We start from the raw sequence: 144,179 nt of genomic DNA, 5'->3' as shown, positions 1-144,179 counted from the left end.
GGAGGGCAGCAACCGGGGTTCTGTGGCAGCTGAGCATGTGGACAAGGAAAGAGACACGTAGGACATGATTACACCGATACTTCAGGTATAGAGAAAGTAAAGTTTACTAAAGCAAAGTCACACAGTACATAAACAAAACATGACGATGTCAGGCTCCCGATTCCACACCTCAGAAGGGTAGCACCCAGTGGACCCCAAGGCACCAACGGATCACCGAGGCACAGATAGGCGGGACATCAGGACCCAGGCAGGACATCAGGGTACATGAGGACATCAGGGTACAGGCAAGACATCAGGATACAGACAGGACATCTGGACACAGGAAAGACATCAGGACACAGGCAGGACATCAGGGAACAGACAGGATATCAGGACATCAGGGTCCATGAGGTCATCAAGACACAGGCAGGACATCAGGGCACAGATAGGACATCTGGACCCAGGGTCATCGGCAGACATCAGACAGGAGTCGTTCAGTTCCGGACATCTGACACGACCTACAGGCACCATGAGAGACATCAGGCTCCAAGCTCCAGACAGCGGTCATCAGGTTCCAGACTGCGGTCGTCAGGCTCCGGGCATCGGACCTAGGAAGGAACTCAAGCGTGATGGTGCAAACACCGCCGTACTGGACATGCGCCAGATGGGGTTAACACCGCATGGTAGTCAGAGCACAGAGTAGTAGATGCTCAGCAGAAACACCGGTTTCAAGAGACTCAAAGTCACTGATGAGGTTTAACAATGATAAATGTAAGGTTATACACATGGGAAGAGGGAATCAATATCACCATTACACACTGAACGGGAAACCACTGGGTAAATCTGACAGGGAGAAGGACTTGGGGATCCTAGTTAATGATAAACTTACCTGGAGCAGCCAGTGCCAGGCAGCAGCTGCCAAGGCAAACAGGATCATGGGGTGCATTAAAAGAGGTCTGGATACACATGATGAGAGCATTATACTGCCTCTGTACAAATCCCTAGTTAGACCGCACATGGAGTACTGTGTCCAGTTTTGGGCACCGGTGCTCAGGAAGGATATAATGGAACTAGAGAGAGTACAAAGGAGGGCAACAAAATTAATAAAGGGGATGGGAGAACTACAATACCCAGATAGATTAGCGAAATTAGGATTATTTAGTCTAGAAAAAAGACGACTGAGGGGCGATCTAATAACCATGTATAAGTATATAAGGGGACAATACAAATATCTCGCTGAGGATCTGTTTATACCAAGGAAGGTGACGGGCACAAGGGGGCATTCTTTGCGTCTGGAGGAGAGAAGGTTTTTCCACCAACATAGAAGAGGATTCTTTACTGTTAGGGCAGTGAGAATCTGGAATTGCTTGCCTGAGGAGGTGGTGATGGCGAACTCAGTCGAGGGGTTCAAGAGAGGCCTGGATGTCTTCCTGGAGCAGAACAATATTGTATCATACAATTATTAGGTTCTGTAGAAGGACGTAGATCTGGGTATTTATTATGATGGAATATAGGCTGAACTGGATGGACAAATGTCTTTTTTCGGCCTTACTAACTATGTTACTATGTTACTATGTTACTGCGAGTGAGGCTCCAGATGCAGAGGGATTCCAGGAACATAATCACAGCAGACACAGTTCAGACAGGATCAGGTACAGGATCAAGGATTCGGGCCTGGATATACCACCTCCAGGACAGGCGACAGAACAGGACAAAACAGGAATCAAGGCAAGGACTTTGGTACCAAAACATAGACAGGAGAGGTGCAGGAACACATACATAGCAAAGTTCAAGAGCTTTGTGAGTAGCTCGGGCCCCTCCCATAGGGCAGGGGAGCTTTATATATGAGCTGCCCCTCAGCAATTGGCTGGGGACAGCATTTGAAGTACACACCCTAACCCTGATAAAAGCAGGGGAGGTGTGGCTGCGCACGCCCTAAGCACACAGAAACCATTACAGCACACACAGTGCAGGATCTGAGGCTCAGGGCACCTGGCTGAGACTGCATGCACTGAGCCACGTGGAAAGTCATGCACCAGCCGCAAATGACCTCACAACCCGCGGACAGCTTCACAGCAGCAACCATGGACCGCACATGAGGAAGGTATGCAGCAGTGCAAATACCTAAATACCCATGTACGACTGCGCAGCAGAGCAGGGAACTGAGAAGGCTCCATTAAGGTAACAGCCAACAGTATCCCAGCTCAAATTAGGGGAAAAAGAGTAAAGGGTTAAAGCAAACTTATGCATTGTCATGCCGAAAACCAGAAACAGATAGAACGGCATGACAGTATCAACAGACAACCCTGGCACAATAACACCACTAAAAAGCTCCGGCAAGTGTTTAGGGTTGCAGAGTGGCGTTGGAAGAAAACACATTCGGAAGATGACTTCACTGCATTCAAACAGGCAACACTTGCTTTCAAATCTGCTCTCACCTCTGCTAAACAGGCCTACTTCACAATCCTTGTATCTTCCCTATCCTACAACCCCAAACAGTTATTCAAAACTTTTAACTCCCTCCTCCGCCCCCCACTGCCCCCTCCAACCTCCCACATCTCTGCTGAGGACTTTGCCACACACTTTAAAAATAAGGTCGACCTAAACTAGGCAGTTCTTCATTGTTCAACCACAACAACCCCTTTGTATACCAGACCAATGCCCAAACCCCATTACCTCCCTATCCAACATCACTGAAGGTGAGCTTAATTGTCTCCTCTCCAAATCGCACCTCACCACCTGTGTGCTTGACCCCATCCCACCTCCTCCCCAACCTCACTGCCACTCTTATCCCATCCCTAACCCACCTCTTCAACCTATCACTAACTTCTGGTATCTTCCCTTCTGCTTTCAAACATGCCACAATCACGCCTATCCTTAAAAAGCCAACCCTCGATCAAACTGCTATGTCCAGCTATCGCCCAATATCGCTGCTCCCATTCGCTTCCAAACTCCTGGAGCAGTACGTCCACGCTGAACTTTTCTCCCAACTCTCATCTAGCTTGCTCTTTGACAATCTACAATCTGGTTTCTGCCCCCATTACTCAACTGAGACAGCCCTGACCCAAATTACTAACGACCTACTTACAGCCAAAGCTAACGGACAATACTCTATACTCCTCCTAGAGCTGTCCTCTGCTTTTGACACAGCTGACCACTGCTTCCTACTTCAGATCCTCTCCTTTGGCATCAGAGACCTCGCCCTATCCTGGATCTCCTTATACCTTTCCAGCCACACATTCAGCATCTCCCACACTACCTCCTCATCCCACCCTCTCTCTGTTGGAGTCTCCCAAGGCTCTGTTCTAGGAACATGCTCTTCTCAATCTATACACTTGGCCTGGGACAACCCATAAAGTCCCATGGATTCCAGTACCACCTTTATATTGATGACACTCAGATCTACCTCTCTGGCCCAGACGTCAATTCTGCTGTCCAGAATCCCGGAGTGTCTATCAGCCATATCCTCCTTCTCCTCTGGCTTCCTCAAACTCAATGTGGACAAAGCTAAACTCATCATCTTTCCTCAATCTCATAGATCTTCCTTACCTGACCTATCGCAATTAACGACATCACGCTTTCCCCCGTACCGGAAGTCCGCCTCCTCAGAGTAACCCTTGACTCTGCCCTGTCCTTAAAAAACGCTCATCCAAACTCTTTCCCCCTCTTGTCACCTCCAACTCAAAAATATCTCCAGAATCCATCCTTTCCTCAACCTTCAATCTTCTAAAATGCTTGTGCATGCCCTCATCACGTCCCACCTCGACTACTGCAACATCCTTTTCTGTGGCCTCCCTGCAAACACCCGTGCATGTCTCCAGTCCATCCATAACTCTGCTGCCCGACTAATTAATCTCCTCGCTACTCCTCTGCTTCTCCCCTCTGCAAATCTCTTCCCTGGCTCATATTCCCTCAGCGTATCCTGTTCAAATTGTACTAATGCTGACCTACAAAGCCATCCATAACCTGTCTCCACATTCACTCCTCACCCAACCGCCTCCAAGACTTCTCCCGAATATCCCCTATCCTCCGGAATTCTTTGCCCTAGCATGTCCGACTATCAACCACATTCGGATCCTTCAGATGGAAACTGAAAACCCACCTCTTCAGGAAAGCTTACAGCCTGCACTGACCCTGCTGCCTCCTCACCAGTACCGGAGCTACCACCTCACCAATGCCGGAGCTGCTGCAACCCTCAACCTATTGTCTTCTTCTCCACCACCCTGTGTAATGTAAGCTCGCAGGGGCAGGGTCCTCGCCCCTCTGTATCAGTCTGTAATTGTTAGTTTGCTTACTGTAAGTGATATCTGTAATTTGTATGTAACCTCCTTCTCGTGTACAGCACCATGGAATCAATGGTGCTATATAAAAAATAATAATAATAATGAACACCGTAAAAAAAAAATAAACGAGGCAAAAAACAATGCTTTATCATCATACCACTGAACAAAAATTGGATTAACACGCGATCAGAAAGATGGATATAAATAAACATGGTACCGCTGAAAACGACATCTTGTCCGGCAAAAAATGAGCCACCATACATCGTCATCAGCAAAAAAATTAAAAAGTTATAGCTCTCAGAATAAATCGATGCAAAAACTATTATTTTTTTATGTAAAATAGTTTTTATTGTATAAAAGCATTGGGATTAGGGTTAGGGGTGTGTCAGGGTTAGTGGTGTGGTTAGGGTTGGGATTAGGGTTATGTTTTAGGGTTGTTGTTAGGGGTGTGTTGGGTTTATGGGTGTGTTCAGGTTAGGGGTGGGGATTAGGGTTAGGGGTGTGGTTATGATTAGGGTTGGGCTTAGGTTTAGTGGTGTTTTAGGGATGGAGGTAGAATTGGGAGGTTTCCACTGTTTAGACACATCAGGGGCTCTCCAAATGCGACAAAGTAAAATGGTGCTCCTTCCCTTCCGAGCTCTGCCGTGCACCCAAACAGAGGTTTACCCCCACATATGGGGTATCAGCGTACTCGGGACAAATTGGACAACAACTTTTGCGGTCCGATGTTTCCTGTTACCCTTGGAAAAATACAAAATTGGGGGCTAAAAAAAATAATTTTGTGTACAAAAAAAAAAAATGATTTATTTAAACGGCTCTGCGTTATAAACTTTAGTGAAACACTTGGGGGTTCAAAGTTCTCACAACACATCTAGATAAGTTCCTTGGGGGTCTAGTTTCCAATATGGGGTCACTTGTGGGGTTTTCTACTGTTTAGGTACCTCAGGGGCCCTGCAAGCGCATTGTGATGCCCTCAGACCATTCCATCAACGTCTGCATTCGAAAACGGCACTCCTTCCCTTCCAAGCTCTGCCATGCACCCACACGGTGGTTCCCCCCCCCCCATATGGGGTATCAATGTACTCAGGACAAATTGTACAACAACTTTTTGTGTCCGATTTCTCCAGTTACCTTTGGGGGAAAAAAATTGGCAAAAATATCATTTTTGTTAAAAAATATGATTTTTTTATTTTTACGGCTCTACATTATAAACTTCTGTGAAGCACTTGTGGATTCAAAGTACTCACCACACATCTATATAAGTTCCTTAGGGGGTCTACGATCCAAAATGGTGTGACTTGTGGGGGGTTTCCACTGTTTAGGTACATCAGGGGCTCTCCAAAGGCGACATGGTGTCCTATCTCAATTCCAGCCAATTTTGCATTGAAAAGTCAAACGTGCTCTTTCCCTTCTGAGCTCTGCCATGTCCCCAAACAGTGGTTTACCCCCACATATGGGGTATTGGTGTACTCAGAACAAATTGTACAACAACTTTTGGCATCCAATTTCTCTTGTTACCCTTGGTAAAATAAAACAGATTGGATTTGAAATAATTTTTTTGTGAAAAAAAGTTAAAAGTTCATTTTTTTTAACCCCTTAGTGACAGAGCCAATTTGGTACTTAATGACCAGGCCAATTTTTGCAATTCTGACCACTGTCACTTTATGAGGTTATAACTCTGGAACGCTTCAACGGATCCCGCTGATTCTGAGATTGTTTTTTCGTGACATATTGTACTTCATGTTAGTGGTAACATTTCTTCGATATTACTTGCGATTATTTATGAAAAAACGGAAATATGGCGAAAATTTTTAAAATTTTGCAATTTTCAAACTTTGTATTTTTATGCCCTTAAATCAGAGAGATATGTCATGAAAAATAGTTAATAATTAACATTTCCCACATGTCTACTTTACATCAGCACAATTTTGGAAACAAAACTTTTTTTTGTTAGGGAGTTATAAGGGTTAAAAGTTGACCAGCAATTTCTCATTTTTACAACACCATTTTTTTTTAGGGACCACATCACATTTGAAGTCACTTTGAGGGGTCTATATGATAGAAAATAATGAAGTGTGACACCATTCTAAAAACGACACCCCTCAAGGTTCTCAAAACCACATTCAAGAAGTTTATTAACCCTTTATGTGCTTCACAGGAACTGAAACAATGTGGAAGGAAAAAATGAACATTTAACTTTTTTTTGCAAACATCTTAATTCAGAACCATTTTTTTTATTTTCACAAGTGTAAAAACAGAAATGTAACCATAAATGTTGTTATGCAATTTCTCCTGAATACGCCAATACCCCATATGTGGGGGTAAACCACTGTTAGGGCGCACCGCAGAACTTAGAAGTGAAGGAGCGCCGTTTGACTTTTTCAATGCAGAATTGGCTGGAATTGAGATCGGACACCATGTCACATTTAGAGAGCCCCTGATGTACCTAAACAGTGGAAACTCCCCACAAGTGACACCATTTTGGAAACTATACCCCTTAAGGAACTTATCTAGATGTGTGGTGAGCACTTTGAACCCCCAAGTGCTTCACAGAAGTTTATAACGTAGAGCCGTGAAAATAAAAAATCGCTTTTGTTTACACAAAAATGATTTTTCGCCCACAAATTCTTATTTTCACAAGGGTAACAGGAGAAATTAGACCACAAAAGTTGTTGTGCGATTTCTCCTGAATACGTCGATACCCCATATGTGAGGGTAAACCACTGTTTGGGCGCACCGCAGAGCTTGGAAGTGAAGGAGCGCCGTTTTACTTTTTCAATGTTGAATTGGCTGGAATTGAGATTGGACGCCATGTCGCGTTTGGAGAGCCCCTGATGTGCCTAAACAGTGGAAACCCCCCACAAGTGACCCCATTTTGGAAACTAGACCCCCCATGGAACTTATCTAGATGTGTGGTGAGAACCTTGAATGCCCAAGTGCTTCACAGAAGTTTAGAATGCAGAGTCGTGAAAATAAAAAATATTTTTTTTTCCACAAAAAAGATATTGTAGCCCCCAAGTTTTTATTTTCACAAGGGTAACAGGAGAAATTGGACTGCAATAGTTGTTGTCCAATTTATCCCGAGTACGCTGATGCGCCATATGTGGGGGTAAACCACTGTTTGGGCGCACGGCAGAGCTCGGAAGGGAAGGAGCGCCTTTTTGGAATGCAGACTTTGATAGAATGGTCTGTGGGCATTATGTTGCGATTGCAGAGCCCCTGATGTACCTAAACTGTAGTAACCCCCCACAAGTGACCCCATTTTGGAAACTAGACCCCCCAAGGAACTTATCTAGATGTGTGGTGAGAACTTTGAATGCCCAAGTGCTTCACAGAAGTTTAGAATGCAGAGTCGTGAAAATAAAAAATATTTTTTTTTTTCACAAAAAAGATTTTGTAGCCCCCAAGTTTTTATTTTCACAAGGGTAACAAGAGAAATTGGACGCCAGAAGTTGTTGTCCAATTTATCCCGAGTACGCTGATGCCCCATATGTGGGGGTAACCCACTGTTTGGGCGCACGGCAGAGCTCAGAAGGAAGGGAGCACCATTTGACTTTTTGAGCGCAAAATTGGCTGTCGTGTTTGGAGACCCCCTGATGTACCTAAACAGTGGAAACCCCCCAATTCTAGCTCCAACCCTAACCCCAACACACCCCTAACCCTAATCCCAACCTGATCCGTAATCCTAATCACTAACCCTAACCATAATCACAACCCTTACCCCAAAACAACCCTAATGTCAACCCTAACCATAACCCTAATCAAAACCCTAAATCCAACACACCCCTAATCCTAATCTCAACCCTAATGCCAACCCTAACCCTAATACCAACCCTAATCCAAACCCTAACCCTAATCCCAGTTCTAACCCTAACTTTAGCCCCAACCCTAGCCCTAACTTTAACCCTAGCCCTAGGGCTACTTTCACACTTGCGTCGTTTGGCATTCCGTCGCAATCCGTCGTTTTGGACAAGAAACGGATCCTGCAAATGTGCCCGCAGGATGCGTTTTTTTGCCCATAGACTTGTATTGCCGACGGATCGTGACGGATGGCCACACGTCGCGTCCGTCGTGCACTGGATCAGTTGTGTTTTGGCGGAGCGTCGGCACAAAAAAACGTTCAATGAAACGTTTTTTTGTACGTCGCATCCGCCATTTCTGACCGCGCATGCGTGGCCGTAACTCCGCCCCCTCCTCCCCAGGACATAGATTGGGCAGCGGATGTGTTGAAAAACTACAGCTGCTGCCCACGTTGTGCACAATTTTCACAACGTGGGCAGCAGCTGTAGCAATTTTCACAACGTGTGTCGGTATGTCGGGCCGACGCATTGTGACGGCCCCGTACCGACGTAAGTGTGAAAGAAGCCTAACCCTAAGTTTAGCCCCAACCCTAACCCTAAATTTAGCCCCAACCCTAAATTTAGCCCCAACCCTAGCCCTAACCCTACCCCTAACCCTACCCCTAACCCTAATTTTAGCCCCAACTGCTGTTCTCCTGCCGGCCGGCAGATGGAGACAGATGGCGGGCGCACTGGGCATGCGTCCGCCATGTTCTGCTGCCGGCGGCCAGGAGGAGCAGCAAGAGGATCCAGGGACCTAGGTGAGTATGCTAGGGTCCCCGAATCCCCCTATTTCTCTGTCCTCTGATGTGCGATCACATCAGAGGACAGAGAATTACACTTTACTTTTTTTTTTTTTTTTTGCGGTCGCCGGTAAACAGTTAATTACCGGCGATCGCAAAACAGGGGTCGGTAATACCGACCCCGATCATGCTCTTTGGGGTCTCGGCTACCCCCGGCAGCCGAGACCCCAAAGATTCTCCCGGTGCCAGCCGGCGGGCGCACTGCGCATGCGCCTGCCATTTTGAAGATGGCGGCGCCCACCGGGAGACACGAGGAGCATCGGGGGAGCTAGGTGAGTATTGGGGGGCAACCTGGGACCCCTTTTCTCTGTCCTCCGATGTGCGATCACATCGGAGGACAGAGAAATTAAAAAGAGATCGCTTTTTTTTTTTTTTTTTTTGCGATCGCCGGTAAACGGTTAATTACCGGCGATCGCAAATGCGGGGTGGGTTAAAAACCCCCCGAATCATGTTCTCTGGGGTCTCGGCTACCCTCGGCAGCCGAGACCCCGGAGAAAATCGGCCTCTGGGGGGCGCTATGGACTTTTTCCACAGCGCCGTTAATTAACGGCGCTGTGGTTTAAGTACCCTTAGCGGCCGCCGTTAAAAGGCGTATCGGCGGTCGCTAAGGAGTTAAACATTCCAAAAATTCCTGTGGAGCACTTGAAGGGTTAATAAAATTAATGAATGTGGTGTGAGCACCTTGAGAGGTGCAGTTTTTAGAATTGTCACACTTGGGTATTTTGTATCATATAGACCCCTCAAAGTGACTTCAAATGTGATATGGTCCCTAAAAAAAAAAAAGTTGTTGGAAAAATTAGAAATCGCTGGTCAACTTTTAACCCTTATAACTCCCTAACAAAAAAAAATTTGGTTCCAAAACTGTGCTGATGTAAAGTAGACATGTGGGAAATGTTACTTATTAAAGGGACACTGTCACCTGAATTTGGAGGGAACAATCTTCAGCCATGGAGGCGGGGTTTTGGGGTTTTTGATTCACCCTTTCCTTACTCGCTGGCTGCATGCTGGCTGCAATATTGGATTTAAGTTCATTCTCTGTCCTCCGTAGTACATGCCTGCACAAGGCAATCTTGCCTTGCGCAGGTGTGTACTACGGAGGTCAGAGAATGAACTTCAATCCAATATTGCAGCCAGCATGCAGCCAGCGGGTAAGGAAAGGGTGAATCAAAAACCCCAAAACCCCGCCTCCATGGCTGAAGATTGTTCCCTCCAAATTCAGGTGACAGTGTCCTTTTAAGTGTGACATATCTCTGTGATCTAAGGGCATGAAAATTCAAAGTTAGAAAATTGCGAAATTTTCAAAATTTTCACCAGATTTCCATTTTTTTCACAAATAAACTGAGGTAATATCAAATAAATTTTACCACTAACATGAAGTACAATGTGTCACGATAAAACAAAGTCAGAATCACCAGGATCCATGGAAGCGTTACAGAGTTATTACCTCATAAAGGAACAGTGATCAGAATTGTAAAAATTAGCCCAGGTATTAACGTGCAAACCACTCTTGGGGGTAAAGGGGTTAACAGGATGTAGAGCCTTTTTGCCCGAGACAGCCGAAGGTAGATATCTCTGTCCCTGTGGTTAAAAAAATTTTGTGATGAAGATGTAAGGCTGAGCCCCTGGGGGAAAGGATTGGGTAGAGATGTGATAAACTCTCTCACCTCTGAACATAGTTTTTTAGCTATCCTGGCCACCACAGGTAGCATCTAAAAATATTGTTTTCCAGAGGGGGGGCTGTAATGGGCGTAGCTAGATGGAAGCCCCCACATGACTGCGTGGCCGAGAAGGGGGTTTGGAGTTCGTTTGAATATAAACAAGGATCGCAAGGGGATTGGTGGGAATTTTGAGTAGGGGGGTGTTTTTAGTGGAAGAAGGAGGCGGGGGCTGGAAAAAGTGCGGGAAGGATCACTTGTGAGGTGAATCAAGAGGAGAGAAGACGTGTGCAGCTACTCACCATGGCCTCCATAGACAGCCTCGTGGAGCAGCTGCGCAGGGAATTCAGGTCCAGGAGCGATGAATGGCTGGAGGAGCAGCTCACCAGGCTGCTGGGCGACTGCGGGAGCCGGGGCAGCAGGACCAGGAGGACCCGGCCCCCAGAAAGGTTGTCCCCCGAAATAGCACCGCGCGGCAGGCGCAGGCCGCGGAGCCCCTCCGGGGACCCTGCGGGGGCTGCGGGACGCGGCGCGACCATCCAGCCCGCTCCCCCCTCCGGCAGGAATCCACCCGGCGGCTCTGCCGGCGCGAGTCGGCGGCGTGGAGCGGGGACCAGCCAGGCGCGGCCCGATGCCAGGGCCGCAACGGAAGTCAGGGCCGCACCGGAAGTGCGTCCTAGTCCGGGAGCGAGCGGTAGTGCGGCGCCCTCTAGCGGTGCCAGGAGCAGCCGGGCCACAGCGCGGACAGCGGCGGCAGCAGCAGGAGGAGCCGGGAGCGCAGCGACGACAGCGGTGAGGGCCGCACAGGAAGTGCGGCCTAGTCCAGGATCAAGGGGATGTGCGGCGCCCCCCAGCGGCGCCAGGAGCAGCCGGATTACAGCGGCAACAGCAGGAGGAGCCAGGAGTCCAGCGACGCCAGTGGTGATGGGGAGTTCCGGAGCAGCGGTGGCAGCGGCGGGCTCACCTTCCCCAGGTGGGCCTGGCAGAGGCACCGGACGACAGAGCAGGGCGACGGGCAGGCTGGCATCGGCGGTTCAGCTGGGCCCGGGACGCGGTGGTCGTGGGGCAGGTGCCGGGCGGTCAAGTAGGCCAGGAAGCCGAGGTGGATTACAAACAGCCGTCAGGTCAAGATCCGCCAGGAGGTCCAGCGACAGGAGTGTATCGCCAGTCTCGGTCCCCCCTGGTGACGTGGAGGCCAGGGGCGCGGGCCTGGGGCACCTCAGTGGCAGCGACGACCCCGGATCCGGGAGCGAGCATCCAGACGATGGCGAGCAGCAGGATTCCGGAGACGCGGCTGGTGGGGACACAGCACCTGCGCAGCCTCGTGAGTATATGTCTATTCCTATTTCGGTGCCGGGTTCGGCGGGGTTAGCGGAGGGGGTAGGGGAGTCCGGTTCAGGTTTTCCTGGACTTAGAGAGCTTTTGGCGGGTATGTCGCACATTTTGAGGAGATTGGATGCGGGGGCAGCAAGCAGTGTGGGAGGGTCACCCGCTGGGGCTTGGTTGGTAGATTCTGGTAACGTAGCCAGGGGAGGGGTCCCTGGTGTTTTAGTGGGGTCTGGGGCTGCTGCGTCGGATCAGGCAGCTGGGGTGTCAGTCTCGGTTCAAACGGAGACGGGTAAGAAGGATGAGGTGAAGCTGGACGATCGGGCAAAAGGGGAAGTTTATGTGTGCTTTGAGGGTCCCCTCGGTGCCCATCTAAAGAAGGAGGTGAAGGAGAAGATTTGGAAGGACGAATTTGTGGAGATTTTCTCCCTCCTCCCTTTGGAGAAATTTAATTTGGACAAAGGGAAGAAGGATGATAGCAAAAAGGAGGAGGAGGAAAAAAGGCGTTGGCGCTTGATCCCGCAGACGTTTGTAAATTGGCAGCAGGCTTTTGCTATCTTGGCCAGTGTGATAGGAGAAAAATTCCCGGAGAATTGCTCGGGTCTTTTCTGTTATTTTGATTCTATTGGGGAGGCACATCGTACGTATGGAGGCCAGGCTTGGCTGCGGTACGATGAACAATTTAGGCAGCGGAAGGCGGTGAGGCCTGAAATAAAATGGGATCAAAAGGATATTGGATTGTGGCTGAAGGTGATGGCCCCTGTGCGGTACGGGCAGTCCTTTCCAGGGGGTGGGGGGGGGGTAATAGTCAGCAGTCAGGACAAGGGGGTGGAGGAGGACAGGGGTCACAGGGGGCTAAAGAAAAAACGGGCACGTGCTGGCAGTTCAATGACGGCCAGTGCAAGTATGGCAATACCTGTAGGTTTAAGCACGTATGCTCCCATTGTAGCGGAGCCTCACACGGGGCTTCAAAATGTTTCAGAAAAGCAAGGAGCAAGCCAGGGGTGGGTAGCGGTCATGGGGTTGACGCCGGTGAGGCTTCAAAAGATGGCCCCGTATCTAAGTAGATACCCGGACCGGGCGAAGGCGGTGATTATTAGGGATGGTTTTGCTGAAGGTTTTAGGATTCCTCGCCCGAATCATGCGGTCCCTTTTTCGACAAAGAATCTGAGGTCAGCAAGTTTGCATGCGGATGTTGTTTCGTGTAAGTTAGCAAAAGAGGTGGAGTTAGGGAGAATGGCGGGCCCGTTTGGTTCGCTGCCTATGGAAGGGGTGATTGTTTCTCCGTTGGGAGTGGTGCCCAAGAAGGAGCCGAACAAGTTTCGATTAATTCAGCATCTGTCGTACCCAAAAGGTTGTTCTGTTAACGATGGCATTGCGGAGGAATTATGCTCGGTTGTATACACGTCGTTCAATGCGGCAGTGGAGTGGGTTCGTATGTACGGAGCGGGGGCCTTGATGGCAAAGACAGACATCGAGTCTGCCTTTCGGCTTCTGCCGGTGCATCCGGAGAGCATTCCGTTGCTAGGTTGCTTTTGGAACGGAGGTTTTTATTTGGATAGGTGTTTGCCGATGGGCTGTTCGATTTCTTGCTCGTTGTTTGAAACTTTCAGTACCTTTCTGGAATGGGTGGTTAGAGACGTTTCTGATGTTCCTTCGGTCATTCAATACTTGGATGATTTTTTGTTTGTTGGTCCTCCAGACTTGGCGGTGTGCGGCAATTTATTGGCCACCATGGCATGGGTGGCTGGGCATTTCGGGGTCCCTTTGGTGCAGGAGAAAACAGAGGGTCCATGTACGGTTTTAAGTTTTCTCGGGATTCTTATTGATTCTAGTAAGATGGAGTGCAGGTTGCCCGAGGACAAATTGTTGTTGCTGAAGCAGGAGGTATCCAGAATCGGAAAGTTGAGGAAAGTGACGTTGAAGGAGTTGCAGTCGTTGCTAGGTTGCCTGAATTTTGCATGCCGTATCATGCCCATGGGCCGGATTTTCTGCCGAAGGTTGTCCAGGGCTACGGCGGGTGTCCGTGCAGCTCATCATTTCATACGCCTGAGCAGGGAGCACAGGGAGGATCTGTTGGTTTGGCAGCGTTTCTTGGAGAATTGTAATGGCAGGGCGTTGATTCATCAGGAGGATTTGAATGCTTTCGATTGTGAAATTTATACGGACGCAGCAGGGGGAGTCGGTTATGGGGCCTACTGCGGAGGCAAATGGAGTGTGGCCGGAAGAGTGGCGGCAAAACGGGCTTACCAAAAATTTGGCATTGTTGGAGTTGTTCCCAATTGTGGTGGCAGCGTTTATTTGGGGCGACATGTTTAAGGATCGCCGGGTACGGTTTCATTGCGATAACTTGAGTGTCGTGTCAGTTATCAACAGTTTATCTTCTTCTTCTCCCCCCGTTATCAGGTTGGTTAGGGAATTGGTGTTAAGGTGTTTGGAATTGAACTCGTGGATTTCGGCAGTGCACGTTCCAGGTGTCCAAAACACTATAGCAGATGCTTTATCTCGTTTGCAGTGGGATCGATTCCGGGAACTGGCGCCAGATTCGGAACCTACAGGAGCGGAATGTCCTTCGCATCTGTGGCAGATTGTTGTGGACGGGGAGGTCGTTTAATACAGGCCTCATTGTCGAGACGGACGTGGTCGGATTACGAAGTGGCATGGGAGATGTGGGAAGGTTGGTTGGTCCAATGCGGCCCGGTTGAGTCTGACGGAGATAGGACTATGCCTTTGCTGGCATTGATGGGTAAGGCGGCTGAATGGGGATGGTCTGTGTCAAGGTTGAATAAAGTTATTGCGGGTCTGGCTTTTGGTTTTCGTTTGCAAGGTTCAGCTGATGTGACAAAAGATTTTTTGATAAGACAGGCGTTGAAGGGTTTCAGGAAAGGCAATGTGTCTTTTGATAAACGCAGGCCGATTTCTTTTGGAATGCTGGAACGGCTCGGGGAGGCTTTAGACGGTATTTGTAGTTCTCAGTTCGAAGTTTTATTGTTTTGGTTAGCCTTTTCTCTAGCTTTCTTTGGGGCTTTGCGCTTGGGGGAGTTGGTTTCCCCGAATAAAGATAAGGCGGGTGGTCTGTTAGCGGAGGATTTTGACTTTTGGGCAGGGGGCATTGTTTTTTGGATCAGGCGTTCTAAGACTGATCAGCTCGGTAAGGGTAAGCGAGTGGTGCTGGGAAGAGTTGGAGGTAGCGGGATGTGCCCGCAGCACTGTTTGGAGTCTTATTGGCATCTGTGGCCGCTGAGGGCGGGCCCTTTGTTACGACACCAGAACGGGGAATTCTTGTCACGCTTCCAATTCACGGCTCTATTGAAGAGGGGTTTGGGATTGCTGGGTGTTGACCCGAGGAATTTCGGGTCGCACTCATTTCGAATTGGTGCTGCGTCCGAGGCTGATGATCTGGGTTTGGGCTCGGATGTGATTAAGAGAATAGGCAGATGGAGCTCGAATCGTTATCTGTCTTATGTTAGGCATTGAGTCTGGGGTGATGGTGGCAAGATTTGTATTGGTGTTAATCATTGTTATGTTTTTTAGGTCGATCCTCCCTCCTGGCCTGGATTATCGGACATTCATTTGTTTACTGGGGTGCGCTTCGGGCGGATGCCAGGCCAAATGGTAGGCAATTAGGCTTTGCACGGGATTCGGTGGTTATTAGATGGTTGGGCTTTCGGGGTATGTTATGGCGGAGGTTGTTGGCGGAAGTCTCCAATGCCGCCAGACTTGATCGCTCCCCGGACATTTTGGTGGTTCACTTTGGAGGAAATGATTTGGGTATGAGGCCAGTTAGGGAATTGATTAGAGACATACGTTTTGATTTTTTAAGGTTGTGGGTAGCTTTTCCTGGTGTTCTGACCGTTTGGTCGGACATTGTGCCACGGCGTAAGTGGCGGGATGCACGTTCCCATAATGGGATTAATCGAGCCCGGGTAAAACTGAATAGGGTGGTGGCGGGTTTTGTGTCTCGGAACGGGGGTATTGCCGTGAGACATTTGGAGCTGGAGGCTGGGGTTGGCAATTTTTGGAGGAATGATGGAGTGCACCTTAATGATGTTGGTATGGATTTATGGGCGCTCGGGCTACAGGAAGGAGTTGAAAGAGCTTTGGTGGTGGTGGGGCACTCACGAGCCTGAGGTGGTCAGGGCTGTTCGTGTGTGGCGGGGGGTGGGGTTCTTGGAGGTGGTGATGACGTTTTACGGGGTTTGATCTGGCTTTTGTTTACGGGCTCTGGACGGGGAGTTTACCTCGGGAGCTTTGGGGTTTTGGTTTGCCCGAAATGGGTTACATGGTGCCCTTGAGCTGGTGGTTACGGCTGAGGGTAAAGAAGTGTTTGGTTTTTCAAGTTTTGGTGGTGGCTTTATGCCTATTTTTGAGCCATATTTATTACCCCAAGAACCCTCCCCTCAAGGTTTTTTGCATATGGTATATATATGTTGTTATTCATGTTATTGTTTGTTTTAATAAAATGGCCGCTGTGGCCAAATTATCCAAAGAAATTTACGTGTTGTGTGTTAATTTAAGGTTTAACAGAAGGAGGGGAGAATGGTGTACTGGGTACGGGGGGAATTAGGAAGATGGGGTACGGAGAAGACCCAGTTTGGCGATACGCGGTTAAGAGGGGGGCTGTAATGGGCATAGCTAGATGGAAGCCCCCACATGACTGCGTGGCCGAGAAGGGGGTTTGGAGTTCGTTTGAATATAAACAAGGATCGCAAGGGGATTGGTGGGAATTTTGAGTAGGGGGGTGTTTTTAGTGGAAGAAGGAGGCGGGGGCTGGAAAAAGTGCGGGAAGGATCACTTGTGAGGTGAATCAAGAGGAGAGAAGCCCACCCTCCCTCCCATTTTTTCGTATCAGTTCGAGGGAATAGTTTGATGGGGGGATAGCCAGGGAGTTGGGAGTCTGTTGTTTTAGTCAGTAACTTCCAGAGGGGAGTTTTTCGTTAGCATTTTCACAGTGGCGGGTTGGCGGGGGGTGGGGTTCTTGGAGGTGGTGATGACGTTTTACGGGGTTTGATCTGGCTTTTGTTTACGGGCTCTGGACGGGGAGTTTAACTCGGGAGCTTTGGGGTTTTGGTTTGCCCGAAATGGGTTACATGGTGCCCTTGAGCTGGTGGTTACGGCTGAGGGTAAAGAAGTGTTTGGTTTTTCAAGTTTTGGTGGTGGCTTTATGCCTATTTTTGAGCCAGATTTATTACCCCAAGAACCCTCCCCTCAAGGTTTTTTGCATATGGTATATATATGTTGTTATTCATGTTATTGTTTGTTTTAATAAAATGGCCGCTGTGGCCAAATTATCCAAAGAAATTTACGTGTTGTGTGTTAATTTAAGGTTTAACAGAAGGAGGGGAGAATGGTGTACTGGGTACGGGGGGAATTAGGAAGATGGGGTACGGAGAAGACCCAGTTTGGCGATACGCGGTCATGGTCCTCTATTCACTCACGAAGAGTAACCAGTTGACTTTTGGCTGATTACTGGTTTGATAGAATATAGAGATAGAAGATCCTCCATGGTGCTTATCCTGTGTTTTGCCTCTGTCACCTGTTCTTTTTCTTTCTTCTGTTCTTCATAATGTAAGATAGATAAACTTTGAGCTCATCAATTCTAGTTAACGCCATGTGGATTTAATGGATAGTCAGAAGGACTTTTTACATGAGGGCTCGCTCAGTGATTCCGACAGAGTAACCACTGCCATCCCCTCAGTGGAATTGGTTCTGCAATATTCTCCTGCTCTCTTAGATGTGTATAATTAATATGCTGAGAGGTAGTGGTCTGACCAATAGCAGGCATTTTAGGAAAGCACAAAACTAGCAATTCAAAAATGTGGAAAAGAAAAATAACTGTGCTAATAATATGCGGATGCAAATGGAGCACACCAAAGGATTGAAACCACATCTCCCCTTTTACTGGAGGTTGGTCCACAACAAGTGACTGGATCTCAAAGGTTCCTTGAGAGAAAGCCTCACCACTGAATAAACAAATAAAGGCCAAAATGAGGTACTGGTGGAGTGAGGAGAAAGTCCCAAAGGAATTGAGTACATAATGATTCAGACGTAGATATTTAGTCTGAAAAAGACTTGGTTCCATTAAGTTCAACCCTTCTCCACCAGTTACATTCCCTATCACTAGATTGTTTATTACCTACAATGCCATTTGTTGTGAGAAAAGCATCTAGTCCTTTTTTAAATGCTGTTATAGTATCTGCCATTACTACCTCTTGTGGTCGGCATTCCACAGTCTGGCTGCTCTAACTGTAAAGAACCCTTTCTTATTTAGCTGCCAGAATAGTATTTACTCAACACATAAGGAATGCCTCCTGGTCCTTTGTAAGGTCTTTGGAAGGAATAAGTCATGTGCCTTTTGTATTGACCACACATGTATTTATGCATATAAATGAGATCTCCTCTAAGACGTCTTTTTCCTAAATAAGCTACAAGAGAAGCAATAGTGTGCAATAGTCACACCATACACGTACCCTCTGGCTCAAGACAGAATCAGCTGTGGAAGATATCCACTAAATAAAACATAACCTTTAATGAAAAAATGCGCACCCAACAGGACACAAACAATGAATAAAGTGCTCAGGTGAACCAGTGCTCAATATAAAAACAAAATGGTTTGATCTCACCCAAGCTGCCGGACACCGTATACTTCCAAACGACACAAAAGAGATCCAGGGTTTGTAAAGCAGAGACAGGGTTGAGGTTCAAATATCTACCCTAGTCTACCAGAGACTGTGGACACAGGCGGTCGCTTCCAGTTTGGGAGACCTAGCCACTGCAGGCCCCTTACTTTGCACAGACTTTTTCTGACAATTTATGTGCCTGTTGGCACCTCCTTCTATGTGACTCCCCTGATGATGCTCCATGACCGGAGTTGAAACGCGTAGGGAGGAAGAAATTGGACTTTAAAGGATTAAGGACTCTGCCTTCATATACATTGAGTGTGTTGGTCCCCTATAGTGAGGTCCATTTGGGGCCTGTCCTTGTCAGGACAGGAGTTACACATGGGCTACAGGGTAGATATTTGAACCTCAACCCTGTTTCTGCTTTACAAACCCTGGATCTCTTTTGTGTCGTTTGGAAGTATACGGTGTCTGGCAGCTTGGGTGAGATCAAACCATTTTGTTTTTATATTGAGCACTGGTTCACCTGAGCACTTTATTCGTTGTTTGTGTCCTGTTGGGTGTGCATTTTTTAGCATTTTTTCATTAAAGGTTATGTTTTATTTAGTGGATATCCTCCACAGCTGATTCTGTCCTAAATAAGCTAGCCCAACTTTTCCAACATCTCATCATATACGGGAGGCCTTCCATCCCTTGTATTAATCTACAGTAGTCGCCGCCTTTGAACTGACACTAACTTGTGATGTGTATAGGCAAAGTAAAAATAGTAAGTAGAATAATAAGGGCTTGGGGAGGATGATTCCCACAGAGTCGCAGTCAATGTAGCCAATATCACATAGAGCCTGCATAGAGACCAAAGCTGCTCTCTTTCCTTCAAATGATGTGCTGGTGAGATGAAAATGGTGAGACTTGCACGGTATAGGTGTTCTAAGTTTATGAATGTACCTGATGCCTGTACAACACCCTAATGAGTCCTTCCCCAAGAGTCTGATAGTAGGTGTCAATGTTTTCTGCCCATGTACAGTGAAGGAAATAAGTATTTGATCCCTCGCTGATTTTGTAAGTTTGCCCACTGACAAAGACATGAACAGTCTATAATTTTAAGGGTAGGTTAATTTTAACATTGAGAGATAGAATATCAAAAATAAAATCCAGAAAATTACATTGCATAAATTTATTTGCATTTTGCAGTGAGATAAAAGTTTGATCCCCTACAAGCCATTAAGAGTTCTGGCTTCTACAGACCAGTTAGACGCTCCTAATCAACTCGTTACCTGCATTAAAGACAGTTGTCTTAGGCTTCTTTCACACTAGCGTCGGGCCCGGCCCGTCGCAGTGCGTCGGGCCGAGGTTACCGACGCTAGCGTTGCCTCCGCCGCACAACGGGTGCAGCGGATGCTGCTTTTCAGCGCATCCGCTGCCCCATTGTGAGGTGCGGGGAGGTGGGGGAGGAGTTCCGGCCGCGCATGCGCGGTCGGAAAAGACGGTCCGTCGGCTGCAAAAAATGTTACATGGAACGTTTTTTGCGGCCGACGGTCGGCCGAAAAACGGCGCAACCGTCGCGCGACGGTTGCGACGTGTGGCAATCCGTCGCAATGCGTCGCGTAATGTAAGGCTTCTTTCACACTAGCGTCGGGCCCGGCCCGTCGCAGTGCGTCGGGCCGAGGTTACCGACGCTAGCGTTGCCTCCGCCGCACAACGGGTGCAGCGGATGCTGCTTTTCAGCGCATCCGCTGCCCCATTGTGAGGTGCGGGGAGGTGGGGGAGGAGTTCCGGCCGCGCATGCGCGGTCGGAAAAGACGGTCCGTCGGCTGCAAAAAATGTTACATGGAACGTTTTTTGCGGCCGACGGTCGGCCGAAAAACGGCGCAACCGTCGCGCGACGGTTGCGACGTGTGGTAATCCGTCGCAATGCGTCGCGTAATGTTAGTCAATGGAGAAAAAACGCATCCTGCAAACACTTTTGCAGGATGCGTTTTTTCTGCAAAACGACGCATTGTGACGGATTGCAGTTAACGCTAGTGTGAAAGTAGCCTTAGTCAATGGAGAAAAAACGCATCCTGCAAACACTTTTGCAGGATGCGTTTTTTCTGCAAAACGACGCATTGTGACGGATTGCAGTTAACGCTAGTGTGAAAGTAGCCTTACACAGTCACCTTTATAAAAGACTCCTGTCCACAGACTCAATTAATCAGACTCTAACCTCTACAACATGGGCAAGACCAAAGAGCTTTATAAGGATGTCAGGGAGAAGATCATAGACCTGCAGAAAGCTGGAATAGGCTACAAAACCACAAGTAAGTCTCGCCCCCTGAGGAAGCGGTATTTTGAACGCGAAACACTTGTTGCGATACGTAGCAGAGGCAAAGGCAGGACTAACTAACGACATGGGTAATTAATCACTTTTTACTAAACATGACAACATTTTAATGACGGGGTAAGCAGCCAGGCACAGGGAGTATTACTGTGGTGGACTGTTATGACACACTCTACTGTGTATATATGATATACTAGAGTCCATTATAAATTACATGCCCTGTGGCTGCACCCCATATGTGTATATATCCTGTCTTTTTCTTCGGCCTTAGTTGTGCACCTGTGGATTTAACCATCCAGCAACTTAAGAACCATGTACTGTATAGGTTATATATATTCATGATTTTTGTTTATTTGATTTTTTTCTGTATAATATATTTTTGTTAAAATAAAATTTTTAGATGTTTATTGGCCATTTGGACTCAAATTTCTCCTTGTGTAAATAAAACCATAAGTAAGATGCTGGGTAAGAAGGTGACAACTGTTGGTGCAATAGCAAGAAAATGGAAGAAATACAAAATGACTGTCAATTGACATTGATCTGGGGCACCATGTAAAATCTCACCTCGTGGGGTATCCTTGATCATGAGGAAGGTGAGAGATCAGCCTAAAAGTACATGGGGGAACTTAATGATTTCAAGGTAGCTGGGACCACAGTCACCAATAAAACCATTGGTAACACATTACGCCATAAAGGTTTAAAATCCTGCAGTGCCCACAAGGTCCCCCCTGCTCAAGAAGACACATGTGCAGGGCCGTCTGAAGTTTGCGAATGAACATCTGGATGATTCTGTGAGTGATTGGGAGAAGGTGCTGTGATCAAATGAGATAAAAATTGAGCTCTTTGGCATTAACTCAACTCGCCGTACTTGAAGGAAGAGAAATGCTGCCTATGACCCAAAGAACACCGTCCCCACTGTTAAGCATGGAGGTGGAAAAATGTTTTGGGGGTGTTTCTCTGCTAAGGGCACAGGACTACTTCACCGCATCAATGTGAGAATGGATGGAGCCATGTACCATAAAATCCTGAGTGGCAACATCCTTCCCTTCACCAGGACATTAATCCCTTCATGACTGGAGCTTTTTTCAGATTTGTGTTTTCATTTTTCGCTCCCATTCTTTCCAGAGCTATAACTTTTTTATTTTTCCATCAATATGGAACCTCGTAAATATGCGGTTCCGCTCCGTACACCTCGTACACACGCAACTCCGCTCCGTACACCTCGTACACACACGGCTCTGCTCCATACATGTCATACATATGCGGCTCCACTCTGTACACCTCATACACACAGCTCCACTCCGTACACCCTGTACACACGGCTCTGCTCCGCACACCTCATACACGCGGCTCTGCTCCGTACACCTCGTACACACGGCTCTGCTCCGTACACCTTGTACACGCGGCTCTGCTCCGTACACCTCGTACACACGGCTCTGCTCCATACACCTCGTACACACAGCTCTGCTCCATACATGTTATACACACGCGGCTCCACTCTGTACACCTCATACACACGGCTCCACTCCGTACACCCTGTACACAGGGCTCTGCTCCGCACACCTCATACACGCGGCTCTGCTCTGTACACCTCGTACACATGGCTCTGCTCCGTACACCTCATACACACAAGGCTCTGCTCCGTACACCTCATACACACACGGCTCTGCTCCATACACGTTGTACGCACACAGCTCCGCTCCGTACACCTCGTACACTCACGGCTCTGCTCCATACACGTTGTACACACACGGCTCCGCTCCGTACACCTCGTACACACACGGCTCTGCTCCGTACACCTCGTACACACACGGCTCCGCTCCGCACACCTCGTACACACACGGCTCCGCTCCGTACACCTCGTACACACACGGCTCTGCTCCGTACACCTCGTACACACACGGCTCCGCTCCGTACACCTCGTACACACACGGCTCTGCTCCGTACACCTCGTACACACACGGCTCTGCTCCGCACACCTCGTACACACACGGCTCCGCTCCGTACACCTCGTACACACACGGCTCCGCTCCGTACACCTCGTACACACACGGCTCCGCTCCGTACACCTCGTACACACACGGCTCTGCTCCGTACACCTCGTACACACACGGCTCCGCTCCGCACACCTCGTACACACACGGCTCTGCTCCGTACACCTCGTACACACACGGCTCTGCTCCGTACACCTCGTACACACATGGCTCCGCTCCGTACACCTCGTACACACACGGCTCCGCTCCGTACACCTCGTACACACACGGCTCTGCTCCGTACACCTCGTACACACACGGCTCCGCTCCGTACACCTCGTACACACACGGCTCCGCTCCGTACACCTCGTACACACACGGCTCCGCTCCGTACACCTCGTACACACACGGCTCCGCTCCGTACACCTCGTACACACACGGCTCCGCTCCGTACACCTCGTACACACACGGCTCCGCTCCGTACACCTCGTACACACACGGCTCTGCTCCGTACACCTCGTACACACACGGCTCCGCTCCGCACACCTCGTACACACACGGCTCCGCTCCGTACACCTCGTGCACACACGGCTCTGCTACATCCACACTGTAAACCCCTCCTGACCCCACACACAAACTTCCCCTCATCCAGCACCATGACAACCAGCACAGCAGAGACCTGCATACTCTGAGGCCCCTGATCATGTGACCCCTGACTCCTCCCCTCCTGTGACCTCATCACAGGTCCTGTGCACACAGAACAGCCATATATGTGGTGTGCGGCTCTGCAGGTGGAGGTAGGTGCTGGAGATTCCCCATTACTGGGCGGGGGCAGGGGGCAGTAACCCCTCCATTCCCGGAGATAGTGCCCCCAGCTCTGCCATGTGTATATGTACAGTAATAGAACGCTGGCTGTGCTCATGTATACAGGGAGGGCGCTCTGGTTTGGGGACAGATGGTGGAGATTACAGGGAATGGAATTGTCTGGTTTTTCTCTCCATAGAAATCTGGAGAAATGGAGAAACTGTAATTTCCCTAATTTCGGGTGTAATAGTTTAGAATAAAGGGATTTCCCATGAAATGTCTGTGGCGTCGGTTCTGTACTGAGGACACTGATCCTGGAGGAGGAGACTGTGGGGCAGAATATGGAGGAAACACGAGAGTATAAGATACTATTAACTCCTGTGGTATAATTATTTGATATCCTCAAGTCTTTCTCTAGGGGTTCACTGTAAACGCCCCACGTTGCTGAGAGCCCGTCGGCTGGATGTGAATGAACGCCTCTCTCGGTCCTATGACGCCGCGATCCTGTGACTACGTTATATAGATGAAGGAGAGGCCCATCTCCCCACAGTATAGAATGAGAACAGATCTGGAAGTACAAAAGGACGTCTGGTATTGAAATAAAGGGACAGAAAATGAGAAAATATTTCAGATTTTTATGTGTGTAAAGTAAAAACCAAACATCTATGGTTCTGAGTATAACCGATTGGGAGCTGTGGGTCGGCACTAGATATGAGCAAATCTGCTGAAATTTGGATTTGACAGATTCACTTAAATTCAGTTCAGAAATGTAATTCACATCATGTTTATGCAATGTGAATTGTAATTTTTTTATAAAAATCTATATTTAAAATAGTTACCTCACACAACACCAGTCCTGACCACAGCTCCCCACCTAGTCACTCGCTAAATCTTTCCCTTAAGCTGCCATCATCTACTTTTCAGTCTTTATTCTTCATTACCTTGTGATTAGCTTTTACTCAACGGTTTGACCTCATGACATGAGGGGTGAAATCTGCAACCTAGGCGCCGAAAAATTAGGAATAAAGAGAAGAAAATCAGAACCACTACTCACAGATAACCTGGGAGGCTGGGTCCAGGTCAAAAGCCAAGAATCAGTCACTACTCACGGATAAGCCGGGAGGCTGGGTCCAGGTCAAAAGCCAATAAAGTACATCATTGACAGTAGGGTGAGATGAAGGCATAGGCCGGGGTCACACTTGCGAGTGCAATGCGAGAAACTCACATCAATACCCTGCACTGCCACCACCACTTGGGACCGGAGTGTGCGGCTGCATGTATTTCTATGCAGCTGAACGCTCTGGTCACGAGTGCAGGTGGCAATGCCGGGTATTGATGCGAGAGACTCACGCGAGTTTCTCGCATTGCACTCGCAAGTGTGACCCCGGCCTTAGGCAGGAAACAGTCAGAGGTCAATATTCCAAGAAGGTAGCGGATCACTGCAAAAGGACTAGAAAACTGATGGTCAAGACAAATCCTAGGTTTAGCAGTAAAGATCAGAATACCAGACAAGGAACACAGAGTAAGAACACAGCTCATGAGCAAAGCTATAATTGGCAACAATCTAAGGCAGAGAGATGGCTAAATAGTCAAGTAATTACTCTTGACAAAGGACACATGGATGAAGCCCTCGCACACCTTGTTTCTGATTGAACGGCTAAACTGAAGAGAATATGCCCATGACCAGAAGGATTGAATTGAAAAAAAAAATAAAAACAAACTGAATTATAGTAAATTTGAATTTTATGGGGAAACTTGAAGCAAATGTGATTTGGTTACTACTTGTTAGGGCATATTATTATTATTATCATTTATTTATATAGCACCATTAATTCCATGGTGCTGTACATGCGAATATGAGTGTAACGCTGTTGAAGAAAAAAATGTAAATGCATGTCAAATCATTCACCTGTTCGGCACCAACCCCCTTGTGGTCTCTGTCAGTCTCTGTTTACATTGTGTGATCTGTAATTGTCTACAGAGAGCATTAACAACTTCCACACATTATAATATCTCATTTATTTCCCCTTAATATCTAATAATAATAATAATAATTTTTATTTATATAGCGCCAACATATTCCGCAGCACTTTACAAATTATAGAGGGGACTTGTACAGACAATAGACATTACAGCATAACAGAAATACAGTTCAAAACAGATACCAGGAGGAGTGAGGGCCCTGCTCACAAGCTTACAAACTATGGGGAAAAGGGGAGACACGAGAGGTGGATGGTAACAATTGCTTTAGTTATTCGGACCAGCTATAGTGTAAGGCTCAGGTGTTCATGTAAAGCTGCATGAACCAGTTACCTGCCTAAGTATGTAGCAGTACAGACACAGAGGGCTAATACTGCATAAAGTGTATGAGAACATGATGCGAGGAACCTTTTTTTTTTTTTTTTATTATAAATAGGCCACACAGGGATCGTTAGGTTAATGCATTGAGGCGGTAGGCCAGTCTGAACAAATGAGTTTTTAGGGCACGCTTAAAACTGTGGGGATTGGGGATTAATCGTATTAAAGGGAACCTGTCACCCCGTTTTTTGAGATTGAGCTATAAATACTGTTAAATAGGGCCTGCGCTGTGTGTTCCTATAGTGTATGTAGTGTACCCCGATTCCCTATGTATGCTGAGAAATAACTTACCAAAGTCGCCGTTTTCGCCTGTCAATCAGGCTGGTCAGGTCGGGAGGGCGTGGTGACATCGGTGGTTCTTCCTCAGCTTTACGTTGGTGGCGTAGTGGTGTAGTGGTGAAGACACAGCGCGCGATCTGCGCTGTAATCCCTTGCATCGGTGGGGGCGGCCATCTTCCTGGGGCCGCGCGTGCGCAGATCGAGTGCTCTGCTGCACGGGGCTTCAGGAAAATGGCCGCGGGATGCCGCGCGTGCGCATTAGAGATCGCGGCGGCCATTTTCCCAAAGCCGAGTTTGCATCTCGGCTTTGGGAAAATGGCCGCCGCGATCTCTAATGCGCACGCGCGGCATCCCGCGGCCATTTTCCTGAAGCCCCGTGCAGCAGAGCACTCGATCTGCGCACGCGCGGCCCCAGGAAGATGGCCGCCCCCACCGATGCAAGGGATTACAGCGCAGATCGCGCGCTGTGTCTTCACCACTACACCACTACGCCACCAACGTAAAGCTGAGGAAGAACCACCGATGTCACCACGCCCTCCCGACCTGACCAGCCTGATTGACAGGCGAAAACGGCGACTTTGGTAAGTTATTTCTCAGCATACATAGGGAATCGGGGTACACTACATACACTATAGGAACACACAGCGCAGGCCCTATTTAACAGTATTTATAGCTCAATCTCAAAAAACGGGGTGACAGGTTCCCTTTAACCTAGGTAGTGCATTCCAAAGAATCGGCGCAGCACGTGTAAAGTCTTGGAGACGGGAGTGGGAGGTTCTGATTATTGAGGATGCTAACCTGAGGTCATTAGCGGAGCGGAGGGCACGGGTAGGGTGGTAGACTGATACCAGGGAGGAGATGTAGGGTGGTGCTACAGTAGTTGTATTATTACATTACTTTTCTGATGTTACGTCATCATTTTCTTCCCATTCAGGTCCCTACAATATCGGATCCTCTCAGTGTAGATCTTCTATATAAGAGAATTTTCCTGATTGAGCATCACGGATGGATAGTGACAGGAACAAGACGGCGGAGAGGATAATACACCTCACCCTAGAGATCCTCTTCCGGCTTACTGGAGAGGTGAGAGATTCTGATGACGTCACATTTCATAATTCTTATCTAAAGGAATAACAGATGGACAGAACTGGAGAGGTGAGGACTCTGGAAATGTCTGTAGTGAGATTTATTAATGTGTCTCTCCATAACCAGGATTACACAGTAGTGAAGAAGATCTCTAGTGAGCGCTGCCAGACCCCTATGTCTGAGGGATGGGGAAGACCCCTCAGCCCAGTCATAGGGCCTCCACCTCACCCCCTGATACATGAAGACATCAATGACCAGAAGATCCTAGAACTCACCTACAAGATGATTGAGCTGCTGACTGGAGAGGTGACACTGCTGGGAATTCTGGGACATTATACAGTAACGCTATGAAGGGATCAGAGGGATGACAATATTATTGTTTGTGTCAGGTTCCTATAAGGTGTCAGGATGTCGCCGTCTATTTCTCCATGGAGGAGTGGGAGTATTTAGAAGGACACAAAGATCTGTACAAGGACGTCATGATGGAGGTTCCCCAGCCCCTCACTTCAACAGGTAATATAAATGAATAAAAATGCAGGGAATATATATATATATATATATCTATATATATATATATAGATATATATATATATGCAAATAATTATTTCGTTTCCTGTATGTGTTTCTTCCAGTTCTATCCAGTAATAGGACAACACCAGAGAGATGTCCCCATCCTCTTTTTCCACAAGACTGTAAACAAGAAGATCTCGATGTTCCTCAGGATCATCAGGTAGATGGAGTGAAGGTGTCATGAGATATCCTTTATGATGTGCAGATGGCTGTGAAGGTCTTGTGCTCAGTCTTGTTTTATCCACCAGTATTATATGTTTTATACTTGTTTAATGGGAACGGTGGAGATGGCAGGATTAGAGCTGATCATAGATGTGATTTCTCCATCGGTCTGTGACTTTTACAATATTTCTTTCAGGGTGAAGATCTGATTCATATTAACAGTACAGAGACATACGTGAGGGGTGATGAGCGGTGTAAAGAGGAGATTCCTACAGATAACTGCAAAAGTAAGTAATAGCCAGTAAATGCTGGGAAGTCACAGATTCTTCTCAGTCACCAGCTTCTACAATGTTACGTTAACTATTTTACGATTTATGTTGTGTCAATTTTTTAGTGTATGATTCCCCTGTTCCTAGTCCCAGGAAGTCTTGTTTATATCAAAGTTTGTCTTTGAACTAACATTATAATCCATACACATCAGCTTGTGAGATTCACAAATACTTTCACATTTCGATGCGCTCTGTGTCCTTGTTCATTGCTATAGCATTTGCAAGACCTACAAATATTTGAATCCACATGATGCTGGACAAGATTCCTTTTCTTCAGCTGTACATTTCAGACAGGCTGTAAAATGGACATCACCTAAAAGCTTTGAGTCACATGGCTCTTTTTAATTTTCCCTGATTTTTTTTTTTTACCTTTAAACATTAGTAACAAGCACATAAGCACATTGAAACATAAGCCTTTGATGATCCTGACATCAACACAGACATGAAAAACTGCAGAACAGCCTGGTGCGATTTTGCCCTGTGGTCTACTCTTACTTTGTGAGCTGTTGCTTCACAACTGTCTTAATCCATTACTAGATTCATTTTACTACATATTTATCATTGATTATGGAAATGTTTTATATAGAAATGTTATTAAATATCTATATAATTCTAAAGTTATATTGTAACTTGTACATAAATAATTATCTTATTCTTGGCAGATGACTGTATCAGGAGTTCAGGGGGATATCTGATATCTTCAAATTTTGAAGGCAGTGATTCTGGTATAATACAAGATACATATGAAGAGAGAGCCATTATCCCAGATTTACGATCATCCCTTTACAGCAAAGATTTATCTGATCCTTTTGAAATAATCTTATCTTCTGATTCATCAAAGACTGCTAAGCAAAGTAAATGTCCAAGAAGAGTTAAAGATCATCACAGAGCTCACACAGGGGAGAAGCCATATTCACGTCTAGATTGGGAGAAACATTTTAGCACCAAATCAAATTTTGGTAAACCTGAGAGTAGTCAAACAGGAGAGAAGCTTATTTTAGATTCAGAATGTGGGAAACGCTATACTGGTAAATCAGGTCTTGTAACACATAAAAAGAATCATGGAAAACTGAAGCCATTTTCCTGTTCAGAATGTGGGAAATGTTTTAACGATAAATCTCAGCTGCTTAGACATCAGAAAAGTCATACAGGGGAGAAGCCCTTTTCATGTCCACAATGTGGGAAATGTTTTATCCAAAAATCAGACCTTGTTAGACATCACAGGAGTCACACAGGGGAGAGGCCATATTCATGTTCAGAATGTGGGAAATGTTTTACAGAGAAATCACATCTTGTTACACATCAGAGAATTCACTCCGGGGAGAAACCATTTTCATGTTCAGAATGTGGGAAACATTTTGGCGTTAAATCTGTTCTTGTTACACATCAGAAAATGCACACAGGGGAGAAGCCATTCTCATGTTCTATATGTGGAAAGTGTTTTATTACAAAATTACGTCTTGTTAGACATCAAAATACTCACACTGTCGAAAAGCCATTTTCATGTTCAGAATGTGGTAAGTGTTTTATTGAAAAATTACGCCTTGTTAGACATCAGAGAATTCACACTGGGGAGAAGCCATATGTGTGTTTAGAATGTGGAAATTCTTATATTGAGAAGTCAGATCTTGTTAGACATGAAAGAATTCACACTGGGGAGAAACCATTTTCATGTTCAGAATGTGGCAAACATTTTAGTAGTAGATCTGCTTTTGTTACACATCAGAGAATTCACACAGGAGAGAATCCATTTTTATGTTCAGAATGTGGAAAATGTTTTACAGAGAAATTGCGTCTGGTTAGACATCAGAGAATTCACACAAAGGAGAAACCATTTTCAGAATGTGGTGTTCATAGTAGTAAAGTGTAACTATTGTTTCAGGCAGATGCACATCTGTGCTACTGAGCTCTTCTCCATAAAGTTTTATTTTCAACAAGGGTCATCTCCCTCTGTGTAATGAAAACCTGTCTTCATTAAAGGCAGATCTTATCAGTGAATGGAGAGTGAATGATCAGTTCAGTAGAAAGAGGCATTTTCTACAGTAAGATATGCACTTGTGTTGAAAGATATTAGCTTTTGGCTCAAATCCTAACTAAGGGCACATCATTCTTCTCAGGAGTTTATCTGTGCTTTTGTTTCAGATAAAACTAAGATCTGGAGATTTTATCCAAAATTTCAATGTTTTTTGTACCCAGTCACTTAGTTATAACTTTTACCTTGTAAAAGATATTGTGCTCTTTTATGCTGGAGATTTGTGCTAAAATATGATGTAGTTTTAGGTCAAATTTATGCAAAATGTTAGATATTTTTGAAGAGTTCACAAACTTCCAGGCTGCACTGTAGGGGCATGGGACACTGTATGCATATGGGTAAAAAACTGTTTAAGGGACAGGCAACCGTTATTGTAAATGGTACATTATCTAAATGGCATAAAGTCAGCAGTGGGGAACACAGAGATCTGCATTAGGAGCGCTGGGGGCCATAGGGATCAGCCTTAAGCCTGTTTATTTTTAATCTCTTATAATGACCTTGTGGATGGCATTGAAGTAAAGTGTCAGTCTTTGCTCATGATGACCCAAAACTTTATAGGATAATGAAAACTGATTCTGACTGTATAATATTACAAAACCATCTGAATAAGATGTTTGAATGGGCAAACCCATGGCAGGTTTAATATTGATAAAAGTATAGTAATGCATCACGGCCACAGTATTCCTATTGCTGCATATACATTAAATAGAAATATATTGGGTACTATAGAACAGGAGAAGGACTTGGGTGTTCTGACCATGGCTGTGGCGTCGGTAAGCCACAGTTGCGACTCCGACTCCTGGATTTTATCAGGTTCCAACTCCGACTCCTTCATAAATGGCCAATTCGTAACAATAAATTTACTGTTGTCAAATATTAACATCGTGCTTATTCAGTTTCTCACCATCATATAAGTAATCAGACCACTTTAGAGCAAAAACTATATTTATTAGAATACAATTAGAATATAGCAAATAACTTTTCTAAACTCTTGTAAGTAAATATGCAGTAAACACTGTTATGCAGTTAATAAGAAGTACTGAAAGCAGTGGATGAGAAAGACTGCATCCAAACCAATGAACCAGTGCCCAGCTCTTCCAGCCAAACAAAGGAGCAGAGAACTTTGCAGTTCTCTTGCAAGATATTTTGTCAGTGACAAAGTTACTGTGACAATGACAGTAGATACATTTAAAAAAACAGATCATAGAACTTGTTGTAAAGGATAGTGTGCCTATTTCATTATTTTCACGACCAGCTTTTATGTGTCTGAATGGGGAAATGGCAAGCTTGGTGTTTCTATATAGAGAGAGAGTATTAGAAAATTAGTAATCGAAGAAGCTTTTAAACAAAAGGAAGAAGGTGTTGAGGCCGGATATAGTAGTGTTGTGAATGTACTGGATGCAAGAATACGAAATAGAGTGGTATTCCGTGAATGTGAGGTCTCTGTGTACTTTCTGTGAAGAAGGTTTGGCTGTTATTACACTGGTACTGGGTGCCACTGCTAATGGTGGAGATCTAGGTGTGGCTCGTGACCAATTCTCAGAGCTGAGTGTGTCTTTCAAAGTAAGACAGGTTGGGGACCACAGCACTAAGAAGTAATTTTATACTTCATTTGCATAACAGCTCAGTGTAAACAGGGAATTTTGACTCTGCATCTAGTGGTGTCTTTAAAAAAATAAAGACTCATAACTTCGTTATTACTGAACAAAACTCCTCTCTTTGCAATTGAAGCAATACTGAAAACAAGTTGGAAAAGTACACTATTTTCACCATGAAGAGCTGACAGTTTAGACAAGTTGAAAAGTGACCCTAGTGTTCTTGGATGTGACCATTGCAAACAGTGGTCGGTCTCCTGTTGTGAAGATACAGATAAATGAAAACAGAAAATCCACTTTAGAGGATTGAAGAAATCTTCAATCATCATTCCCACCATCGCAGATCATGTGAGGCAGCGATGAGTTAAAAGAAGCCGGCAATTGTCAAACTTGTCATCACACTAACAAACCATGTGACCCAGCCTGAAATTGATAACTAAAACCTGCAATAGGTTGCAGGGGAAAAAGGTATGGACAGTGTAAAAAATGTAATTATAGTTATACAGATCAAAGCCTGGGGACATTGGATCTCTGCTCGCATCCCCTGCTGTTAACAGGTAATTGAAGCAGGTTATCTGATGGAGAGCAGACATGGAGCCTTTATGTAGAGTGATTAACATTATGCAGCTAAGCTTAAAGACGCCGCAGTTATTTCAACGGCAGTTAGTCACGGCAGGAGTCAGGACCCCATACTATGTCGCCGTCTCTTTTGGGTATGTCTGCTGAGTAAGCACTTATTATTATTTGGATCTAGCTTTTCTATTAACCCATCTTAGGGTACCGTCACACAGTGCAATTTTGATCGCTACGACGGCACGATTTGTGACGTTCGAGCGATATAGGTACGATATCGCAGTGTGTGACACGCTCCTGCGATCAGGGACCCCGCTGTGAATCGTACGTCGTAGCACATCGTTTGAAACTTTCTTTCGTCGTCTAGTGTCCCGCTGTGGCGGCATGATCACATGGTGTAACAAAGGTGTGCACGATATACTATACGATGTAAAGGGCGGAGGAGCTGGCTACGTAGGAGCGCTGAATTCTCCACCTCCCGTGTGCTGATTGGGCGGTACAATACTGTGCGCTCATTCGACAAAGGGCTATTGTTCCTAGCGGATAAAACCGGAGCTCTCGAGCGCGCTATTCATTTCTCTCTGTAGCACGTGCTGTAAACAGAACTCCTAAATTCGCTGGATTCCCTGGACTTTTAACTACTAGTCTTTTACCGCAAAAGGTATGTATAACGCTACAGCGTAGCATATGTTGCGCTTCAACGGGGATAAACGCTGGAGTGTGGTCGATTGTTCCTTTGAGTAGGGTAGGCCTGAGAACCTCAGGTACACAGCTGTAGCGTGGCCCAATTAATTAATCCTTTTACAGATCGAGATGGTTGACTGCCCCATTTAATACCAGTAGTAACATATATAGTTATTAGATCAATGGTCAGAACATTGTTTTGTAAGCACGTGTATTTATTGTACGTTTGTTTTCTTTTTAGGAACTATGCTCACTTCCGATGAGAGTTCTGTTGTTGCTGCTGCCCTGGTGTTTGAGGCAGCACGTCTCCAAGAGGAGAGACGTCCTAAACGAAAACGTCGCATGTGGACCCGGAGCTGGCTGCAGAAAAGATCCACATTGTCACACATGGGTCTCATAAGAGAGTTACGTGACAATAACCCTCATGATTTCCGAAACTACCTTCGGATGTCCGAGGAATCCTTCAAAATAATACTGTCTGCTGTTACGCCACTCATACAAAGGCGTGATACGCCGATGCGTGCGGCCGTGCCCGTGGAGGAAAGGTTGGCGGTGACACTGCGGTTCCTGGCAACAGGAAGGTCTCTTCAGGATTTGCAGTTTTCCGCCGCTGTTTCCAGACCTTTCCTGAGCGTTGTGATTCCGGAGACATGCGAGGCCATTGTGCAGAGCTTAAGGCATTATATGGAGGTACTACTATATTTCTTTTGGCTGCTGTGTTATGTCGATATATTATACTAGCTATTGAACCCGTTCTACGCCCTGATGGCGAGCATTTCTATTGGTATATGTTCTACATCCTATCATGTGCTGCTCCCATCCTGCGCCCCCATTCAGACATGTGCTGCTGTGATCCTGCGCCTCCAGTCTGACATGTGCTGCTACCATTTTGCGTCTCCATTCTGATATGTGCTGCTCCAACCCTGCGCCACCCTTCTTTTATTTGCTGCTCCCAACGTAATTTTATTGATTATATAATTTAGATATATTGTTTAGCACCACCTCTGAGTCACCGAAGCCATCTGAAAAAATGGCTGCCTGCATACTCAGGGTTGTTGACTTTGTTATACTAATCCATACTGCGCCTCAATCACTGTAGGATGTCCACATGAGAGTGTATGTGCATAATATATTTGACCTAATTTGTACATGTTTCCTTCTCATCTTGCAGTTTCCCAAGACGGCGGATGACTGGAAGAGGATTGCTTCCGATTTTGATGAGCTGTGGCAGTTTCCAAACTGCGGTGGTGCATTAGATGGAAAGCATGTGCGCATCACGCAACCAGCCAACTCTGGATCCTTTTTTTTCAACTACAAAGGATATTTCAGTGTGATCCTCATGGCCCTTGTCAATGCGAACTATGAGTTTGTCGATGTGGATGTTGGCATGAATGGTCGAGTCTCCGACGGTGGTGTTTTTGAACACACTTCATTTGGGGAAAGCTTGAGGAACAATGAACTGCTGTTGCCACTAAATGAAGACACAAAAGCAAACCTAAATTTTGTCTTCATCGCTGATGAAGCTTTCCCTCTTCATCCACATTTGCTGAAGCCATTTGCACAGAGAACACTCACACCGGAGCGCAGAATCTTTAATTACCGGTTGTCGAGGGCCCGTCGTGTGGTTGAAAATGCCTTTGGGATTATGGCAAATCGGTTTAGAGTGTTCCACACAGCTATCAACTTGAAGCTGCCGTCTATAGACTTTGTGGTTTTGGCATGCTGTGTGCTCCATAATTTCCTGAGACGTCATGATACGAGCTCCTATTCTCCTCCTTCGTTTATTGATGCAGTGGACGCAAGAACCGGAGATATTGTGCCCGGGGAATGGCGTACACAACCGGATAATTTTACAGCTCTTCAAGCACTTGGATCTGGCAGACAGGCAGACGATGCAAGGTACTGTCGCGAAAAATACTGTCAGTACTTTAATGGTTCTGGAGCTGTACCCTGGCAGGACCGCGCCGTATAAAAAAATATTTTTTTTTGCTTTGCTGTCATATAAACCTCTCTAAATAACTTTAAATGTGATGCCTATAAAATGGTGCTGTTAACCCTTATAGCTTGGTACACATTAAAGAAAGAATGCGAAGATTTTTGGTTTTTTTGGTAACAATTTCTTGGTTTTAAATTATTAAACAACAAAATATAACATAAACCCCCCCAAAAAAAAATTATCTCCTTCCACGGCCCAAGAGGTGTTGCAGCGTCACGCCCTGCTGCTCTACTTGAGTCTGGAGGAGCGCTGCTGTCTGCTGCAGGAGCGCTGCTGTCCGCTCCAGGAGCGCTGCTGTCCGCTCCAGGCGCAATTGTCTCGCCAGGAGCTCTCTTACGGTGGGCGGTTCTGTGGATAGAAGAGGTTGGAGAACCAACGTTGATTCCGCTGAAAATACATCTCGACCTCTGGGGCAGGACCAAATTTTGTGTGTTGTAAATTTCTATTTGGTCTGGCACCACAGGGCGATGTAAATTTTATTAAATTTTACAGTTTTAGTTGTCTATTGTGACATCCAGCAGAAAACCACTCGTATTATCTTGATACTTACGGAGAAGGGACGCCGGTTCCTCATTGTCAGAACCAGAGCTGCTAATTTCCCACCCCAGCGATCTGGCCACTGCTGCAGCATCTTAAAGGAAATAATAACAGATCTGGTTAACTATGGAACACGCCGTTGGGAAGCGCTCGCTGTTTTGGTCACTTACGTATGTTATGTTCTGGGGAGAATGCCGCCGACCCGGGGGAGGAAGAGGAGTGTCGGAAGGGAGGTGTTGAGGGTGGTGTAGGGGTGCGAGGCCGTCTGCTGGTGGCGTGGTAGGCCGCTGGGTCATTACTGCGTCTGTAATGTATTCAAATATTTCCGCTACCCTCTTATGTCCCGTATGCAGTTGAAAAACTGTAATCTATGATTGTTAACTTACGTGACGTCATGGACTGTGGGCTCCCGCTGGTGGTGGATGCTGTGGTGCTGCTGGCAATGGCAGGTACCTGTTGCCGCCGCTGTCTCTCTACACATAAAGTTAACAAACGCAATCTTTAAAAACACATGTAGAGTGCTGCAGATCAAAGCTAACAATATACTGAAACATAAAATTTATATCACACTTCACAGGGGTGCGAGGGTGCATGGTCGCAACAGATGGTGGAGGCGTGGTAGGCCGCTGGGTCATTATTGCGTCTGTAATGTCTTCAAATATTTCAGCTACCCTGTTATGTCCCGTGTGATGTTAAAAAAAATGCAATCAATGATTGTGAACTTACGTGATGTCCCGGACTGTGAAGATGGGGTACTGGTGGCAATGGTGGGTCTCACTTGCCGCCGCTGTCTCTCTACACCTAAAGTAAAGAATCACAATGTTTACACACAAATGTTGAGTGCTGCAGATCAAAGCTTACAATATACTCAAACATAAAATAGAGATCACACTTTACAGGGGTGCGATACTCAGACATGTATGTGGGCTCTGGTGTTCAATGGTCTTCCTGTCTTTGGAAAACGTATTATTTCATCAGTAGGCCAACCTCCTCCGTTAATATTTTTGGGAAATTGAGAAACTAAAAATAATGGACATCATAATAATTTCAAGATGGTGGTTGAGATTAGGGAACCCGACAAGTTTTCTCACGGACAACGCATATTCTGCTTGGAAAATAACTAAATTTTACAAAAACGGGGCATGTGTTTTAATGCATTTGAGGTCACGTTGGCGACCATGAGCGCAAGCCTCCCTCCCAAACCCCCCCCCCTCCTGACAGCGTGCATCTCCCAATCCCCCCATACTAGTACTTGCCTCGCCTTGCCTCCGCACGCAACTCAGCAAACATTTGTGGCGTTTTATAGCGGAGGTCAGCCCATTTTTTACGCAGCTGAAGCTGACTGCGGCAGACGCCAAACCTCCTCTCCATCATTCTGGCTATGTGGCCAAGCACTTCCCGCTTGTGGATGTGTGGGTGGGCAGGGCGGCTCTCCAGACCCTCATAATCCAGGGCATCCATCTGTCTAATAAAAAAAAGGAGCTCTGGCTGCCCCAGAGGAGCAGAACGCATTCTCGCCGCCATTTTAGATGGAATGACCCTGAACAGCAACGCCCAGAGGAGGAGCTGTACTCCGCCGTCCTGCCGCCAGATCGGCATCGCAATAGCGTTGCCGTTTATGGACAGCGTCACATTTGTGACGGCTGAGCGGTACGGAATTAACGCACATAGTAAATGCCGTTCGAAGGATGGTTATTTAACGCCGGAGCGTCACGTAATGTACGCTCGTGGTCTATGACGGCGTGATGACGTTACAGCGTTCCGGCGTGCCTGCGCTAGCTTGTTTTGGTTCCCTGACATCTTGATAATGGCTGCCAGTTGCCGTGATCCTCCTATGGGCATCCCAGAGCTCAAGTTCCTTATTGGAACAATGGATCGGATGCAGTACGAGACAACTGGGCTGGTGCTGCACCGCAACCAGCACAAGGATGAAGTTGTCCGTGTGGTGTCTGAGGGCCTCAGGAAGCGGTTTGGGATAACTCGCAGCAAGGCACAGATTATGAAAAAATGGGGCGATCTCAAGTCCAAAAGCCCAGAGCGCCTGCAGGAGCTTCGCAAGGAGATTCGCAGAGGTCAGTACGCAGGTACCCAAAAGTATGTGGCACAGCTATGGGGCAGTTTGAACGTTGCAGAGCCACTATGTGGCACAGCTATGGGACAGTTTGAACGTTGCAGAGCCACTATGTGCCACAGCTTGAACGTTGCAGAGCCACTATGTGGCACAGCTATGGGACAGTTTGAACGTTGCAGAGCCACTATGTGCCACAGCTATGGGGCAGTATGAACGTTGCAGAGCCACTATGCGGCACAGCTATGGGACAGTTTGAACGTTGCAGAGCCACTATGTGCCACAGCTATGGGACAGTATGAACGGTGAAAAGTACTATGTGGCACAGCTAACTGCAGACCTACCTTTTTTTTTTCCTTCACAGAGGCAAAGAGACAGCACCGCCGCCGCCACGAGGCATCCCGCACAGCCTCTTCTGGATCTGTGCCCTCCGGGTCAACTCCTCCAGATCCTAGTAGATTCCCACAATTATGTGATTTGGATTCAGTTGCAGGTCCCCTCTTCCCCCCCCCCTCCCCCGGCAGCCAGTGTTGCCATATATGCTAACAGACCTTTTTTTAAAATTTTTTTTTTTTTTCCTTCACAGAGGCAAAGACACAGCACCACCGCCGCCACGAGGCATCCCGCACAGCCTCTTCTGGATCTGTGCCCTCCGGGTCAACTCCTCCAGATCCTAGTAGGTTCCCACAATTATGTGATTTGGATTCAGTTGCAGGTCCCCTCTTCCCCCCCCCCCCTCCCCCGGCAGCCAGTGTTGCCATATATGCTAACAGACCTTTTTTTTAAAAAAATTTTTTTTTTTTTCCTTCACAGAGGCAAAGACACAGCACCACCGCCGCCACGAGGCATCCCGCACAGCCTCTTCTGGATCTGTGCCCTCCGGGTCAACTCCTCCAGATCCTAGTAGGTTCCCACAATTATGTGATTTGGATTCAGTTGCAGGTCCCCTCTTCCCCCCCCCCCCCTCCCCCGGCAGCCAGTGTTGCCATATATGCTAACAGACCTTTTTTTTTTAATTTTTTTTTTTTTTCCTTCACAGAGGCAAAGACACAGCACCACCGCCGCCACGAGGCATCCCGCACAGCCTCTTCTGGATCTGTGCCCTCCGGGTCAACTCCTCCAGATCCTAGTAGGTTCCCACAATTATGTGATTTGGATTCAGTTGCAGGTCCCCTCTTCCCCCCCCCTCCCCCGGCAGCCAGTGTTGCCATATATGCTAACAGACCTTTTTTTTTTTTTCCCTTCACAGAGGCAAAGAGACAGCGCCGCCGCCGACAGCACGAGGCATTCAACATGGACTCTGATCCCGAAGTGCCCTCCGTGCCTCAACATCCTAGTAGGTTCCCACAATAAAGTTATTTTGATTTTGTGGCAGGCCCACTCTTTCACCCCCAACCCAAACACCACCCCCCCCCCCCCCCCTAAGTCAGTATTGCCTTATATGCTGACTGTTTTTTTTTCTTTTTTCCTTCACAGAAGCAAAGACACATCGGGAGACTACAGTGTTATTAATGTTATGTTTTTTGACCCACAGCTGTCGTCAGTGTGAACAAGGAGGATCTTGAAGCCGGCATAGAAAGGCTTATCCACACTATGGCGCGGATTCAGGAGCAGCACAATGTGGCAATGGAGGAGCTGCAGAAGCTTCGGGACATGTGCCAGCAGTTGGAGGCGGGCCAATAATACATTTTTGGTTGTTACATTGAAAATATTTAGTTAAACTATGATTCCATTTTTTTTGTATTAGTTAACTGTACATGAATTTGTTACGTTAATTTGTGCCCTCATACAGTGCTGTGATCGAGACACACCAATCAAACAGTCGTGATAGAATTTCTAATAGCTTTTATTTGAAACATTATTTTAACAAGACAATAAAATAAAAAGTAATGTAAAAGAAGTTAGGAAATCACAAATTGTGATACGACGATTCTTCCGGCTGATAACTTTGGTGCCTGACGGGCGAAGCCATATGTGAAGGTATTGGCGTGTAGGAGTGGTTAGGGGGTGGCTGGCCGAAGTGGGAAACGGGAACATTGTGTCGCATTGGTGTCTGACACTGTGACCAACCATTGTAATATGAGGGCTCTGTCCGCTGCATTGGCCGGGAATAGACCAAACGAGTGTGCTTGTCCAAATCGCCATCTGTACCCTTGTTTACTGCTTCCAATATTAGACGCTCTGCTAGTGTTCTTTGGCTGTCGTCCATTTTGGCCAGTTTGTCCAAACCCCTGCAACGCAGGGCTAACATTGTTTGTTAACACCTTTTTTGCAAGGCTCAACAGTTCATGTGAAACGTCTGAGGTGGCTTTCCGTTTCCTTGGACCTTGCCTCGATTGAGTCCTGGCAGGTGCCACCTCCACTAAATCTGTTGTCGTGCAGTCCTGTGAACAGTCCAGTGTACTGTCCTGCGCACTGTCATCCTGGGGGAAAAAAAACAAAACAAGTTACGAACCTGGCAACAAAAAGTTTGACCACCATAACCGCATCCAAACTATATATTCGTAGTAGGTAAAAAAAGGTTGTAATATATTTTAAGCTTAGTAATATTCTTTAACCTTCCCATTTATTTAATACTTTTAACTACACTGTTCTGACTGCTAGGGGAACCTGATGAATATTTTATAGTCTAAATAGTCTCAACAAGAGTACATCGGCAGCTTGAAGCGATACTATTTTCTATATTGCTTAGATGGTATGGTTTAGAAATATCGCCATTTCATACATATTATGTTCCCCATATAATACTTTACTGCGACAGGGTTACTTATGTGGACATGTTTTTGTAATAACTTCAAACTGATGTGATAATCAGAAGTATAAAACATAAAATGCAGAGAAAAATTATGTAATTATAGGACACATTGGTGAACTTTCGTCCAAAGAGCTACTTACTTGTTGCCCTTGTGACTCCTGCTCGGCGTGGTTCTCCGAAACAATTTGTTCCACAGGTGCCAACAAGCGAAAACACGTGGAAGTCCGTGGCACCTCTTGGTCCCTCAGAAAATTCAGATGTTCAAAATACCAAAGGTTTGGCACATAAACATCTTCGGTGGAAGCCCCGGACTTTGTAGTGGGAAGAACCTTGTTAAGCTCCTTCCTCCACACCGTGCGGAGCGCCTGAATTTTCTTTTTAATAACCGCTTCGTTTGCTGGCTCTTCTGGTGCATGACGATTGTAAAGCTCAATGAGCTTTAAATAACCCTCCTGCCTCTTTTCCCTGTTACAATACTCTGGAGATTTGATTTTCCAGAGGCAGGGAAAAGACTGGTATATTTCGATGAATTCCCTGATGAATTCCACACGATTTGACATCTGAAAAATAATTATAAAAAAAAAAAAAATTACACGGTTGACAAAGAGTCCTTTAAACAATACTTTTGCCAGTGTGCCAAACGCTTAACAACAACAGCCACACAAAGAGCTCATGCCTACCATCCATTGTTCCATCTGCCACGCCATAGGCCACCATAACCCAAAACAGTGTACCGCCTGCTTCACTACAGCAGCCACACAAATCGCTCATGGTGACCATACATTGTACCATCTGCCACGCTGTAGCTCACCAGACACAACCAGTCACAACCAGTCACAACAGCGTACCATCCGCATCGCTTCAGCGGCGGAACGAAGCGGTCATGCCGACCAAACAGCGTTCCATCTACCACGCTCTAGCCCACCAGTCACAACCAGTCACAACAGCGTACCATCCGCATCGCTTCAGCGGCGGAACGAAGCGGTCATGCCGACCAAACAGCGTTCCATCTACCACGCTCTAGCCCACCAGTCACAACCAGTCACAACAGCGTAACATCCGCATCGCTTGTTTCATCTGCCACGCCATAGGCCACCATAACCCAGAACAGTGTACCGCCCGCTTCCATACAGCAGCCACACAAAGCGCTCATGGTGACCATACATTGTACCATCTGCCACGCTGTAGCTCACCAGACACAACCAGTCACAACAGCGTACCATCCGCATCGCTTCAGCGGCGGAACGAAGCGGTCATGCCGACCAAACAGCGTTCCATCTACCACGCTCTAGCCCACCAGTCACAACCAGTCACAACAGCGTACCATCCGCATCGCTTCAGCGACGGAACGAAGCGCTCATGACGACAGTACATCGTTCCATCCACTATGCCCAAGCGGTGTAACATACCTCGAAGCTGCGGTGCAAAGCGTGGAATATTCTGTGAAATACTGAATCCGATGTCCTAGTCCAACAAGTGTCCAAGTACAAAGTGAAGAAAGGAAATTTTGAAACCGGTGAGGTGGCTTGGAAACAATAGCGCTCAGGTGACAAATTTTCCAACCAATTGTGTGCACAGAACCTGTGGCCTATCAGCACATAGCTAGCAGCTCGACACGCCCCCTAGTGAACAACGTCACGCACAGATTATGCAAAATTTGCTCTGAATCGTCTTGTGTGACACGACCGTACGACTGTCCCATACGACTTCTACATCGCAAATACGTCATGAAATTATCGCTCCAGCGCCGTACATCGTGAAGTGTGACCGCAGTGGAGCGATAATTAAGCGATGATGTAACGTCACAAATCGTGCCGTCGTAGCGATCAAAATTGCACTGTGTGACGGTACCCTTACTCCTTCACCATGTTTACCTATGCCCGTTCAGTGTTTGCTCCACTAATCCTCTCTCTCCTTCGCTATCACAAACCCCAGCACTCTCTAACCTAATAATCATTTCCCCTTCCCTCTTACCTCCCCACCTGTCCTCCCCTGCTGACCTGCTCCTCAACCTCAAATCTGTTCTAATAAAACATAAAACAAGTCGTCCACTCTTTTTCTCCCACCTACTCTCCCTTTCTCTGCTTTTCCTCACTGCTGGAGACATATCTACAAACCCGGGACCACCACAGCTCATACCTCCCACTACCCCCTCCCATTGCTCCCTATCTAATATGAACTACCGCAATCTTTCAAACATAAAACCCGTGCCCCTGATGCCCACCCCCTGCTCCCTCTCTCTGGAGCACTCTGGAATGCCCGCTCAATCTGCAATAAGCTTCACGTGATTCACAACCTTTTTCTCTCGCAATCTTGCCTTCCTTGGCCTCACAGGAACATGGCTAACACCCTCTGACACCGCCTCCCCTGCTGCGCTGTGTTACAGAGGCCTCCACTTCACCCACACCCCTCGACCAGGCAACAAACATGGTTGAGGAGTGGTCTAACTGCACCTTTAACCCAATTCCACCTCTACCCTCCCTTATCCTCCCCTCTTTTGAAGTCCATTCTGTCCGCATCTACTCTCCCTCCAACCTCCAAGTTCCATCATATACCGACCTCCAGGCCCGGCCGTTGCCTTTATTGATCAATTCTCCACCTGGCTTCTTCACTTTCTCTCTGCTGACATTCCCACCATCATCATGGGTGACTTCAACATCCCCATTGATACTCTTCAGTCAACAGGCTCCAAACTTGTCCCTTACCTTATCCTTTGGACTTACTCAGTGGTCCTCCGCAGTCACCCACACAGATGGACATACATTAGACCTGGTATTCACCCGTCTCTGCTCTCTAACTTCACCACCTCCCCTCTCCCTCTATCCGACCACCATCTGCTCACCTTCTCATCCCTGTCCTCCTCACCGGTGATCCATGTCCAGCAAAATGCGCACCCAGGCAGAAACCTTGCACACATAGACACCCACACACTCTCTGACTCTATCCTACCACTGGCATCCATATCTTCACGCCACGTCACAGACAGTGCCACTGCTTTCTACAATGCCACTCTTGCATCAGCTATTGGCACAGTTGCCACTCTCGTCCATGGCAGAGTGTGACGTATCAATAGACAACCCTGGCACAATAACACCACTAAAAAGCTCTGGCAAGTGTCCAGGGTTGCGGAGCGGCGTTGGAAGAAAACACTTGCAAGACGACTTCACTGCATTCAAACATGCAACACTCGATTTTAAATCTGCTCTCACCTCTGCTAAACAAGCCTACTTCACAACCCTTGTGTCTTCCCTATCCTACAACCCCAAACAGTTATTCAAAACCTTTAACTCCCTCCTCTGCCCCCTCCAACCTCCCACATCTCTGCTGAGGACTTTGCCACACACTTTAAAAATAAGATCGACCAGACAAGGCAAGTCTTCATTGCTCAACCACCACAACCCCTTTGTATACCAGACCAATGCCCAAACTCCATAACGTCCCTACCCAACATCGCTGAAGGGGGGCTTAATTGTCTCCTCTCCAAATCGCACCTCACCACCTGTGCGCTCGACCCCATCCCACCTCCTCCCCAACCTCACCACCACACTTATCCCATCGCTAACCCACCTCTTCAACCTATCACTATCTTCTGGCACCTTCCCTTCTGCTTTCAAACATGCCACAATCACGCCTATCCTTAAAAAGCCAACCCTCGATCCAACTGCTATGTCCAGCTATCACCCAATATCACTGCTCCCATTTGCTTCCAAACTCCTGGAGCAGCACGTCCACTCTGAACTTTCCTCCCACCTCTCATCTAACTTGCTCTTTGACAATCTACAATCTGGTTTCCGCCTCCATCACTCAACTGAGACCGCCCTGATGAAAATCACTAACGACCTACTTACCGCCAAAGCTAAAGGACAATACTCTACTCCTTCTAGACCTGTCTTCTGCTTTCGACACAGTTGACCACTGCCTCCTACTACAGATCCTCTCGTCCTTTGGCATCAAAGACCTCGCCCTATCCTGGATCTCCTTGTACCTTTCCAACCGCACATTCAGCATCTCCCACTCCCACACTACCTCCTCATCCCACCCTCTCTCTGTTGGAGTCTCCCAAGGCTCTGCTCTAGGACCCCTACTCTTCTCAATCTATACACTTGGCTTGGGACAACTCATAAAGTCCCATGGATTCCAGTACCACCTCTGTTGTGAATTCTGCTCTTGGGCTCCCTCCGGTGGTTGTTGATGGTAATGCAGTTATTCCTGAGCAGCAGTCTTGGACAGGTGTTTCTGCTAATTGCAATTCGGACTGGGGTATTTAGCTGTGCAGGACTCATTAGTCCTTGCCAGTAGTCAATGTTCCTTTGGAAGTGTTGGTCCTCTGCCTGGCCCTTCCTGCTTGCTGCCAATTCTGCAAAAATAAGTGTTTTCTTCATTTTTTTAGACACTGCTGTGTGTTTATTTTCTGTGCTTATCTTGTTTCTATTTTGTTCCTGCTAGACTGTGCCTGATGTTTTTCTCAGTCTAGTTGGACTCGCTGGAGTCGCAGATATACTCTCCACATCTTTAGTTAGGTGGTGGAGTTTTTGTATTTTTCTGCTGAGGATATTTTGTAGTGTTTTATGCTGACCGCATAGTATCCTGTACTATCCTTTCCTATCTAGGTAGTAGTGGCCTCCTTTGCTTATCCGTTTTCTGTCTACGTGTGTCTTTTCCTCTCCTACTCACAGTCATTATTTGTGGGGGGCTACCTATCCTTTGGGGGTCTACTCTGAGGCAAGAGAGTTTTCCTATTTCCATCTTTAGGGATATTTAGTCCTTAGGCTGTGTCGAGGTATCTAGGTCTGGTTAGGCACACCCCACGGCTACTTCTAGTTGCAGTGATAGGATCAGGGGTTGCGTTCAGTAAAGTTACCACTGCTCCAGCGAAGGTCATTTCATGCTGCTCCAAGGCCACCTGATCATAACAGTACTACTGGCCTGCCATGAGTTAATTGCATCTCAGAAGAAGGGAGGAAAGATCTTGAGCCATTTTTTTTTCTTCAGTCTGTTTTGTCTTATCCTCCCTCTTTATCTCTGGGTGGCTGAAGAGCCTTGTGCTAGCATGAGTGTTCAGGAATTAGCTTCTCGTGTAGACCAGCTTGCTGCTATAGTACAGGGTATTTCTGATTACATTGTTCAGACTCCTGCTTTAGAACCGAAGATACCTACTCCTGATTTGTTTTTTGGTGACAGGTCAAAATTTTTGAGTTTTAAAAACAACTGTAAACTGTTTTTTGCATTGAAACCTCGATCCTCCGGTGATTCCATTCAACAAGTTAAAATCATCATTTCCCTGTTGCGTGGTGATCCACAAGATTGGGCATTTTCCCTGGAATCTGGGGATCCTGCTTTGCTTAATGTAGACTCCTTCTTTCAAGCGTTAGGATTACTGTATGATGAACCTAATTCGGTGGATCAAGCTGAGAAGACCTTGTTGGCCCTGTCTCAGGGTCAAGAGGCGGCAGAATTGTATTGTCAGAAATTCAGAAAATGGTCTGTATTGACTAAATGGAATAATGATGCTTTGGCGGCAATTTTTTAGAAAGGGTCTTTCTGAATCCATTAAAGATGTTATGGTGGGGTTTCCCACACCCTCCAATCTGAGTGATTCTATGTCTCTGGCCATTCAGATTGATTGACGCTTACGGGAGCGCAGAACTGTGCGCGCTATGGCGTTATCCTCAGAGCAAATTCCTGAGCCAATGCAGTGTGATAGGATTCTGTCTAGAATGGAACGACAAGGTTTCAGACGTCAGAATGGGTTGTGTTATTATTGTGGCGACGCTTCTCATGTCATTTCTGTCTGCCCTAAGCGGACCAAGAGGATCGCCAGGTCATTTACCATCAGTACTGTACAACCAAAATTTCTGTTATCTGTGTCCTTGATCTGTTCATTGTCATCATTTTCTGTCATGGCGTTTGTGGATTCAGGCGCCGCCTTGAACTTAATGGAGTTTGAGTTTGCCAGGCGTTGTGGTTTTCACTTGCAGCCTTTGCAGAACCCTATTCCTTTAAGGGGCATTGATGCTACACACTTGGCTAAAAATAAGCCCCAGTTTTGGACACAGGTGACCATGCGCATGGCGCCAGCCCATCAGGAAGATTGTCGATTTCTGGTGTTGCATAATTTGCATGATGCTATCGTGCTGGGTTTTCCATGGTTGCAAGTACATAATCCTGTTTTGGATTGGAAGTCCATGTCTGTGACTAGTTGGGGTTGTCAGGGGGTTCATAATGATGTTCCTCTGATGTCTATCGCCCCTTCTCCCTCTTCTGAAATTCCGGAGTTTTTGTCTGATTTTCAGGATGTATTCGATGAGCCCAAGTCCAGTTTCCTTCCACCACACAGGGACTGCGATTGTGCTATTGACTTGATTCCAGGCTGTAAGTTTCCTAAGGGCCAACTTTTCAACATGTCTGTACCTGAACATACCGCCATGCGGAGCTATAATAAGGAGTCTTTGGAGAAAGGGCATATTTGGCCATCTTCACCGTTGGGAGCGGGGTTCTTTTTTGTTGCTAAAAAAGATGGTTCCTTAAGACCCTGTATTGATTATCGCCTCTTGAATAAGATCACGGTCATGTTTCAATACCCTTTACCTTTGCTTTCCGATTTGTTTGCTAGGATTAAGGGAGCTAGTTGGTTTACTAAGATTGACCTTCGGGGGGCTTATAATCTTGTTCGTATTAAGCAGGGTGATGAATGGAAAACTGCGTTTAACACGCCCGAGGGCCATTTTGAATACCTTGTGATGCCATTCGGACTCTCTAATGCTCCATCTGTTTTTCAGTCCTTCATGCATGATGTCTTCCGGGATTATCTTGATAGATTCCTGATTGTATATTTGGATGATATTTTGATTTTTTCCGATGATTGGGAGTCTCATGTGCAGCAGGCCAGGATGGTATTTCAGATCCTTCGTGACCATGCCTTGTTTGTGAAAGGGTCTAAGTGTCTTTTTGGGGTGCAGAAGGTTTCCTTTTTGGGCTTCATTTTTTCTCCCTCGTCTATAGAGATGGATCCGGTTAAGGTTTAGGCCTTTCATGATTGGATTCAGCCCATATCCGTGAAGAGCCTTCAGAAATTTTTGGGTTTTGCTAATTTTTATCGCCGTTTCATTGCTAATTTTTCCAGCGTGGTTAAACCCTTGACTGATTTGACGAAGAAGGGCGCTGATGTGGCGAATTGGTCCCCCGCGGCTGTCTCTGCCTTTCAGGATCTTAAGCATCGTTTTACTTCTGCTCCTGTGTTGCATCAACCGGATGTTTCTCTTCCGTTTCAGGTTGAGGTTGACGCTTCTGAGATTGGGGCAGGGGCTGTTTTGTCTCAGAGGGATCATGTTGGTTCCTTAATGAAACCGTGTGCCTTCTTTTCCCGTAAGTTTTCGCCTGCTGAACGCAATTATGATGTCGGCAATTGGGAGTTGTTGGCTATGAAGTGGGCGTTTGAGGAGTGGCAACATTGGCTTGAGGGAACTAAGCACCGTATTGTGGTCTTGACCGATCATAAGAATCTGATTTACCTCGAGTCTGCCAAACGGTTGAATCCTAGACAGGCTCGATGGTCCTTGTTTTTTTTCTCGTTTTGATTTCGTGGTCTTGTACCTTCCGGGTTCTAAGAATATTAAGGCTGATGCCCTCTCTAGGAGTTTTTTGCCTGATTCTCCTGAGGTCTTGGAACCAGTCGGTATTTTGAAGGAAGGGGTGGTCCTTTCTGCCATTTCTCCTGATTTACGACGGGTTCTTCAGAAATTTTAGGCTGACAAACCTGATCATTGTCCTGTGGGGAAGCTGTTTGTTCCTGACAGATGGACTAGTAGAGTGATTTCTGAGGTTCACTGTTCTGTGTTGGCTGGTCATCCTGGCATTTTTGGTACCAGAGACTTGGTTGGTAGGTCATTTTGGTGGCCTTCTTTATCGCGTGATGTGCGGTCTTTTGTGCAGTCCTGTGGGACTTGTGCGCGGGCCAAGCCTTGTTGTTCCCGTGCTAGTGGGTTGCTTTTGCCATTGCCAGTCCCTGAGAGGCCCTGGACGCATATTTCGATGGATTTTATTTCTGATCTTCCGGTCTCCCAGAAGATGTCTGTTATCTGGGTTGTTTGTGACCGATTCTCTAAGATGGTTCATTTGGTGCCTTTGCCTAAATTGCCTTCATGTTCTGATTTGGTTCCGTTGTTTTTTCAGCATGTGGTCCGTTTGCATGGTATTCCTGAGAATATTGTGTCCAACAGAGGTTCCCAGTTTGTTTCTAGGTTTTGGCGGGCCTTTTGTGCTAGGCTGGGCATTGATTTGTCTTTTTCTTCTGCATTTCATCCTCAGACAAATGGCCAGACCGAGCGTACTAATCAGACTTTGGAGACTTATTTGAGATGCTTTGTGTCTGCTGATCAGGATGATTGGGTGGCTTTTTTGCCATTGGCCGAGTTTGCCCTTAATAATCGGGCTAGTTCGGCTACTTTGGTTTCGCCTTTTTTTGTAATTTTGGTTTTCATCCTCATTTTTCTTCTGGGCAGGTTGAGTCTTCTGACTTTCCTGGTGTGGATTCTGTGGTTGACAGGTTGCAGCAGATTTGGGCTCAGGTGGTGGACAATTTGGTGTTGTCTCAGGAGGAGGCTCAACGTTTTGCTAACCGACGTCGCTGTGTTGGTTCCCGGCTTTGGGTTGGGGATCTGGTTTGGTTATCTTCCCGTCATGTTCCTATGAAGGTTTCTTCTCCTAAGTTTAAGCCTCGGTTTATTGGTCCTTATAGGATTTCTGAGATTATTAATCCGGTGTCTTTTCGTCTGGCGCTTCCGGCCTCTTTTGCTATCCATAATGTCTTCCATAGATCTTTGTTGCGGAAATATGTGGAGCCCGTTGTTCCCTCTGTTGATCCTCCGGCCCCTGTGTTGGTCGATGGGGAGTTGGAATATGTGGTTGAGAAGATTTTGGATTCTCGTTTTTTGAGGCGGAAGCTTCAGTACCTTGTCAAATGGAAGGGTTATGGCCAGGAGGATAATTCTTGGGTTTCGGCCTCTGATGTCCATGCCGCTGATTTGGTTCGTGCCTTTCATCTTGCTCGTCCTGACCGGCCTGGGGGCTCTGGTGAGGGTTCGGTGACCCCTCCTCAAGGGGGGGTACTGTTGTGAATTCTGCTCTTGGGCTCCCTCCGGTGGTTGTTGATGGTAATGCAGTTATTCCTGTGCAGCAGTCTTGGACAGGTGTTTCTGCTAATTGCAATTCTGACTGGGGTATTTAGCTGTGCAGGACTCATTAGTCCTTGCCAGTAGTCAATGTTCCTTTGGATGTGTTGGTCCTCTGCCTGGCCTCTCCTGCTTGCTGCCAATTCAGCTAAGATAAGTGTTTGCTTCATTTTTTTAGACACACTGCTGTGTGTTTATTTTCTGTGCTTATCTTGTTTCTATTTTATTCCTGCTAGACTGTCCCTGATGTTTTTCTCAGTCTAGTTGGACTTGCTGGAGTCGCAGATATACTCTCCACATCTTTAGTTAGGTGGTGGAGTTTTTGTATTTTTCTGCTGTGGATATTTTGTAGTGTTTTATGCTGACCGCATAGTATCCTGTACTATCCTTTCCTATCTAGGTAGAAGTGGCCTCCTTTGCTTATCCCTGTTTTCTGTCTGCGTGTGTCTTTTCCTCTCCTACTCACAGTCATTATTTGTGGGGGGCTACCTATCCTTTGGGGATCTACTCTGAGGCAAGAGAGTTTTCCTATTTCCATCTTTAGGGATATTTAGTCCTTAGGCTGTGTCGAGGTGTCTAGGTCTGGTTAGGCACACCCCACGGCTACTTCTAGTTGCGGTTATAGGATCAGGGTTTGCGGTCAGTGAAGTTACCACTGCTCCAGCGAAGGTCTTTTCATGCTGCTCCAAGGCCACCTGATCATAACAGGACAATAGCCGACAAAACTTTCCTCCCAAAGGCAAGACTTGAAAGCCCCAGGTTCAATCTATAGTGGCGAAAGAAGGTAAAGGGTGAAGACCATACTGCCGCATTGCAAATTTGCTCTACAGAAAGACACTGTTACTGACATGTTTTTGCCTTACAAATAGTGCTAATGCCACCGTTAGTTGTGCTCTGCCTCTTTAAATAGTACAGGGTAAGAGCTGTGTGAATGCCCCTGAACGTTCTCCCACCTGGGAGTGTCAGCACACCGCTCCCCCCGGCGTGCGACGTCACTTCCGGTTTGAACCGGAAGTCGTCCCATTCACCTCAGCGCCAGCCTAGTGATGGGCACGCCTCCTACCCTGGCCGAGCCTCCGGCCAGAAGCGGACATCGGGGAGCATGCAGCGGGACGGACACCACCGACACAGCCATGCCTGAAGACTGCCATGAGTAGTGCGTGCGCGCAAGCTGCCAGCTGAACCCGCCGCGTACCTCGGTCTCCAGACCGGCGCTGCCAGAGATAGATCCCTCCGGACCGGCGTCGCAGGCTCCTCGCAGGAACAGGAAACCTAACTGAGGAGCGAGGTGTCGCCCCCATCTTTTAGCTCCGCTTCAGGTTTCCTGTTCCTGGGGGCTGGAGCCATCTCTCATGTATAGGTGCTGCCACGGGGAAGGGAAAAATCACATTGTATAAATTATATAAATTTATATAACAGCCGCAGGAATCGCGATCCACCCATGGCTCTTAACATGTTAAATACCGCTGTAAATCTCTGACAGTGGCATTTAACATGCCAGCGCAGGAACAGGGTCATTAGCTCCACCATTTGGCACCTCCATCACAAGATCGAGCATTTTTGCTACACATAGTAGGGCTGGGCTCTTCTCGGTTTGACCATTGGCAAAAGTCTCTCAGGATCGGGGCAGAGAGGACCGGGCCTCAACTTGCCAGACTGACACCCTGGTAGCACAGACTCCCTGCTGAGGCCTGTCATGTTGGTCTCAGTGGAGTCTCTGGAGCACATCTGCCCTGCTCTCCTGGTGCCAAATCCACCCGTGCATTGGCGCGCTGGGCTTTTATATCAGGGCAATTCTTACAGAGGATCACCTGATCTGGTCCAGCACCCAAGGTTCCTCCCTCTGCAAATGTTCCAGCACACTTTGGTTCCGCTTTATTTTGACTGGCCAGCAGATGGCAGTCTTTCCTAATTAATGGCGCATCTTGCATCAATTTTCCAGAGTGCTCATGTTGTCTGGTTACATTGGTACTGGGGATGTAGACAGTTTAAGGCCTTTTTCAGACATCAGTGTGTCCAGTATGTGTGGCTACAGTTTTCACACGTACTGGAGACACTTGCACACATAAACCCATTTAAGTGAATGGGTCTGTGCACATATCAGTGTGTTTCCACAGACCGTTGCCCACTGGCAAAATACATTGACACGTCCGGTTTTTAACAGCAGCATGGGCCACAAAAACATCCTGCACACGTACACGTTGATGACACATGGATGACATCCGTGTGTCCTTAGTATCACTCGTATCGGTGCCTGGAAAGCAGTCCTGCATACACTGAGGCCCCTGATCATGTGACCCCTGACTCCTCCCCTCCTGTCACCTCATCACAGGTCCTGTGCGCACAGAACAGCCATATATGTGGTGGAGGTAGGTGCTGGAGATTCCCCATTACTGGGCGGGGGCAGGGGGCAGTAACCCCTCCATTACTGAGGTGATTTGGGGGGTTTGTGCTCCAGGAGACATATTTTCCCTCTGTTCCTGGTGATGTAGACTCAGACCTGGCGGGTTGGATAGTACAGACACATATCGTGCACACTGTGCCCCTCCGTCCCCCCGAGAATAGTGACCGGGGTAATAAATCACATGACGTCACTTCTGACCCTCAGTCGTGTATGTTCCAATCTACGACATGAGAAGCCGATCCTGGATCAGACGATTCCCCACATGTGACCATCACTGAGACAATCTCACACCGCTCTCTGCACCTACAGCCAGATCGCGGCTGGGAAGGGGTAAGGTATGTGCACACGATGCGGATTTTGCTGCGGATCCGCAGCAGTTTCCCATGAGTTTACAGTTCAATGTAAACCTATGGGAAACCAAAAACGCTGTGCACATGCTGCGGAAAAAACCTCGCGGAAACGCAGCAGTTTACATTCTGCAGCATGTCACTTCTTTCTGAGGATACCACACAAAATAGTTAATAAATAATAATTTCTCATATATCTATTTAATGCCAGCATAATTTTTCAAACGTCCTTTTATTTTTTTACAATAATAGAAGGGTTAAAATTTAGCAGCAATTTTACATTTTTTTTAAGGTAATCTACAAATCCTGATTTGTGCCGACCTTTTCAGGTTTGAAGAGACTTTGAGGCTGCCGTCACACTAGCAGTATTTGGTCAGTATTTTACATCAGTATTTGTAGCCAAAACCAGGAGTGGAACAAATAGAGGAAAAGTATAATAGAAACATACGCACCACTTCTGCATTTATCACCCACTCCTGGTTTTGGCTTACAAATACTGATGTAAAATACTGACCAAATACTGCTAGTGTGACAGCAGCCTGAGGGTCCTATATGTCGGAAAACCCCTTGAAGTCAGCACTGGCGTCACCGTCTCCGCCTTTAGAGAAATAAAACATGAAGAGGCAGTCCGGGCTGCAGCTTCTCTCTCGCTTCCTCTTCATGTTCAATTCAACAGGAGGTGAGGACAGTCACGTCAGTGCTGATTGGGTGCCGGGGTCATGTGTCACAACAACATCACGGGAGAGAGCAAGTGCCGACACCGCAAAAATTGGCACCACCATGGTAGGTAAGTATAATTTTATATGGGGGAATAGTGTGGGGTTTGAAAAGAAGTTGTCCATGTAGTGGACAACTTCTTTAAAGCAAGAGGAATTGAAAAATTATATTTTTTTCCATTAAAAAATTTGTTTAGCTGCAAATTTTTCATTTTTACATGGGGTAATAGGAGAAAATGGACCCTAAAATGTATTTAACTATTTATCTCAAATACTGCTCTTTAGGCACATGGCATGGCTCTGAAAGGAAGAAACTATTTGATTTTTGGACTGCAAAATTGTCTGCAATATGTTGCAGATGCCATGTTGCATTTTGAGAGCCACCAAGGTGCAAAGACAGCACAAACTCCTAAAAGTGACTCCATTTCCAAAGCTACACCCTTTGGCCGGTTTCACACGTCCAGATAATTCCGGTACCGGAAAAAATCGGTACCAGAATTATCCGTGTCCGTGTGCCCCTACGTTTCTGTGGCACATTAGTGTGGCACACGTGTGCCGCCCGTGTGCCCACTGGGTACCACACGCACCGTGCTGGGTACCACACGTACCAGCATCTGGTGCTGAAGCCGCGATTCATATCTTCCCTGCAGCAGCATTTGCTGCAGAGAAGATATGAATAATAGTGTTTAAAATAAAGATCTATGTGCCCAACGCCCTCCCACCCCCTGTGCGCCCCCCGCTGTTCTGAAAATACTCACCCAGCTCCCTCGTTGGCTGTCGCTGCTTCCTGTTCTGACTGCATCTTCTCCTGTATGCGGTCACGTGGGGCCGCCGATTACAGTAATGAATTTGCGGCTCCACCCCTATGGGAGGTGGAGCCACATATTCATTACTGTAAATGAGTGGCCCCACGTGACCGCATACAGGAGAAGATATAGATACCGATATAGATACAGATATAGATACAGCGGCACATAGATCTTTATTTTAAACACTATTATTCATATCTTCTCTGCAGCAAACGCTGCTGCAGGGAAGATATGAATCGCGGCTTCAGCACCAGTGGGGGGGACAGCGCTTTATGTAGCGCTGTCTCCTGCACGGCACACGGACTGCACACGGACAACGTCCGTGTGCGGTACGTGTTTTATACGGACCCATTGACTTTAATGGGTCCGTGTAATACGTGCGCTCCCACGAACACTGACATGTCTCCGTGTTTGGCACACGGAGACGGTCCGCAAAAAATCAATGTCATCTGCACAGATGCATTGATTTTTATGTGTCTACGTGTGTGTGTCTCCGGTACGTGAGGAAACTGTCACCTCACGTATCAGAGACACTGACGTGTGAAACAGGCCTTTGAAGAATTTATTTAGGGGTGTGGTAAGCATTGGTGTTTCGCAGAATTTCTAATAATGGTCCGTGAAAATTACATTTTAAATAAAAAAGTAATAAACTGTAGGAGAGATCAGCGCAATAGGGTCTTATCTGATGGACACAAATTTTATTCAATTCAAATTGCACTAACCTGATAGATCTATTGGTTATGCATATAGATCTCAATGAGGATTCCAGCTGCAGCAGATCCACGGGTCTGAAAGAGACCGTATCAATATGACAAGATAGAGGATCCACAAAATCCTCTATCTTGTCAACAGGTTCAAACGAACACACCATATTGCATAGTAACTACTGAAATAGAGAATTGTTTAGTTATATGAAAACAAACAACTCCATACGGCATAAACAGTAGTTTGCAAAAGACAATTGACAACCTGTTAAACTAAATAACAAGAAGAAGAGAAAAGAGAAGAAATGCTTATAATGACCATGAGGACAAATCACTGAGACAGACAGAGTATGTACTATGATACCGGTATATCAAATATCGTAAGAGGATAAGGTAGCAATTATCTTAGCATATTTTGGTACATCGATGAAAAGAAGGATTCCCAATGAAACCATTTTGCTTCCACTTTGTTAGCTGCCTCTTGTGTATGGGCTATCAGGGATTCCAACCGGTGAACTCTAGCCACCTCCCCAAACCATTCCTATAGCGAAGGCGGGTCAAAGGGTTTTCAGCGTCATGGAATTACCACCTTAGCAGCCTGAAGAAGGTGCCTCAATAATGATTTCTTAAAAGCATTCTTAGGCATGGGAAACATAAATAGTAGAAAAGCTTCCGGGCTTTTAGGGATTGACACCTCCGTCACTTCTTTAATCGCTTTAAGAACACCCTCATAAAAGGCCGCCAAGGCCTGGCATGCCCACCATATATGCGATATTGAACCTGCATGAGCCCCACATGGCCAGCACAAGTTTGATACTCCCAGGAACCATTTATGTAAGATCAAAGGAACACGATACCATCTAGATACTATTTTATAACAAGTTTCCTGAGCTTTAGAGGCTACACTAGATTTATGAGAGAGATGGAAATATTTATACTATTGTTCTCTTGTAAAGGGTTGATGAGCTCCTTTTCCCATTCCATACAATAAGGGTGAAGCATATCCTGATCACTATCTAATAGAAGCTTATAGATATTGGAGATTGCATGTACAGAATTAGTGGGTTCCATACATAGGGATTCAAACGAAGAAAGCGGATGCACCCATTATAAATTATTGGCAAATGTAGAGAAAAAATGCCCTAGTTGAATATATTCAAAATAACATCTCGCTTTCTGTGGACGATCACCCAGAATAGCTGAGAGGGGAAGCAATACACCCTCAGGGGCCAATTGATAAAGACACAAGAGGTTTTTCTTGGAGCTACCCAGAAAAAGGCTTGAGGAGACACCGGATGGGAATTTGGGTTATCTGTTATTTGGCATAATGGTCCTAATGGGTCAATTAGGTTTTCCTTTATACAGGGAATGTGGACAGTTTTGAGTGTTTGCCTAACACAAAGTGGAATAGGGATGTTATTTCAGGCCAAAATAGGCCAAGTCCATAGTACAGTGGAAATTGATGTATGACAACACTCATAGGCCATATGTACCCACAGTTTAGATTCTCTGCAGTGCAGAATATCTAAGATTCTTGCATCGGCAGACGCCAGATAATATTTTCAGCAGTCCGCCTAACCTATACCCCCCTAAATCTTTTGGAAGCACCAAAACAGTACTATGAATTCTTGGACGTCCCGCCGACCAAACAAATTGACTGAATTTACGCTAGACCCTCATCCAGAAGGAGGATGGGATATATATCGGGATCGTTTGTAGTAAATACAAAAGTCTAGGCAATACAGTCATTTTGAGGATGTTAACCCGGCCAAACCAGGAGAACTCTCCATGGTTCCATGAATTAAGATCCCCTTCCAATCTGGATAAAAACCGACCACAGTTCAAGTCAAACAATTTTGATAAATCTGCCAAAATAATGGTGCCCAAGTAGTTAATATGATTATTTGAGGGCCATTTAAATGGAAAATTAGATTTCATAACATTCACCATTTGCAAGAGTAGGGAAATATTCATGGCTTCAGATTTTTCAAGATTGATCTTAAAATTGGACCAACTACTAAAACGTGCTAGCTCAGGCACTAGGAAAGGGAGCGAGAGATGTGGATCATTTAGATAAATTAGCAGGTCCTCATCAAATGCAGAACATTTATACTCTGAGTCCGCTATTTTGATTTACCGTATTTCAGGATTAGCACGTATGGCCTCCATAAGATGGTTCAGTATCAGGGTATACAACATTGGGGAAGGGGGCAACCTTGTCGAGTACCATTCTTTATAGTAAAAGGTGCCGAAAGGGAGCCGTTAATTTTTAGCTGGAATGAGAGGGAGTGGTAGAGGGCTAAGATTTTTTAAGTAAATACAGGACCCAAACCGATGTGACTCAGAGTTTGAGAGAGAGAGAGAAGACCATGAGATCCTATCAAAAGCCTTTTCGGCATCAAGCGATAGGGTCATTAAAGAGTTTTTTGACCGTGTGCATGATTAATAATATCTATTGTTTTTAAAGTGTTATCCCGTGCCTCTCCTCCTGAAACAAAACCCACCTGGTCTGGGTGTATTAAAGGGAAGGTGCCGCAATTTTGTTTTTGTATTAAAAATGATTGTTTATATAAACAATTATTTTTAATACAAAATTATTTTTTTTAACTTTAATATATTTTTTATTATTAATTATTTTTGCAGCCACTGGGCGCCGCCATTTTGCTTTGCAGAAGTGTAAGAGTCCCAGCACGACACTTACACTCTGCAAATACGGCAGCCCTGGACATAGGAGGCTGCGGTCGGGAGGCGACCCCATAGCTAGCAATGCATTATAAGCTCAGCTGCTCTCTGCTCTGATGTGGCCACGCCCCCTGGGCTGTCTCCACATCACAGCAGAGGCAGGAGGTCGGCGCCATCTTGCTTCAGCCTACAGTGGAGTGTACCTGTGAGCTCCACTGTGACTGAGAACTGTGCTGTTGGAGGGGCAGCTACATCTGTCTCCCCTCACTCTGTCAGCGGCCGTTCCCTGTCCTCTGCTGCCTGGTGTGTGGCTGTAATCTCTAGAATCGCTAGAGAGGGTGAAGGAGTGCTGCGGTCTGATGTCCTCTATCAGGAGCTGCAGAGAGGTAACAGAGGGGGATGGGGGAGGCTCTGTGCTGCTCCGACCTCTCACTGCAGCTCCTTACAGGACATCAGACCGTGCATCTATCACTATACTGTGCAGACCTGTGTATCTAATCCTCTCCTGTGTAATACTGTCTGCTGCCCCGTGTATCTAATCCTCTCATGTGTGATACTATGCTGGGCCATGCATCTAATCCTCTCCTGTGTGATACTATGCTGAGCCATGCATCTAATCCTATACTGTGTGATATTATGCTGAGCTGTGTATCTAATCCTCTCCTGTGTGATACTGTCTGCTGAGCTGTGTATCTAATCCTCTCCTGTGTGATACTATGCTGAGCCATATATCTAATCCTATACTGTGTGATATTATGCTGAGCTGTGTATCTAATCCTCTCCTGTGTGATACTGTCTGCTGAGCCGTGTATCTAATCCTATACTGTGTGATATTATGCTGAGCCGTGTATCTAATCCTCTCTTGTGTGATACTGTCTGGTGAACCGTGTATCTAATCCTCTCCTATGCACTCCTCTCTCCCCTGCATATCTTTCCCCATTGCACACACAACTCAATGTGTGCGATAACAGGAGCTGCGGGCGTCATGCTGTATTATGGCATTATGTGAGATCTATATGACGGTATTATGTGAGAACACTATGGCAGTATTATGTGTGATCTATATGGCGGTATTATGTGAGAACACTATGGCAGCATTATGTGTGATCTATATGGCAGTATTATGTGTGATCTATATGGCGGTATTATGTGAGAACACTATGGCAGTATTATGTGTGATCTATATGGCAGTATGTGAGAACACTGGCAGTATTATGTGTGATCTATATGGTGGTATTATGTGAGAACTGTATGACAGTATTGTGTGATCTATTTGATAGTATTGTGTGTGATCTATAAGGCGGTATTATGTGAGAACACTATGGCAGTATTATCTTCAGAAAGTGGACCCATTTTATGGTGGTTCTGGCTCAGCACCTGCACGCGGGTCTGGGGTAATAGAGGGGGCAGCATGACCTCCAGTTAGGTGTAGTCAGGGGAAGGCTGGTGAGGTAGCTGAAGAGAGGGGTCTCATTTTTATCGTTACTATATGGCTACATTTCCTTCCCAGCGTCACCCCGGACTGCGCCTGTCACCTCGCTTTCACACATCGCCAGGACAGGATGGGGAAGACAGGATCTGAGGAGGGAAATGGGGTCTGCATGCAAAGTCTGGGTCAGAACAGGCCATCAATCCGCAGAAATGTTTCCTGGATTTCTGTGGAGCAGACGGTCCATCCATGTGTATAAAAGGCAGCGCTCTATGTACAATTCCTGGCTGCTCCGCGCACCAAACAGGGGGCCCCTATAGACCAGCACACTGCTCTCCTGAAATACTCTGTGCTGCTGTCACCCTGCTCCCTCCACCACATATCTCCCAGAATCCTTGCTGCCTGCCATCCTCAGTGACCGTCTACTTGTCAGTATAAGGCTGCTTTTACACTAGCATCGGTACGGGCCCGTCGCAGTGCGTCGGGCCGACGTACCGACGTATGCTGTGAAAGAAATGTCCGACGTGGGCAGCGGAAGCAGTCTTACGACGCTTCCGCTGCCCCATTGTAAGGTCTGGGGAGGATGGGGCGGAGTTTCGGCCGTGCATGCGCGGTCGAAAATGGCGGACTCGACGCACAAACAAACGTTACATGTAACTTTTTTTGTGGCGGCGGTCCACCAAAACATGAAGCAACCGTCGCACGACAGTTGCGACGTGTGGCAATACGTCGCAATGCGTCGGTAATGTTAGTCTACGGGGAAAAAACGCATCCTGCAGACAACTTTGCAGGATGTGTTTTTTCTCCTGAACGACGCATTGCAACGTACAGCCAACAACGCTAGTGTGAAAGTAGCCTAAGGCTGCCGTCCACTATCAGTATTTGGTCAGTATTTTACCTCCGTATCTGTAAGCCAAAACCAGGAGTGGGTGATAAATACAGAAGTGGTACATATGTTTCTATTATACTTTTCCTCTATTTGTTCCACTCCTGGTTTTGGCTTACAAATACTGAGGTAAAATACTGACCAAATACTGATAGTGTGACGGCAGCCATACTCTACAGTCACCAACAAAATGGCTGCTCACTGGGTTCCTGAATATCATCCTCTCTAATCCCTTAGCAAACACCCATAAGGGGAGGAGAGGAGACATCACACACGTCAGCAGACTCCGCCCATAATTACTCCAGTGCAGTAATGTGAGCTAGTTGTACACTAGGTTTTTCTGAAATTTCAGCAGCTGCTCCCCCTAGTGTTTAAAAGTGGAAGTTCCAAAACTTTTCAAATTATTTTTCAAATTTTACTAAATTATAAACAAATGATAATATTTTTTAAGAAAATGTAATCATTAATTCTTTACATTTTTACAATTTCTGAAAAAAAAAAATTTTTTTTGATGGCACCTTCACTTTAAGTGAGGGAGGTGGGATTTAATTCTATTGGCCAAAAGCTTGTTAATCAATAAATAAATAAAGTACACCTGAGGATCCCACAAAAAATGAACACTAAAAAATAATAAATGAGTTTCTATTATTATTGTTACCAGGTGTACCTAAAGAGAAAAAGCGGAAACTGCTCAATTGAAGCCAAGAGAGAAAGTATCCCGAACCATAGGACTAAAATATAAATACAGGACCACAGAAACATTCAGATAAAAAATGCCTTTATTTGTACATATGGCAAAAATAGTATTAATACAATATTAAAAAAACAAGTGCCTGTGCACAGGTAAACATAAAGTAAAAAGTAATAATATTTAATTCTGCAACGATGTGTACTACGTGTATGACGGACCAAAAGGTATAAAATAAATACTGTATAGTTTAATGCATGTAGAAAAGCCGCGTAGACACCATCACGTGTTTCTCAACGCAAGCAATAAATAGCCAGGTCTTTCACCGGGAAGGAACAACCACGGGAAGGGCAGCATCCAAAAAGGAAAACCACCTATGCCAAAACATGGTATCCATCCACAGACAGCTGTTTCGGGGTATTTGCCCCTCATCAGTGTGGAGTAGGCAACTGGCTATTAGGAGCAGTGCCTAGTAAAAGGACTATAAACATAAGGGTGCTGCCCTTCCCGTGGTTGTTCCTTCCCGGTGAAAGACCTGGCTATTTATTGCTTGCGTTGAGAAACACGTGATGGTGTCTCCGCGGCTTTTCTACATGCATTTGCATATTTCCCATAAGGGATGGGGGCAGTGTTCTGGATCACTGCGTTGAGCAACACGTGATGGTGTCTCCGCGGTGTTGGATGTTTTGATCTCCCCGAGGTCATTCATCCTTGTGTTTACTGTATAGTTTAGCATGATCCCAAGAGAATATTAAAAAATATAAAAAAAAGTGAAAACTATAACACATAAAATAACATTGTGTGGAATGAGATAAATACTTAATCATCAAAGTGCAAAGTGTTAAGGTACCTTCACACTGAGCGACTTTAGAACGATAACGATAGCGATCCGTGACGTTGCAGCGTCCTGGATAGCGATATCGTTGTGTTTGACACGCAGCAGCGATCAGAATCCTGCTGTGAGATCGCTGGTCGGAGCTAGAAGGCCAGCACCTTATTTCATCGCGATGTCTTCACTTGTAACTTGCAGGGCCGTGCTTAGTAACCCAATATTTACCCTGGTTACCATTGTAAATGTAAAAAAAAAAACACTACATACTTACATTCCGGTGTCTGTCGCGTCCCCCGGCATCCGCTTCCCTGCACTCCTCCTGCATCCTGTGTCAGCGCCGGCCGGACGTAAAGCAGAGCACAGCAGTGACGTCACCGCTCTGCTTTACGGCCAGCGCTTACACAGGATGCAGGAGGAGTGCAGGGAAGCGGACGCCGGGGGACGTGACAGGCACCGGAATGTGAGTATGTGTTTTTGTTCTTTTCAACATTTACAATGGTAACCAGGGTAAACATCGGGTTACTAAGCGCGGCCCTGCACTTAGTAACCCGATGTTTACACTGGTTACCCTGGGACTTCGGCATCGTTGGTCGCTGGAGAGCTGTGTGACAGCACTCCAGCGACCACACAGCGACGCTGCAGCGATCGGCATCGTTGTCTATATCGCTGCAGGGTTGCTTAATGTGACGGTACCTTTTATAGAAAGTCCCACTGTCTGAGAGCAGTGTCCAAGTGCCATGCAAATAGACTATAGTGCAAAAAAAAATCAAAGCGCGTTCAGATGTGATTTACATCTGTGATATATACCTTGAGGTCACGTCACAGCCCTGACACAGTGCACGCCCCGACACATCGCACTCCCCGACGCGCATTTCGGAATTATTTCCTTCGTCAGGGAGTTGTCAAAAACTACTTTTGAGGAACAGTACAAAATTCAGAAGCTGGAATGGCTGGAGGGTGCCATGTCACATTAGCATAGCCCCAGATATGCCAGAACAGCAGAATCCCCCATAAGTGACCTCCTTTTACAAACTACACCTCTCAATTAATTAATCTGGTGTTGCAGTGATCATATTGACCTCACTGGTGTGTAACAGAATTTTATACCATTGGGCAGTGAAGAAAAAATAAACACATGGGTAAAAATGGCACCAAAATGTGTCCCACAATTTCTGCTAAATATTGCAATATCCCATATGTGGTGGTACAGTACTGCTTAGCCGCATGGCATGACTCGGAATGGAAGGGAGTGCTATTTGACTCTTGGAGAACAAAATATTGTAGAATAGTTTGTGGACTCCATATACAGAGCCGATGAGTGCCGGAAAAACAGAGTCCCCATTTAAGTGACCCTATTTTGGAAATTACACCCCTCTGGGAAATTACTTACAGTGCAGTGACGATTTTGAATCTATTTATGTTTTTCAGAAAAAAAGCAGCAGTAAATGTCGCTGAGTAAAAATGTCAAATCTGCCAGTGTAGTGTCCAGTACATTGTAGTGTCCATATGTTCTGCCTAGCATGTGCTTCTTGACACATGGATCACGTAAATTAAGCGGTCTCTCACTGCTACGGAAATAGCAAACGTGGATGCTATGTTTTAGCCAGATTTTACGGCTCAGAAGGTAGGAGGGCATTTGGATTTGGGAGCACAGAATTTGTGGGATTTTTTTTGGGTGGTGAGGAGCCATTTTGCTTTTCCAGAGCCTTTGTGATACCAGTAAGGCTACGTTCACATTAGCGTTTTGCGTGTTTGCGTCGGGCGACGCAGCGTCGACGCATGCGTCATGCGCCCCTATATTTAACATGGGTGACGCATGGCCATGCGTTGTGCTGCGTTGTGCGACGCATGCGTTTTTTTTGCCGCAAGCGTCGGGCGCAGAAAACACAACAAGTTGCATTTTTCTTGCGTCCAAATTTCGGCAAAAAAGAACGTGCGTTTTTATTTGCGTTGTGCGTTGCGTCGCCGACGCAGCAGCGCACAACGCAAATGTGAACGTAGCCTAATGTGGATGCCCCCTATATTTATATTGACAGATGATGGATAACATTTTGGATCACATTTATTCTGTTCTCTACACTGAGCACTTATATCAGGGTTCCATCTCTGAATGCCGTGATTCAGATGAAACCCAAGAGGGATCCCTTCACTATAATGAGGCAACAATGTTACTCTGCACTCCATCTGGCATCTGTTCAGTGGTATCCTACTTCTCAGAGGTGCACAAAATTTTAGCAGACCGTGCTTTTATTCACGCTTAAAAAGATGAGGTACCGCCGGATCCTAATCCAAATAGAGTCCACAGTGTCTCCATCTGCCTAGATATAAGGAGTCTTTCACCGTGTGTACCATCTAAATCACATATTTCACATATTTACACGAATACCCCGGGTCAAGCACTCAGCGCAGAGCACAGGGTACATGTGAGCCGAGCCTTACTGTGGGAGGCAGCATGAACAAATCAACAGCAAGTTAAGAATTGGTTTTATTTCTTATGCCGTTCCTCGTGCGGTATAAGTGATTAGACAACTTTATTCTTCGGGTCGGTGTGGTTACAGCAATACTAGACTTACATAGTTTTTTTATGTTTGCTGCTGTCACAAGCTTATTTAACGCTTTTTCTTTGCGAGATAAAGGTTTTGCATCATCATAATTTCAGACCTATAATTTTGGTATATTTCTACCGACAGAGTCATATGAGAGCTTGTTTTCTCAAGGAAAAGTTGACATTTTTATTGGTACTATTTTCAGACGCATAACTTTTTTTTCAAATTTTTTTGGGAAGTAGAATGAACTAAAAACAACAATTCAGGAATTGTTTTTTGGGGGTTTTAATTCCCTAGAGAACATACAAACTCTTTGCAGATGTTGTCCTTGGTGGGGCTTGAGCCCAGGACTCCAGCGCTTCAAGGCTGCTGTGCTATGCACTGCCCACAGTTTTATAGGTCAGGTCATTCTGGATGCTGGATACCAAATATGCGTACTTTGTTTATTTTTTTATATAAATAAATGTCTTTATTAGATTACATTTTTTTGTCATTTTCTTGTGATTTTGTTTAATTTTATTTTATATTTTTACAATTTTTTTTTTAACTTTTTTACCTTTTCCCAGGTGGGATCCCCAGGATCAACGGTAACCCTTGCAGCTCAGCGCCACACACTTGGAGGCACCAGCGCCACTTCCCCTGCGATTCTCTCGCTCTACTACGGCGTTCATCTCCCACTCCTCCAGGACCATAGAGGTATGACCTCCCGGGTATTGTCCTGCGCTGACTTTCTGGGCCCACATATCTTGTTGTTGTTTGGCTTCCAGTACATCAAAGTTGTTTCTGATGAAGGTCTTGTGATTAGACCGAAAACGTTTAAACCTTTGAACTGTATGCACAATATAAACAAAATGTTCATTTTCATCTTGCATAAGAAATTCTGAGTGCCAAGTGATTTATTGCTATTGACATAATGTACTATACTCATTGCTAAAGGGTTAAACCATTAGATTTGATTTTCGTGGGCAGATCCGAAGCTGTGTTTTAAAGCGTTTATAGAACAGAACAGCTTTGATTCTAACCTTAAAGATGCAACTTTGTTTTTTTACATGCGTTTTTTTTCCGGACTTCAGATAGAAGCCTGTGGAGAAAACACACATCAAAAATGCACAGTTCAACTGCATTTTTTGGTGCAGAGCAAGTTGAATTTTCATGAAATCACATCCCCTTTTTCATCACGTTCTTTTTCTGCACAAAAAAACAAAGCTAAAAAATATTTCTGCGTTTCTGCTGTGTGTGAACCCAGCCTTTCTGACTTGTTTGGCAAAACGGCATTACTACAGCTCATGTCACAAATAAAGCAAGACCTCATATAGCGAAGCTTGTGTAAAAATAAAAGCATTATGGCTGCTACAACAACTATGAGTGAATGAGTGAAAAAAAAAATCATAGATCCTAACCACCCTGGATACAGTGGGATAGTCCTGGATTTGGGTCTACTGCAGTCTCGGGCATCTGATGCATGTCCCTCGATGCCACCATGCTCTCTCTGCCACCTCCTCCTCCCAGGGTAGGAAGAAATGGTACAGGGCTGTGGTGAGGGATGTAGATAAGGACTTCGCCACTATTTTCCTGTGACACTCAACGAGCAACTGAGTAGTTTGTACCTCGTTCTGGTCTATGAAAGTCTGGAAGCATGCTTACTGCCCATATCAGAAATATTATCTTGAGGCTTTGGATCCCTGATATTCCATCTACAATACTTGAGATGATAGAAGATTCAAAACATCTGGCCAAAACGAAGCAGAACATAATACTAGATTGTACTAGTTCTATTCACAATTGGTCCATAAGACCGGTCATTTCTAAGCCGATGTCTGAGCAGGATACTAATATATTGTGAGATTTACACTATAGGCCCTATCTGTCTGTATAAAAGTAATAATGCAGGTTTTATATTCTGGTGTCTGTAGGATGTGGAGATAAGAATAGGAAAAGGGAGATACAGATTAGTGCGTGGTCTAAAATAAATAGGTTTTAGTAGTATATATGATGAAAAAAATGCTGAAAATTAATAAAAATAGTAATAATTGCATTAATCATCTCGTGCTGCACTCATTCCAATGCTGGTATAATCCCCATCCATCTGTACTTTCCTCTTGGTCTGGACAAACAAAATTCCTGCAGCCAATCAGTAGCCGAACAAGTGACCAACAGCCAGTGATTAAGAAAATTAAGAAGCTGCCTTCGGATGCCATTCATGTCATGATCAGGTCTTTAAGAGTAAATCGAATGGAACATCTACATTATACATCTCATCATAAGTTTCCCCTTATCTCCAGTAATTGTATTCTAACATAGGATCTTTATAATGATACATTGGTTCATCTTCTCCCCATTCAGGTCTCTACAATATCGGATCTTTTCAGTGGAGATCTTCTATATAAGAGAATTTTCCTGACTTACCATCAAGGATGGATAGAGATAAGAACAAGAAGGCTGAGAGGATATTACACCTCACCCTAGAGATCCTCTTCCGGCTTACTGGAGAGGTGAGAGATTCTGATGACGTCACATTACATCATTCATATCTCTGGGAATAACAGATGGCCAGAATTGGGGAGGTGAGGACTTTGGAAATTTTTGTAGTAAGATTTATTAATGTGTCTCTCCATAACCAGGATTACACAGTAGTGAAGAAGATCTCTAGTGAGCGCTGTCAGACCCCTGTGTCTGAGGGATTGGGAAGACCCTCGAGTCCAATCACGGGGCCTCCACCTCACCCCCTGATACATGAGGACATCAATGACCAGAAGATCCTAGAACTCACCTACAAGATGATTGAGCTGATGACTGGAGAGGTGACACTGCTGGGAATGCTGGGACATTATACAGTGATGCTATGAAGGGATCGGGGGATGACTGTATCATTGTGTCTGTCAGGTTCCTATAAGGTGTCAGGATGTCGCTGTCTATTTCTCCATGGAGGAGTGGGAGTATTTAGAAGGACACAAATATCTGTACAAGGACGTCATGATGGAGGTTCCCCAGCCCCTCACATCACCAGGTAATAGACAGGACTAAATACACATGGCCTATAATTAATGTATGTAAAGAAAGAATTCAGTCCATTTATGTGTTTTCTCCAGTTCTATCCAATAAGAGGACAACACCAGAGAGATGTCCCCGTCCTCTTCTTCCACAGGACTGTAAACAAGAAAATCCCAATGTTCCTCAGGATCATGAGGTAGGTGGAGAGAAGGTGTCATGAGATCTCCTCAATGATGTGTAGATGGCGGTGAAGGTCTTATGTTCAGTCTTGTTTTATCCACCAGTATTATATGTTTTATACTTGTGTAATGAGAACGGTGGAGATGGCAGGATTAGAGCTGATCATAGATGTGACTTCTCCATCTGTCTGTGACTTTTACAATATTTGTTTCAGGGTGAAGATCTGACCCACATTGATACTACAGAGACATATGTGAGGGGTGATGAGCGGTGTAAAGAGGAGATTCCTACAGATAACCACACAGGTGAGTAGTAACCACTAAATGCAGAGGAATCACAGATTATCCTTCCTGTAGAATTACTGTATATGTTTAATTTTTTAGGGCTTGTTTTAGAACTTTTTGATGTGCATTTTCATTGACCGAAGGATTTAGTGCTTAAAACAAAAGAACACCCTGTTTAGTATCTTTTTCTATTGAAGCATTTTAGCTACAACATTTCACAGGCCGAAACTAAAATAATACAGTTTTTTCCACTAAGAAAAATATAGGGCCGATCTCTGTACAATCTTCTCTGACCGTTTGGTCATGTGATTGCTCCAGCCTAAAGGTACCGTCACACTAGACGATATCGCTAGCGATCCGTGACGTTGCAGCGTCCTCGCTAGCGATATCCTCCAGTGTGACACGCAGCAGCGATCAGGCCCCTGCTGTGCTGTCGCTGGTCGGGGAAGAAAGTCCAGAACTTTATTTAGTCGCTGGACTCCCCGCAGACATCGCTGAATCGGCATGTGTGACACCGATTCAGCGATGTCTTCGCTGGTAACCAGGGTAAACATCGGGTAACTAAGCGCAGGGCCGCGCTTAGTAACCCGATGTTTACCCTGGTTACCATCGTTAAAGTAAAAAAACAAACGCTACATACTTACCTACCGCTGTCTGTCCTCGGCGCTCTGCTTCTCTGGTCTGGCTGTGAGCGTCGGGCAGCCGGAAAGCAGAGCGGTGATGTCACCGCTCTGCTTTCCGGCCGCTGTGCTCACAGCCAGAGCAGAGAAGCAGAGCGCCGAGGACAGACAGCGGTAGGTAAGTATGTAGCGTTTGTTTTTTTACTTTAACGATGGTAACCAGGGTAAACATCGGGTTACTAAGCGCGGCCCTGCGCTTAGTAACCCAATGTTTACCCTGGTTACCGGCATCGTTGGTCGCTGGAGAGCTGTCTGTGTGACAGCTCTCCAGCGACCAAACAGCGACGCTGCAGCGATCCGGATCGTTGTCGGTATCGCTGCAGCGTCGCTTAGTATGACGGTACCTTAACTCCATCCACAGCAGGAAAGGATTAGTCACGGCTTCGTATAGTGATTAGATAAATCAGTCACCAGTTCATCCAAAAGAGGAGGTATGGAGAATGGTGGGGCACCTGGCCATCAATGGAAGAGGATTTTTAATAATAATTATATTTTCTGAGAAATAAACCCTTGAGGGCCTTGGACTTGGGATCAATGTGTAAAGTGCATGTGTTTTGCATCAGTGGACTTGTGGTGGCTGTACAGAAGAGGTAAGTAATCCCTTATACGATGGACGTCTATGACCTCAAGATAAGGATTCAGAGAATATGTAGAACCAGGACTTGTACAGCGATAATCCAGCATCATATAGAAAGGTTAACATTTCATGTTTATTCCCTCCTTAAAACTATTCCTCCTGTGCAGGTACAGTGGGGCAAAAAAGTATTTAGTCAGTCAGCAATAGTGCAAGTTCCAACACTTAAAAAGATGAGAGGCGTCTGTAATTTACATCATAGGTAGACCTCAACTATGGGAAACAAACTGAGAAAAAAAAATCCAGAAAATCACATTGTCTGTTTTTTTAACATTTTATTTGCATAATATGGTGGAAAATAAGTATTTGGTCAGAAACAAAATTTCATCTCAATACTTTGTAATATATCCTTTGTTGGCAATGACAGAGGTCAAACGTTTTCTGTAAGTCTTCACAAGGTTGCCACACACTGTTGTTGGTATGTTGGCCCATTCCTCCATGCAGATCTCCTCTAGAGCAGTGATGTTTTTGGCTTTTCGCTTGGCAACACGGACTTTCAACTCCCTCCAAAGGTTTTCTATGTGGTTGAGATCTGGAGACTGGCTAGGCCACTCCAGGACCTTGAAATGCTTCTTACGAAGCCACTCCTTCTTTGCCTTGGCGGTGTGCTTTGGATCATTGTCATGTTGAAAGACCCAGCCACGTTTCATCTTCAATGCCCTTGCTAATGGAAGGAGGTTTGCACTCAAAATCTCACGATACATGGCCCCATTCATTCTTTCATGTACCCGGATCAGTCGTCCTGGCCCCTTTGCAGAGAAACAGCCCCAAAGCATGATGTTTCCACCACCATGCTTTACAGTAGGTATGGTGTTTGATGGATGCAACTCAGTATTCTTTTTCCTCCAAACACGACAAGTTGTGTTTCTACCAAACTGTTCCAGTTTGGTTTCATCAGACCATAGGACATTCTCCCAAAACTCCTCTGGATCATCCAAATGCTCTCTAGCAAACTTCAGACGGGCCCGGACATGTACTGGCTTAAGCAGTGGGACACGTCTGGCACTGCAGGATCTGAGTCCATGGTGGCGTAGTGTGTTACTTATGGTAGGCCTTGTTACATTGGTCCCAGCTCTCTGCAGTTCATTCGCTAGGTCCCCCCGCGTGGTTCTGGGATTTTTGCTCACCGTTCTTGTGATCATTCTGACCCCACGGGGTGGGATTTTGCGTGGAGCCCCAGATCGAGGGAGATTATCAGTGGTCTTGTATGTCTTCCATTTTCTAATTATTGCTCCCACTGTTGATTTCTTCACTCCAAGCTGGTTGGCTATTGCAGATTCAGTCTTCCCAGCCTGGTGCAGGGCTACAATTTTGTTTCTGGTGTCCTTTGACAGCTCTTTGGTCTTCACCATAGTGGAGTTTGGAGTCAGACTGTTTGAGGGTGTGCACAGGTGTCTTTTTATACTGATAACAAGTTTAAACAGGTGCCATTACTACAGGTAATGAGTGGAGGAAAGAGGAGACTCTTAAAGAAGAAGTTACAGGTCTGTGAGAGCCAGAGATCTTGATTGTTTGTTTCTGACCAAATACTTATTTTCCACCATAATATGCAAATAAAATGTTAAAAAAACAGACAATGTGATTTTCTGGATTTTTTTTTCTCAGTTTGTCTCCCATAGTTGAGGTCTACCTATGATGTAAATTACAGACGCCTCTCATCTTTTTAAGTGGTGGAACTTGCACTATTACTGACTGACTAAATACTTTTTTGCCCCACTGTATGTGCTAACAAAAACACATACACTTATTATAACCACATCCCCGCCGACACGTTTCATGCTCACAGCCCTTATTCATAGCTTGGGGAACAATATCCATTATCAGAGTATTAAACACTGGTGATTACATGGTACAGGAATAATCACTTAATCAAACACTAGAAAATAGATCTTAACAACGTAGAAATGAGATATAATGATAAAAAGAGAATATATATAAGACGTTGACACATTTCAATGAGATCCGTTTCTTCGAGCCTCAAGATCTAGTACTCATTTTGTCTCCCATCTTAGAAGGAATCCTTTCCATTCTCCTCCTATTGAGGGATTGTTAACCCTTTCAATATTATCATCAGAAAGAAGCAATACAGAAAAAGGTGCACACCTAAGAGTAAAAAAAGCAATTACATTTTATTAAACACCATATAGCTGCACGAATAGAAACAAGTAAAACCAAAGCCTCCCCATAGACACATACAGTTAGGTCCATATATATTTGGACAGAGACAACATTTTTCTAATTTTGGTTATAAACATTACCACAATGAATTTTGAACAAAACAATTCAGATGCAGTTGAAGTTCAGACTTTTAGCTTTTATTTGAGGGTATCCACATTAAAATTTGATGAAGGGTTTAGGAGTTTCAGCTCCTTAACATGTGTCACCCTGTTTTCAAAGGGACCAAAAGTAATTGGACAGATTGAATAATTTTAAATAAAATGTTCATTACTAGTACTTGGTTGAAAACCCTTTGTTGGCAATGACTGCCTGAAGTCTTGAACTCATGGACATCACCAGACGCTGTGTTTCCTCCTTTTTGATGCTCTGCCAGGCCTTCACTGCGGTGGTTTTCAGTTGCTGTTTGTTTGTGGGCCTTTCTGTCTGAAGTTTAGTCTTTAACATGTGAAATGCATGCTTTTTTGGGGTTGAGATCAGGTGACTGACTTGGCCATTCAAGAATATTCCACTTCTTTGCTTTAATAAACTCCTGGGTTGCTTTGGTTTAATATTCCACTTCTTTGCTTTAATAAACTCCTGGGTTGCTTTGGTTTTATGTTTTGGGTCATTGTCCATCTGTAGTATGAAACGACGACCAATCAGTTTTGCTGCATTTGGCTGGATCTGAGCACACAGTATGGCTCTGAATACCTCAGAATTCATTCGGCTGCTTCTGTCCTGTGTCACATCATCAATAAACACTAGTGACCCAGTGCCACTGGCAGCCATGCATGACCAAGCCATCACACTTCCTCCGCCATGTTTTACAGATGATGTGGAATGCTTTGGATCATGAGCTGTACCACGCCTTCGCCATACTTTTCTCTTTCCATCATTCTAGTAGAGGCTGATCTTGGTTTCATCTGTCCAATGAATGTTCTTCCAGAACTGTGCTGGCTTTTTTAGATGTTTTTTTAGCGAAGTCCAGTCTAGCCTTTTTATTCTTGATGCTTATGAGTGGCTTGCACCGTGCAGTGAACCCTCTGTATTTACTTTCATGCAGTCTTCTCTTTATGGTAGATTTGGATATTGACAGGCCTACCTCCTGGAGAGTGTTGTTCACTGTTGTGAAGGGGTTTCTCTTCACCATGGAGATTATTCTGCGATCATCCACCACTGTTGTCTTCTGTGGGCGCCCAGGTCTTTTTGCATTGATGAGTTCACCAGTGCTTTCTTTTCTCAGGATGTACCAAACTGTAGATTTTGCCACTCCTAATATTGTAGCAATTTCTCGGATGGGTTTTTTCTGTTTTCGCAGGTTAAGGATGGCTTGTTTCATCTGCATGGAGAGCTCCTTTGACCGCATGTTTACTTCACAGCAAAACCTTCCAAATGCAAGCACCACACCTCAAATCAACTCCAGGCTGTCATGCCATTCTGTCTGTTTCTGGTTTTTGGCATGGCATTGCATATGTTTGCTTTAACCCTTTACTCTTTTCCCCCTAATTTGAGCTAGGATACTGTTGGCTTTTACCTGAATGGAGACTTCTCAGTTCCCTGCTCTGCTGCGCAGTCGTACATGGGCATGTAGGTATTTGCCCTTCTGCATACCTTCCTCATGTGCAGTCCCTGGTTGCTGCTGTCCGCGGGTTGTGAGGTCATTTGCAGCTGGTGCATGACTTTCCACGTGGGTCAGTTCGTGCAGTTTCAATCAGGTGCCCTGAGCCTCAGAACCTGCACTGTTGGTGCTGTAATGGTTTCTGTGTGTGCTTAGGGCGTGCGCGGCAACACCTCCCCTGCTTTTATCAGGGTTAGGGTGTGTACTTCAAAGGCTGTTCCCAGCCAATTGCTGAGGGGCAGCTCATATACAAAGCTCCCCTGCCCTGTGGGCGGGGCCTGAGCTACACTCACCAAGCTCCTGAACTTTGCTATGTGGGTTTCTGTTCCTGCACCTCTCCTGTCTATGTTTTGGTACCAAAGTCCTTGCCTTGATTCCTGTTTTGCCTGTTTTTTGGCGGTAAATCCAGGCCCGAATCTTTGATCCTGTACCTGTCCTGTACCTGAACCTGTCTGAACTGTGTCTGCTGTGATTATGTTCCTGGAATCCCTCTGCATCTGGAGCCTCACTCCCAGTGACTTTGAGTTTCTTTAAAACCGGTGTTTCTGCTGAGCATCTACTACTCTGTGCTCTGACTACCATGCAGTGTTAACCCCGTCTGGCTCATGTCCAGTACGGCGGTGTCTGCACCATCACGCTTGAGTTCCTTCCTAGGTCCAATGCCCGGAGCCTGACGACCGCAGTCTGGAACCTGATGACCGCTGTCTGGAGCTTGGAGCCTAATGTCTCTGGTGGTGCCTGTAGGTTGTGTCGGATGTCCGGAACCGAACGTCTCCTGTCTGATGTCTGCCGGTGACCCTGGGTCCAGATGTCCTGACTGTACTCTGATGTCCTGCCAGTGTCTTGATGATTTCATGGACCCTGATGTCCTGATATTCTGTCTGTTCCCTGATGTCCTGATGCCCTGCCTGTGTCTTGAGGTCTTTCCTGAGTCCAGATGTCCTGATGTCCTGTCTGTATCCTGATGTGTTGCCTGCGCCCTGATGTCCTCGTGTGTCCTGATGTCCTGCCTGTGTCCTGATGTCCCGCCTATGTGTGCCTTGGGGTCCACTGGGGTGGTGCCCTTCTGAGGTGTGGAATCGGTAGCCTGACATTGTCATGTTTTGTTTATGTACTGTGTGACTTTACTTTAGTAAACTTTACTTTCTCTATACCTGAAGTATCAGTGTAATCATGTCCTACGTGTCTCTTTCCTTGTCCACATGCTCAGGTGCCACAGAACCCCGGTCGCTGCCCTCCCCTAGTTTGGGTAGGCCGGGTCCCCCTCTGCGGTTTAAAGGGTCCGTATTTCGTCTCCGGGGGACGCGCACCCCACACCTTCTGAGGTTGGTCGGCTTGGGGCGTCTATGGGCTGGGGCGCATCTGCGGCGGCAGCTGATCGTGACAGAAGCTCAGGCCCTCGGACTCAGTTGAGCATGTATGGACTGTAGGACTGTTTCCGAGCCCCGCTTGGCCAGCGGATGATATGGCTCAGATCTCAGCTGGTGGTGGACTAGATTGCTCAAACCTGCGCTTGGTAAGCGGTGTGGATTTCTGGAGCAATGAACTCTGCTGCTTGTGAAATGGGACTTACCGCCTTTCCCAAGAAAAGTTTCTGTTTATTTTTTTGGGGAGGGGACTTCAGAAGAGGGGGCTTTGAGAGGGGATAATGTCATGCCATTCTGTCTGTTTCTGGTTTTTGGTATGACAATGCATATGTTTGCTTTAACCCTTTACTATTTTCCCCCTAATTTGAGCTAGGATACTGTTGGCTTTTACCTGAATGGAGCCTTCTCAGTTCTCTGCTCTGCTGCGCAGTCGTACATGGGCATTTAGGTATTTGCCCTGCTGCATACTTTCCTCATGTGCGGTCCCTGATTGCTGCTGTGAAACTGTCCGCGGGTTGTGAGGTCATTTGCGGGTGGTGCATGACTTTCCACATGGTTCAGTGCATGCATTTTCAGTCAGGTGCCCTGAGCCTCAGAACCTGTACTGTTGGTGCTGTAATGGTTTCTGTGTGTGCTTAGGGCGTGCGCGGCCACACCTCCCCTGCTTTTATCAGGGTTAGGGTGTGTACTTCAAAGCCTGTCCCCAGCCAATTGCTGAGGGGCAGCTCATATATAAAGCTCCCTTGCCCTATGGGCGGGGCCTGAGCTACACTCACAAAGCTCCTGAACTTTGCTATGTGTGTTTCTGTTCTTGCACCTCTCCTGTCTATGTTTTGGTACCAAAGTCCTTGCCTTCATTCCTGTTTTGTCCGGTTCTGGCGCCTGTCTTGGAGGCGGTAAATCCAGGCCCGAATCCTTGATCCTGTACCTGAACCTGTCTGAACTGTGTCTGCTGTGATTATGTTCCTGGAATCCCTCTGCATCTGGAGCCTCACTCCCAGTGACTTTGAGTCTCTTGAAACCGGTGTTTCTACTGAGCATCTACTACTCTGTGCTCTGACTACCATGCGGTGTTAACCCCGTCTGGCTCATGTCCAGTACGGCGGTGTCTGCACCATCACGCTTGAGTTCCTTCCTAGGTCCAATGCCCGGAGCCTGACGACCGCAGTCTGGAACCTGATGACCGCTGTCTGGAGCTTGGTGCCTGATGTCTCTGGTGGTGCCTGTAGGTCGTGTCGGATGTCCGGAACCGAATGACTCCTGTCTGATGTCTGCCGGTGACCCTGGGTCCAGATGTCCTGATGTCCTGTCTGTACCCTGATGTCCTGCCTGTGTCTTGATGACCTCATGGACCCTGATGTCCTGATATCCTGTCTGTTCCCTGATGTCCTGATGCCCTGCCTGTGTCCTGATGTCCCTCCTATGTGTGCCTCGGTGATCCGTTGGTGCCTTGGGGTCCACTGGGTGGTACCATTCTGAGGTGTGGAATCGGGAGCCTGACATTGTCATGTTTTGTTTATGTACTGTGTGACTTTACTTTAATAAACTTTACTTTCTCTATACCTGAAGTATCGGTGTAATCATGTCCTACATGCCTCTTTCCTTGTCCACATGCTCAGCTGCCACAGAACCGTGGTCGCTGCCCTCCCGTAGTTCGGGTAGGCCGAGTCCCCCTCTGCGGTTTAAAGGGTCTGTAATTCATCCCCGGGGGATGCGCGCCCCACGCCTTCTGAGGATGGTCGGCTTGGGGGCGTCTATGGGCTGGGCCGCATCTGCGGCGGCAGCTGATCGTGACACGGGCCTTTTATCTGCTTAATTGAGAATGACATAACGAAGGGATTGCCCTCACCTGTCCATGAAATAGCCTTGGAGTCAATTGTCCAATTACTTTTGGTCCCTTTAAAAACAGGCTAGCACATGTTAAGGAGCTGAAACTCCTAAACCCTTCATCCAATTTTAATGTGGATACCCTCAAATGAAAGCTGAAAGTCGGAACTTCAACTGCATCTGAATTGTTTTGTTTAAAATTCATTGTGGTAATATCTATAACCAAAATTAGAAAAATGTTGTCTCTGTCCAAATATATATGGACTTAACTGTATGTCATGCACAGAAGTGAGGCAGATGGGATGAGGCAGGAAGCATTTCAGGAGTAAGCCAAGATCAATTTCTAGCAATGATTCAATGTCTATTCAATATATCCTTTTTTTGCAGATAACTGGACCATGATCTCAGAGAAATTCCTGATATTTTTAGATTTTAATGCAAATGATCCTAGTATCACTCCTGATACCTTTGAAGAACATCCCATTATACCAGACATACCTCGAGTCTTGCTTAAGCAAAATAAACATAACAAAAGGGATGGTGAGCATCAAAGAGCACACACAAGAAAGAAACCATTTTCATGTTCAGAATGTGGGAAATGTTCTATAACGAGATCTGATCTTGCTAAACATCAGAGAACTCACACAGGGGAGAAGCCATTTCCATGTTCAGAATGTGGGAAATGTTTTACAGAGAAATCACATCTTGTTAGTCACAAGAGAATTCACACAGGGGAGAAGCCTTTTTTATGTTCTGAGTGTGGAAAATCTTTTAGAGAGAAATCACATCTTGTTAGACACCAGAGAATTCACACAGGGGAGAAGCCATTTTCATGTTCAGAGTGTGGAAAATCTTTTAGAGAAAAATCACATCTTGTTACACACCAGAGAACTCACACAGGGGAGAAGCCGTTTTCATGTTCTATATGTAGGAAATGTTGTTTATCGAAATCTGATCTTAGTAAACATCAGAGTACTCACACAGGGGAGAAGCCTTTTACATGTTCAGTATGTGGAAAATGTTGTAGAACAAAATCTGATCTTACTAAACATCAGATAATTCATAACGAGGAGAAGGCTTTTTCATGTTTAGAATGTGGGAAATGTTTTAAGCATAAATCAGTTTTAGTCGCGCATGAAAAGATTCACACAGGGGAGAAGCCATTTTCATGTTCAGAATGTGGAAAATGTTTTATTCAGAAAACATCTCTTAATACACATCTGAGAATTCACACAGGGGAGAAGCCATTTTTCGGATTATAATTTGGGGCATTTTATACTAACACATCAAATCTAGTTATACATCGCAGAAGATACGCAAGGGAGATCTAATTTTAATTTTCAGAATGTGGAGTACATTTTCTTACATACCGTACATACTCAAGTATAAGCTGACCCGAGTATAAGCTGAGACCCCTAATTTTGCCACAAAAAACTGGGAAAACTTAATGACTCGAGTATAAGCCTAGGGTGGGAAATGCAGCAGTTACTGATAAATTTCAAAAATAAAAATAGATACCAATAAAAGTAAAATTAATTGAGATATCAGTAGGCTAAGTGTTTTTGAATATCCATATTGAATCAGGAGCACCATATAATGCTCCATACAGTTCATGATGGGCCCCATAAGATGCCCCATACAAAATATGCCCCTTATAATGATCCATAAAGTTTATGATGGGCCCCATAAGATGCTCCATACAAAAATATTCCCCATATAATGCTGCACAAAGATTGATTATGAACGCATAAGATGCTCCATAGAAACATTTGCCCCTGACAATCCTGCATAAAGGTTGATGGCCCCATAAGATGCTCCATACAAAAATATGCCCCATATAATGCTGCACAAAGATTGATTATGGACGCATAAGATGCTCCATAGAAACATTTGCCCCTGACAATCCTGCATAAAGGTTGATGGCCCCATAAGATGCTCCATACAAAAATATGCCCCATATAATGCTGCACAAAGGTTGATTATGGCCCCATAAGATACTCCATAAAAACATTTGCCCCATACAATGCTGCATAAAGGTTGATTATGGCCCCATAAGATGCTCCATAGAGTAATATGCCCCATATGCTGCTGCGATTAAAAAAAAAATGACATACTCGCCTCTCGTCGCTCAGGTCCCCGACACTTGCGATATTCACCTGTTCCCGTTCCACCGCTGCGCGCCGCTTAGTCTTCTGGGTCTCTGCAGTGACTGTTTAGGCAGAGGGTGCGCACTAGCCACGTCATCGCGGCCTCTGACCTAAATGTCACAGCCAGAGGACGCAGAAGACAGAGCCCGGCGGTGGATCGGGGACAGGTGAATATAGCACGGCTCCCCCTCCCCCTATGGGAGTGGAGTCGCGTCCATATTCATTACTTTAATGAGCGGTGCCAAGTGACCGCTAAACACAGGAAGAGCTGCCGGAGACCATTGGAGAAGCAGGGACCGCGTCGGGAGCAGCTGAGTATGTGACAGCCACCGCTCCCCCTACCCCGCCGACCCCCTGGGACAATGACTCGAGTATAAGCCGAGAGAGGCACTTTCAGCCTAAAAAAAATGGGCTGAAAATCTCGGCTTATACTCGAGTATATACGGTATTTATTTTCTGTACTAATAGTAATCACACAGGCAGGTAGACACTTTATTTTAAATCATTTACTTTGCCAAATTGTACGAGTTACACTCAATGTAAACATTTCTCCTTGTGGAGAGTGACATGTCAAGCCTGGCTTGCCAAGATGAGGAGACATTTAAGCTGCGCAAAATACGCTAAATGTCCCTTGAGAGATGAAGAGGACTAGAATTCTAGTGCCACCTATAGGAAGTGGCAATCCTAAAAGTCAATATCGACCCTCTAAGGCTTGTTAATTTGCCGTCAATGTAAATTCACATGTCATACAAGAGAAATGGAAAACAATTTAAAACACTAAATGTTGACTAATAAATGTAAGAATTTACCAATAAACATTGGTTATCAAAAGGCAAACAATGAAAATAGAGCATCTATAACCTGATTGGTCACGTTAATAGAGACACTCATCTATTAGTACATTGGACATTCTATGGCCTTTCTAAGTGCATCAGTTTCTTGTCACAAAAAATAGAAATGCAGGAATATTGGCCCACGCAGGCTGGATATCATTTCACAAATTTGGCAACAAATTGGATCTCTGTGTACTTCTTTCATTTCTCATTCAGATGTCAGTGATTTTTCTTGTATAAAAAAAAAACAACTAGTGACTGTTTCTCAAGCTTCTTATATCAAGCCATACATGAAAAAAGGACAGAGCATGCATGGCATCTGAATGCTGTCCGATGTTTTCACAGTTCTATATACTTGCATTGGTGAGTTTCATCCAAAATTTTGATTCTTTTTTTTTAACCAATTAAGTTTTTATTGAGTAAGAAAGGCATATTACACAACAACATCCCCAACTGGGGAGGGGGTGGGGAAGGGAACGGCAAGGGAAGTGATTAGGGAAAGACAAAGGGCAATAATAAGAAATGTCCACAACATTACAGAATCTTGCAGTTTAACTCAAGAGATCAAACATGACTCTAGTAACAATGCGTGAGAACACCGGGAGACGCATAAGACCCCACCAGGAGAGGACCTTATCTTTATTAGAGAGACCATCAGCTGTAATTGCTTCATAGCTAAAATGAAGATTATCTTTGGCTATCAGTTCACCCCTAGAGGGGACATCAGGGGACCTCCAGTATCTAGCGATACACTGCCTGGCAGCGACAAGAATATTAGAGATCACAGGTTGAAGAGGGGAAGGGAACTCTAGTAGGGAAATACATAGAACTGCCAACGGGCCACTTAAGACGAAGGGGAGATGGGTCACTTCAGCAAGTATAGATTCAACTTGACGCCAGAAAGCTTGGATGTACGGGCAGCTCCACCAGACATGGGCAAGAGAGCCAGTAGCATTACAATACTTCCAGCATAAAGGGGAGGAGGGAAGACAGAATTTAGCCAACTGGACAGAAGTGAAGTACTATTGAAGATGAATCTTTTTGGACTGCTCAAGATGGCCAAGGCACAAGGAAAATTTAGAGGGGTGCATCATGGCATACTGCCAATCTGCCAAAGAAGCCTCAAAGGAGAGCGAAGATTCCCAAGAGGTCATAAAAGGGAGCTTGTCTGGTACCGCATGAGACAAGAGAGCCTTGTATAGAATGGAAATACCATGGGGAACTATGGTGTTTGGTCTAAAAAATAGGTGAGCTGGGTCTTCTGTGAGAGGCGGAGGTGCACCAAATAGTCGATGAGGTCTCAAGAAACTGCGTATTTGTAGGTATTGAAAAAAATCCCTGTTAGATAAAGAAAAGCGACCTACAAGATCTGAGAATGAAAACAGGCCGGCAGTGCCATAAAGATCAACCACCCGGTGCACCCCACGCCCCCTCCAGGAGGACAGGGAAATGTTCCCAATAGCATATTCCAAGGCTTGCAAAGAAACATCATACATAAACGGGAAATGAGTGGGACACAGGGTAGCCCAGAGTTTTGTAGCAGATCTAATTGAACGAAGGGAAGGGCCAGGTGGAAAGGCACGGAGCAGCTGAAGCTCTAATAAAAATTTAAGAGAGTTCCTGGGGGCATAATGCGATTCAAGTAGAAACCAGTGAAGGAGAGAGTTCCCCTCCCACCATAATTTGAGAGGTTCCAAAATTGCGGCAATATGACAGGACTGAACCTTAGGTGATCCCAACCCGCCCCAAGAATATGGTAAAGACATAATTTGGCGCTTGATTCTGTGGGGTTTCTTATTCCAGATAAAACGATCAATAAGCGACTGGAAGGCTGAAATGTATTTGGAGGGAACAGATAGGGGGAGGCATCTAAATAGATAAGCGATTTTAGGGAGAATTAACATTTTGGATGTTTGTATGCAAGCCATCCACGAAAGGGGAGAGCCAGAGAATTGGTCTATGCCTTTTTAATATCTGAGAGTTTCCTCACAATTGGAACAAACGATATCAGCTAACTTAGTTATCTGGATGCCCAGGTAGGTGAAGCCAAGGGGGGACCAAATGAAAGGATATTTAGTTTGGATTTGTATTTGGAGAGGGACAGGGAGGAACAGGGGAAAAATCGTGGATTTAGTTAAATTAAGTGTATAATAGGAGAATTGGTATAAAATTGAAGTGATCGCATTCAAGGAGTCGAGGGGCGAGGAGCAGGTTAGGACTACATCGTCGGCGTAAAGGCCAATTTTGTGCTCGATTCCCCCCACAATACACCCTTAATGTTCGAACATTGTTTAACAATGGCAGCAAGAGGCTTCATGACTAGAGCAAAGATGAGGGGGGAGAGGGGGCAGCCTTGGCGGGTCCCATTCAAAATAGGAAAGGTCCAGGATTTAAAGCCGGACGAACGGACAGACGCGCAAGGATTGGAGTATAGAGCCATAATGGCTTTGAAGATCTGGCCGATAAGGCCAAATTTTTTTAGAGTAAGCTCGATATATCCCCAGTGCACCCTGTCAAACGCTTTTTCAGCGTCAAGTGACAGGAACACACTGGGGAGAGTCCCCCTCTCCACCACATCCAAGAGATCAATCAGGCGCCTTGTGCCATCCCTGGTCTGTCTGTCAGGTACAAACCCGACTTGGTCAGAGTGTATGCATGCGGGGAGAACTGCTAATAATCTGTTAGCCCAAATTTTAGCGTAGATTTTAACGTCGCAATGCAGAAGAGCAATGGGACGAGAATTCCCCGGAGAAGTCATGGGTTTCCTTGGTTTAGGGAGGGTCGCAATAGAGGCTTCCAACCCCTCGGCTCTGATGCTTCCAACCGACAACCAATTGTTAAACAAACGCAGAAGGTAAGGAGAGAGGATAGGGAAAAACTGGGCATAATAGAGAAAGGGAAAACCATCCGGGCCTGGAGAGGAGCGCTTTTTAGCCTCTCTGACAATTTGAGAAAGCTCGGATTCTACGATAGGAACATTGAGAAGGGACAGTTGCTCCGCACTGACCATGGGGAGATTGGCTTTCTCCAAGAAGGCGGTTATTAACTCCTGCGAGGGCTGAGGGGTACCCGGATCAGAGCTGAGGTTATAGAGAGAAGAATAGTAAGGCAAATTCTTCAGCTATATGAATAGCCCGAGATGAGCCCGACACGAGACCCGTCAGGCCCAAGCAGGAATGGGATTTTGGATTGGGCTTCTCTTTTCTTAACACGTCTGGCTAGAACTGCGCCTGCACGATCCCCCATTGAGTAGAATTTGGCTTTGGTTTTCCTCAAGGCATTCTCTGCTCTATGCAGAAGCAATTGTTGGACTTTGAGACGAGCATTGGAGAGTTCAGAAAACAGCCGCAGAGAAGGGGACACTTTATGGGCAGATTCAAGGCGGGCTACTTCCTCTAGAGCAGAGTGGAGGGCAAGATTATATTTCCAAAGAAAAAGAAAAAATCAAGCCGCACAGCCCATACTTGAACCTGGTGTATAGTTGGTTCGTAGATACAGGAACAACTGTCGTACTCGGGAGGTGCTCACGTATGGAAAACAGTATGGAGACTCTATAATGAAAGAAGAACAGCACGTGGCAACACTCACCGAGCCTGTGGTAGGAATTCGTCTTCATTGAAGCATCTATACAAAAGTCTTCACGGCACGGGGGAGTAGGACAAAGAGAGGTGTGAGCAGGGAAGGAACGACGGCCGTTTCACGCCAAAACCGGCGCTTCTACGGTTAGAGTTTGAAAGAAATTATTCAGGAATTTAATCTGGCCGTAGTTGGGGGCATAAATTGAGGCCATAGTATAAGGGGCGTTGTTAATAAGACAGAGGACTATAAAAAATCTACCCAGGTGGTCAGCTATAGAACGAATCAATTGAAAGGTATTGGATTTACTGAAGAGAATGGCTACCCGGGCCTTTTTGGAGTTCCCATTTGCAAAAAAATGATGGGGATACAAGCCCGAGTACATTCTTACATTGTCACATTCCAATAAGTGCGTTTCTTGTAGACATATGATGTCTTGGCAAGATTTAGCGAGTTGCCGCCAGACAATAGACCTTTTACCTGGAGAATTGAGGCCATTTACATTAATCGAATATAACGAAATACTCATAAGAGAGAAGTATAAACAGTCTTACAAAATCATGATCTCCTGGAAGCTGCAAGAAAGGTAATGAACATGTGGACAATTAACTAATGCCAGCCTAAAAGGAAACAGGGGAAGAAGAAGGGGAGGGGGGAAGACAGACAAGACAAACAACGACTAAACAATGAAACAGGTCCAATCAGGAGTACCCTGAGTCCAAAGGTGAGGACCAGAAAAACAGTTCACCTGTGGGACAATATGCTGCAGCTAGTGCAAAAAGGGTACCAGCACAGCAGAAAAAAATGAGCACCCAAAAGAAAAAAGAAACCGAAAAAAGTAAACCAGATCTGTATGGGAAAATAGCCAGGAACCAATGCCGAATTAAACCAGGCCACCTTCCATTTCGGATCGATGCGGCGTCTGCTGTTGTTGCTTCCAGGTTTCGGGGAGTTCGCGGACACCGGGGAACCAGGAAATTTCAGACCCCATTGGGTCAGGGTTTTCGCAGCTTGAGATGGGGTCAGGCAAGTGGTGATCGATCCATCTTTGCGGATGAGGAGCTTGGTGGGAAACCCCCAACGATATACAATGCCCTTTTCTCTGAGGATTGTGGTGAAAGACGCAAAAGCCCTTCGCAGAGCTAGAGTCCCTGGGGACAAGTCCGGGAAAACGGCAATGCGAGCAAACCGTTTAGGTAAAGTCGGGTTACTTCTCAACGCTTGAAGGAGGTCCTCTTTCATTTACAAAAAGTGAATACGGGCTAGCACATCTCTAGGGACAGAGGGGCCCAGACCAGCTGGTTTCAGGACCCAGTGGATGCGATCAATTACAATGTGTTTTTTAGCAAATTGTGGGAGAACAGCAAGAATAAGATCCTGTAGAAATGCTTTCAAGTCCACCGCCATAACTGATTCCTCTATGCCTCTGAGCTTGATCTTGTTTCTCCTGGATCTATCCTCCAGGTCCAGGGTCTTAGAGTGAGTTTTAGTAGCCCAAAAGGTTGATCTTTTTGAATCAGTGGACCTGGCTGATCTAGCACGTTGGACAATACCCCTTTGAAGAAGCTAATGTGATACCCATGTTGGGGCACCAGTCCAGATCCACACAGATTTTGTCTATTTATTCTAAACCACTGTTGGGATATTCTGTGTTTTGTCTTTTTTCCTCTTATACATTCTTATGTGTGGTCAGTACAAAGACCAGTAATCTCTTTACACATATAAATCTGTTTTTCCCTTCGCCCATGACAGCACACCTGAAAGAGGCATCCACTCACCAAGAACAGTAAACCTACTGAAATAAATGGGTAGCATCTGTCCCCCGCATAAGTTGGTTTCCTGCCTTTGATGGGAACCTCATGGTGAAAAACCCTCAGTGAAAGTGGAACAAGATCTTACCCAGCCCTGTCCCAGCATCCGGAAAAGCCCCGGACTTCAGGGTCCTGGAAACATCGTTCATGGGTCCAGAGTGAGCTCAGTTGCACATGCAAGCAGCAGAGACTTAGATGCGCTGCATGGCTCAGATTGCCATATTGCCCTCCCCCTGCTCTGTGTGGCATGGTGAGGCATCCGGGATGCACAGGTAATGGTGCAGTCTGCTGATGTCACGGGCGCAAGGCACACTGGGAGTAGGCATGCTCCAGTTACATCAAGGGGCGCACCATGCAAGATAGTGTCATCCTATGTGAGCATCACTGGGGCACGCTGGGGATATAGTGCATCCTGGTTGGATCTCGCAGAGGGAGGGCAGAATCTGGAGGGACCGGAGGAGGCGGACAGGGAATAAAACGCTGTTCCACATAAAGGGGACAGACCACAAAAGAAGCACTCATGCTCCAGCTCTCGTCCGAGTGCCATGGAGGATCACATGTTGCAGCCGACTCACTGTCAGCAGTGTGGACACAGCAAAGGAGGCAACCGTTCAACTGGCAGGAGCAGCTCCCTTTCCAGTCAGAGGAGCAGAGTGTCTCGGGGCTCCTCGGTGTCCAGAGGGGATGCTTTATGTATCCCAAAACTTCATCTGAATCCAGTACCCTTGAAGTGAGAGCAGGTGGTGATTGATCTTTGTAAATATCACCACTTTACTAGACCCCATGTATTTCTGTTTGATCACTAAGATACGCCTAAATAAGCTAGCATTAAGAAGAACAGGGAATGTGCTCTATGTAAAACCCAGCTAGCAGTAGACGAGCAGAAAAATCTCTGTTCATACTGCATTCACAAAGCAATTAGTGAGGAGACCCCAGACTTTGCCTGAAGACTTAGATCTGTCATCAGGGTAGAGGTGGAAGGCTCCCTAATATCACTTAAAAAAGGGAAGAAGAAATTTAGGGAAGTCTCTTCTGAATCTGACATTTGTCCATTATCAGAAGGGGAATACCACAGTGAATCTTCATCATCGTCATACTCGGACAGCAACCTGGGGGCAGACCATGTTTTCCCGTGGAGGATACAGATCAGCTAGTTAAAGCCATTAGGTCAACAATGGGCTTAAAAGAGGAGAAGATAGCTAAATTTCTAGAAGACATGATGTTCGTAATGTTAGAGCCGAGAAAAAAAATGAACCTTTTCTGTTAATAGTTAAATCCAGGCAATTATTAACAAAGAGTGGAAAAAAACTGAGAAAACTGGTGCTTTGCCCTAGTCTTTAAAAAAGGAGATATCCTTTTGAAGAGAAGGATAAGGTTCCTAGGACTGATGGGGCTGCATCAAAATCATCAAATAGGTTGGCCCTACCCTTTGAAGACTCTGGGGTACTTTGGGATCCATTAGATAAAAAAGTGGATGGATGTTTGAAGCACATGTGGGAAGAAACAGCAGGGGGTCTGAAGCCAACAATTGCCAGAACTTGTACCGCCTGCTCCCTTATGATTTGGCTGCAACCAGTGGAGGAACAAATCAGAGATAAGATCCCACAGGATAATATTTTGGTCAATCTGCCTTAATTGCAATGTTACACAGCATTTCTGGCAGACACATCTGCAGACTGTAAGGCTAGTGGTTAAGTCTGAAGGTTTGTCAAACGCTACAAGACTGGCTCTGTGGCTCAAATTCTCTCCATGGGACCTTCAGTCTAAAAATAAATGATGCTCTATCCTGTTTGATGGCCAATTTTTGTTCAGGAAGAAGTTGAACGACAGCTTAGAAAATGCCAGTGTCAAGAAGTAAGGCTTTTCAGGTTTCACAGGTGATACAAGGAAGACTTCCTTTCGGAGGAAAAGATATAATAGGGCACATCCTCAGAGTAAGAGAAGGATGTGGGAGTTCAAAATTAGTAAAGAGCCGAATTTATGTTCGGAGGTCCCTCCCAGCCCAAAAAATCCTCCAAATAGATAGAGGTTTTCAAGTAGGGGGAAGACTCTTCCAGCGGCTGAATTCTGTACATAATAAGGAAAGGTCTAAAAATAGAGTTTTCTCATCTGCCATGTCATACCTTCGTAGTGACATCCCCAAAAAGTCGGAAGTCATCGGAAGAACAGCTAGCCCTAGAGACGGAGATCTTGGGCATGATAGGGAAACAGGTTCTGTGCGAGGTTCCGGAGAAAGAAAAGGGAATCTGATTTTATTCCCCTTTTTTGATTGAAAAAAAAAAACCAGGCGGTACATTTAGAACCATCATCAATCTGAAGAACCTCAAATGGTGGATAAGGGATCAGACCTTCGAGATGGAATCGTTGAGCATTGGCATAAAAATGCTCTTTCACAATTGTTTAACCCCTTTATGACCTCGGACGGGATAGTACGTCCGAGGTCAGAACCCCCGCCTTGATGCGGGCTCTGGCGGTGAGCTCCGGCGGGAATCGCGATCCACCCACTTGTATTAACTAGTTAAATGCCGCTGTCAAACGCTGACAGCGGCATTTAACTAACGCTTCTGTCCATTCGTCCGTAAATTCGCGCATCGCTGGCGCCCATCACGTGATCGGGGGTCAGCGATGTATCGGCATGACAACCAGAGGTCTGTTGAAGACCTCTATGGTTGTTGATGCCAGATTACTGTGAGCACCACCCTGTGGTCGGCGCTCTTAGCAATGCTGTAATTCCACTCCATAGGAGCGATCTGAGCAGAGCCGATTAGGCTATGCTAGCTTCTAGCCTCCCATGGAGGCTATTGAAGCATAGCAAAAGTAAAAAAAAATGTTTTAAAAAATATGAAAAGAATAAAAAAAAAAAAAAAAGTTTAAATCACTCCCCTATCCCCCATTCAAAATAAAACAATAAAAAAAATTCAAACCTACATATATTTGGTATCGCCACATTCAGAATAGCCCGATCAATGAAAAAAAAAAGGATTAACCTGATTGCTAAACGGCGCAGCTAGAAAAAAATTTGAAATGCCAGAAATACGTTTTTTTCCGCATCTCGGCTTCAGAAAAATGGCCTGAAGCCCCGGGCAGCAGAGCACTCCATCTGCGCACGCGCGGCCTCAGGAAGATGGCCGCCCCCACCGATAACCAGGGGAATAGCGCAGATCGCGCTCTTTTTCTTCACCTGCGCAGTGGATTCGGCAGTTGGGCATGCGCAAACCACTACGCCACCAACGGAAAGATGAGCAAGATCTGGGGGAAGAAACAGCAATGTCACCACGCCCATTCGACCAGACCAGCCTGATTGACAGGCGAAAACGGCGACTTTGGTAAGTTATTTCGGCAGCATAGGTGGGGAATCAGGGTACACAAAATACACTATTGTAACACACAGCTCAGGCCCTATTTAATGGTATTTTTATCTCAATCTGAAAAAACGGGGTGGCAGGTTCCCTTTAACACTATTGATTTGGTAGCACTGACATTTGACCACACGGTGAGCGATATCCAGGCCCATTCTATAAACCTCCTTATAACAAGGTATATGAGGATAGGATTATATTGAGACCTGAATCGGCCTGCTTTCCCAAGGTAGCCTTAAAATTTCAAGAGAATGTCCTGCCCTCTTTTTGTAATAACCATAGGAGTCCGGAGGAAATATTTCACAGTCTAACTGTTAGAAGAACACTGTTAGAGGACATATCTATAGACAGTGGAGGAAAGGCCAGTCCTTGTTAGTAGCCCTTCAGGATAGCAGAAAGGGCACGGGGTATCCAAAAGTAACACTGCAAGGTAGATCAGGGAGGCCATTAGTTTAGTCTACTCAGCTAGCGGTTCTCTGGTTCCCGAGGGCATCAAGGCTCAATCCACCAGAGCTGTGGCAACCTCCTTGGCAGAGAAAGTGGAGGTATTGATTGATCAGATTTGTAAGGCTGCTACCTGGGCCTCACCCTCTACTTTCTTTAGGCACTACAGACTGGATCTATCCTCTGCTGATGTAACTTTTGATAGGAAGGTGCTGGAAGCGGTGGTGTGCTGTCATAGGTGAAGGGAAAACACCAAGGTTTTCCCATTTCCTTGTAGATTGTAAGCTTGCGAGCAAGGACCTCACCCATAATGTCACTGTTTAAATTTTCTTAACTTGTACTGAATTTATTATCTGTACATGTCCCTGCTTAATTGTAAAGTGCTGCGGAATATGTTGGCGCTATATAAATCAAAAAATATTATTATAATTATTATTACTTACCAATAGCTGGTTTTTCCAGAACCCATAACAGTACCCATATAATCCACCCCTTTTTCTCGCCATACGGGTGTACACTATAGATTGGGTATTTGCTGATGTGGTGTCGGTTGTGTATACAATCATTTTGGAGGTCCTCTCATGCTCTGTAACCCAACTTATGTGTGGGAGAGATGCCGCCATTTTATTTCAGTAGGTTTCCTGTCCTTGGTGGGTGGATCCCTATCATGTGTGCTGGCATGGGTTCGGAAAAAACAACTACCGGTAAGTAACTTTGGTGTTTTTAGTACATATTTATGATAGATTCGCTATATGATTGTTCATGGGGTTCCTAGGTGAGTTGGATCTCTGTGTCACATACTTTTTTATCACGTGTTGTTTTGTTCATGGTTTGTCCATGATTATTTGTAAATAAAGATTGTTAGATTTTTTTGTGGGCTTTTTTGCTTTTGTTGTTTTTGAGTTTATTGCATTGCTGGGATTGCCTTTCACCCACTTTGGCCATACACAGTGGGTACAGAAAATATTCAGACCCCTTTAAATTTTTCACTCTTTGTTTCATTGCAGCCGTTTGGTAACTTAAGAAAGTTAATTTTTTTCACATTAATGTACACTCTGCACCCCATCTTGACTGAAAAAAAACACAGAAATGTAGAAATCCTTGCAAATGTATTAAAAAACAAAAACTGAAATATCACATGTCATAAGTATTCAGACCCTTTGCTCAGACACTCATATTTAAGTCCTTGTGATCCTCCTTGAGATGGTTCTACTCCTTCATTGGAGTCCAGCTGTGTTACATTAAAGCAGTGTTCCCCAACTCCGGTCCTCAAGAGCCACCAACAGGTCATGTTTTCAGGATTTCCTTAGTATTGCACAGGTGATACTTGCATTAGCTGGATGATCAAGAATCCGATCACCTGTGTAATACTAAGGAAATCCTGACTGGAGTTGGGGAACACTGCATTAAAGTGATAGGACTTTATTTGGAAAGTCACACATCTGTCTATATACAGTAAGACCTCATAGTTCACAGTGCATGTCAGACCAAATGAGAATCGTGAGGTCAAATGAACTGGCCAAGGAGATCAGAGACAGAATTGTGGCAAGGCACAGATCTGGCCAAGGTTACAACAGAGTTTCTGCAGTACTCAAGGTACCTAAGAGCACAGTAGCCTCCATTATCCTTAAATGGAAGACGTTTAGGACCACCAGAAGTCTTCCTAGACCTGGCCGTCCAGACAAATTGAGCGATCATGGGAGAAGAGCCTTGGTGAGAGAGGTAAAGAAGAACCTCAAGATCACTGTGGCTTGGCTCCACAGATGCAGTAGGGAGATTGGAGAAAGTTCCACAAAGTCAACTATCAATGCAGCCCTCCACAAGTTGGGCCTTTATTGCAGAGTGGCCCTAAGGAAGCCTCTCCTCAGTGTAAGACATATGAAGGCCCGCATAGAGTTTCCTAAAAAACACATGAAGGACTCCCAGACTATGCGAAATAAGATTCTCTGGTCTGATGAGATGAATATAGAACTTTTTGGTGATAATTCTAAGCGGTATGTGTGCATGGGGGTGTTTTTCAGCTGCAGGAACAGGACGAACGGTTGCCATTAAAGGAAACATGAATGCGGCCAAGTACAGAGATAAGCTGGATTAAAACCTCTTCCAGAGTGCTCTGCAACTCAGTCTTGGCTGAAGGTTCAGCTTCTCTTTTTTTTCAATTTTCTGGAGGATTTTTTAAGTCCTCTTTTTGTGTCGGTGAGCTTTTACTCTATGTTTACCGTTAGGACTGGCAAAATGTAAGGACCCTTGACGCTGGTTGCCAGTTTACGTATTGAGGCCCCAATATAAACTAATACCTTACATACATTGATATGTGGGTTTTTTTGCACTTTATCTTGCAGGGCGCAGTCGGACCAAGATGGCTCTGTAAACTGTAGGCCTCTATTCACACAGCATGCATTTTGTAGCACTGGGCGGCCCGCCTGAATGTGCGTTAGTAATAGGCTGTAAACCAGATGCTCTGCATTGCCTGTGTGAACAACGCCACATACAGACTATTATCTCTTATCTTTTTGTGCACTAATGCCAAACAGCCAACACTGGATTGAAAGTGGTTGTTTCATCGGTATTTTTTGCACCTGTGTCTTTGCCATCATTAATCGGGTCCGATGCGCCCTGCTAGTGCATTTGTTTGGATGCTTCAGCAGGTAATCATCTCTGCTTTTTTCTCTGTTATTTTCTTTTCACCTTCTAACAAAACAATGACCCTAAGCGCACAGCTAAAATAACAAAGGAGTGGCTTCAGAACAACTCTGTGACCATTCTTGACTGGCCCAGCCAGAGCCCTGACCTAAACCCAATTGAGTATCTCTGTAGAGACCTGAAAATGTCTGTCTACCAACGTTCATCATCCAACCTGACGGAACTGGAGAGGATCTGCAAGGAAGAATGGCAGAGGATTCCGAAATCCAGGTGTGAAAAACTTGTTACATGACCATGTGATATTTCAGTTTTGTTTTTTTTAAAAATTGCAAAAATTTCAACAGCTTTTTCTTCAGTCAAGATGGGGTGCACTACATTAATGAGAAAAAAAATGAACTATTTTGAATTTACCAAATGGCTGTAATGAAACAAAGAGTGGAAAATTTAAAGAGGTCTGAATGCTTTCCGTACCCACTATATATGGGTATCCGCATAGAACAATACAGAATGTAATGTTGCTCAGATTGCTTGTTTTTTTCTCATTTTAATGTAGATTCACACTGAAACTGATAGATATGAAACTTGAGCACTCACTTGTGAAAGAACAGATGTCGTAAATAAATTGGATATTCAGTTTATGTGTATTAATGTCATAGAATATTTCAAGTTTCTATATACAGTGGCATGTAAAAGTTTGGGCACCTGTGGTCATAATTACTGTTATTGTGAACAGCTAAGTAAGTTGAAGATGAAATGATCTCTAAAAGGCCTAATGTTAAAGATGACACATTTCCTTTGTGTTTTAGGGGAAAAAATATTTCATCTTTTACATTTTAAAAAGTACAAAAAGGAAAATGGGCAGATGCAAAAGTTTGGGCACCCTTGGAGATTTGTGTGCACAGATAACTTTGACCAAAGTTTAAGACCTTAATTAACCTGTTAGGGTTATGGCTTGTTCACTATCATCCTTAGGAAAGGCCAGGTGATGCAAACTTTCTAGTTCTATAAAACCCAGCCTCCTCTAACTTTGTGCCAAAAACAGCAGCCATGGGTTTTTCTAACCAGCTGAAAATGTACATGATGGGGGCCCACAAAGCAGGACATGGGTATAAGAAGATAGCACAGTGTTTTCAAGTTGCCCTTTTCTCAGATCGAAATGTACATAAGAAATGCTAGTTAACAGGAACAGTGGAGGTCAAGATTAGGTCTGGAAGACCAAGCAAAATTAAATGGAGAGCTGCTCTTAGGATTGCTAGAAAGGGAAATCAGAACGCCTGCTTGACTGCACAAGACCTTCAGAACGATTTAGCAGATCTGGAGTTGTTGTACATTGCTCTACTTTTCAGAGACACCTGCAAAAATATGGCTTTCATGGAAGAGTCATCATAAAAAAACTTATCCTGCATCCTCACCACAAAATTCAGCATCAGAAGTATGCAAAACAACATCTAAACAAGCTGGATGCATTTTGAAAACAAGTCCTGTGGACCGATGAGGTTAAAATAAAACTCTTTGGCCACTATGATCAAAGGTACAAGTGCTTCTCTCTAAATTAGAATATCATCAAAAAGTTAATTTCTTTCAGTTCTTCAATACAAAAAGTGAAACACATATATAATTTAGTCATTACAAACAGAGTGATCTATTTTCAAGTGTTTATTTCTGTTAATGTTGATGATTATGGCTTACAGCGAATGAAAACTCAAGTCATCACTGTTTCAGCCCATCTGATTGGCTGAAACAATGAGAGAGGCTGCGATTGGCTGTTCAGAATTGAACAGCCAATCACAGCGATCGTGAGTGCGAGTGGACACCCCCCAGAATGCTGACACCATCTTCCCACAGGTAAGATAGCACCGGAATTTTAATGCGATCACCGTGATTTCAGCCACAGTGTTGCATTAAAGATATAATGTACTATCCCGTCCATGGTCAGACAGGCCCAGGTCACATGGATGGGATAGTACGTCAGATGTCAGAGAGGGGTTAAATCATAATGACAACCGAAAACATCCAAATGACCCTGATCATCAGTTCATATACTCTGGTGTTTTTTTGCCTGATAACATGCACAGAAGTTGGCACAAATGGGATTGAATGGCTACTAAAGGTAATATCCTCACCTGTGACCTGTTTGCTTATAACCAGTGTTTGTGCAAAAAGGCTGAGTAAAAGTGATGCAAAAATAATTATTTATTCTATAAAATAGTTTTTATCATATAAAAGTGCCAAAACATTAAAAAATTCTATAAATGAGGTATCGCTGTAATTGTACTGACCCGAAGAATAAAACTGCTTTATCCATTTTACCAAACGCGGAACGGTATAAACGCCTCCCCCCCCCCCAAAAGAAATTCATGAATAGCTGGTTTTTGGTCATTCTGCCTCACAAAAATCGGAATAAAAAGCGATCAAAAAATGTCACGTGCCCGAAAATGTTACCAAAAAAAAAAACAAGACCTCACATGACTCTGTGGATCAAAATATGGAAAAATTATAGCTCTCAAAATGTGGTAACGCAAAAAAATATTTTTTTTGCAATAAAAAGCATCTTTTAGTGTGTGACGGCTGCCAATCATAAAAATCCGCTAGAAAACCCGCTAGAAATAGTAAATCAAACCCCCCTTCATCACCCCCTTAGTTAGGGAAAAATTAAAAAAATGTATTTATTTCTATTTTCCCATTAGGGTTAGGGCTAGGGTTAGGGTTGGGGCTAGGGTTAGGGCTACAGTAAGGGTTGGGGCTAAAGTTAGGGTTAGGGTTGGGGCTAAATTTAGAGTTTGGATTACATTTACGGTTGGGATTATGGTTAGGGGTGTGTCAGGGTTAGGGGTGTGGTTAGGGTTACCGTTGAGATTAGGGTTAGGGGTGTGTTTGGATTAGGGTTTGTTATAATTGGGGGTTTCCACTGTTTAGGCACATCAAGGGCTCTCCAAATGCGACATGGCGTCTGATCTCAATTCCAGCCAATTCTGTGTTGAAAAAGTAAAACAGTGCTCCTTCCCTTCCGAGCTCTCCCGTGCGCCCAAATGGGTTTACCCCAACATATGGGGTATCAGCGTACTCAGGACAAATAGGACAACAACTTTTGGGGTCCAATTTATCCTGTTACCCTTGGGAAAATACAAAACTGGGGGCTAAAAAATAATTTTTGTGGAAAAAGAAAAGATTTTTTATTTTCACGGCTCTGCGTTATAAACTGTAGTGAAACACTTGGGGGTTCAAAGTTCTCACAACACATCTAGATAAGTTCCTTGGGGGGGTCTAATTTCCAATATGGGGTCACTTGTGGGGGGTTACTACTGTTTAGTTACATCAGCGGCTCTGCAAATGCAACGTGAGGCCTGCAGACGAATCCATCTATGTCTGCATTCCAAATGGTGCTCCTTCCCTTCCGAGCTCTGCCATGCGCCCAAAGAGTGGTTTACCTCCACATATGGGGTATCGGCGTACTCAGGACAAATTGTACAACAACTTTTGGGGTCCAATTTCTTCTCTTACCTTTGGGAAAATAAAAAATTGGGGGCAAAAAGTTAATTTTTGTGAAAAAATGTGATTTGTTATTTTTACGGCTCTGCATTATAAACTTCTGTGAAGCACTTGGTGGGTCAAAGTGCTCACCACACATCTAGATAAGTTCCTTAGGGGGTCCATGCAGCGCCCCAGAGTCCTGGTCATTGCAGTAATGTTGTTCTTCCACTAGGGGGAGTGATGTTACGTCTGAAAGCAATAAAGGAGATCACCTGTCCAGGTATCACAACGACACAGCACACTTCACACTCCAGGCCGCCAGGGGGAGCTAAGCTTCTATCTATTAGGGCACTCCTTACAGTTAGGTAAAACTGGTGGTTTGGGGAGGAAGTTAGTCAGAACCCGACGGAGTTTGGCAGAAGCTGGCTGGAGTGGGTTCCAGCCAGATACAGACTGCGGTCTGCGGAGGACGAGGGTCCACGGAGCTGCGCCTGCCCCACGTGCGGCAGCATCCTAAGAGAAAGGCATTAGAAGAGAAGTGTTTTGTAGTTAGTGAGAAACGAAGTCATAGCACAAGGAGAGGAAAAACCAGAAGGAGTTCTGCCCTGAAAAAGGGTGCCTCCTTCTGAGGCGCAAAGATCCCGGTAGCCAGAACACCGAGGGAGTGAGAATCTCTACGCTTTACTTCAGAGACTCGCAGGACAGTTGATTCCACGTTGGCTGCCCGACCTTTATACCCAGGAGGCACGGTGGCAACTTGTGGGGGCCGGGGCGTCGTAGGGTCCCTATTAAAAACCTCAGGCCACCAGTCATACGGGTTTTGTCCTATCCTATTCATCAGGGGGACAGAGAGAAAGAGACTTAACATCCCAAATAGTTGTGAGGACCTTACCGAGTTGCTCAGCAGGGAGGTACTACAACACCCAGGCGCTAGAGGAAGGCTACTGATTTCCACCTGGATAAGGGGACTCTGGATTTGCCTTCAGACAGGCCGGACTCTGCCTACCCTGTGATCCGGTGCTCTGGAATGTGGATGCTGAAGCCTTCAGTAAAGGTAAAGAGACTGCAACCTTGTGTCCTCGTTATTCACGGTGCCTTACATCATCCACCATCCACCATCTACACTCTGGGAAGCCCTGGGGATACACTTCACCTGTGGGAAGGTATACCATCTAGCTGCCATTCCATCACCCCAGCGGACCCCTAAGCAGCATCGGTCACCCTGACCAAATACCACAGGTGGTGTCATGAACATCATTCCTATAAACACTCTTCCTTTTATTGGACGCCCCTCAATGGGCCACGGGCCAAGTTGGGCCACCGTGACATCCCCATCAAGAACTGAAGGACCCTGTACCGAGTACCCCATTGCCCTTACGTGGGGGTGCTCCAATTTTGGCCTCATGAACAGGATCTACTTAAGCCTGAAAATCGGGTCATGTGTGCCTAAGAATTGTGCTGGAACTGTATATGAACTGTGATTTGCTTAAGGACTGTGTATTGCCATTTACCGCCAAAATTCCCGCCAAAACCGCTGCCATTACCGCGCCACGAGGAGCGCAGGAGAAGAAGAAGGGCGTGCCAACATCGGAGGAGACTACCAAAGCGGCGCCAAAAGTGACGACCGCCCCCTCCGACTACTGCTACGGGATGACATGCCTAGCACCCGTGGAGCTCCGCCCCCAGAAAATGGAGGAGCAGCGTGTGTGTGCTGCCGAAGATCAAGGAGCGGAGATGGCGACCAGCGGGTACCTGAAAAAGGACGACCCGATCCACAGCAATCCCGAGTCACCCGAAGAGGAATGCCCGGGCATGTCGCCGCTAGTGGAGGCCGACTTCGTTCAGCTATGGGTGGAGCAGCTGCGTCGACTGTCGTGGCATAATGGCTTTACGGCACCGTGGACAGCAAGGCCGATCCTACACTGGGAGAACGCCCGGGCGGAGCTGTCGTCCGTGCCGCTGTCGACCCTAGTATCCCGGACAGCGGAACGGGTCGACGTCGGGGAGACCATATCCGGTACAGGTATGGAGAATGCCAACACTCTGATGATCATGCCGACTCCAGCGGTCGCTCAACACCCAGGCTCTAGCCCGACACCTGCGCCTCCGTTGCAATGGGGGGTAGTGGTGGTCTCTCCCCTCCAGAATAGGAATGGCTACATTCAGGAGATAGAGCCACCAATAGGGGCCTCCGCCACCGAACAAGAAGGACCATCTCGCATTGAAACCGACAGTACCGACTATGAGCCGCATCGGGGAGACATAGTTACTTGCACTCGCTATCGGACAGATGACGGTTGGCATACCCAGGAAGTGAGGTAGAGTGCCTCATTAATGGTATCACCCGGCGCCTGGCTGGCTGTTCTTGCCGACCCTGCAGCTATCAATGACGTGGCGGTACAGACTAATGCAGTAACTGATATCCGCACTCAAGCCACTCAGACTGCAATTGCAGCTCATGATCTGACAATGCATGAGCAACGGACCCATGGGGTCAATGTAGACGAGGACATATACAGGAGTCATCGAATGTCAAAGGTTACCAAATATCGTATAAGGCCCTGGATGCAGTTTTGCCAATAAACCTCGAAAAATCTGATAAGACTGTACATAGTTTAAAAACTTTTCCTGTTCCTTTGCTGCTTAAACCCATCCAGGGTTAACTCTTAAAGGAATCCCCTGTTAAAGGGATCCTATGCTCGTTTGCTCCTGTTTTGCACAAGTTTTTATCGTTATCTCTAAAGAACATTTGGTATATAGTTCGCACCTTCTTAAAGGAGCTCTCTCCTGGTTTTACAAGAAGAGCTTTGCGAAGAAACTGTTCCTGATGGCATCGTGAAAGTTCTTGCGGTTTTACAGTTGATGATTGACTTGTATATTGATACTTGGCACTACCTCAGAAAAAGACTTGTTTCACCCTTAAAGGGACACTGTCACCTGAATTTGGAGGGAACAATCTTCAGTCATGGAGGCGGGGTTTTTGGGTGTTTGATTCACCCTTTCCTTACCAGCTGGCTGCATGCTGGCTGCAATATTGGATTGAAGTTCATTCCCTGTCCTCCATAGGACATGCCTGTGCAAGGCAAGATTGCCTTGTGCAGGCATGTACTACGGAAGACAGAGAATGAACTTCAATCCAATAATGCAGCCAGCATGCAGCCAGCGGGTAAGGAAAGGGTGAATCAAACACCCAAAAACCCCGCCTCGATGGCTGAAGATTGTTCCCTCCGAATTCAGGTGACAGTGTCCTTTTAAAGGAAATGTTTACTTGTTGCACTTTGCCTAAGGCCGGCGTCACACTAGCGAGTTTTACGGACGTATGAGCGCATAAAATACGTCCATAAAACTCGCCTAACAAACGTCCCAATTATTCTCTATGCCCCTGCTCCTATCTGCCGTATTTTACTGATCAGTATTATACGGCTTTCTACGGCCGTAGAAAATCGCAGCATGCTGCGTTTGTCACCGTATTGCGCAAAAAAAACACCAATGAAAGTCTATGGAAGCCCCAAAAATACGGATTACACACGGACCAACAGTGTGACTTGCGAGAAATACGCAGCGGTATTAGAGAGAAAAGCCGGCAATTCAGTGCGGTGTACAGTAAAATCACACTGACAGCTTACAGTAGAATAGGTAGAATAAATGTGTACACATAGAATAGGTATATATATATATATATATATATATATATATGTATGTATATATATATATATATGTCATTGAGATACATATATGTATATATATTAATATTTCATACAGCGCTAGATAGCTTTAAAGCCGGTAATTCAATTGCCGGCTTTTGCTTTCTCCTTCCTAAACCCGACATGATATGAGACCTGGTTTACATACAGTAAACCATCTCATATCCCCATTTTTTTTTTGCATTTTCCACACTACTAATGTTAGTAGTGTGTATATGCAAAATTTGGCCGTTCTAGCTATTAAATTAAAGGGTTAAATGGCGGAAAAAATTGGCGTGGGCTCAAAGTACATCATTTAACACTTCCTATTCTTGGCTACATACTATCAACTATGTAAACATTATTACTAACTAACTACTCAAGGCAACATTATCACTCTTAGGCTGGAGTCACACTCAGCGTAAGACAATACGGTCCGTATATTACGGCCGTAATAAGCTGAAAAGTCCCCAAAATAGTGGTCTGTAGCTCCTCCGTAGGCAGGGTGTTTCAGCGTTTTTTGCGCATGGCATCCTCCATATGTAATCCGTATGGCATCCGTACTGCGTGTTTTTCTCACAGGCTTGCAAAACCGACATACGGCTATACAAGGGATCCATGTGTAAAAAAAACAAACAAACATATATACTGTGTATATATATATATATATATATATATATATATATATATATATATGTCAGTAGACACATATATGTATATATATTATTACTTCATACAGCGCTAGATAGCTTTAAAGCCGGTAATTCAATTACCGGCTTTTGCTATCTCCTTCCTAAACCCGACTGCTGGGTGTCCTCATATGAACTCGAGCCTGGGAGCTTTCTAGGAAAGTTCCCACGCTCTAGGAACAGCCAGCAGAGGGCGCCTCACCGCAAATGAAGGTAAATATAGGTCATTGACCTACTTTTCCTTCATTCCCCAGGGTTTTGCAGCAAAATATTTTAACCCCTTCAGATGGATTTACATCATGGGACATTACAGATCTTCGGAAGGTATGTATATTGTTGGTTTATTATTTTTACTTTGTTACAGAGTGAGGGTCTTCAGAAGGATTGAGCGAAGAATAAATTATTACAACAACCTTTGTTTTTATTTCATTAAAATAATTTTTAATAATGTTTGTGTTTTTTTTAACCCTTTACTAGTATTGGATTAATAATGGATAGGTGTCAGAATTTACGCCTCTCCATTATTAATTTGGCTTAATGTCACCTTACAATGGCAAGGTGGCATTAACCCTTCATTACCCCATATTCCACCGCTACACGGGAATGGGAAGAGAGTGGCCAAGTGCCAGAATAGGCGCATCTTCCAGATGTACCTTTTCTGGGGTGGCTGGGGGCAGATGTTTTTAGCCAGGGGGGGGGGACCGTGGACCCTCTCCAGGCTATTAATATCTGCCCTCAGTCACTGGCTTTACTACTCTGGCGGAGAAAATTGCGCGGGAGCCCACGTCAATTTTTTCCGCCATTTAACCCTTTAATTTAATAGAACGGCCAAATTTTGCATATACACACTACTAACAGTAGTGTGGAATATGCAAAAAAAATGGTGATATGAGATGGTTTACTGTATGTAAACCATGTCTCATATCATGTCGGGTTTTAGGAAGGAGATAGCAAAAGCCGGTAATTGAATTACCGGCTTTAAAGCTATCTAGCGCTGTATGAAGTAATAATATATATACATATATGTGTCTACTGACATATATATATATATATATATATATATATATATATATATATATATATATACAGTATATATGTTTTTTTTTTTTTTTACACATGGATCCCTTGTATAGCCGTATGTCGGTTTTGCAAGCCTGCGAGAAAAACACGCAGTACGGATGCCATACGGATTACATACGGAGGATGCCATGCGCAAAAAACGCTGAAACACCCTGCCTACGGAGGAGCTACGGACCACTATTTTGGGGACTTTTCAGCGTATTACGGCCGTAATATACGGACCGTATTGTCTTACGCTGAGTGTGACTCCAGCCTAAGAGTGATAATGTTGCCTTGAGTAGTTAGTTAGTAATAATGTTTACATAGTTGATAGTATGTAGCCAAGAATAGGAAATGTTAAATGATGTACTTTGAATAAAATTGAAATTAAATTAAATGATAGGTAAAATAAAGTGAAGAAAAATGCAGTAGGCCCGTGGGGGTAGACAGATAGTCCTGCATATGTAGAAGAGTAAGAATAGCATATTGATTTGCACTTTGAGGTTTTATGATAGTATGCCCTTAGAGGGTAATTGCACTTAGTAGATAATAGATAGTATACCTGTACGGGTAATTATGTTTCATAGCCAGTTAACAACCGTTTTCTACTTGAATTAAAGTCGCGCGCGCAATGTAAATATGTTCTTGTTTGTAACGTTCAAGTGTTCTCACCTCCCATAAAGGGAAGTATTGTTAAATTAATTTGTTTTATAGCATTTCAAAAAATGTGCATGTCTTTTGCTAATTTATTGTTGTTTTCTTTTCCCAGTCCGGGAGTACTGGACTTAATGGGGGGGGGGAAGGTGGAGTTGTGCAGCGCCCCAGAGTCCTGGTCATTGCAGTAGTGTTGTTCTTCCACTAGGGGGAGCCCTGAGGATACCCTTCACCTGTGGGAAGGTATACCATCTAGCTGCCATTCCATCACCCCAGCGGACCCCTAAGCAGCGTCGGTCACCCTGACCGAATACCACAGGTGGTGTCACGAACATCATTTCTATAAACACTCTTCCTTTTATTGGACGCCCCTCAAAGGGCCACAGGCCGGGTTGGGCCACCGTGACATCCCCATCAAGAACTGAAGGACCCGGTACCGAGTACCCCATTGCCCTTACGTGGGGGCGCTCTATCTACTTTCCAAAATGGTGTCACTTGTGGGGGGTTTCAATGTTTAGGCACATCAGTGGCTCTCCAAACGCAACATGGCGTCCCATCTCAATTCCTGTCAATTTTGCATTGAAAAGTCAAACGGCGCTCCTTCCCTTCCGAGCTCTCCCTTGCGCTCAAACAGTGGTTTACCCCCACATATGGGGTATCAGCATATTCAGAACAAATTGTACAACAACTTTTGGGGTCCAATTTCTTCTCTTACCCTTGGGAAAATTAATTGAGGGCAAAAAGATCATTTTTGTGAAAAAATATGATTTTTTATTTTTACGGCTCTGCATTATAAACTTCTGTGAATCACTTAATGGGTCAAAGTGCTCACCACACATCTAGATAAGTTCCTTAGGGGGTCTACTTTCCAAAATGGTGTCACTTGTGGGGGCTTTCAATGTTTAGGCTCATCAGGGGCTCTCCAAACGCAACATGGCGTCCCATCTCAATTCCAGTCAATTTTGCATTGAAAAGTCAAATGGCGCTCCTTCGCTTCCGAGCTCTGTCATGCGCCCAAACAGTGGTTTACCCCTCCATACGGGGTATCAGCGTACTCAGGACAAATTGTACAACAACATTCGGTGTCCATTTTCTCCTGTTACCCTTGGTAAAATAAAAAAATTAGAGCTGAAGTAAATTTTTTGGGAAAAAAAGTTAAATGTTCATGTTTATTTAAACATTCCAAAAATTCCTGTGAAACACCTGAATGGTTAATAAACTTATTAAATGTGGTTTTGAGCACCTTGAGGGGTGCAGTTTTTAGAATGGTGCCACACTTGGTTATTTTCTATCATATAGACCCCTCAAAATGACTTCAAATGAGATGTGGTCCTTAAAAAAAATGGTGTTGTAAAAATGAGAAATTGCTGGTCAACTTTTAACCCTTATAACTCTCTAACAAAAAAAATGTTTGGTTCTAAAATTGAGCTGATGTAAAGTAGACATGTGGGAAATGTTACTTATTAAGTATTTTGTGTGACATATCTCTGTGATTTAATTGCATAAAAATTCAAAGTTGGAAAATTGCAAAATGTTCGCCAAATTTCCGTTTTTTTCACAAATAAATGCAGGTAATATCAAAGAAATTTTACCACTATCATGAAGTACAATATATCACGAGAAAATAATGTCAGAATCACCGGGATCCGTTGAAGCGTTCCAGAGTTATAACCTCATAAAGGGACAGTGGTCAGAATTGTAAAAATTGGCCCGGTCATTAACGTGCAAACCACTATTGGGGGTAAAGGGGTTAACAGTGAAAAATACAAGATTCTACATCTGTGCAAGAAAAGCGAAAATTACATCTACAGAATGGGAGGAATAGAACTATGCAACAGCACATATGAAAAAGACTTAGGTATACTAATACACACATGGTCAAATTTGTTGGTGCCCCTTGATAACGACAGAAAAACCCACAATGGTAACAGAAATAACTTGAATCTGACTGTGAAAGAAGTGATTAATTTCTGTTCTGAATAAAATAGAAGAAAAAGTATTACGCAATACTGACCTATGTTCCAGTTATCATCTGCCTACATGCCAATATTTTTATGGCTTGATGGTTTTTCTTATAATTCCCAGAAATTGGACAAGGACATATTGTTGTTTCCAAAATCTGTTTTCAGCCCAATTCTTCCTGAGAACGTCAACTTTTGGACTAGGTCACACTGACATACGGAAAGTTCTGGGAAGTACTCTCACAGTTTTCTCATGTAATTTATCACATATCTCAGGATGTGTTTGACAGCACATTGTATAACTCATATTTTTGCCAGATTATTGTGTAATGCCTCATTTCCCATTGATCTTGTACTATAAAAGAACACCCTAAACCCCCATTAATGGAACACTATTTGGAAAGACATCGAGCAGTCTGTTTCTCTGATTATTGCTTCATCGCTTAGGTACCTAAGACAGATCACCTGAGTAGGTTAGATATCCCTCCTCTAACAGACAAAAGTAAAAATAACTAAAAAATCTATGATAATGAACAAATGAAAGTCAGACATTGCTTTTTAAACATTCTTCCACAGAATTAATGGTGCTATATAAATAAATAATAATAATAGTAATGATAATAATTAAAAAAAATAAAACTCATGAAATAGGCCTGGACAGAAATGTTGGTACCCTTAACTTAATATTTTGTTCAGCAACTTTTTGAGGCAATCACTGCAATCAAACGATTCCTGTAACTGTCAATGAGACTTCTGCACCTCTCGACAGGTCTTTTGGCCCACTCCTCAAGAGCTAACTGCTCCAGTTGTCTCGTGTTTGAAGGTTGCCTTTTCCAGAAGCATGTTTCAGCTCTTTCCAAAGATACTCAATAGGATTTAGGTCAGGGCTCATAGAAGGCCACTTCAGAATAGTCCAATGTTTTGCTCTTAGCCATTCTTGAGTGTTTTTAGCTGTGTGTTTTGCGTTAATATCATATTGAAAGACACATTACCTGAAAAAGAGACCAATCTTTCTGACACTGGGCAGCACATTTCTCTTTAGAATCCCTTGATAGTCTTGAGATTTCATTGTACCCTGCACAGATTCTAGAAACCCTTTGCCAGATGCAGTAAAGCAGCCCCAGAAAATAACAGAGCCTCCTCCATGTTTCACAGTAGGGACAGTGTAACATAGTAACATAGTTAGTAAGGCCGAAAAAAGACATTTGTCCATCCAGTTCAGCCTATATTCCATCATAATAAATCCCCAGATCTACGTCCTTCTACAGAACCTAATAATTGTATGATACAATATTGTTCTGCTCCAGGAAGACATCCAGGCCTCTCTTGAACCCCTCGACTGAGTTCGCCATCACCACCTCCTCAGGCAAGCAATTCCAGATTCTCACTGCCCTAACAGTAAAGAATCCTCTTCTATGTTGGTGGAAAAACCTTCTCTCCTCCAGACGCAAAGAATGCCCCCTTGTGCCCGTCACCTTCCTTGGTATAAACAGATCCTCAGCGAGATATTTGTATTGTCCCCTTATATACTTATACATGGTTATTAGATCGCCCCTCAGTCGTCTTTTTTCTAGACTAAATAATCCTAATTTCGCTAATCTATCTGGGTATTGTAGTTCTCCCATCCCCTTTATTAATTTTGTTGCCCTCCTTTGTAACATAGTAACATAGTTAGTAAGGCCGAAAAAAAGACATTTGTCCATCCAGTTCAGCCTATATTCCATCATAATAAATCCCCAGATCTACGTCCTTCTACAGAACCTAATAATTGTATGATACAATATTGTTCTGCTCCAGGAAGACATCCAGGCCTCTCTTGAACCCCTCGACTGAGTTCGCCATCACCACCTCCTCAGGCAAGCAATTCCAGATTCTCACTGCCCTAACAGTAAAGAATCCTCTTCTATGTTGGTGGAAAAACCTTCTCTCCTCCAGACGCAAAGAATGCCCCCTTGTGCCCGTCACCTTCCTTGGTATAAACAGATCCTCAGCGAGATATTTGTATTGTCCCCTTATATACTTATACATGGTTATTAGATCGCCCCTCAGTCGTCTTTTTTCTAGACTAAATAATCCTAATTTCGCTAATCTATCTGGGTATTGTAGTTCTCCCATCCCCTTTATTAATTTTGTTGCCCTCCTTTGTACTCTCTCTAGTTCCATTATATCCTTCCTGAGCACCGGTGCCCAAAACTGGACACAGTACTCCATGTGCGGTCTAACTAGGGATTTGTACAGAGGCAGTATAATGCTCTCATCATGTGTATCCAGACCTCTTTTAATGCACCCCATGATCCTGTTTGCCTTGGCAGCTGCTGCCTGGCACTGGCTGCTCCAGGTAAGTTTATCATTAACTAGGATCCCCAAGTCCTTCTCCCTGTCAGATTTACCCAGTGGTTTCCCATTCAGTGTGTAATGGTGATATTGATTCCTTCTTCCCATGTGTATAACCTTACATTTATCACTGTTAAACCTCATCTGCCACCTTTCAGCCCAAGTTTCCAACTTATCCAGATCCATCTGTAGCAGAATACTATCTTCTCTTGTATTAACTGCTTTACATAGTTTTGTATCATCTGCAAATATCGATATTTTACTGTGTAAACCTTCTACCAGATCATTAATGAATATGTTGAAGAGAACAGGTCCCAATACTGACCCCTGCGGTACCCCACTGGTCACAGCGACCCAGTTAGAGACTATACCATTTATAACCACCTTCTGCTTTCTATCACTAAGCCAGTTACTAACCCATTTACACACATTTTCCCCCAGACCAAGCATTCTCATTTTGTGTACCAACCTCTTGTGCGGCACGGTATCAAACGCTTTGGAAAAATCGAGATATACCACGTCCAATGACTCACCGTGGTCCAGCCTATAGCTTACCTCTTCATAAAAACTGATTAGATTTGTTTGACAGGAGCGATTTCTCATAAACCCATGCTGATATGGAGTTAAAGAGTTATTCTCATTGAGATAATCCAGAATAACATCCCTCAAAAACCCTTCAAATATTTTACCAACAATAGAGGTTAGACTTACTGGCCTATAATTTCCAGGTTCACTTTTAGAGCCCTTTTTGAATATTGGCACCACATTTGCTATGCGCCAGTCCTGCGGAACAGACCCTGTCGCTATAGAGTCCCTAAAAATAAGAAATAATGGTTTATCTATTACATTACTTAGTTCTCGTGGGTGTATGCCATCCGGACCTGGAGATTTATCTATTTTAATCTTATTTAGCCGGTTTCGCACCTCTTCTTGGGTTAGATTGGTGACCCTTAATATAGGGTTTTCATTGTTTCTTGGGATTTCACCTAGCATTTCATTTTCCACCGTGAATACCGTGGAGAAGAAGGTGTTTAATATGTTAGCTTTTTCCTCGTCATCTACAACCATTCTTTCCTCACTATTTTTTAAGGGGCCTACATTTTCAGTTTTTATTCTTTTACTATTGATATAGTTGAAGAACAGTTTGGGATTAGTTTTACTCTCCTTAGCAATGTGCTTCTCTGTTTCCTTTTTGGCAGCTTTAATTAATTTTTTAGATAAAGTATTTTTCTCCCTATAGTTTTTTAGAGCTTCAATGGTGCCATCCTGCTTTAGTAGTGCAAATGCTTTCTTTTTACTGTTAATTGCCTGTCTTACTTCTTTGTTTAGCCACATTGGGTTTTTCCTATTTCTAGTCCTTTTATTCCCACAAGGTATAAACCGCTTACAGTGCCTATTTAGGATGTTCTTAAACATTTCCCATTCATTATCTGTATTCTTATTTCTGAGGATATTGTCCCAGTCTACCAGATTAAGGGCATCTCTAAGCTGGTCAAACTTTGCCTTCCTAAAGTTCAGTGTTTTTGTGACTCCCTGACAAGTCCCCCTAGTGAAAGACAGGTGAAACTGCACAATATTGTGGTCGCTATTTCCTAGATGCCCAACCACCTGCAGATTTGTTATTCTGTCAGGTCTATTAGATAGTATTAGGTCTAAAAGTGCTGCTCCTCTGGTTGGATTCTGCACCAATTGTGAAAGATAATTTTTCTTGGTTATTAGCAGAAACCTGTTGCCTTTATGGGTTTCACAGGTTTCTGTTTCCCAGTTAATATCCGGGTAGTTAAAGTCCCCCATAACCAGGACCTCATTATGGGTTGCAGCTTCAGCTATCTGCTTTAGAAGTAGACTTTCCATGGTTTCTGTTATATTTGGGGGTTTGTAACAGACCCCAATGAGAATTTTGTTACCATTTTTCCCTCCATGAATTTCGACCCATATGGACTCGACATCCTCATTTCCTTCGCTAATATCCTCCCTTACAGTGGACTTTAGACAAGACTTTACATAGAGACAAACCCCTCCTCCTCTCCGATTTTTACGATCCTTTCTAAACAGACTGTAACCCTGTAAGTTAACTGCCCAGTCATAGCTTTCATCTAACCATGTCTCGGTTATTCCCACTATGTCAAAGTTACCTGTAGATATTTCTGCTTCTAGTGTACTTTTCTTGATATGCTTTATTTTTCCGTCTGTGAAAACAGAGCTAATGTGCCTTGCCAAAAAGTTCAATTTTTGTCTCATTTGTCCATAGGACATTCTCCACGAAGCTTTGTAGCTTGTCAACATGTAGTTTGGCAAATTCAAGTCAGGCTTTTTTATGATTTTTTTTCCAACAATGGTGTCCACTTTGGCTTATACATCGACAGATGGTGCGATCTGACACTGATGTTCCTTCAGCTTGAAGTTCATCTTTATTCTGTTTAGAAGTTTTTCTGGGCGCTTTTGTTACTATCCATATTATCCATCTTGTTTGATTTGTCATCAATTTTCCTCCTGCGGCCACATACAGGGAGGTTGGCTACAGTCCCATGGATCTTAAACTTTTCAATAATATGTGCAACTGTAGTCACAGGAACATCAAGCTGCTTGGAGATGATCTTATAACTTTTACCTTTAACATGTTTGTCTATAATTTTCATTCTAATATCCTGAGACAACTCTTTCCTTCGCTTCCTCTGGTCCATGTTGAGTGTGATACACATGATATCACCAAACAGCACAGTGAATATCTGGAGCCCTATATACAGGCCTACCCACTGATTCAAAGATTGTAGACACATGTGATGCTAATTAGTGGACACAACGTGATTTAACATGTCTCGTTTGTCACATTATTTTCAGGAGTACTATGTCCCGTTTGTCACATTATTTTCAGGAGTACTATCATTTCTGTCCAGGTCAATTTCATGAGTTTGTTTTTTTTTTAATTCTGAGGTAGCATGGTTGCAAAGCAATGACTTTCATTTGTTCATTTTAATAGATCTTTTATTTACTATTACTTTTGTCAGATTCAAGTTATTTCTGTGACCATTGTGTTTTCTCTGTCATTAAGAGAAGCATGGAGACTAGATCACATGAAGTTATTATCCCCCTCTACTCCTCCTTAGTCAGGCCTCATCTGGAATATTGTGTCCAGTTCTGGGCACCACATTTAACCTTCGTCAGGCTGCATAATTTTACAACGTTAACAGGCTACAGAGGTACACATATATATTTTATTGAAATTTGGCCAATATATTCTGGACCAAAACTGCAGAGATGTCACGAAATTTCAGCCCTCTATGGCTTTTCGAAAAAAAATGTTATTGCAATTTTAAAACGGAATAGTTACAATTGTACCTACTCAGCCGGATGAAGGTTAAAAAAAGACATTGGAAACTGGAGCAAGTTCAGAGAAAAACTACCAGGATGGTGAGTATGTCCTATGAGGAACTGTTAAAGGACCTGGTAATGTTTAGCTTGCAAAAAAGAAGGCTAAACAGACACTTAATAGTGGTCTAAAAATATCTGAAGGGATGTCACAGTGTAGAGGGATCATCTTTAATATCATTTGCACATGAAAATGAGAAGCAAAGGAATTAAACTGAAAGGGAGGAGATACAGATTAGATATTAGCAAAAAAACCTTTTTAACAGTGAGGGCGATCAATGAGTGGAACAGGCTTCCAATATAACTGATGTGTTCTCCTTCAATGGAAGCCTTCAAAGCTAGGTTGGACATACATCTGTGTTTTATTAATTGAATTGTTCTTATACTGAATTCAACACCATATAGAGGGAACGCGTGGTCTATGGGACATATAAATAACGTCTCTTAGGAGGGTGTGGGGGCTTGTCACGTGGGGGCTGTCACCTCCTGCCTTCACCATCATTCTCCACGGACTACAGAGGACACACAAGGAATGAACAGCTGGTAGCCATGACTCTACTCCATCAAAGAAAGATGACTTCTACTCCATCTCAGAAATAAAGAGGAACAAGCGTTGATATTTACAAATGGACAATCTGTTCGTAATTATTTCACCTATTTTTATGTTTTGCTGCAATGTGGTTTTTCTGTGGACAATTCAATAAACCACTACATGTTTTATGAAAATATCTTATGTTTTCTTTAAGAGTAACGCACCTGGTAAAATAGTCCTGGTTAAATAAATGTGCAAAATAAGCAGATTTAACAATCTGTCCGAAATGGTTTAGTTAATCTTGCATTGAGCAGGGGGTTGGACACGATGACCCTTGAGGTCCCTTCCAACTCTAACATTATATGATTCTATGATCATTGAAAATCTGTGCCAAGCAGTAGCAGTGCATGCAAGACAACCCAGACAGGGGCAGACATACAGTGGGTTCGGAAAGTATTCAGACCCCTTTAAATTTTTCATTCTTTCTTTCATTGCAGCCATTTGGTAAATTCAAAAAAGTTCATTTTTTTCTCATTAATGTACACTCTGCACCCCATCTTGAGTGAAAAAAACAAATGTAGAAATTTTTGCACATTTATTAAAAAATAAAAACTGAAATATTACATGGTAATAAATATTCAGACCCTTTGTCCAGTATTGAGTAGAAGCACCCTTTTGATCTAATACAGCCATGAGTCTTCTTGGGAATGATGCAACAAATTTCTCACACCTGGATTTGGGGATCCTGTGGCATTCTTGTTTGCAGATCATCTCCGTTTCCGTCAGGTTGATGGTGAGCGTTGTTGGACAGCCATTTTCAGGTCTCTCCAGAGATGCTCAATTGGGTTTAGGTCAGGGCTCTTGCTGGGCCAATCAAGAATGGACACAGAGCTGTTCTGAAGCCACTCCTTTGTTATTTTAGCTGTGTGCTTAGGGTCATTGTCTTGTTGGAAGGTGAACCTTTGGCCAAGTCTGAGGTCCAGAGCACTCTTGAAGAGGTTTTCATCCAGGATATCTCTGTACTTGGCCGCATTCATGTTTACTTTAATTGCAACCAGTCGTCCTGTCCCTGCAGCTGAAAAACACCCCCACAGCATGATGCTGCCACCACCATGTTTCACTGTTGGGATTGTATTGGGCAGGTGATGAGCTGTGCCTGGTTTTCTTCACACATACCACTTAGAATTATCACCAAAAAGTTCTATCTTCATCTCATCAGACCAGAGAACCTTATTTTGCATAGTCTGGGAGTCCTTCATGTGTTTTTTAGCAAACTCTATGCGGGCCTTCATATGTTTTGCACTAAGGAGAGGCTTCCGTCGGGCCACTCTGCCATAAAGGCCTGACTGGTGGAGGGCTGCAGTGATAGTTGACTTTGTGGAACTTTCTCCCATCTCCCTACTGCATTTGTGGATCTCAGCTACAGTGATCTTGGGGTTCTTTACCTCTCTCACGAAGGCTCTTCTCTCACCATTGCTCAGTTTGGCTGGACGGCCAGGTCTAGGAAGACTTCTGGAGGTTCCAAACTTCTTCCATTTAAGGATTATGGAGGCCACTGTACTCTTAGGAACCTTGGGTACTGCAGAATGTCTTTTGTAACCTTGTCCAGATCTATGCCTTGCCATAATTCTGTCTCTGAGCTCCTTGGCCAGTTCCTTTGACCTTATGATTCTCATTTGGTCTGACATGCACTGTGAGCAAAGTACTGCAGTGCGTAGGCACCAGGAGAGGTCAGAGAGGCCCGGCGCCTGCGCACTCCAGTACTTTACGCTGCCCTCAACAGGGCAGTTAAAGTACGCCTGCGCAGGAACCACGGCAGGAAGCAAAGAAGAGGACGTCATCGTATGAAGATGGTAGGCGCCGGACCCAGACTGCGACACCCATCGGACTGGACCACCCCGGGACCGCCCCTGTGTGAGTATAATCTAACTTGTTTCTCTTATCTTTCAGGTTACATTGGGGGCTTATCTACAGCATTACAGAATGCTGTAGATAAGCCTCTGGTGGTGGTGGCCTCAGTTTATAGCGCAAAATTGAAGTAACAGATTCCCTTTAAGCAGTTCTGTTTGTCTCCTAAAGCTTTTCATCCTGGGTTATCTCAGCTGATCTGATTCGTCCACTCACCTCTGGTATAAGTACTCTCACCTCTTAGTTTGGATAGTCGACAGTGATAGCTTGCTATATCTTGGTTTTGGTTTGAAGGTGTGAGCTGTGGAAAGAGTAGTCGTTCAGGAGCTGTCTCCAAGAGGTTGCTGTTTGGAAGTTTGGGGTTTTCCTTTTCTTCATCTTTTGTTTGGTTTGCCTCACCCTTTCTTTACTTTTATACCTTTCTGTAATCTGGGTGTGCATTGAGTGATTGGTGTTTCTTTTACTTTTGTCTGTTTCCCTTTATGTCTTTATTATAGAGCAGGACTAGTCTTCCTGCTGCCCAGCACACTAGCCAGGGCCATGCTTAGGAAAAGACAAGGATAGTAACGCGACCATTGCACAAGGTGAATGAACCCATCTAGGGATGTCGGGGAGCTCAGAGTTGCACAAGGCAAGTTTCAGGGGTTACCAGTCTCATCGTTCCCTGGTGGCAATGCTTCCCTTCCCATCTGTCTCGCTGTGTGCCATATGGCTTCTGAGTGGAGCATGGCATCCAGGAACTGCCCTGGAATGGTGCTTGATGTCTGCCGGCAGCCAAGTCCAACTTCGTCATCAGAAGGTTGGTGTACACCTTGTATTCACACATCCCCGCCTCTATGGCGTAAGTCTGGTCCATCACGCAGAGAATCTACACACACCTGCATGTCAGATATACTCTACAGCACATGAGTATTCTGTATGGCCATGAAAAGGACAATATTTGAAGCAATACCAAAAAATTTGCATCATAGTGATAATGCGCTGGGTCCTCCCTGAAATGATCGCAACTTTAATCGTCTATATGAAATTCGACCAGTAGTTGACCACTTCATCCAAAAATTTGCTGAGGCATATAACCTCAAAGAGATCTCTGTATACAGTAGATTAATCTCTGGTTCATTTTCAAGGGAGGCAAAAAATCCAAACAATACTTGCCCAGCAAGAGGGCAAGGTACCAAATGAAACTGTACAAGCTGTGTAAGAGTACATCAGGGTACACCCACAGATTTACTGTCTGCAAAGGGAGAGACATTCAGACTGACCTCCCTGAACGCCCTGTCCTGGGGGTGAGTGGGATAATTATGTGGGAATTGCTGCACCCACTGCTAAATAAAGGTTATCACCTCTAAGTAGATAATTTTTACACCAGCAACCCACTCTTCAAGCCCCTCTTTTCAAGAGATACAGTTGAATTCAGCACCATGCGAAGAAATCAGAGAGGCCTCTCTAAGCTGCTAATTGGGCAAAGGGTGACAGCAGAGGCCAATGCAGGGACAACATGCTGGTGGTCAATTATAAGTACAAGAGGGATGTCCTTATCTTCACCACCTCACACAAAGCCAGATTGTATCCTGGATTATAATAAATTCATGGGGGGTCTAGATCTCTCTAATTAGGTCCTCAAACTATGCAGTGCCATGTGAAAAGATAAAGTATCGTACAAAAGGTTGGCAGTACACATTGAACAGATGGCCTGATGTGCAGGCAATATGGGGACCTTCCTTCAGTTTCAGGAGGTAGTCATCAAGGCCCTAATGTTTGCTATTCAGGAAAGCGAGGGTCCCAGTACTTCTGAAACTGATGGTGCCCGTATCGTACCAGGTCAACATTTTCTCGGTGAGATTCCCCAAACTGCGAAGAACACAAAAGAGTGCAGAGTATGCTCCAATACGAGAATACAAAAGGACACTGCCTTGAGAAAGTTGCTTTATAGATTGACTTAAAGAGTACCACATGTCCATAAGTCAATAAAATTTGGTTTTACACTGTTGACACACTTTTATAGTCTGATGTACTTTGCACACATACCACTACATTATAAATTCATACACCAGAAAAATCTAAAGCATGATAAACATTACTATAAAACTATGCCTCTAGATAATTTCATGAGGGATGTAGTTTCCAAAATGGGGTCACTTGTGCAGGGTTTCCACTGTTTAGGCACATCAGGGGCTTTACAAACATGACATGGTGCCCCCAGATCATTCCATCAAAGTCTGGGTTCAATAACATTAACATGGTCATCCTGGGGTCACAGTCACGTGGCATTCTATGTCTAATAATTTTAAAGATTTTGTTTCCGCTTGTGAAGTTTGTACACGTGCTAAAGTATGTCATAACCAGATGGCTGGGGAATTGGCTACATTGCCAATTCTAGAAAGACCGTGAACTCATCTGTCCATGTAGTTCATTACAGATGTTCCTCAGTCTGGTGGGAAAACTGTTATTTGGGCACTGATTCAACAAACAGGCTCATTTTGTTCCTTTGTCAGGGTTACCTAATGCTGAGACACTCTCCAAGTTGTTTATTTGTCATGTTGTGAGATTACATGTAACTCCTCTTAACATTGTGCCTGATAGGGAAGTGCAATTTTGAAAACTTGAATGAGTTTTTCCAAACTAACTGTACCTAATCCCAATTTCCAAACCAGTCCCAAATCAGTGGTTAGCTACATACCCGCAGTCAATGGAAGCCAATGCTGGAAACAACCGATTCTTGAATTATAGCACCGTATTAAGCAGTACTTTATTAGAAGAGAAAAGGTACCTGGAAGTCTGAATGACCTCCTCGACAATCATCCACACCTAGGCATTTCTCGAAAAGTTGCTTGCTTGAGGACGAGTTGGGTAGCTCTTTAGAAAATGTCCAGCGAGGCTACAGCAGAGACAGAGTCCTAAATGGTGCCGATGTTTAATTATCACAGTACAAGAACTGGTGACTTCAACCTTCATCCCACGTAAACGGACATGATTGGGTGGAATATAAAAGGCACACTGGTGCTCATCACATCTCTCTCTCTGCGCTCCATTCGTATGGCCTGGGTCATGGCCTCAATAAAAGAACAAGGTGGAGCATGAAAAGCCAGTGCGTCCTAAACAGCTTCGGAGCGGTGCTTATGGAATTGGTGCTAGTGATGATTGAACACTAAAATGCTTAAGCGCTCGGTACTTGAATCAAGCAGGTCAGACGCTCATATGGGCTCGACTCAAGTAACGAGTATAATGGAAGTCAAAGGGAAACGAGCATTTTTCCGGAAGACCCTAACAAGAGCACTGGGGAGAGGGGGAAAAAATAAAAATCGCTGAAACGGATGGAAACAGAGCTCAAATAGAATGGGAACAGCACAAGGAAGATGCCTGTACACATCTGTGACTCCCAGGTCGCTGCTGGGAACAATTTTGTCAGAGTATTGCTCCACTTTTATGGAGTGACATTAAAACATACAAAACCGAAGATAAAATGGATTTTACAGTAAAAACAGGAAACATTCTCTTCTGTATAATGACTTGTATAAGGCAAAATTAAATAGAAATATACAACACCTCCTCCACCCCTTAATAGCCGCTCCGTATACATACGGCTCTGCACAGTACATACTGCACACCATACACACATGGCTCCGCTCTGTACACATCGTACACACAGGATTCTGCTCTATCCACATTGTGCACACACGGCTCCACTCCGTACACCTCGTACACACGCGGCTCTGCTCCGTACACCTCATACACACATGGCTCCGCTCTGTACACCTCATACACACTCGGCTCCGCTCTGTACACCTCGTACACACATGGCTCCACTCTGTACACCTAGTACACACACGGCTCCACTCTGTACACCTCATACACACGGCTCCACTCTGTACACCTCGTACACACACGGCTCCGCTCCGTACACCTCGTACACACACGGCTCCGCTCCGTACACCTCGTACACACACGGCTCCACTCCGTACACCTCATACACACATGGCTCCATTCTGTACACCTCGTACACACGTGGCTCCTCTCCGTACACCTCGTACACACGTGGCTCCTCTCCGTACACCTCGTACACACGTGGCTACGCTCCGTACACCTCGTACACACGTGGCTCCTCTCCGTACACCTCGTACACACACGGCTCCGCTCCGTACACCTCGTACACACGTGGCTCCTCTCCGTACACCTCGTACACACGTGGCTCCTCTCCGTACACCTCGTACACACGTGGCTACGCTCCGTACACCTCGTACACACGTGGCTCCTCTCCGTACACCTCGTACACACACGGCTCCGCTCCGTACACCTCGTACACACGTGGCTCCTCTCCGTACACCTCGTACACACGTGGCTCCTCTCCGTACACCTCGTACACACGTGGCTACGCTCCGTACACCTCGTACACACGTGGCTCCTCTCCGTACACCTCGTACACACGTGGCTCCGCTCCGTACACCTCGTACACACACGGCTCCGCTCTGTACACCTCGTACACACATGGCTCTGCTCCGTACACCTCGTACACACACGGCTCCGTACACCTCGTACACACACGGCTCAGCTCCGTACACCTCTTACACACGTGGCTCCACTCCGTACACCTCGTACACACGTGGCTCCGCTCCGTACACCTCGTACACACGTGGCTCCGCTCCATACACCTCGTACACACGTGGCTCCGCTCCGTACACCTCGTACACACACGGCTCCGCTCCGTACACCTCGTACACACGGCTCTGCTCCGTACACCTCGTACACACACGGCTCCGCTCCGTACACCTCGTACACACGTGGCTCCTCTCCGTACACCTCGTACACACGTGGCTCCTCTCCGTACACCTCGTACACACGTGGCTACGCTCCGTACACCTCGTACACACGTGGCTCCTCTCCGTACACCTCGTACACACACGGCTCCGCTCCGTACACCTCGTACACACGGCTCTGCTCCGTACACCTCGTACACACACGGCTCCGCTCCGTACACCTCGTACACACGGCTCTGCTCCGTACACCTCGTACACACACGGCTCCGCTCCGTACACCTCGTACACACGTGGCTCCTCTCCGTACACCTCGTACACACGTGGCTCCTCTCCGTACACCTCGTACACACGTGGCTACGCTCCGTACACCTCGTACACACGTGGCTCCTCTCCGTACACCTCGTACACACACGGCTCCGCTCCGTACACCTCGTACACACGTGGCTCCTCTCCGTACACCTCGTACACACGTGGCTCCTCTCCGTACACCTCGTACACACGTGGCTACGCTCCGTACACCTCGTACACACGTGGCTCCTCTCCGTACACCTCGTACACACGTGGCTCCGCTCCGTACACCTCGTACACACACGGCTCCGCTCTGTACACCTCGTACACACATGGCTCTGCTCCGTACACCTCGTACACACACGGCTCCGTACACCTCGTACACACACGGCTCAGCTCCGTACACCTCTTACACACGTGGCTCCACTCCGTACACCTCGTACACACGTGGCTCCGCTCCGTACACCTCGTACACACGTGGCTCCGCTCCATACACCTCGTACACACGTGGCTCCGCTCCGTACACCTCGTACACACACGGCTCCGCTCCGTACACCTCGTACACACGGCTCTGCTCCGTACACCTCGTACACACACGGCTCCGCTCCGTACACCTCGTACACATGGCTCTGCTCCGTACACCTCGTACACACACGGCTCCACTCCGTACACCTCGTACACACACGGCTCTGCTCCGTACACCTCGTACACACATGGCTCTGCTCCGTACACCTCTTACACACACGGCTCTGCTCCATACACCTCGTACACACACGGCTCTGCTCCGTACACCTCGTACACACATGGCTCTGCTCCGTACACCTCGTACACACACGGCTCTGCTCCATACACCTCGTACACACAAGGCTCTGCTCCGTACACCTCGTACACACACGGCTCTGCTCCGTACACCTCGTACACACACGGCTCTGCTCTGTACACCTCGTACACACACGGCTCTGCTCCGTACACCTCGTACACACACGGCTCCGCTACATCCACCCTGTAACCCCCTCCTGACCCCACACACAAACTTCCCCTCATCCAGCACCATGACATCCAGCACAGCAGAGTCCTGCATACACTGAGGCCCCTGATCATGTGACCCCTGGCTCCTCCCCTCCTGTGACCTCATCACAGGTCCTGTGCGCACAGAACAGCCATATATGTGGTGTGCGGCTCTGCAGGTGGAGGTAGGTGCTGGAGATTCCCCATTACTGGGCGGGGGCAGGGGGCAGTAACCCCTCCATTCCCGGAGATAGTGCCCCCAGCTCTGCCATGTGTATATGTACAGTAATAGAACGCTGGCTGTGCTCATGTATACGGGGAGGGCGCTCTGGTTTGGGGACAGATGATGCTTTCTCTCTGGGGTGGAGATTTATAGGGACGCTTCTGAAGACATTGGGGGTGATTCATCAGGACCAGCAATTCTCTCGGTTTTGGAGCAGACGCTCCTGAGGCTGAAGCCTCTTCATAAGTCAAGTGAGGCGCGTTGAGGTATGTGTCACTATGAGCACCTCGCATCTGCTACGAGGCTGAACTTGGTTTCTTATTCGTCGGTTTCTTATTCGGCAATTTTTTCTTTTCCGTTTTTTTTAGGTTTAACAACAAAAAATAATCATCATAATAATAAAAGACAATGCAGTGAGGAGCTGTGATGTGAATACGCTTAAAAACGGCAACAAAAACTATAAAACTGGCACAAAAATGGGCATCAAAGTGGGCACCAAAGAGCACTGAAGAAAGGGTTAAATGCCTTTGGGCCACTGATCTCACACTGCAGACGTATAGAACAGGACGCCCCACATCATAACCAGTTATTTCCAGCCTGGCCCAAATGGGTTCTGGGCATCAGAACTGGCATCAAAGTGGGCAGACAGTCAATTTTGGACATATGAATAAGTAACTGATGTTTTTAAGGGGTTAAATGCCTTTGGGCCACTGATACGACACTTAAAATTCACAGACAGTGATGCCCTGCATCAAACCCAGGTCCCTTCAGCCTGGCCCAAACGGGTTCTGGGCACCAGAACTGGCATCAAAGTGAGCAAACATCCAATTTTCTTAGATTTGAATAAGTAACTGATGTTTTTAAGGGGTTAAATGCCTTTGGGCCACTGATACGACACTTAAAATTCACAGACAGTGATGCCCTGCATCAAACCCAGGTCCCTTCAGCCTGGCCCAAACGGGTTCTGGGCACCAGAACTGGCATCAAAGTGGGCAAACATCCCATTTCCACAGATTTGAATAAGTAACTGATGTTTTTAAGGGGTTAAATGCCTTTGGGCCACTGATCTGATGCGCAAAATACACAGACAGTGATGCCCTGCATCAAATCCACGTCCCTTCAGCCTGGCCCAAATTGGTTCTGGGCACCATAACTGGCATCAAAGTGGGCAAACAGCCCATTTTCACATATTTGAATAAGTAACTGATGTTTTTAAGGGGTTAAATGCCTTTGGGCCACTGATGCGACACTTAAAATTCACAGACAGTGATGCCCTGCATCAAACCCAGGTCCCTTCAGCCTGGCCAAAACGGGTTCTGGGCACCAGAACTGGCATCAAAGTGGGCAAACATCCCATTTCCACAGATTTGAATAAGTAACTGATGTTTTTAAGGGGTTAAATGCCTTTGGGCCACTGATACAACACTTAAAATTCACAGACAGTGATGCCCTGCATCAAACCCAGGTCCCTTCAGCCTGGCCCAAATGGGTTCTGGGCAACAGAACTGGCATCAAAGTGGGCAAACAGCCCATTTCCACAGATTTGAATAACTGATGTTTTTAAGGGGTTAAATGCGTTTGGGCCCCTCATGTAGTACTGAAAAATTTTTTTTTTTACTCTGTTTTTACAAAATTTTTACAGCATGCTTTTTAATATTTTTGAAAGTGTGCAAAAAAGGACCCATGCTAGGCAAATGCAAAACCGCGAAAAATGCTGTCCACTGCAAGAGTTGGGCCTCAGGATGCATTGGTTGTCGTGATTGCATAACTCTGTGTACGCAACCTCATCTTCATCCTCCTCCTCTGCTGAGCTAGTTAGCTGCATGCCTCGGGGTTTACAACATGTGTGAGCTACTACATCATCGTCATCCTCTCTGTTCTCCCATTCCTCACCCTGAGAGGCACCCTCCTCCTCTTACTGCCTTGACAGCACAGTACAGTCTGTGGACGCCTCAAATATCTGAGTCTTGTCACAAATGGATCACCTTCACCCAATGGATTTAACGTCTGTTCAAGAGGGTTTGGTTTATGCTCTGAATAAAATTTGTCAGGCCATAGATCTAAGTGTGAAAATATGTGCCCATTGGTTCAGATTATTTAATAAACTTGACTCTGTGAATGTTTAGAGCAGCCATATGATACCTATGGAATATAGTGTGTGAACAGCTCTGCAGAATCGTCCATCTATGGTTCCCCACAGTCAGTTGGGAGCTTGGAGAGTTGTGATGTTGGGGAAAAAAGTTTAGTTGGAGTGTCACCACTGAGGACTATACGGTGTGTGATGTTAAAGTGGAGGAAGAAGAGCAGAGGCCACTTGATGCAGCGGTTGCCATATATTGGAGCACATGTTCTTTCTGGCCCTCATCTACAAAGCGTACGGCTGGCAAAGAAAGTGAGAGGAGCTACCCATCCAGTAACAGAAGTAGTAAAAATTCTGTTGAAATTATGAAGGAAGCAAAACCAACCGCCTCCTCAGCCCTCATATCATACCTGTCTCACAACCCTAAACAGCTATTCAGTCATTTCAATTCTTTTCTGCGTTCACCAGTTCCCCCACACTTTCCTCTCACCTGAATACTTTGCCTCACCACCTGTGAACGTGACACAATAACATCCCACCTCATTCCAAACTTTACCACAGTCTTCATCACAAGCCTAACCCACCTCTTCAACCTGTCACTAATAACTTGTGTCTTCTCTCCTGATTGACACATATCTCAATCACACCCATCCTCAAAAAGCACGCCCTTGACCCATCCTCTGTGATCACCTATTGCCCCATATTTCTCCCCTAGGCCACGAAACTACTGGAGCATGTTCATTTTAAACTAATCCCACCTCTCCACTTCCTCCCTCTTTGACCAAGTACAATCTAGCTTCAGACCGCACCATTCCACTGCAACTGCCCTGACTAAAGTCATCAACAACCTACTGCCAAATAAAAGCAACGCGAGTTTGTCCTCCTCCTGTATCTGCCATCTGTCTTTGATACAGTGGACCATTCCCTCTTACTACAGACGTTCTGATCTGTTGACATTACAGATTTGGCCTTTAGTTGGATCTCTGTTGTGAGTTCTGTTTTTGGGCTCCCTCTGGTGGTTACTGATGGTACTGGGTGACTTGTCTTTCCTGGGTTTCTGGGTTCCACCTGTTCCATCAGCATATGGGAGTTTCCTATTTAACCTGGCTTTGCTGGCATTTCCTCGCCGGTTATCAATGTATCCAGTGTGTCTTGTTACCTCTGCTCCCTGCTCCTAGAACCTTCTGGACAAGCTAAGTTTGGATTTTCCTGTTTTGTGTTTTGCTTAATTTGGTTTTTAGTCCAGCCTGCAGATATGTGATTCTCTGCTGCTGGTTGCTCTAGTGGGCTGAAATTGCTTTTCATGTACCATGAGTTGGCACATGAGTTCAAGTAATTTCAGGATGGTTTTTTGAAGGGTTTTTCGCTGACCGCGCAGTTCACTTTTGTATCCTCTGCTATCTAGCTTTAGCGGGCCTCATTTTGCTGAAACTGTTTTCATACTACGTATGTGCTTTCCTCTCATTTCACCGTCATTATATGTGGGGGGCTGCTATTTGCTGTGGGGTATTTCTCTGGAGGCAAGAGAGGTCTGTGTTTCTTCTGATAGGGGAAGTTAGATCTTCGGCTGGAGCGAGACGTCTAGGATCATCGTAGGCACGTTCCCCGGCTACTTTAATTTGTGTGTTAGGTTCAGGGTCGCGGTCAGCTCAGGTTCCATCGCCCTAGAGCTTGTTTGTATCTGTGCTTGTCCTTTTTGTGATCCCCTGCCATTGGGATCATGACAGATCTCCTCATACCTAAAGGTACTGTCACATTAAACGACGCTGCAGCGTCGCTGTTTCATCGCTGTGTGGTCGCTGGAGAGCTGTCACACAGACAGCTCTCCAGCGACCAACGATGCCGAAGTCCCCGGGTAACCAGGGTAAACATCGGGTTACTAAGCGCAGGGCCACGCTTAGTAACCCGATGTTTACCCTGGTTATCATTGTAAAAGTTAAAAAAAACAAACACTACATACTTACATTCCGGTGTCCGTCAGGTCCCTTGCCATCTGCTTCCCGCACTCACTGACTGACGGCCGTAAAGTGAAAGCACAGCACAGCGGTGACGTCACCGCTGTGCTCTGCTTTCACTTTACGGCCGGCAGTCAGTGCTGGAAGCAGACGGCGGGGGACCTGACTGACACCGGAATGTAAGTATGTAGTGTTTGTTTTTTGTTTTTTTACATTTACGATGGTAACCAGGGTAAACATCGGGTTACTAAGCGAGGCCCTGCGCTTAGTAACCCGATATTTACCCTGGTTACAAGCGAACGCATCGCTGGATCGGTGTCACACACACCGATCCAGCGATGACAGCGCGAGATCTAGCGACAAAAGAAAGTTCCAAACGATCTGCTGCGACGTACGATTCTCAGCAGGGGCCCTGATCGCTGCTGCGTGTCAGACACAGCGAGATCGTATGGATATCGCTGGAACGTCACGGATCGTACTGTCGTAGCGACAAAAGTGCCATTGTGAGACGATACCCTTAGAAGGAGACCCAGCCAACATGATTTTTGTTTCTTATACTACAAACATTGTTTTTAGATGTTTTTAATTTTTTTTTTTTTTGTTCTTGTACACCCAAATAAAATTGACTTTTTAAGATATTATCTATAGATTTGTTGGTCCCTACTTTATGACATGTCTCTTCTATATTCTTTTGAAAGTAGACCCAACCAGGAGCATACACATTTACAACAATTAGTGGCTGACACCAACAAAGTGGCATCAATTGCTGTAAAGTATAATTAGTATAGCGGGGACCGACACCTCTTACACTACAGCCAACACAGCAGATTGAGACTGTAATGGGCAAGGTGGTGGAATCACTGTTCCGTATCTCTCTGAAAGCCTGGAAGGGGTGTAAATAGGTGGCCTACCAAATCCCTACTCGGACAAGTGGCAGCAGGGGAAAACTGTGACCCAAGGAGGTACAAAGAGGTGGCACCAGGTGCTACTCCATAGCTGAAGACACAAAAGAGAATAGTAAAACCAAAAACACTCAGTTTGAAAAATTGTTGCAGTAATACGCAAGTGCTAGTAAAAGATGTAAAAAACAGGGTATTTGGTTGATACGTTTTTTGCAAAAAATGTATACTAAGCTGCTCTACCAATCTTCACGGTATACCCTTATCAGAGCAGTCCTAACTAATGTATGCAATCCCTATCTGATGTATTTAAAAACCTGATCATCTGTATATAACCTGTGTGAACAGGGTTCAGAGAGGAAAAATCCATGTGTGCATACAGGGTAGAACAGCTTTTGTGCAGATAGCCCAAGAGGAGTGGTGGAACTCCCCAGTCTTGTAGACACAAGAGAACAATTACTCTACTCCATAGCTGACCTACAGAATATGGCAGCTGACCCCCTAGAGCGGTTAAGTTGATAAGGCCCAATGAATTGATGAAAATTGCAGTCAGGCACTGTAGGGACTCTGGAACCACGGCTGCAGATGTGACTGGCTGAGGAACAGAAAAGTACTGGCAGGTGCGCTCTGGACTGGGAGTTAGGACAGATGGGTGCTGGCAGGTGCGATCTGGCCCGGCTGATGGACAGAAGAGCGCAGACAGATATGAGCAGTAGGGCACAGACAGGTAATAGCAGATGGGTACAGGGTAGACAAGCAGACAGACTGACCTGGGGAACCTGACAACTAGCAAGCATGCAAGGAAAACTAACACTGTAGCTCTGGCACCTCCATATTCAAGGAGAAGCCCTTTAAATAGAAGGTGTCACCCAGCTGTAGGTAGGGAATACCTTAGGTTGAGGTGTGTGATCACATTAATAAGGAGAGGGTGACCTCTAAGCAAAGTTCACAGTCAAACAACTAAACCTTGGTGGAAACTGACACATAGGGGGCGAGATGAGGAGATGGTGTGTGAGTGGGAGTTACTGAATGTCATGTCTGTTAGGTATGAGGAGATCCAACTAAAGGCCAAATCTGTAATGTCAACAGATCAGAACTTCTGTAGTAAGAGGGAATGGTCCACTGTATCAAAGACAGATGGCAGATACAGGAGGAGGACAAACTCGTGTTGCTTTTATTTGGCAGTAAGGCTACGTTCACATTTGCGGTGCGTCTGGCGCAACCGCGGCGATGCATGCGCCATGCGCCCCTATATTTAATATGGGGGGGCACATGGACATGCATTTTGTTGCGTTTTGTGACACATGCGTTTTTTGGGCGCAAGCATCAGGGCGCAGAGGACGCAGCTTGTTGTATTTTTTTGCGCTATAAAAATGAACGCATGCGTCACAAAACGCAACGTTTTGCTGCGTTTTGCATGCGTTTTTGCGTGCGTTGCGTCGCCGACGCAGCACACAACAACGCAAATGTGAACGTAGCCTTAGTAGGTTGTTGATGACTTTAGTCAGGGCAGTTGCAGTGGAATGGTGCGGTCTGAAGCCAGATTGTACTTGGTCAAAGAGGGAGGAAGTGGAGAGGTGGGATTAGTTTAAAATGAACATGCTCCAGTAGTTTCGTGGCCTAGGGGAGAAATATGGGGCAATAGGTGATCACAGAGGATGGGTCAAGGGCGTGCTTTTTGAGGATGGGTGTGATTGAGATATGTGTCAATCATGAGAGAAGACACAAGTTATTAGTGACAGGTTGAAGAGGTGGGTTAGGCTTGTGATGAAGACTGTTAAAGTTTGGAATGAGGTGGGATGTTATTGTGTCACGTTCACAGGTGGTGAGGCAAAGTATTCAGATGAGAGGAAAGTGTGGGGGAACTGGTGAACGCAGAAAAGAATTGAAATGACTGAATAGCTGTTTAGGGTTGTGAGACAGGTATGATATGAGGGCTGAGAAGGCGGTTGGTTTTGCTTCATTCATAATTTCAACAGAATTTTTACTACTTCTGTTACTGGATGGGTAGCTCCTCTCACTTTCTTTGCCAGCCGTACAATGGTACGCTTTGTAGATGAGGGCCAGAAAGAACATGTGATCCAGTATATGGCAACCGCTGCATCAAGTGGCCTCTGCTCTTCTTCCTCCACTTTAACATCACACACAGTATAGTCCTCAGTGGTGACACTCCAACTAAACTTTTTTCCCCAACATCACAACTCTCCAAGCTCCCAACTGACTGTGGGGAACCATAGATGGACGATTCTGCAGAGCTGTTCACACACTATATTCCATAGGTATCATATGGCTGCTCTAAACATTCACAGAGTCAAGTTTATTAAATAATCTGAACCAATGGGCACATATTTTCACACTTAGATCTATGGCCTGACAAATTTTATTCAGAGCATAAACCAAACCCTCTTGAACAGACGTTAAATCCATTGGGTGAAGGTGATCCATTTGTGACAAGACTCAGATATTTGAGTCGTCCACAGACTGTACTGTGCTGTCAAGGCAGTAAGAGGAGGAGGGTGCCTCTCAGGGTGAGGAATGGGAGAACAGAGAGGATGACAATGATGTAGTAGCTCACACATGTTGTAAACCCCGAGGCATGCAGCTAACTAGCTCAGCAGAGGAGGAGGATGAAGATGAGGTTGCGTACACAGAGTTATGCAATCACGACAACCAATGCATCCTGAGGCCCAACTCTTGCAGTGGACAGCATTTTTCGCGGTTTTGCATTTGCCTAGCATGGGTCCTTTTTTGCACACTTTCAAAAATATTAAAAAGCATGCTGTAAAAATTTTGTAAAAACAGAGTAAAAAAAAATTTTTTTCAGTACTACATGAGGGGCCCAAAGGCATTTAACCCCTTAAAAACATCAGTTACTTATTCAAATCTAAGAAAATGGGCTGTTTGCCCACTTTGATGCCAGTTCTGGTGCCCAGAACCCATTTGGGCCAGGCTGGAGGGACGTGGATTTGATGCAGGGCATCACTGTCTGTGTATTTTGTGCATCAGATCAGTGGCCCAAAGGCATTTAACCCCTTAAAAACATCAGTTACTTATTCAAATCTAAGAAAATTGGATGTTTGCCCACTTTGATGCCAGTTCTGGTGGCCAGAACCCATTTGGGCCAGGCTGAAGGGACCTGGGTTTGATGCAGGGCATGACTGTCTGTGAATTTTAAGTGTTGTATCAGTGGCCCAAAGGCATTTAACCCCTTAAAACATCAGTTACTTATTCAAATATGTGAAAATGGGCTGTTTGCCCACTTTGATGCCAGTTCTGTTGCCCAGAACCCATTTGGGCCAGGCTGAAGGGACCTGGGTTTGATGCAGGGCATCACTGTCTGTGAATTTTAAGTGTTGTATCAGTGGCCCAAAGGCATTTAACCCCTTAAAAACATCAGTTACTTATTCAAATCTGTGGAAATGGGCTGTTTGCCCACTTTGATGCCAGTTCTGGTGCCCAGAACCCATTTGGGCCAGGCTGAAGGGACGTGGATTTGATGCAGGGCATCACTGTCTGTGTATTTTGTGCATCAGATCAGTGGCCCAAAGGCATTTAACCCCTTAAAACATCAGTTACTTATTCAAATCTGTGAAAATGGGCTGTTTGCCCACTTTGATGCCAGTTCTGTTGCCCAGAACCCATTTGGGCCAGGCTGAAGGGACCTGGGTTTGATGCAGGGCATCACTGTCTGTGAATTTTAAGTGTCGTATCAGTGGCCCAAAGGCATTTAACCCCTTAAAAACATCAGTTACTTATTCATATGTCCAAAATTGACTGTCTGCCCACTTTGATGCCAGTTCTGATGCCCAGAACCCATTTGGGCCAGGCTGGAAATAACTGGTTTTGATGTGGGGCGTCCTGTTCTATACGTCTGCAGTGTGAGATCAGTGGCCCAAAGGCATTTAACCCTTTCTTCAGCGCTCTTTGGTGCCCACTTTGATGCCCATTTTTGTGCCAGTTTTACAGTTTTTGTTGCCGTTTTTAAGCGTATTCACATCACGGCTCCTCACTGCATTGTCTTTTATTATTATGATGATTATTTTTTGTTGTTAAACCTAAAAAAAACGGAAAAGAAAAAATTGCCGAATAAGAAACTGACGAATAAGAAACCAACTTCAGCTCCGAATAAGAAACTGACGAATAAGAAACCAACTTCAGCCTCGTGCATCTGCTGGAGTAAGATTTGTGGCACAGCAAATGCTTCCTCTCATCGTGAATCTGACGAGCTGGGCTCGCCTCTACCCCCACTCCATCGAAGTTGGGGCGAGAATGGTATAAACATGCTAAAAGTTGCTTATTTTTTGCAGAGATCTGATGAAAAAGAATCGCCCTAAGGCCGGTGTCACACTTGTAACTGCAATGCGAGACACTTGCTCCTCAATACCCGGCACTGCCGCTGACACTCGGGACTGGCATGTGCGGCTGCATGTATTTCTATGCAGCTGACTGCTATGGTCCGAACCACCGGCGGCAGTGCCAGGTATTGAGGCGAGAGACTCGCATTGTAGTCGCAAGTATGACCCCGGCCTTATAGTGTTGTCTCCAGATTAATCAAGTGCAAAAGGAGCAGAGGCTACAGGAGAAAAAAAAGTAATATCCTCCCTGCAGCCGCTCCCTTCCGGTCATTGGGGTGGTGCAGGGCTAGAGCAGTCACTGCCAGTGTCAGTCTGACCCTCTAGTATAGACACATCAGGTGAAGTGTGCAGCTACTTCGGAGCAAACACTGTCCTGCAGCTGTCATCCACTTTCTGTTGTAGCCAATGGGGGAGTAGCACATACTGCTGGGAGATGGTAGATATTATGCCTAGATATCTCCTTGGATTATGATGGATTTGGTATCTGACCCCAGCTATTTCCCTGACTACAGTTTTGTCTCCTGATTCTGTCCCTCCAGATAGTGACCAGATTAGTCAAACTGCTCTTGCCTTAGGCAACCACTTTGTGGACTCAGCTCTGGGGGCCCCGATTTTAAGTCCAGATCCCTGTGTAAAGGGTAAAGGCCCAAGTTCCTCTGAGTTCTGCAAAATTAGAGTGACTAGAGCCAAGTCTGTCTGACCTAGCCTTTTTGGGTTGAAATATTCACACAGACTTACCAACATGTAAACAAATGAGGAAAAAAGTATAAGACATTAAAGTAAGGTTGGAATGGCCGTCCGAGATTTCCGAAAAATGCTACATGGGCCTGTCCGGCATTAGCCCGTTACACTGTCACTGCATCTTCAGGAAGCTGATGCAGTGAAAACTGTAGACGAGCAGTAGAGCCATTGGCTCCCTAATCTGCTGCCTACTCGGACAGGCCACAAGCTGGGAGAAAGGTTATTATAAGGCCAGGATCACACCTGCGAGAAATACGGCCGAGTCTTGCATGTTAATACCCGGCATTGCCGCCATCACTCAGGAGCAGAGTGTGCATCTGCATGTATTGCTATGCGGCCGCGCGCTCCGCTCCTAAGTGACTGCAATGCCGGGTATTAACATGCGAGACTCGGCCGTATTTCTCGCATTTGTGATCCCGGCCTAATGAGGAAATGCCTGGGATAAGGGTCATTATCATGAGGAGGCACCTGAAAGAAAGGTCATTATCAAGAGTAGGCACCCGGGAAGAAGGGTTATTATTGTGAGCAGGCGCCTAGGATAAGGGTTAGGCTAGGTTCACATTGCGTTAGTGCAGTCTGTTCAACGCATGCGTTAAACGGACTGCACCAACGCTAGTGCCTCTTAAAGATCGCGATATGCGATAGCGCAGATGCTGCACCTACCATTATGACATGTGTTAGCGATGCGCTACATAGTGGTAGTCAATGGGTGCTCTAACGCATCCGTTACATAGCATTAGTGCCACTGTGTAACGGATGCCGTCAGCGCATTGCCATTGACGCAATGTGAACCCGGCCTTATTATTGTGAGGAGGTGTCTGGGAGAAGGTACTTAATCATAAGTAGATACCTGGGAGAAGGGTCATTATCATGGTTGCACTCCAGGCAGAAGGGCCATTATCATGAGGTTGCACAGTTTTGGGTTTTGGTTAATGATCGTTATATTGGTATCACTCCCATATTATGCTGATGATATCTGCTTAGGGTCTGGCGGTAATGTCTTTTATATTGCAGTATTGATGGTAATATTGGTTTTAGTACAGTTCGTGTGATGAGAATTAGTATGGTGGCATTGCTTCGGCACTATGTGGTGGTTTTATGTGGTCATAGTGTGGTAGTATTATTCGGTTATATTTGTAATATAGACCCATTTCTGGTGAAGTGCGTGTTTATGAGCTATATAGGCCTGTGTGCTTTCAAATGCCAGGGCAGCATTTCAGTCACAGTCCAGCCATCACTGAAGGTGTGGATTCTGAACAAGACCCACCGTACATGTTGACACTGAGCCCTTAAAGCTGAATAAAAGCTTTTTCTCTGTAAAGATGTGAGGTTGTTCATCCTTGATTTTTACCTGTGGTGAAGGTAGACTCATTCTACAGTGCATAACAAGAGATCACTTATTTATTACACAAGTCTGTGGTTCCATTAAGTTATTTTTCTGGAAAGACAATATTGGTTTCAGTGGTGATGCCAGAATGTACGAAGTGTGATGGCATGCATTATGTTTGCAGCAAGGGATTAGCTGTAGTGTTCATGTGGAGGAGTGTCTTTTTGTGACCCTAAACATGAAGGAGCTTCCCTGATAATATACACTGCTCAAAAAAATAAAGGGAACAATAAGATCCAACAGCCTAGATATCACTGAATGAAATATTCCAGTTGTAAATCTTTATTCATTACATAGTGGAATGTGTGGAGAACAATAAAACCTAAAAATGATAAATGTAAACCACAACTAATATCCCACGGAGGTCTGGAGTTGGAATGATGCTCAAAAAATGGAAAATGAAGTTACAGGCTGATCCAACTTCAGTGGAAATGCCTCAAGACAGGGAAATGATGCTCAGTAGTGTGTGTGGCCTCCACGTGCCTGTATGATCTCACTACAATGCCTGGGCATGCTCCTGATGAGACTGCAGATGGTCTCCTGAGGGATCTCCTCCCACACCTAGACTAAAGAATCCGCCAACTCCTGGACAGTCTGTGGTGTAATGTGACGTTGATGGATGGTGCGAGACATGATGTCCCAGATGTGTTCAATTGGATTCAGGTCTGGGGAATGGGCGGTCCAGTCTATAGCTTCAATGCCTTCATCTTGCAGGAACTGCTGACACACTCCAACCACATGAGGTCTGGCATTGTCCTGCATTGGATGGAACCCATGGCCAACCGCACTAGCATATGGTCTCACAAGGGGTCTGAGGATCTTATCTCGGTACCTAATGGCAGTCAGGCTATCTCTGGCGAGCACATGAAGAAATGCCACTACTGACCCACTGCCAAACCGGTCATGCTGAAGGATGTTGCAGGCAGCAGATTGCTCTCCACGGCGTCTCCAAACTCTGTAATGTCTGTCACATGTGCTCAGTGTGAACCTGCTTTCATCTGTGTAGAGCACAGGGCACCAGTGGCGAATTTGCCAATCCTGGTGTTCTGTGGCAAATGCCAAGCGTCCTGCACGGTGTTGGGCTGTGAGCACAACCTCCATCTGTGGACGTTGGGCACTCAGACCATCCTCATGGAGTCGGTTTCTAACCATTTGTGCAGACACATGCACATTTGTGGCCTGCTGGAGATCATTTTGCAGGGCTCTGGCAGTGGTCCTCCTGTTCTTTCTTTCACAAAGGCTGAGGTATCGGTCCTGCTGCTGGGTTGTTGTCCTCCTAGGGCCTCCTCCTGGTGTACTAGTCTGTCTCCTGGTAGCGCCTCCAGCCTCTGGACACTACACTGACAGACACCGCAAACCTTCTTGCATTGATGTGCCATCCTGGAGGAGCTGCACTACCTGAGCCCCTTGTGTGGGTTGTAGAGTCCTTCTCATAATACCACGAGTGTGAAAGCACAACCAACATTCAAAAGTGAACAAAACATCAGCCAGAAAGCATTGGTACTGAGATGTGGTCTGTGATCCCCACCTGCAGAACCACTCCTTTGAGTGTGTCTTGAAAATTGCCAATAATTTCCATTTGTTGTCTATTCCATTTGCACAACAGCATGTGAAATTGATTGTCAAACAGTGTTGCTTCATAAGTGGACAGTTTGATTTCACAGAAGTTTGACTTACTTGGAGTTATATTCTGTTAAGTGTTCAATTTATTTTTTTGAGCAGTGTATTCATGTTTCAGTTCAAACAAAAAGAAAGAGAATCCAAAAATGTAATTCCTGATGTTTCCCCTGATTATCTCCAGTAATTGTTTTATTATATAGGATATTCCATCAACTTGTCTTCTTGCCTTTCAGATCCCTACAATTTCGGATTGTCCTGATTGACCCCTCAAGGATGGATAGAGACAGGGACAAGATGGTGGAGAGAATATTAAACCTCACCCTAGAGATCCTCTTCCACCTTACTGGACAGGTGAGAGATCCTGATGACGTCACATTACATCATTGTTATCTATGGAAATAAAAGATGGACAGAACTGGAGAGGTGAGGACTCTGGAAATGTCTGTAGTGCAATTTATTACTGTCTCTCCATAACCAGAATTACACAGTAACTTCTAGTGAGCACTGTCGGACCACTGGGTCTGAGGGATGGGGAATACCACTGAATCCAATTACAGGGCCTCCTCCGCACCCGCTGATACATGAGGACATCAATGACCAGAAGATCTTAGAATTGACTTACAAGATAATTGAACTTTTGACTGGAGAGGTGATGCTGCTGGGAATGCTGGAACATTATACAGTAGCGCTATAAAGGGATTGTGGGGATGACGATATTATTTTATGTGTCAGGTTTCTATAAGGTGTCATGATGTCACCGTCTATTTCTCCATGGAGGAGTGGGAGTATTTAGAAGGACACCAAGATCTGTACAAGGACGTCATGATGGAGGTTCCCCAGCCCCTCACATCATCAGGTAATAGACAGGACTAAATACACATGACCTATAATTATCTATATGTAAAGAATGAATTCAGTCCCTGTATGTGTTTCCTCCAGTTCTATCCAGTAGGAGGACAACACCAGAGAGCACACCAGAGAGATGTCCCCGTCCTCTTCTCCCACAGGACTGTAAACCAGAAAATCCCAATGTTCCTCAGGATCATCAGGTAGATTATTATTTATTTATTTATATAGCACCATTAATTCCATGGTGCTGTACATGAGAAGGGGTTACATCAAAATACAAATATCACTTACAGTAAACAAAACTAACAATGACAGACTGATACAGAGGGACGAGGACCCTGCCCTTGCGGGCTTACATTCTACAGGATTATCGGGAAGGAGACAGCAGGTCGGGGGTTGCAGTAGCTCCGATGGTGTTGGGGTGGCCGTGTGGTCATTACAGGTTGTAAGCTTCTTTGAAGAGATGGGTATTCAGGTTTCTTTTGAAGGATCCAAATGTGGTGGATAAGAGGACGTGTTGGGGCACAGAATTCCAGAGGATGGGGGATATTCGGGAGGAGTCTTAGAGGCGATTGGGTGAGAAGCGAATAAGCGTGGAGGAGACAAGGAGGTCTTGGGAGGACCGGAGATTACGTGAGGGAAGATGTTCAGTCTTGTTTTATCCACCAGTATTATATGTTTTATACTTGTGTAATGAGAGCGGTGGAGATGGCAGGATTAGAGCTTATCATAGCTGTGACTTCTCCATCTGTCTGTGACTTTTACAATATTTGTTTCAGGGAGAAGATCTGACCCATATTAATACTACAGAGACATATGTGAGTAGTGAGGTGCGGTGTAAAGAGGAGATTCCTACAGATGACTACCCAGGTGAGTAGTACCTAGAGTTGAGCAAATTTTTCAATATTCAATCTTGCCAGCTTCCATGAGGGAAGCCATAATAGTGGCAATCCCGAAGGAGGATAAAGATTTACGATTGCCTGAATCGTACCGCCTGATCTCTTTGCTCACTACGGATGTTAAGCTTCTGGCCGGGGTGTTAGCGACCTGATTGACGGGTGTTATCTCTAACTTAATACATCCAGATCAGTCTGGCTTTATGCCTGACAGGTCTATGGCAGTTAATCTAATAAGGCTTTTTCTGAATGTACAGTTGGGGGCTGATAACGGTGGTCAGAGTTATCGCATCCTTAGACGCCCATAAGGCATTTGACAGTGTGGAATGGGGGTACTTGTGGCAGGTCTTATGCCTCTTTCACACTTCCGTCTTTTAGCTCCCGTCGAAATCCGTCGATTTTTGAAAAAACAGAATCCAGCAAATTTTTCTGCTGGATCCTGTTTTTTCCCATAGACTTGTATTAGCGACGGATGGCCCTCCGTTTCATCTGTCGTGCACTGGATCTGTCGGAAAATTGCTGTCCGTCAAGGTGGAGAGAACGCACAGAGGAACGTTTTTTTTCTGCACGTCGGAAAATCGCTCAGTGACGGGTCCTGCGCTGCCCGTCGTTGGTTATAATGGAAGCCTATGGGCGCAGGATCTGTCGCTGACTGTGAAAAGCAGGAATCCAGAGACGGGTTCCGTCTTTTGAAACTGAGCATGCGTGGAAGAATTTCCAGTCAGGGAAATTCTCTCTCGCTTGTTCTCTCTCTCTTTTTACTATTGATGCTGCCTAGGCACATAGCCTCGACGGGTCAGTCAGAAAAATGGACCCAGTGCACCCGTTTTTTACAATCTGCACAGGATCCGTCATTTCAACATTTTGACAGATCCTGTGCACATTGTAAAAACGGAAGTGTGAAAGAAGCCTTACACTGTTTAGGCTTCGGTGCACAATTCGTGTCTTGGGTTCAGCTGCTGTATGCGCAACCATTAGATAAAGTTAGAGTGAATGGAGAGCTTTCTCATACAATAAAGCTACATAGAGGGACGAGACCGGGGTGTACGGTCTCCCCTCTTGTTTGCTTTGGTTGTGGAACCGTTGGCCGCCAAAATTCGACAGTCTGCTGAGGTCTCTGGGATTAAGTACGGATCAATAGAAGAAAAGATATACGCGGACGATATCCTATTTGGATACCGCGTGGGAAATTTAAACTGATTAACTCCTTATTTAGAAGTTTGGTGTGGGGGAAACGGCACCCCCGTATCAGGTTGGAGACGTTTCAGTGACCTAAGGATGTGGGAGGTTTGGCTTTGCCTAATCCCGAAATATACTTTTTGGTGGCCCAATGTCCGCATTTAAAGGGCTGGGAGCATGAGACATCTGCCAATGTGGTACAACTCTTGATAGAGAGGGTGACGAAAAGAAGTCCGGTGGTACAGTGCTTAGAAGATGGTTCCCTGGGGACGCTTGGAAAAATGTATCCAACATTGTTTCTGATTATATAAAATATGGGGGAGAGTTAAACAAATTCGTAGGGTTACCTGTCTCACCAGGTTTTCTCCGCTGTGGTTTAATAATAATCTACCGGAGTTTTTGGCAATGGGATATATATCAGAATGGCAAACTAGGGGGATTCGATACGTATATCAGAGTCTAGAGCAACGGGAGTTGAAATCCTTTTCCCAGCTGCAGTCGAAGTATCTTATTAGGACGTCCGGGGGATATTAATGTGCACAAGTACGACATGGTTTGTAGCTCAGAATAAGGGGGATTGTCTTAAAATCCAAAGTGACCTAGTATTGGAATACGTATGTGGAGTGGGACAACGAGGGGAGTTATCTCTTCCTTTTACAAAGATCTACTCCATACTCACTCACTGGGATATCTGATTGGTGCGAGGGCTAAATGGGAAAGAGAGTTGGGTCATCTGGAGGATGAAACGTGGGAATCTGTACTAGAATGGATACCAAAATTATCATTGAATGAGCGGTATAGACTTTCCCAGCTTTATATCATACATAGAGTGTATAGGTCTCTGGATGTCTTGTATAGAGCCGGATTGAGATCTGACTCAGAATGCCCTAGATGTTGGAATGATAATGCCGGATAGATTCACATGCCCTGGACGTGTCCTGCTTTTTAGTTGGTGGTTCTCAGCCGGATACAGGCAGCTTACACATGCGTAATCCCAGGGGAACCAGTGGTGTGCTTGTTGGGATATGTAGAGGATATGTAGAGGAGATATTTGTGGATAACAAGTTGAAAATGGCAATCGCTAAATTACTATACATGACTCGGAATGTCATAGCAAGAAATTGGATAAAAGAGGAGCCTCCTTCGAGGAGAGAGTATATTAAATATGTGGGACATGTTATCGCCCTGGAAAAGGGAGTGTACCAGAAAAGAGGGAAAATGGTCTTGCATGACAAATTGTGGACGCCTTGGTTGGAATTGGGTTAGGAGGAGGTTAAGGGAAGATAGGCCTGGGGGTGTTTTTCCTATGAAATAATGGTCTATATGTTCATAATAGAAGACACTATATAATGCTAACGTATATACTGTTACAAGATATGTTAAAAGAAGAGCGTGAGCTGTCCAATTTGGAAGTAGGGGGAGGAGTTGGTAAGGGGGGGGGTTGTTGTTGGGGGAAAATCGAAAATACATGTATTGATGTCAAGTGTTTTATTGAAATTTTATACTTAGTAAAAACCTATTTGAGTTTAAAACAAAAAAAGAAACAAAACAATTTTTCAATATTCGGTTCGGATTACGATCGCCAGCGAATATTGTATTTAAAATATTCGCTGAACAAAGCCGAATGCCATTGCCGTCAATGGCAGTAGAAATGAGCGAACATGTTTAGAAACGATCGTGAAACGTACATTTGGCACGAAAATGGCAAATTCGGATTCGACGATTGTTTCCGAACATATTCGCTCATCTCCACTAGTAACAACTAAATGCAGAGAAAACATAGATTGTCCTCAGTTAATGCCTAATACCATTTTGTGAATAAGGAAGAAAATGCGGAGCATTGATGAAAATTAAGTAACACCTTTTAATTTTATTAATCATTATAACAGTTAAAAATATTATGTCACAATAACAAGACGACACCAGTCAAAATGCAGAAAAACCACCCAAAACACCCCAAAAAAGAACCCCCATGCTCCAGTATATGTCAAAATGACTGATGGTCTATACCAGGTGAGCTCGCACAACAAAGTGCCATAGCCACAGACTTCCTAAAAAAGTTAAGTGTCACTAAATATTATAACAAGGGAATCCTCTTGAGAAAGCGGCACTGTGCTGCCGCGAAACACGCGTCGGGGTCTATAATGCGGCTGTTCCCTCATCACGCCCCTTTACCAGTAAGCCCTGCTCACTTACAGCAGACTTCTTGCCCTTGTTATATTTAGTGGCACTTAACTTTTGGATAAATGCACTTTTCAGTAGATAAATGCATCACCAGAACCACCATCAGTACATTAATGCGTCACCAGAGGCTCCATCAGTACATGAATACATCACTAGAACCACCATCAGTACATTACTGCGTCAACAAGCTTAGTACAGCAATCGGTAGTAATGTCAAGTCAGGCCCATATAAATTTGTGTCCCATGAATCTACAACTCCCAGTATGTCTTTAACAATGGTAAGGAGATGCTGGGAGTTATCAGTCATTATCAGACTGCAAACCATGCAGAAACCACAGTACTGACGAGACGTAGTCAGTATCAACAAGTAAACCTTTTTCATCTAGGTACCTTACAGGTGGCATATTCTCGTCATTTCTTTCTTTTCATATCCATCTTGTCCAGATGACTTTTTACAGTTCTTCTTAGCAGACTTTGGTCTTTTCCACTCTCCTGCAGCAAATCCCAACACTGTGCAATTAAAAACAAATGTTTATTAAAATGCCCTCTGCATAAAGATATCTGTGTATACTGTACCCTAAACAAGCATCCTATAATGACGCTTAATGAGCTACACCCACCACACTGTCTGCCCTTAGGAGCTATAACCACCACACTGTATAATGAGCCTCTCAGTGCTCCATACAGTATAATGGGCCCACATAGGACTCCATACAGCATAGTGGGCCCATATAATGCTCCATACATTATAATTTGCCCACATAGTGCTCCATACAGTATAATGGGCCCACATAGTGCTCCATACAGTATAATGGGCCCACATAGTGCTCCATACAGTATAATGGCCCAACATTTAAAATAAATAAATAGCTACTCACCTCTGCCCATTTCCACTCTGCTTGCGACTCTTCATATAACACAGTCCTACCTCTGGGCACCTGCTCCATCTCCTCAGCACTGCCGCCGCCACTCCTCTGCACACTCCCCATCCCCTCAGCACTAGCGCCATCAACTCAGCACTAGTGCCACCAACCTCGCCCTCCTCTGGATGCTGGCGACATCCCCTCAGCACTCGCACACCACCCTTGCCACCCCCAGGATGCGTGGGGCCTGATGGGACAGCGTGCGTGCAGAGGAGAGTGGCGGCGGCAGTAGTGATGAGGGGATGGCACGTGGGCTGAGGAGATGCTGTGCGTGCCCCCCCGACACGTGTGCCCCAGGTTCGTCACCACTGGCCTATACCATGCTGTCTCCTGTACACTGTTTTCCCTTACAAGTCTCCCATATCATATGGTATCCCCCACAGCCAGCCCCTCAATGTCCACTCGGCCAGCGTCCCATAATGTGCGCACATCCAGCTCCTCATATTGTCCCCACAGCCAGCCCTTCAATGTCCACTCAGCCAGTGCCCCATAATGTGCCCACATCTAGCCTCTCTTATTGTCCCCACAGCCAGCCCTTTAATGTCCACAAAGCAAGCTCTCCCTCCCATAATGTCCCCACAGCCAGTCCCTCATATTGTCTACGCATCCAGATCCCATTGTTATAAGCTCCATTTATTGGCAAAGTAAAATAAAAAAAAAAAAAAAAAGCTTATACTCACCTAATCCATGCTCCCCATCCTCTAATGCCACTCGATGTCCCCTGTGTGCTCCATCTCCAACAGGGCGCAGGTCAGAATTGGCTTGCGGTTTGATAGAGTTCCCTGCGGAGCTTGGAGCTGATTACAGCTCCTCTGCTCCTGTCACAGATGGCACTCACAGCTATTGTATTTGCATCTGACAGATGCAAATACAATCCAGTGCTGGTAGTGAGGGATGGCCAGGGCAGGAGGAGAGAGAGAGGGGTAAGTGGTGTCAGTAACTGACAATGCTCCCCTGTATGCCCACGCCCCACTATGCTAAATGCCTTGGCTGGAAGAAGGTGCCAGTCTGCCGCAGGCGTTCAGCAGTGTCAGGGTTTTTTTTTCTGCAAAGTGCTCCCCCATCGGGGAGGTAGCACCATAGTCAGATGCCTAACCTGCATACGACTTGTAATGGCCCTGCTGGGAATATCTGATCAGTGTGGATGCTGGGTGCCACGCCCGCACTGATTAATATTGATGGATTGTCCTTAGGATAGGTCATCAATGTCTGAAGTCCTAGACAACCCCTTTAATAACCTTCCGTGACATTACACATCAAAAGACTGTGTTTGTCATGTTTTTCTACAGCCTACCAAATTTTGCTACATGTTCTGCTATTTGTGTGTGAATTTTTATTACAAAAAATAAGTTTGTTTGTTTGTTTTTTTTGTTTTTTCCTCCCCAGGAAGCTCCAAAAGATATGTGATGTCTTCAGATTTTAAGGCCTTTCATCATGTTATCACACAAGATACATATGAAGAGTACATCAGCATCCCAGATATACCATCTTCTCTTCAGAGTGAAGATTTATCATCTAATCCTTTTCAACAGGTTTTATCTTCTGTTTCTTTTCAGAAAAATAAAAATAACAGAAGGGATATTGAACATGAAAGATCTTCCAAAGAGGAGAGTCATATTGCATATGGAAGATGTTACGACGACCTATCTAATGTTCTAAAACGAGAGACAAGTCACACAGAAGAAAATGCATTTACCTGTTTAGAATGTGGGAAATGTTTTAATCAGAAATCAAATCTTTTTGAGCATCAAAAAAGTCATACGGGTGAGAAGCCATTTTCATGTTCTGAATGTGGAAAATGTTTTACAGCTAGTTCAAAACTTGTTTTACATCAGAGAACTCACACAGTGGAGAAACCATATTCATGTTCTGAATGTGGGAAATGTTTTACTAAGAAAGCATATCTTATTTCGCATGAGAGAAATCACACTGGGGAAAAGCCGTTCTCATGTTCAGAATGTGGAACCTGTTTTAACCGTCAATCAAATCTGATCAGACATGAGAAAAGTCACAGAGGGGAGAAGCCGTTTTCATGTTCGGAATGTGGGCATTGTTTCATACAGAAGTCGGATCTTGTTACACATCAAAGAATTCACACAGGGGAGAAGCCATTTTTATGTTCAGAGTGTGGGCAACGTTTCAGCCGAAAATATTCTCTTTTTATACATCAGAGAAATCACACGGGTGAAGCCACATTTATGTTCGGAATGTGGTAAAGGTTTTAGCCGAAAATCATGTCTTATTCGACATCAGCAAAGTCACACAGTGGAGACGCCATATTCATGTTTATAACGTGGAAAATGTTTTGAATAAAAAACATGTGGAAAATGTTTTGCCCAGAAAAATAATTTCTTAAGCTTTAAGAAACACACCTATGGAAGTAGACATTTCCTTTTTACTTCAAGTTTGTGTTATGAACAAATGGCACAATGAAATGTATAACATTTGGGTTACTTTCCCACAGAACGTGTTTGCTGTGGACCTCCGCAGAGGTCCTGGAGTGATACCCACAGTAGTATGTACTGCTGCAAATATCATTGCAAAAAAGTGTGGGGAAGGTGCACTTGCATCTCTTTGTCAGTTTGTTACGGATTTTTTTGGTGTATGTGCATCACATTGCTTAACCTCTTTCTGACCTCGGACAGGATAGTACGTCCGAGGTCAGATACTGCGCTTTGATGCAGGGCTCCGGTGGTGAGCCCGCATAAAAGCCGGGACATGTCAGCTGTTTTGAACAGCTGACATGTGCCCGCAATAGTGGCGGGTGAAATCACATTTCACCCGCCGCTATTAACTAGTTAAATACCGCTGTCAAACGCTGACAGCGGCATTTAACCGGCGCTTCTGGCCGGGCGGCCGGAAATGAGCGCATCGCTGACCCCCGTCACGTGATCGGGGGTCAGCGATGCTTCTGCATTGTAAGCATAGAGGTCCTTGAGACCTCTATGGTTACTGATGCCGGCCTGCTGTGAGCGCCACCCTGTGGTCGCATCAGAATCACCCGATCTATCAATAATAAAAAAAAAGGATTAACCTGATCGCTAAACGGCGTAGCGAGAAAAAAATTCGAAACGCCAGAATAACTTTTTTTGGGTCACCGCGACATTGCATTAAAATGCAATAACAGGCGATCAAAAGAACGTATCTGCACCAAAATGCTATCATTAAAAACGCCAGCTCAGCACACAAAAAATAAGCCCTCACCCGACCCCAGATCATGAAAAATGGAGACGCTACAGGAAAATGGCGCAATTTTTTTTTTTTTTTTTTAGCAAAGTTTGGAATTTTTTTTTCACCACTTAGATGAAAGAGAACCTAGCCATGTTTGGTGTCTATGAACTCGTACTGACAAGCCAATCAAAAAACCAGTGTGGGATTGCACTTTTTTTGCAATTTCACCGCACTTGGAATTTTTTTTCCCGTTTTCTAGTACACGACATGCTAAAACCAATGATGTCGTTCAAAAGTACAACATGTTTCGCAAAAAATAAGCCCCCACGTGGCCATATTGACGGAAAAATAAAAAAAGTTATGGCTCTGGGAAGAAGGGGAGCAAAAAATGAACACAGAAAAACGAAAAATCCCAAGGTCATGAAGGGGTTAAAATCTGATGTACTTTTGATTGCAGCAGTGTAAAACGCAGCCATTTTCTACAAGTGAATACACAGCTAAATATCTGCTGTTTTTGCACATGGTAACTTAGCTTTAACCCCCTCACGACCTTTGATGTACATGTATGTCAAAAATCATGTCCCTGATTTTAATGCGGGCTGGCATACCGAGCACGCATCTTTCCTGGCATATGATGCCTGAATTACTCAGCCATCATGTGCCTTTAACAGCCATGGGTGGAGCACAGCTCTAACAGCAGCATTTAAGACATGCTGGCAGTGACTTGTCGTTCCACCCACCCATCGGTGTGCCCATGATGTGATCACTGGGCACTGATGGGTTGGCATGACAGTCAAGGGTCTGCTGAAGACCCCCCGTGATAGTCAAAATGATTTTTCTGTGAACACCAGCTTTTAGCTGGCGTTCACAGGAGACCATGATTTTCACTATACATATAGCCGTGCTGCAGCACTGCAATGCATAGCACAAGCAATCAGATGATTGCCGCTTCCAAGTCCCTCAAGGGAACTATTAATTACAGAAAAAAATTTTAAAAATGTTTCTAAAAATAGTAAAAAAGAAAAAAAGACAAGTTCAGATCACCCCCCTTTAATCCCATTAAAAATAAAACGGAAAAAAAAAACCTTCGCCAGAGGGAAAAAAAAGCCAGAATTACGTTTTTATGACAACGTAACATTGCTTCTTCTTGCATTTTTTTTTTGCAATCAAAATATTGCATCCACACAAAAATGCTATTGGTACAAATGGCTGCTGGACGCAAAAAGGAAGCCCTCACCCAGGCCCAGATCCCCAAAAAATGGAAATGTTACGGGTCTTGGAAAATGGCGACACGAGAAAAGTTGTTGTGTTTTTTGTGTTGTTTTTTTTTTTTTATAGATTTCAGAATTTTTATTTACCAGTTAATACAAAAAAAAATGTTTGGTATCTGCATACTGATACTGATCTGGGGAATCGCATTGCCGGGTCAGTTTTTACCATATCCTGAGCATGGTTAAAAAAAACAAACAAACCCACTTTCTAGTACATCCAGAGGAAAATTGCCCCCTAGAAAATACTAATGCCCTAGAAAGCAGTATTCACATTTTGCCCCTTTGACGGTCACAATACTCGGAGTGCCCCTAGAACAATAATGCTTCTTAAGTGCCCACTTAACATGTAATTATGTCCACTGAGTCCCCCAATGTACAGCTCCTCTATATACAATATTGTGGGCTCACAGTTTCGCTATACACCGTATAATGTGCTCACTGTTCCCACAAAACATAGTATAATGACCCCCAGAAAAGCCCTCACTCTGTATAAAGGCCTCCACAGTAGAACTCAATCTGTACAATGGCCCCACACTGTAATGACCTCCTCAATATTCTCCACGCTAGCCCCAAACTGTATAATGGCCCCACATTAGCTACCACAGTGTATAGTCGCCCCCACATTAGTTCCCATGCTGTATAATGGCTCCCACACTTTGAGAACCCCCACACATCTCACTACAATGTATAAGAGCCCCTTACACTGTATGAGGGCCCGCACAGTAGTCCCCACATTGTATGATTGACCTCAAACAGTATAATGGCCACTGCATTAGCTCCACTTTATATTGACAGCCATATTATCCCCCAAACTATACAAAGGCCCCCCATCATCCCCCAATCTGTATAACTGCTTCCACATTAGCCCCCAAACAGCATAATGGCCACTGAATTAGCCCCCAAACTATTTTATTTCCTCCTAGACTTTGTAAGGCTTCCCTTAATAGTCCCTATAAATATGAAATTACCCCCTGTATCAGGGTCCCCCATTGTTTGATTCCCCCCCACACACAAGTCTTAGTCAAAATAAAAAGCATCATATACACATCTAATGCAGAATCCTGGCGAGTCCTCCGGCAAAGCTCATGCAGACCAACGTACTGTCATAGCGCCAGCACACACAGAGGCAATGATGTCACTGCGCTGGAACTCTGACGTTTTATGCGCACGTCGGCGCCTCGGCCATTCTGTAGACCGCATGCCTAAAGCTATGATGCGAGCGTTTAGCTTGGCATCCAGCAGAGACACGGAGCTGCTCGTGACACTGAGGTACTCGGCTCAGTGTCTCTTCTGGATGCCAGGCTGAACGCTTGCATCATGCCACTGTTCACCATGGCATCTAAATGTAGCAGGGCTAGACTCATTGCAGGACAAATGGATCGTCTTCTTGTCAAGACAGGTGAGAAATATGGTGGTTTATTTTTTTTAATTTTTCAATAATAAATGGGGGGGGGGTTTATTTCAAATAAAGGACTTTAATCAGGCTGTGGTGTTTTGTTTTTTTTTTAAATATAGTAATGGGGGTGTCATATAGTTGCCTCCCCATTGTTGACCACTGGGCTTGAGCTTTGTCTTAGCGGCTGACATCAACCCCAATATTATTACCCCACTTGCCACTGCACCAGGGCAAGTGAGAAGAGTGGAAGCGAAGCGCCAGAATTGGCACATCTTGTGTTTCTTGGGCAGCTGAAAGCTGCTGTTTTTATTCTGGGAGGGGGCCAGTATCCTAATATACCTATTAATATCTTCCCGTAGCAGTCTGCCTAGCCTTTGCTGGCTATCAATTATAGGGAGGCTCTGCGTAATCTTTTTTGGGTGGTCACCCATTTTAATAACCAGTATAACTAAGTATACAGCTGTGAGATGATATTACTAGCCTGAGAAGCTCCATGTTTATTACCCCCTTCCCAGGCTATAAACATCAGCCCCCAGCTGTCTGCTTTCCCTCAGCTGTTTTTTAAGTTTCGGGAGACCCCACTTAATTTTTTTCTTTAAGATATTGAATTATTAGCTAAATACATTGATATTAAACTAAACATGAACTGCACTAAAGATACACTGCTCAAAAAAAATAAAGGGAACACTTAAACAACAGAATATAACTCCAAGTAAATTAAACTTCTGTGAAATCAAACTGTTCACTTAGGAAGCAACACTTTGACAATCAATTTCACTTGCTGTTGTGCAAATGGAATAGACAACAGATTGAAATTATTGGCAATTATCAAGACACACTCAATAAAGGAGTGGTTCTGCAGGTGGGGACCACAGACCACATCTCAGTACCAATGCTTGCTGGCTGATGTTTTGGTCACGTTTGAATGTGGGTTGTGCTTTCACACTCGTGGTAGCATGAGATGGACTTTACAACCCACACAAGTGGCTGAAGTAGTGCAGCTCATCCAGGATGGCTGCCTGCAACATCCTTCAGCATGACCGGTTTGACAGTGGGTCAGTAATGGTGTGAAGTGGCATTTCTTTGGAGTGCCACACAGCCCTCCATGTGCTCGCCAGAGGTAGCCTGACTACCATTAGGTACCGAGATGAGATCCTCAGACCCTTTGTGAGAGCATTTGCTGGTGCGGTTGGCCCTGGGTTCCTCCTAATGCAGGATATTGCCAGACCTCATGTGGCTGGAGTGTATAAGCAGTTCCTGCAAGATGAAGGCATTGAAGCTATGGACTAGCCCGCCCGTTCCCCAGACCTGAATCCGATTGAACACATCAGGGACATCATGTCTTGCACCATCCATCCATCAACGTCACGTTGCACCCCAGACTGTCCAGGAGTTGGTGGATGCTTTAGGGTACCGTCACACAGTGGCATTTTGATCGCTACGACGGCACGATCTGTGACGCTCCAGCATCGTAACAATATCGCTCCAGCGTCGTAGACTGCTGTCACACTTTGCAATGTACGACGCTGGAGCAATAATTTAATGACGTATGTGCGATGTAGAAGCCGTTGGTTACTATGCGCACATCGTATACAATATCGTGCACACCTTTGTTACACCATGCGATCATGCCGCCACAGCGGGACACTAGACGACGAAAGAAAGTTTCAAACGATCTGCTACGATGTACGATTCTCAGCGGGGTCCCTGATCGCAGGAGCGTGTCAGACACAGCGAGATCGCTGGAACGTCACGGATATATCGCTGGAACGTCATAAATCGTGCCGTCGTAGCGATCAAAATGCCACTGTGTGACGGTACCCTTAGTCCAGGTCTGGAAGGAGATCCCTCAGGAGACCATCTGCCGCCTCATCAGGAGCATTCCCAGGCATTGTATGGACGTCATACAGGCACATGGAGGTCACACACACTACTGAGCATCATTTCCTTGTCTTGAGGCATTTCCACTGAAGTTGGATCAGCCTGTAACTTCATTTTCCACTTTGATTTTGAGCATCATTCCAACTCCAGACCTCCGTGGGATATTAGTTGTCATTTATGCTGATCATTTTTAGGTTTTATTGTTCTCAACACATTCCAATATATAATGAATAAAGATTTACAACTGGAATATTTCATTCAGTGATATCTAGGATGTGGGATTTTAGTGTGTTCCCTTTATTTTTTTGAGCAGTGTGTATACAGGTCCTTCTCAAAAAATTAGCATATAGTGTTAAATTTCATTATTTACCATAATGTAATGATTACAATTAAACTTTCATATATTATAGATTCATTATCCACCAACTGAAATTTGTCAGGTCTTTTTTTTTAGAATTTTTTTAGAATTTCTGTATGTAACTGACATTTTTCTATTTATTCAATGTAAATACTGTCTCTATTCTGATCTGATGGGTGTGAATTACTGTACTCGTTTGATGAAATGGAGATCGGAAGATCGGTATGCAAAGATCGGACAGCACGCTGTGTGCTCTGTGTTTTTTTTTTATCTTACCTATTAACTTGCACTGGCGAGTTTTGTCCGATATACACTGCCAATTGCAGCATGCTGAAATTTTTTCTCAGTCTGATCTGACCTAAGAAAAAAGTCGCAGATGAGCAGGGAATCATAGAATAACATTAGTCAGAGTGCAATCCAATTTTTTTTATCTGATTGCACTCACCTGTTTTTCATGCAGGTGAGTGAGCCTAAGGGTTAATTTATCTATTTGTATACGTATGTATATATATTATTACTTCATACAGCGCTAGATAGCTTTAAAGCCGGTAATTCAATTGCCGGCTTTTGCCATCTCCTTCCTAAAACCCGACATGATATGAGACCTGGTTTACATACAGTAAACCATCTCATATCCCCATTTTTTTTGCATATTCAACACTACTAATGTTAGTAGTGTGTATATGCAAAATTTGGCCGTTCTAGCTATTAAAG

At 45.1% G+C, this 144,179-nt stretch overlaps 3 protein-coding genes and 1 long non-coding RNA gene across 8 annotated transcripts; all 4 read left to right on the top strand.

Moving 5' to 3' along the window:
- The first annotated feature begins 23,526 nt into the window (after window positions 1-23,526).
- On the top strand, window positions 23,527-76,975 carry LOC138663965 (zinc finger protein 271-like). 4 transcript variants are annotated; one of them, XM_069750354.1, is made up of 9 exons: window positions 23,527-23,592; window positions 27,171-27,319; window positions 27,449-27,628; window positions 27,712-27,835; window positions 27,955-28,052; window positions 28,251-28,341; window positions 29,046-29,108; window positions 33,509-33,957; window positions 34,439-35,355. In XM_069750354.1, the coding sequence occupies exons 2-9, from the start codon at window positions 27,242-27,244 to the stop codon at window positions 35,237-35,239; spliced, it is 1,884 nt and encodes a 627-aa protein (XP_069606455.1). In that variant the 5' UTR covers window positions 23,527-23,592; window positions 27,171-27,241; the 3' UTR covers window positions 35,240-35,355. The 4 variants fall into 4 exon arrangements, with proteins under 4 accessions (XP_069606455.1, XP_069606454.1, XP_069606453.1 ...); XM_069750353.1 differs by having other exon boundaries at window positions 23,533-23,592; window positions 29,046-29,237; XM_069750352.1 differs by lacking the exon at window positions 23,527-23,592 and adding an exon at window positions 24,039-24,173 and having other exon boundaries at window positions 29,046-29,237.
- Window positions 38,910-39,541, top strand: LOC138663969 (uncharacterized). Its single transcript, XR_011318263.1, has 3 exons — window positions 38,910-38,997; window positions 39,118-39,204; window positions 39,403-39,541. It is a non-coding gene; the product is annotated as an uncharacterized lncRNA (long non-coding RNA).
- LOC138663968 (gastrula zinc finger protein XlCGF66.1-like) lies at window positions 52,114-73,466 on the top strand. 2 transcript variants are annotated; one of them, XM_069750358.1, is made up of 8 exons: window positions 52,114-52,162; window positions 64,403-64,532; window positions 66,180-66,328; window positions 66,458-66,637; window positions 66,720-66,843; window positions 66,926-67,023; window positions 67,222-67,312; window positions 73,125-73,466. In XM_069750358.1, exons 3-8 carry the CDS (start codon window positions 66,251-66,253, stop codon window positions 73,343-73,345), a joined length of 792 nt encoding a protein of 263 aa, XP_069606459.1. In that variant the 5' UTR covers window positions 52,114-52,162; window positions 64,403-64,532; window positions 66,180-66,250; the 3' UTR covers window positions 73,346-73,466. The 2 variants fall into 2 exon arrangements, with proteins under 2 accessions (XP_069606459.1, XP_069606460.1); XM_069750359.1 differs by having other exon boundaries at window positions 73,035-73,185.
- Window positions 76,976-116,222: 39,247 nt separating the features above from the next.
- LOC138663967 (oocyte zinc finger protein XlCOF7.1-like) lies at window positions 116,223-137,707 on the top strand. The gene is made up of 7 exons (XM_069750357.1): window positions 116,223-116,282; window positions 129,591-129,708; window positions 129,836-130,006; window positions 130,090-130,213; window positions 130,297-130,406; window positions 130,986-131,076; window positions 136,775-137,707. The coding sequence occupies exons 2-7, from the start codon at window positions 129,631-129,633 to the stop codon at window positions 137,602-137,604; spliced, it is 1,404 nt and encodes a 467-aa protein (XP_069606458.1). The 5' UTR covers window positions 116,223-116,282; window positions 129,591-129,630; the 3' UTR covers window positions 137,605-137,707.
- Window positions 137,708-144,179: the final 6,472 nt, after the last annotated feature.

Source organism: Ranitomeya imitator, chromosome 2, assembly GCF_032444005.1.
Source record: "Ranitomeya imitator isolate aRanImi1 chromosome 2, aRanImi1.pri, whole genome shotgun sequence".
Classification (NCBI taxonomy): Eukaryota; Metazoa; Chordata; class Amphibia; order Anura; family Dendrobatidae; genus Ranitomeya; species Ranitomeya imitator.
Note: the sequence above shows the minus strand (reverse complement) of the source record. Positions and strands in the feature narration are given on the sequence as shown.

Excerpts from the sequence above, each read along its gene's own strand:
- LOC138663965 (XM_069750355.1), top strand. The coding sequence starts at position 27,242 with ATGGATAGTGACAGGAACAAGACGGCGGAGAGGATAATACACCTCACC. Across the intron at positions 27,836-27,954 it reads CCAGCCCCTCACTTCAACAG|TTCTATCCAGTAATAGGACA; the intron begins GTAATATAAATG and ends TGTTTCTTCCAG. Across the intron at positions 30,189-76,204 it reads GAAATTGCGTCTGGTTAGAC|ATCAGAGAACTCACACAGGG; the intron begins ATCAGAGAATTC and ends ATCTTGCTAAAC.
- LOC138663968 (XM_069750358.1), top strand. The coding sequence starts at position 66,251 with ATGGATAGAGATAAGAACAAGAAGGCTGAGAGGATATTACACCTCACC. Across the intron at positions 66,329-66,457 it reads TCTTCCGGCTTACTGGAGAG|GATTACACAGTAGTGAAGAA; the intron begins GTGAGAGATTCT and ends CTCCATAACCAG. Across the intron at positions 66,638-66,719 it reads TTGAGCTGATGACTGGAGAG|GTTCCTATAAGGTGTCAGGA; the intron begins GTGACACTGCTG and ends TGTGTCTGTCAG.
- LOC138663967 (XM_069750357.1), top strand. The coding sequence starts at position 129,631 with ATGGATAGAGACAGGGACAAGATGGTGGAGAGAATATTAAACCTCACC. Across the intron at positions 130,214-130,296 it reads CCAGCCCCTCACATCATCAG|TTCTATCCAGTAGGAGGACA; the intron begins GTAATAGACAGG and ends TGTTTCCTCCAG. Across the intron at positions 130,407-130,985 it reads ATGTTCCTCAGGATCATCAG|GGAGAAGATCTGACCCATAT; the intron begins GTAGATTATTAT and ends TATTTGTTTCAG.